The sequence below is a fragment of the Periplaneta americana genome, chromosome 3 (assembly GCF_040183065.1).
Source record: "Periplaneta americana isolate PAMFEO1 chromosome 3, P.americana_PAMFEO1_priV1, whole genome shotgun sequence".
Taxonomy (NCBI): Eukaryota; Metazoa; Arthropoda; class Insecta; order Blattodea; family Blattidae; genus Periplaneta; species Periplaneta americana.
In genome coordinates, this window is record NC_091119.1 from 131,136,924 (window position 1) to 131,281,102 (window position 144,179).

The following is a 144,179-nucleotide window of genomic DNA, read 5'->3' on the forward strand; positions in this document are numbered from 1 at the left end:
AACTAGCCTGGAAACTATATCAAAATGTCCCAGGGCACTGTGGAATGTATGACAATAACAAGCTGGCCTATTGGTCAAGTAAGGAACTTCCTTCCAATGCTATGGCCCTGAACCCTGTGTTGGCATCTCTAAGTATATAATCAAATAGGTCCTAAAGAAGAGCCTGATGAAAAGTTTAGAATCTAAACCTGAATCAACTGAACAACTCTTGGCATTGGAAAGGAGAATTTTTAACATGGTTAACTGGAATTTTGACTGGACACTGCCATCTACATATATTGTCACCTACATATATCGAGCCCTATTGTAGGAAATGTAGGATGGAGGCCGAGTTATCATTTGCCATTTTGCTGGATTGCTCAGATCTAAGCCCATCAGGCACCGTTAGCTCGGGAAAGAAACATTGTCTTCTGAGGAAATTAATCCCAGCAGCATAGCAAAGCTGGTAACCCATTGCAGTCTCCTGGGTTGATCTGTAGTGTATGGGGTGCACAAAGGGTCATTTGTGCCCAAGTGTTATAGCAGTAATCTACACCCTTAATTTAGAACAATATTAAGAAGAAGATTATATCCCGTTCAGTTGTTGCACACACCATTTCCAATTCCATTTGCTGCTTGTTTTTGAGTAATTTCTTTCCTCGGTATAATTGTCTTGACCATCTGAATTCTGAAGATTTGGCAAAATATATATTTCCCTTAATATGGTGGTGGTTATTACATTTATATAATAAATCACCGTACATATTTTTTCGTCTGCCCTAGAGATGTACATTTCTACTGACCATTTTTTTTTTACATTTCAAACATGATGTTTTCGTTTCCTTTAAAGTAAGTTTAAGTTATTTAATGTTCTCTAGCATTGTCTTAATACTATATATTGTCCCTTTTCACATCACCATTGTTCTTATTACTGATCCATTACTCATAATAGTATCAGAAGTTATTTTCAGTCTTTTATATTGAGGTACTGAAGATGTTTCTCCACGCAGTCAGTTCTCACTATTGGCCAATATGAATAAGGGGACTGTGTCTCTTCTTGTCTTACGACTATCTTTCAACCAGAGTTCACTTGCCCTCTATGTTTAGTTACATTTTCGTTGCACATTATTGCAGTTTATTCCAACTTCGGCTTTGTTACACTTTTTATAAAATCTTGCGAGGTTTTCTATTACAGCAGAAGAGTCGTAACTTTCAAGTGCAAACATAAAAATTCGAACGATTCTTCAGTGTTGGATGTTCTAACTTTCTTGAATGATCAAATTTTCAAAAATGAATATTTTGAAGTCTTTTTTTGTTATGCATTACCTAAAATTTCTACATTGTTGTAGCATAAAAGGTTATTGAATATTGCATATAATAGTTAAATGTATTGTCATTTTAGAAATTAAGAATTTATCCTCTCATATTGGTGTAGGAATATCAAAGGAAATTTCCATTGTCGTGGTATAAGTCAAGAAATTAACTGTTTAATATTTCAATGTTGTATATTTTGCGAAGTGTATGTCTCTGTTGGGTACAATTTCAGTTCTGTTTCATATTTTAATTTCTGTTATTTTTTTAGTTGGTTATTTAACGACGCTGTATTAACTATTACATTATTTAGCGTCGATGAGACTGGTGATAGCCAGATGAGGCCGAGGATTCGCCATAGATTACGTAGAATTCGCCTTACCGTTGGGGTAAACCTCGGAATAAACCCAACCAGGTAATCGGCCCAAGCGGGGATCGAACCCGCACCCGAGCGCAACTTCAGACCAGCAGGCAAGCGCTTTAACCGACTGAGCCACGCCGGTGGCTGAATTTTCGTTATTACGTCACACAACAGAATTTTTTACACGTTTAAAATTGAAAAATTCACTTTACTTTTACTATACATTACAACGCGACTGATTTTATGATATTTATGTATATGTAAGTTCAAAAATCGCGCCGCGCTGAAGAACATAGCGCCGGCGACTCCATTGTGACTTTCTATTTCGCTTGCTATGGTTACCGTAGCAACCAACGAGCGCAGAATACAATAGAGTAGACACTAGCATTTTAATACCATTGGACGGAGTGAAGCCGGTTTGATGGACCTGACGCCATCTTGTTGCTACCAAAACATTGCAAAATAGCTATTACGTTATAGAAGATCTTATGATAATAAGAATTCCATATGTCCCTAATTTCTTGCAGGACTCACACTTTCTTGTTTGTTTCGTAATACAGATTCGCTATGCACGTATTTTTAGCAAAAATTACGAAACTGTCATCGATAAATCACATATATACAGGTTATTTAAATTGGCAGCTCTTCAAATTGCAGTATGGTATTTAATAGATAATCTGGAAGGTTAAACAAACAATAATGATAAAAAAAGGAAAATAACAGTTTGACCTTATTTTGCTACTAGTCCAATAAAAATGCTACCCTATAATAATTACTTTTATAGGTATATATTTCCAATATATGTAAATCTTGTTCTTAAGGGGAGGTGGTTGTATAATTGAAATTTCTTCCTATTTGATGGTCATTTTTCATTTCTTTGCATGTTGCTGCAACAACTAAAATTTGTGATTGCTAAAATAAGAGGGGGGGGCAGAAATTTGTGGGGGAAGGGGGAAGTACCAGGGCACTATAGTTCACCACATCGAATATAAATCAGCCATTTTTAAGATAAATTCAAAACTTCTTTGTCATTTTACTCCTAAAACCACATTCTTTAACATAGTTATGGCATAACTTTGATAATCGTTTTCAAAATGTTAAACTAAAGAGTACATTATCTTAGAAAGCATTTTGAAATATTCAGATAGTCAATATAATATGATATAATATAATATAATGTTGTTTTATTAATTCAGTCTAATTGAAATATCACAAATATAAAAAGTCAATGACACTTACCCATGTAAGTGATCATTGTGTACTATACAAATATAAAACATTAAAATTAAGCAAACGTTTTTGCCCTTCGTGCATCATCAGGCTATTTTTTACATACAATATCTTGTACATTTTGTGTCATATTGTGGAGCGAATGATTAATCACAACCTTTAATAATGAAAATAATAACTATTTAAAATTGACTTATGGAAATTAGCAATCTAAAATTAATGTACAGGTATGAAAATTTAATGCATAAAATTGTGGCTGCACTGCTGTGTTGTGTTTAAATTATAACATCATAAAACTGTGAACATGATAAAAACATTTCATTCCTCTTTAAACTTCATAATTTCATATCGCGTCACATCAGTCGGCAAGATCATTGTCACTAAGTCAACCGCATTTCATCGTAAGTACGTTCATACAATTATTATATTCATTTACACCAAGTATTCTGATATTAAATTTCATTACAGATATAACCCAGCCTCAAATCTTCTTAATGTAAATGTCAACATAGATAACCTGTGCAGTGCACACGTTCTTAAATGTGAGTATTTTCGACAACAATTTAATAAATTTTAACATCGCGTCATATAGGATTCTCTACATAATAACTAATATATTTCAGATTGATTTCACCATAACAAGTAATAAACCATTGAGACAAGACTAGCAGCAAAACATCCAATTAATGTGCACCAGAGCTTTAAAAATTTTGTTATAGCATAAATCCGCATTCTTTTTTATATAATATATATTTCTCACATATCAAAATGTACAGTATTTTGTAGCAAAGTATTTTTTTTTTTAATTCAATGATTTTCCACCATATTAAAGCCATCCTCTATCCTTAACATCCCATGTAGCATTTGCAATGAATTTTCCTATTCCTTTTCTTTTTGTATTAAAGTCTTATTTTCTTATTGCTTGCCTATTTTTATTTAGTTAACATTAAGCAGGAATCTGAATGTTTATATTTTCGTTGCATATTATTAAAGTGTAGTATACGTATCTAGAATATGATATTATGTTTTGTTGTATTTCGTTATGTGACTATTTTCTAAATTTTGAAGGAAGATTTCTGCTATAAGGGGTCGCTCATGGCAGAAATTCAAAACCAACATATAAAGTCAATAAGTTCAAAAGCTTACATCCTAATCTAAAATTTACGTACGAAGAACAATACAGGTCAATTAACTTTCTTGATTTAACCCTCAAATAAAACGAGCTAAGTCCATATACAATATTTCGAAAACCCACAACTACGGTATATAACATACCATATATCAAACCACCCTCACTCATATAAAATCAGCAAACTTATCTTATTGACAGGTTAATAAACACACCAATAAACAAACAATCTTACAAAAAAGAATATAATTACATATCGATGACCCAGAACCAGACTGTTCTAAGTCCATTTTACTTCTCCTTTTCAGGAGAGCTATTTTAAGCTCCTGACATTCAAAGCTTCATGAAAAAAATTGAAAAAGCTGCATAGCAACCTTATGGAGAGGAATATTTACAGTTTTGTTCGACTCATATATGCTGACAAGAACTGGAACACAATGAAACACAGATTTATTTCTTATAAAAAGTTGGACATAAAATAGTCTTGTTCTCAGCCATCAATATTACAATTAGTAATAGAATACGGCTTCAACAAAAAAATGATACAAAACTGTATACAAAAACGCCTTAGAACACAAAAAAATAAAACACACACTACTCTGCAACCCATAGAATCTAAAGAGACAAAAAATACACATGGGCATCCATGACATATATAGGAAAAATAAACAATCAATTACACTAGCCTGCGAATTTCAACTTTGTGTTTGTTGCCTGAAGTAAATAATGTGATGTTACTGTACATAATGTCGATGTGCAGAATTCGAATTTTCAATCCGTTTACTTCTATCACGTCACGTTTGTTTGCAAAATCACTTTAAATGTATTGTATAATTACGTGAATTTCATCACAGACTTTTTCATGGTTGTTCATATATGTCACCAGGGGCGGCTTTCGAAGGGGGGCTGCGGAGCTGCAGCACCCCCAGACATTTGTGGCTCATGGTTCGTTTTATGTTGTGAAATACATTTATTATACAGTCTCTATTTAGCGGCTCGAATTTGTTTTTTTTTTTTTTTTTTAATTTCGCTCTCATTGACATGCACGCAATCTTTAGTGAAGTCACTTCCTCCCCTTGTGCTTCCAGAGAGAAACCAGAGACAAGGACGGATTGGTGAAGCCACTTCCTCCCCTGGAGCTGCCAGTCTCGTCTCGGATGCTTTGCGCGTTACTTTTACCCCTCCCCCTGCTACCCCTCGCCATGAATCCAGAGTTTCCAGGCGCTGCAAAATTTGCAGCAGTTTGAGAGTAGTGCGCAGTTTTAAATACATTTTCTTCAATGTTGTGAGTATAACAAGTGCGACAATGTTTAATTCTGTACAATATTTACAGTCTATTCAGTTCAGTACCTTAACAATTCAGGAGAAATGTTCGATAAAGACAAACTAAAAACGGAACTCACTGTGTTGTATCAGAGACAAGAATTCAGAAATATCAGTGACACAATAAAGCTCTTGCAGTTTCTTCTGAGAACTTGCAAGCCTCATTTTCAGAAGTTGTAGAACTACTACGCATAGCTGTCACCATACCAATGACAACTTCCGAACCAGAACGTTGCTTTTCGTGTTTGGAAAGAGTAAAATCCTATCTCAGAAATACGATGAGAGAAGAGAGACTGACCGCATTAGCTATGTTTTCCATTGTAATGACTATGTTAAACGAAATATCGGATTTTAATAAGATGATGATTAAAAAGTTTGCAACCTACAAGACAAGGCGCATGGAACTAATCTTTAAATAAGATAAGTTGCATGGTTTATTTTTGTATGCAGCCCCCCTGAATTCAATACCCACGAGCCGCCACTGTATGTCACTAGAGTGTTTTTGCTTTGTTTTAGTCTTGTTTACTTCACTATTGCATGTATAAATTAGCACAATGCATCACACAAAAAATTACACCACTCCTTCTTAGTTCTGTCTTCAAGTATTTCACGCTTTAACATCCAACAATAATGAGGATGCATTCTGGTGCTCCATCGTCCCTGGCATCTCCTTTCGAACTCCTGCAGATCCTTGTGAAATCGTTCACCTTGCTCTTCACTCAAAAATCCTAGATTTTCGGGGAAATAATCTAGGTGAGAAAACAGAAAATGAATTTTGATACTCATGTTACAACCAAGTTCCCTGTATGATTCAAGCATGTTAGCCATATTGTTTCGGTAATTAGGTCCCTTGTTGTTACAAAGAAATTTTAAAACAAATTCACAGAAAGATATCCATGCTGCTTTCCCCTTTTCATCCACAGTGTTTTTAAATGCTGCATCAGACATCCGTTTTCTTTTGTCAGGACCATTAAATTTATATCTTCTTTTAATTTGCTTCAGAGAGTAGTGGAAATTTCTCACATATGTACTTGAAACAGTCTCTTTCCTTATTTAAAGCTACGTTCTGCAGCACCCGACTGTGGTAGAGAGTCACTGTCACTCGTCACAATTTCCCTCACCTCTACATCAGACTCAGATGAAAACTATTCAAGATTTTCTAGTCGCACAGTGAATGGAACACCAGGCCCATGGGGTGCAGGTAAAATGGATGACTGAATAACTGGATACACCATTTGCTTTTTATTTTTAGAATCGTACCCCTTCACATCACACGAACAGAAGTAGCAGTCATTACTATGGTTCGACTGCTCTCTCCAAACCATAGGTACTCCAAAACATAGCAACAGTCTTCTGCCGTTGATCCAATGATGAAGTTCTTCAATCAATACTCTATATACTTTGTGTGGTGCCCAAGCTTTACTTTGAACTCCAAGTTTGATTCCAAAATGAGCAAGATATGACTTTTTCACAAAATCTGTAAAATTACACCTCTGCTTAGGCAATGTGTACATTTTATATAAGTTATATAACAAAATGGTCTGGATTATTTATACATTCTCGATGCGACATGGTAAATACTTTCTTACTGAACTAAAAACTCTCAACTTTCTACTACAGAATAAAGCTTCAAAAACTGATTTCGTTTCGCTTCCAGATGAAACACAGACTATTGAAATATGAGAGGAACTAGAAGAGTTGAGTTGAGTCTCTCACCAAGATAGGGCTGACATTTCTATCTCCCACAAATAAAAATAATGGCAAGGCTGCACGTTATTTCACCCTAACATCCTTATACGCTTGCATCCTCTATCTGCTAAGAAACATCTGTTATCCTTGACTTTCAATATAAACATCTTAAAAATATGTTGAATACATTTGGTTTTCATATCTTAACATACTAAAACTACAGTTGTTAAAGTATTATAGTTTAAATAATAACGCTATATATTGTCATAATACATTATAAGAAAATTGAAAAAAAAAAAAAAATGGTACGTCATAGGAACTTTCTGGCTTCGAATTTGACTTCAGCATGCTAACAAATACTCTAAAAACATTCAAACTTTGGAGGCAGAAATTTCATCACAGACTAGTGTTATCAGCCTTTTAAAAATAAAAAAAAGCAAATGTTACACATAAGACGAATAATACATTAAACAGCATTATAACAAGTAAATTGGGAGAAAGAAATGAACACTTGCAAAGTGGCATATAAAAGCTTAATGTGGAACAAACAAAATGGAATTCAAGGAACATACTCAGATTTTATCAATAATCGGAACAAATCAAAATTTGCTGCTTACTTGATCGACTCAGGCCATGAACTGAAGAACATAAATAATACGTTACAGATCCTAAAAATAGTTATTTACTTACTTATGGCATTTAAGGAACCCGGAGATTCACTGCCATCCTCACATACTCCTGATATCAGTCCCTATCCCACGCAAGATTAATCCAGTGTCTACCATCATATCCCACCTCCCTCCAATCCACTTTAATATCATTCTCCCACCTACATCTCAATCCCACCAAAGGACTTTCTCCATCCGGCGCGGCGTCCCAACTAACACTTTGTATGAGTTTCTGGATTCGCCCATACATGCTACATGACCTGCCCATCTCAAAAGTCTGGATTTTATGTTAATTGTGTCAGATGAATATAATTAGAAAAATAGTTGACAACAATTAATTAATTAATAAAGCTGAAGAATACTTTACTGTCAGAAATCAAATTCAGAATATTCAATTTCTCAACGAACAGATTCCAAACCCTCAAAATCCACTTTATCGTTTATAATTTAAAACTACTCACCGATCAATAATGCCCGATAAATGACCGGACACCCCTTCCACCTCTCCCCCAACCCAACTTCCTTTAAGTTCCACATAGTCAGTAGAGCAGTTGTAAGCAAAAAATTTATTAACAAAATTCCATCTAAAGTTATTTTCAAAACTTCGTACACTATACAATTGAAGGGTATATGGAAAGAACAAAGTTTTGAGAAAATGACTTTTAAGTTTAAAACGCTGCCTTTTATTTAAATTAATACTTGGAAAAGATATTTCAAAATATAAATGTTGCACTGGTACCTGCTCTGAACTTATGAATAAAAAATTTGACTTTAAACAAGTTTCTGTTGCTTAATTTTTCAACATTACACGTTAATATAACTTTTTACAATGATTTAAAAATCAAAGTCCTGAGAAATAAGGAAAGAATAATCGAAGTCCTATATTTCAATTAACCTGTAATGATTCACCATGTTATTAACATAATATTTTTAGCTCCACTTTCACAATTGTTGAATTAATCATCATAATCACAATAGTTGAAATAATCATAATCACAATAGTTGATTCAATCACCATAATCGCAATAATTGAATTAAACATCATCATCGCAATAGTCGAATTAATATCATAATCCCAATAGTTGAATTAATATCATAATCGCAATAGTCGAATTAATCATCATAATTACAATAATTGAATTAATAATCATAAACACAACAGCTGAATTAATCATCATAATCACAACAGTTGAATTAATCATCATAATTACAATAATTTAATTAATCATCCTAATCACAACAGTTGAATTAGTCATCATAATTACAGTAGTTGAATTAATCATCATAATCACAACAGTTGAATTGATCATCGTAATCGCAATAGTTGAATTAATCATCATAATCGCAATAGTTGAATTAATCATCATTATCGCAATAGTTGAATTAATCATCATAATCGCAATAGTTGAATTAATCATCATAATCACAATAGTTGAATTAATCACTATAATCGCAATAGCGGAATTAATCAAAATTACAATAGTTGAATTACTCATCATAATCGTAATAGTTGAATTAATCATCATAATCGCAATAATTGAATTAATATCATAATAACAATAGTTTAATTAATCATCATAATCATAATAGTTGATCCAATCATCACAGTCCCAACAGTTGAACTAATCATCATAATCACAGTAGTTGAATTAATCATCAAAGTTGCAATAGTTGAATTAATCATCATAATTACAATAATTGAATTATTCATCATAATCACAACAGTTGAATTAATCATCATAATCACAACAGTTGAATTAATCATCATAATTAAAATAGTTTAATTAATCAACCTAATCACAACAGTTGAATTAGTCATCATAATTACAGTAGTTGAATTAATCATCATAATCAGAACAGTTGAATTGATCATCGTAAACGCAATAGTTGAATTAATCATCATAATCACAAAAGTTGAATTAATCATCATATTCACAACAACTGAATTAATCATAATTACAATAGTAGAATTAATCATCATAATCGCAATAGTTGAATTAACCATCATAATCACAATAGTTGACTTAATCATCATAATCACAATAGTTGAATTCATTATCATAATCGCCATAGTTGAATTAATATCATAACAACAATAGTTGAATTAATCATCATAATCAAAATAGTTGATCCAAACATCACTGTCCCAATAGTTGAACTAATCATCAAAATCACAGTAGCTGAATTAATCATCACAGTCGCAATAGTTGAATTAATCATCATAATCGCAATAGTTGAATTAATCATCATAATCGCAATAGTTGAATTAATATCATAATAACAATAGTTGACTTAATCATCATAATCACAATAGTTGAATTAATCATCACAGTCGCAATAGTTGAACTGATCATCAAAATCACAGTAGTTGAATTAATCATCACAGTCGCAATAGTTGAATTAATTATCATAATCGCAATAGTTGAATTAATCATCATAATCACAATAGTTGAATTAATTATCATAATCGCAATAGTTGAATTACTCATAAATACAATAGTTGAATTTATCATTATAATCGCAATAGTTGAATTAATTATCATAATCGCAATAGTTGAAATAATATCATAGTCACAATATTTTCATTTTGGAGATGCCGATAAGCTCACTGTATTATAATATCAATAGACACCGCGGAACAATTTCACATTATAATAGAATTTAACTCAGGAAGACCCCTCCTCAACGAACAAATAGCCAATACAAATAACCCACTTTTTAACTTGTTTAAATTATTCCCGTCGAAACAAACACACACAACAACCACACAGGTCCCACCAATACCCCCTCCACTTCCCACTCCAGATGACGTACATTAAGAAAATATTGTAATTGAGCCCGCCATTCTAGTCTCAGCCATGCACCACATAGGAACACTCCAACATCAGCTAAAATTGTAAGTATTTTCCATACAACATTTTTACGCGATAAATTCCTACTTAATAAAAAACAAAATCGTCTTAATTCAATCTATTAATATAAAGTAAATTGTTGCAGACACGCATGGCCATACTAGACAGCGGACTCAAAAGAAAATAGCTTGTATTATATACGTCTAAGTACTCAATAACAGCATCCACGATTCACAGTAGTCAACTTGAACAACATCAAAAACTCCAACATACTATACTATGGAAAATCAGTGAAAGTACGTCAAAAAGACAGTTTTTACCAAGAACAGTAAAAACAACCCAATTTTAACGATATAACAGGCCAACACAGCCAACCATATATGTGATAAAAGTGATATAGTGTATACAGTGTTTTACAGTGTTTTTATAGTGTATATATTTTACTTGTTTATATTTATGTGTCATAATGGTTTTAACATAATTTTCTGTTGTCCTATATGGGTTTTCAAAAGATAGAATTTAACAGAATCATAACAACCAACCACACACTGCTTATAGTAATTTTAGCAAAATTAAGAAATCATGAAAGGTCATACACAAGTGAACAACCCACAACATAATTAAGAAGCTAGGTCTTCACAACACAAAATGACATAGACCCCATATCTGAAGATGACACACACCGAGTGTCGAAAACGTTAATATAAATCCAAATATTAAGATAAGCACAGGTGGAAAACAAAAATTGATATTATAATGACAATAGTTGAATTAATAATCACAGTCGCAATAGTTGAGTTCATCATCATATTCGCAATAGTTCAATTAATATCATAATCTCAATAGTTGAATTAATCATCACAGGCGCAACAGTTAAATTAATCATCATAATCGCAATAGTTGAATTAATCACCATAATCGCAAGAGTTGAATTAATCATCATAATCACAATAGTTGAATTAATCATCATAATCGCAGAAGTTGAATTAATCATAATTATAATACTTGAAATACTCATCATAATCGCAATAGTTGAATTAATCATCACAGTCGCAACAGTTAAATTAATCATCATAATCGCAATAGTTGAATTAATCATCATAATCACAATAGTTGAATTAAACATCATAATCGCAGAAGTTGAATTAATCATAATTACAATAGTTGAATTACTCATCATAATCGAAGTAGTTGAATTAATCATCATAATCGCAATAGTTGAATTAATATCATTATATCAATAGTTGGGTTAATCATCATAATCACAATAGTTGAAATAATCATCACAGTCGCAACAGTTGAACTAATCATCATAATCACAGTAGTTGAATTAATCATCACAGTTGCGATAGTTGAATTAATTATCATAATTACAATAATTGAATTATTCATCATAATACAACAACAGTTGAATTAATCATCATAATCACAACGGTTGAATTAATAATCATAATTACAGTAGTTTAATTAATCATCCTAATAACAACCGTTGAATTAGTCATCGTAATTACAGTAGTTGAATTAATCATCATAATCAGAACAGTTGCAATGATCATCGTAATCGCAATATTTGAATTAATCATCATAATCGCAATAGTTGAATTAATCATCATAATAGCAATAGTTGAATTAATCATAATTACATTACTTGAATTAATCATCATAATCGCAATAGTTGAATTAATCATCATAATCACAATAGTTGAATTATTCATCACAGTCGCAATAGTTGAACTCATCATCAAAATCAGAGTAGTTGAATTAATCATCACAGTCGCAATAGTTGAATTAATCATCATAATCCCAATAGTTGAATTAATACCATAATGACAATAGTTGCAATAATCATCACAGTCGCAATAGTTGAGTTAATCATAATAATCGCAATAGTTGAATTATTCATCATAATCACAATAGTTGGTTTAATCATCACAGTAGCAATAGTTGAATTAATCATCACAATCTCAACAGTTCAATTAATCATCATAATTACAATAGTTGAATTAATCATCATAGTCACAACAGTTGAATTAATCATCATAATCGCAATAGTTGAATTAATCATCATAATCACAATAGTTGAATTCATCATTACAGTCGCAATAGTTGAATTAATCATCGTAATTGCAATAGTTGAATTAATCATAATCGCAATAGTTGAATTAATACCATATTACAATAGTTGAATTAATCATCATAATCGCAATAGTTGAATTAATCATCACAGTCGCCATATTTGAATTAATAATCATAATCGCAATAGTTGAATTAATAATCGTAATTTCAATAGTTGAATTAATCAACATAATCGCAATAGTTTAAGTAATTATAGTCGCAATAGTTGAATTAATCATCATAATCACAATAGTTGAATTCATCATTACAGTCGCAATAGTTGAATTAATCATCGTAATTGCAATAGTTGAATTAATCATAATCGCAATAGTTGAATTAATACCATAATTACAATAGTTGAATTAATCATCATAATCGCAATAGTTGAATTAATCATCACAGTCGCCATATTTGAATTAATAATCATAACCGCAATAGTTGAATTAATAATCGTAATTGCAATAGTTGAATTAATCAACATAATCGCAATAATTTAATTAATCATAATCGCAATAGTTGAATTAATCATCACAGTCGCCATAGTTGAATTAATAATCATATTCGCAATAATTGAATTAATCATCGTAATTGCAATATTTGAATTAATAATTATAATCGCAATAGTTGAATTCATATCATAATTACAATAGTTGAATTAATCATCACAGACTCAAAAGTTGAATTAATCATCATATTCGCAATAGTTGAATTAATCATCATAATTACACTAGCTGAATTAATCATTATAATCAAAGTTCGGAGAAACGAGGAAAGAGTATAATCAATGTCTGACATAACAGTAATAATTAAACTATAATGGTGCACAATGTTATTAATACATTATTTCTTGCTTTTCTTTCACAATAGTTGAATAAATCACCATAATCAGTCCTAAGAAACATGGAAAGAGTATTCAAAAAGTCCGACATAACGATCAAACTACAATCATTAACACAATATTCCTTGCTCCTCTTTCACAACAGTTGAATTAATCACCATAATCACAATAGTTGAACTAATCATAATTGCAATAGTTGAATTAATCATCATAGTCGCAATAGTTGAATTAATCATCATAATCACACTAGCTGAATTAATCATCATAATCAAAGTTCTGAGAAACGAGGAAAGAGTATAATCAATGTCTGACACAACAGTAATAATTAAAATATAATTATGGACAATGTTATAAATAAATTATTTGTTGCTGTTTTTTCACAATGGTTGAATTAATCATCGTAATCACAATAGTTGAATTAATCATCACAGTCGCAATAGTTGAATTAATCATCATAATCGCAGTAGTTGGGTTAATCATCATAATCGCAGTAGTTGAGTTAATCATCATAATCGCAATAGTTGAATTAATATCATAATGACAATAATTGAATTAATCATCACAGTCGCAATAGTTGAATTAATCATAATCGCAATAGTTGAATTAATCATCATAATCACAATAGTTGAATTAATCATCATAATCGAAGTTCTGAGAAACGAGGAAAGAGTATAATCAAAGTCTGACATAACAATAATAATTAAACAATAATGATGCACAATATTATTAACATAATTTCGTGCTGCTCTTTCACAATCACTGAATTAATTATAGTAATCACAATAGTTCAATAAATCACCGTAATTAGTCCTAATAAAGAATGAAAGAGTATTCAAAATAACCGACATAATGATAAAACTATAATTATTAACACAATATTTCTTGCTCCTCTTTCACAATAGTTGAATTAATCATCATCTTCGATGTCTGCTTGTATCTTGATGTTCTTGTAGAATGCTTTAGCTAACGGACAACAGAATTGACTTAACAGCTGAAGATCATTGAACTTTGTCACCAATACTGGAAGATGAGTATGATAGCTTATTTCAGATGATGGAATATTCTGCTTTCTGTAAACAGAAATGTTTGACACCCAGGCTGCGTTGTATGCACATTCTCTCATAGTAATGGTGCAAGTATTCTTCTGTCCAATAAAAATCTGAGCTATTAGACGTGTTCCAAATGGCGATTTCTTCTTATAATGAGATTCCATATACGATCCCCACTTGTAGAACATATGTTGACCAGCCTCAACTGCAGTGAATGGACACGATTTCATTCTCGAGACTTTGATTAGAATCATTGGGTACTTCGATATGAGCATTCTGTTTAATAAGACCCATATCTTTATCGGACTCCATCTACGAATGGCCTCTTAATGGGAAGGTTACCCTTGCAGAGTCAAATCGGTGACACATGTGCACTAAATAATGTAGAAATCTGAAAACAGTATAGTTTTTATTTTTCCCTGCACATGAGTCGCAAAATATTTCAAGATGCTTCACTGGGGTCAAAAGAATGACAGAGCAGAAGTGGTACAGCATAGAAACATCATCATCCGTAGGCCTACCTTTCCTTGCCGTGGTATCATCATATGTGTACGAATACGTCCTACTTTATAAGTTTATAATAATTTAGACAATTTGGAAGTAAATCCCGAAAAGACTAAGTATATGATTATGTCTCGTGACCAGAATATTGTACGAAATGGAAATATAAAAATTAGAGATTTATCCTTCGAAGAGGTGGAAAAATTCAAATATCTTGGAGCAACAGTAACAAATATAAATGACACTCGGGAGGAAATTAAACGCAGAATAAATATGGAAAATGCGTGTTATTATTATTCGGTTGAGAAGCTCTTATCATCCAGTCTGCTGTCCAAAAATCTGAAAGTTAGAATTTATAAAACAGTTATATTACCGGTTCTTCTGTATGGTTGTGAAACTTGAACTCTCACTCTGAGAGAGGAACATAGGTTAAGGGTGTTTGAGAATAAGTTGCTTAGGAAAATATTTGGGGCTATGCGGGATGAAGTTACAGGAGAATGGAGAAAGTTACACAACGCAGAACTGCAGGCATTGTATTCTTCACCTGACATAATTAGGAACATTCAATCCACACGTTTGAGATGGGCAGGGCATGTAGCACGTATGGGCGAAACCAGAAGTGCATATGGAGTGTTACTTGGGAGACCGGAGGGAAAAAACCTTTAGGGAGGCCGAGACGTAGATGGGAGGATAATATTAAAATGGATTTGAGGGAGGTAGGAAATGATGATAGAGACTGGATTAATCTTGAACAGGATACGGACAGATGGCGGGCTTATGTGAGGGCGGCAATGAACCTTCGGGTTCCTTGAAAGCCATTTGTAAGTAAGTAACAATTTAGACATATTATACATCTTCTCATAGAATATAGTTTACTCACACAATGTGCATTTAATATGTTTTAACAAATAGATTTTATACATGTTTTTAACCATGTGACTTTGATAAAAATAGGAGCAAAATGTGTTTAGCATAAAATAACCAATAAGATAATATTATGTAACACTGAAGTTCACTCTTGTTTTAACATACAGTTTTAGCACTCATTAATTATGAAATTATACAGGATGATTCAGTGACTACGTTACAAAATTTTAGGGATGATAGAGGCCATCAATATGAACATCTTTCTTATAGGAATCTATGTCTGGAAACGTTCCGCTTCGTAGTTACAAGCCTAGATCCTAGATATGCTAGTCAGTGTAACCAACTAAAATCGAACTGAAAGGTGTCCTGTTCCTGCAAACGTTGGTGATTATTCATATAGATAGTATAAGTTAGTTGACATAGTAAATGATATTTTGACAGATTGAACATTGCAAATTTCCTTCCATTTCCTTTTGTACTTCCATAAATGAAATGCATATCGGCAAGTTGCAATGTTTAATCAGTCAAAATGTAATTTACGATGCCAACTAACTTATACCATTTTTATGAGAAATCACCAACGTTTACAGGAACAAGTCGTCTACAACCAAACTTCAAAAGGATAGCCTTCAGTTCCAATTTAGCTGGTTACATTGACTAATGTATCTTGGTTTTCTTACTACGAAATGAAACGTTTCCGGACATAGGTTCCTATATGAAAGTTGTTCATAATTGTCTCCTCCATCATTTCTAAAAGTTCGTAACATAGTCAATGAATTACCATGTATGTCTTTATGTTATAATATGGAATGGTATAGCTCCTAAAATATTGTTAAAAATATTCGTATTATTTATTGTATTAACATAATCACCTGAAGATGACCAAAGAAATGGGCGAAAACGTTTGTGATTTAAACTAGCTTATGTATCATGAAATGATAGGATGTTAACCTTCAATATACCTGATAAGCTGATGACTGAAATAACGATAAAAATATATTATAAACATTGATTGGAACCAAGGGACAGAGCGTGAGATTCAAACATATTTTTAGCACATAAAGAAAAAGACCACCAAACAAAACGAAAGTTTCTAACAGAATTGTTTAGCTGTGAACAAGTAATGAGGAAAACATAGAAACACTCCGAGAGCGATCTGTCTGAAAATGGCTCTTAAACGTAAAATTTATAACTACTTGCGCTTAAAAAGTCTACGAAGCACACGATATACATATCTTACACAGGGGCACCAGCAACTCTTCATTCTTCTCTCCTCATTTTCTTCTTCTTCTTCTGCTGCTGCTGCTGCTGAAAGATGCTCCAATGATGACGTGGCATGGGAGCTCGCAGAGAAGCATAAAGTGGCAGGGGCGCTGACACTTCTGGTTTTGGAGAAAAGGGAGCTGGTATGGGAGGCATGAGAGCTCGCAGAGAAACTTAAAGTGGCAGGGGCGTTGGCACAGCTGGTTTTGGAGGAAAGGGAGCTGGTAGAGCTGGTATGGGAGGCATGAGAGCTCGCAAAGAAACACAAAATGGCAGGGGCGCTGGCAACGTTGAATTCGGAGAAAAGGGAGCTGGTAGAGCTGGTAAGGGAGGCGTGAGAGCTCGCAGGGAAACATAAAGCGGCAGGGGCGCTGGTTATGGAGATAAGGGAGCTGGCATGGGAGGCATGAGAGCTCGAAAGAGAGCTGGAAAAGCTGGTATGGGAGGAATGGGAACTGGCAGAGCTGGTATGGGAGACATGGGAACTGGCAGAACTGATATGGGAGACATGGGATCTGGCAGAACTGGTAGAGGAGTCATGGGAGCTGGCAGAGCTTGTAGAGGAGTCATGGGAGCTGGCAGAGCTGGTATAGGAGTCAAGGGAGCTGGCAGAGCTGGTGTAGGAGTCAAGGGAGCTGGCAGAGGAGCTGGAAAGGGATCTGGCGTGGGGAAGCGTGGGAGGTATGAATGAAGTTCCTAACTTCTCTAGTGACAAGCCATCGAGGATTTTCACCGCTTCTGCAACAAGCAAAATGAACAAGAACTTTAAACATGTGTCGTTATCCGTGAATGGCATATTAATAGGGTGAGAATTCGTATACAACTCCCTATTTTTACTGTCCATTTGCAAAGTCATATAAAATCATTTGTACAGGTTTTGAACGAATGTAATGAATATTAATTGTACATAGTTTTGCATATTTCAGACTTTCCTGTATATTGAGCTTGCAATGTAGCAGATTTTTAGTATTTTGTGGCAAAAAGCCCTAAATTATCATATTTTGTAAAAACAATAATATTCTGTGTTGCAAATCTAATTTTCAGGTAAAGCTCAATGTGAAACAGACTTGAATAATTTCAAGAGGAAAATTGTTCCGGTTCCGGGTATCAATCCCGGGAATTGAATATTTTACCTGAAAAAACTAGACTTGCATAATATATACGTTACTGTAGGTACATTAACAGAAAACCACAAATTGAAGTCGCACAGAGTTTGCGTGCACTCGATGTGGGTCTCTAGGATCTCATCACCCCATTAGAGTTGTGTGGATATAAGGAGAAAAATTGAGACAGTGTCAGGTGGAGTTCCTGGGTAGTTCAATCGGTAGAGCACTGGTGCGTTCAGCCAGAGATCCCCGGATGGATACCTGGCCCCGGAACAATTTTTCCTTGAAATTATTCAAATTCAATATTCTAAATTGTTTGTCAACACAATATTTTTTTTTTATCTTAACTGAACTTGATGAACGGAAATTCTTTGCATATGCAGTGTGGTGTGGAGAAACCAAAACAAACACTCTCTTTTTGAACCATTGTGCTACTGCACAACAAGAAGCATACCCAAACACCTCTATCTACCTGACTTCATCATTATCATCATCATCATCATCATCATCATTATCATCCATACAAATATTAGGTCATGTGGCGTATTACGGTCTCATAATAAAGAGGAATTTCTCCTCAGCTCTTTTTGGGACGTCCCAGAGATCTCTTCCCATGGGGTTGATAGTGAAGTATAGCTTTTAGGATTCTGAGGGAATCTCATACATCGCAAATGGCTCATCCAGTTCTGATATTTCTGTATAAAATCGAGTACTGATTCCAGACTCAGTTCTTCCATTACTTTGTCGTTGCGTTTATGGTCCCATTTGTATATCATGCTGTTCTTCGCATAAATCTCATTTCATTAGCTGTTATTCTGCTTTCATCCATCCGCCTTAATGTCTATGCCTCATTACCATAACAGAGTACAAGATTTGTTAAAGACCTATTCTAGTGCTTGTCTGTAGCAGGAAAGGTTTCATTATCCTGCTTTTATTTCCAAAGTTTTGGAGTATTTTAAAATTTTGCTCATTATATCCAAATCATTATCAAATATTAAATGTTATGTTTTATTTAACGATGCTCGCAACTGCAGAGGTTATATCAGCGTCGCAGGATGTGCCGGAATTTTGTCCCGCAGGAGTTCTTTTACATGCCAGTAAATCTACTGACATAAGCCTGTCGCATGTAAGCACACTTAAATGCCATCGACCTGGCCCGGGATCGAACCCGCAACCTTGGGCATAGAAGGCCAGCGCTATACCAACTTGCCAACCAGGTCGACTCAAATATTAATTTGCAGTAAAGATAATTATGTAAAATGATTAACTTTTCCCTACATTTTGCCTTGTAAACATATTTTTTTAGGGGCTGTATTTCCACAGATGGCAGTAACTACTTTTTTCTGTATTTATTTCAATTTTATATTTTTGCAATGATATTTAAATTACGTACAGAGTATGGTAGATCATTTTCTGTAGATTCTATTAAAACTAGATCAACTGCAAATATCAATGAACCTATTTTTAAATTTCTGTTTATCTGCAACTGACCATGTCGTTTTTGTCTCCATTCCTGAAGAATTTTAATCAGGTGCATTATAAATAGTAGGGAGAGACCGCATTCCTGTTAAGTTCCTGCCATTTTGAGATCCTGTTGTTAATTTTAACTGAAATTAAATTTGACGTACCTGACTTAAATATTCCATAACCTCCTTTTCTCTGTTTCACTTATTCTCAGTTGGCATTTTTTGTGAAGTTTATCTATACGCACTTTAACATCTGTTGTCGTATCACGTGTGTAGAATCTTTGGGTTTATTTTTAAGTCGTGGACTTTTGCTCTGACTCTGTTTTTATTGTCTTATGGCTTATGTACATGTAACTGATTTACATTGTGTTTCAATTTTTATGATATTCGTGATTAAGGGGGTCATGAATCATAATATGTAAATTTCCAATCCTGCATGTGCCTTCGTGACTGAGGAAAACCTTGAAAAACCCCAATCAGATTGGGAACCTTCCGAATACGAGTCTCAAACACTACCGACTGAGCTAAGTCATTCACGCTGTGTTGCAAGAAAACAGACCTATAAATAATTTAATCCTCAATTAGTTAGTGGATCTGTAAGGTTGTGGAATGTCGGGTTGCAGAAGAGGAATTTAACGGTTCACTTGTTATTGGATCGTTAACCGAGCATCTTTGGATTTCACGAGTGATGCAATAGTACGTGAATGAATAAAAAGTGAACATCGGCTGCTACACTGATTTGAAGCATTCTAACTTTTATTGTTGTCAAAACTTGCAATAAATATAGACTGATACGAAGCAGAAAGGAATCAGGAGCAGAAGTTTTCGTGAGGAAGATAAATATGCCTATTTGTTATTAAAAATAACCCACGAGTGCATTAATGTTACAGGAAATAGAAGACAACCTACAGAGCACATACCGTCGTCGTTACACGATGAACTAGAGTCTGTAATAAAGACATAAATAATAATTTTGCTATTACAAGAATTAATGAATAAATACATAAATAACTAAATAAATAAATAATAAATAAGCAAATACATAAATGAGAACACATCGAATTACCGTATATGGATGGCTAAGAAGAGATATTTCTATATACAAAATTGTCAATTCAGTTTAACTACACATTATTATTATTTAGAGTAACTACATTATTATTGTTCACAAAATTGGACAGTGTATGACTTGTGTACTCGTAATATTTTGTTATCGAATAGAAGATCTTACAAAGCAGAAACATATACAGGGTGTTAAAAATAACGTTTACAACGTTTCAAGAGTAATAGAGGAGGTAAAAGTAAATATCTTTTGTAAGTGACAAAACTTTGGCTGATGCGCCGTTTATTGTGTAGGCCTACGTAAGTGTTAGTATAATCCATAAAGAACAACACCAATTGTCATTTTAGAGGTGGTGTTCAAACTGTCGTTCATTGAAGGCATTGCACAACTGGTACCTTCGTACTATGGAGTGACTGCAACGCTCAAAAAGACCAACATTGTCTCTAATAACATGTGCAGCTTCAACAACGCGAGCAACTAAGTCTTCTGCCGAATCGATCGGTGTCTCATACACAAAACATTTCACGTCCCCCCACAAAAAGAAATCCAGTGGGGTTAGGTCCGGTGATCGAGGTGGCCACGGTATCGGCTTACCCCTGCCAACCCAACGATTGGGGAATGTATCATTTAGGTGTTTCCTGATACGACGATGAAAGTGTGGAGGGGCACCGTCATGCTGAAACCATATTCGTTCTCTGATGTTCAATGGGATATTTTCTAAAAGTTTTGGTAGGACGTCGCGTAGAAAAACAAAATAATTATTACCATGGAGACTGTTAGTCAACAGACAAGGCCCTACAAGGTGGTCGTGCACAAACAGAACTAACCAGTGTGTGTTGTGACGGAAGTCAAGTCATCTATTCCTTCAGGCCATATAGCGGCAAAAGAGCGCATCTGCTAAAGTTTTGTCACTTAAAACAGACGTTTGTTTTTACCTCCTCTATCATCCCTGAAACGTTGTAAACCCTGTATAAGAAGTTTGTCTATTTTAAGAAATTAATTTCTACGACGTAGTCCTATCACTTTTTAGCTATCGATATGCAATATTATTTTAATGTCGTGTATATAGGACCTATTAAATCCAAAATATCGCATGCCTGAATCTCATACAAGTAACATTATGAGGAATCAAAATATATAAACTACTCGACGTAAGATTGCTGTCTAACGGAGGAATAAATATTATTATTGGAGGGAAATCAGATCTCTAAGTTAGTGAATCCTTCAACGGACCAATAACACTAAAGATATTTCATGCAAACCGGCTTTCGAACTTACTGATCCGTTAGCGGCTAACGAAGGAAAAAATGCGTTCTTGCAACCGACCATCAGTTTTATTTATCGCTTATCCATGTCTTGTAATTTTATTGTTTGTTAGTTACAATTATAACAATAAACGTTACACTATAATAGACTACTAAGACATTCTATGCTGTGCTGTGTTATTCTGTTGTGCAACTGTTAGTTTTTCGGACAAATTTTTGTCACTACCTCTTTCATCCAGTATTCACACAAAGTAAATCATGTGAAAATTTCGGGGCTCTGTATTGGAACGTGACGCTTTTTATATAGTAATAATGGTGAGGATATGACTTGTTCCAAAACATGACGAACTTCCTTCCTGGAATTGGTAAATCCTCATAAACTTTCATCTTCTCCTCAACTTTTAGGCGCGTGGCAGAAATGAAATAATATGGCATTGACTTCAAGAATTGGCAACAAAAGCTAAGAATTTATCCCTTGATCGTTCCTACACTTAAGTGGTGAAAAGTGTGAGGGAAGGCCATCATGTTTTGGAGATGAAATGAAGGTGTTTTGGGGTCAAAGATGTAGCACTCCATGCCCAGGGGGATTGTAAGTAGACTGCAAATTAAGTAACATTATTTCCTGATATCAATGCTTCACTAGAGGTTGTTCCATGTTAATTTATCTACATAGGCCTATTTCTAAATAAAGTCAGCTTTCTCTCTTTCTGCGTTGTATAGGCTCGTGACCTATATTGTATAAAATTCTTAATACAGTGCATCTTCGCCATCACGTCGCGACGACCGACTGGCAAGCGGCAGAAGCACGCCCCCCCCCCCAACGGGCGCTCGATCGGTCACGGGCGTGATGGCGAAGACGCATTGTAATAAGAATGTATTATGATTATTTGCAATTATAATTTTAAAACTTTCGCTTATGGACATGCTAGATCAGTAGCTTCGTAGTCAACGTTGAAGTCTCTGGTCGTATGGTTAACACATCGCAACTCCAGTAATCGCTCGTGCAGATATGTTTATATATCCAGTGGTGTCATTCTAATTTTTTAACAATCGGTTCTCTCCGCTAAGGACCGCGAATTTAAAAATATTGAATGACGTAATAATAAGAAGCTACAAATAAAGGAAAACTGCAATCCAACATGTACTTCCATAACAAAATTATGTGCATAGTTTAAAATGCTGATTCGCGTCACGAAGGAGGAGTAGACTTCTGACACTTCATCTGTGAGCTGAACGGCGGTGGATTGCCTCGCTACAGAAACATCATATCACATACATTATCATACCTATTGTACTATTATATACACAAATAGAATTAAACTGGAATATCACTTTTGTTGACGTCGTACAAAATTTTGTCCAATATTCTTTTGAGAAGATTAACTCCGTACATAGATGAAATTATTGGGGAGCATCAGTGCGGTTTTCGGCGTAATAGATCGACTATTGATCAGATTTTTTGTATTCGACAGATAGTGGAGGAAAAATGGGAGTATAATGGTACAGTACATCAGTTATTCATAGGTTTCAGAAAGGCATGTGACTCGGTTAAGAGGGAAGCATTATATGATATTCTTCTTGAATTTGGTATTCCCAAGAAACTAGTTCGATTAATTCAAATGTGTCTCAGTGAAACATTCAGCAGATTCCGTATAGCTCAGTTTCTATCTCATGCTTTTCCAATTCACTGCGGGCTAAAGCAGGGAGATGCACTATCACCTTTACTTTTTAACTTCGCATTAGAATATGTCATTAGGAAAGTTCAGGATAACAGGCAGGGTTTGGAATTGAACGGGTTACATCAGCTTCTTGTCTATGCGGATGACGTGAATATGTTAGGAGAAAATACACAAACGATTAGGGAAAACACGGAAATTTTACTTGAAGCAAGTAAACCGATCGGTTTGGAAGTAAATCCGGAAAAGAAAAAGTATATGATTATGTCTCGTGACCAGAATATTGTACGAAATGGAAATATAAAAATTGGAGATTTATCCTTCCAAGAGGTGGAAAAATTCAAATATCTTGGAGCAACAGTAACAAATATAAATGACACTCGGGAGGAGATTAAAGTCAGAATAAATATGGGAAATGCGTGTTATTATTCGGTTGAGAAGCTCTTATCATCCAGTCTGCTGTCCAAAAATCTGAAAATTAGAATTTATAAAACAGTTATATTACCGGTTGTTCTGTATGGTTGTGAAACTTGGACTCTCACTCTGACAGAGGAACATAGGTTAAGGGTGTTTGAGAATAAGGTGCTTAGGAAAATATTTGGGGCTAAGCAGGATGAAGTTAAAGGAGAATGGAGAAAGTTACATAACCCAGAACTGCACGCATTGTATTCTTCACCTGACATAATTACGAGCATTCAATCCAGACGTTTGAGATGGGCAGGGCATGTAGCACGCATGGGCGAATCCAGAAATGCATATGGAGTGTTACTTGGGAGACCGGACGGAAAAAGACCTTTAGGGAGGCCGAGACGTAGATGGGAGGATAATATTAAAATGGATTTGAAAGAGGTGGGATATGATGATAGGGACTGGATTAATCTTGCACAGGATAGGGACCGATGGCGGGCTTATGTGAGGGCGGCAATGAACCTTCCGATTCCTTAAAAGCCATTTGTAAGTAAGTAATAGCATTATACTATATACTTCTTACTTACTTACTTAATTACTTACTTACTTACTTCTTACTTACTTACTTACTTACTTACTTACTTACTTATTGCCTCTTAAGGAACCCGGAGGTTCACTGCCGCCCTCGCATAAGCCCGCCATTGGTCCCTATCCTGAGCAAGATTAATCCAGTCTCTACCATCATATCCCACCTCCCTCAAATCCATTTTAATATTATCTTCCCATCTACGTCTCGGCCTCCCCGAAGGTCTTTTTCCCTCCGGCCTCCCAACTAACACACTATATGCATTTCTGGATTCGCCCATGTGCTACACATCCTGCCCATCTCAAACGTCTGGATTTAATGTTCCTAATTATGTCAGGTGAAGAATACAATGCGTGCAATTCTGTGTTGTGTAACTTTTTCCATTGTCCTGTAACTTCATCCCTCTTAGCCCCAAATATTTTCTAAGCACCTTATTCTCAAACACCCTTCACCTATGTTCCTCTCTCAAAATGAGAGTCCAAGTTCCATAACCATAAAGAACAACCGATAATATAACTGTTTTATAAATTCTAACTTCAAGATTTTTTGACACTAGACTGGATGATAAAAGCTTCTCAGTCGAATAATAGCTGCCATTTCCCATATTTATTCTGTGTTTAATTTCCTCCCGAGTATCATTTGTATCCTAGGTATTTGAATTTTTCACTCTTCAAAAGATAAAATTCCAATTTTTATATTTCCATTTCGTACAATATTCTCGTCACGAGACATAATCATATACTTTGTTTTTTCAGGATTTACTTCCAAACCTATCTCTTTACTTGCTTCAAGTAAAATTCCCATTATTTTCCCTAATCGTTTGTGGATTTCCTCCTAACATATTCACGTCATCCGCATAGACAAGCAGCTCATGTAACCCGTTCAATTCCAAACACTCTCTGTTATCCTGGACTCTCCTAATGGCATACTCTAGAGCAGAGTTAAAAAGTAAAGGTGATAGTGCATCTCCTTGCTTTACCCACAGTGAATTGGAAATGCATCTGACAGAAACTGACCTATACGGACTCTGCTGTAAGTTTCACTGAGACGCATTTTACTTAACCGAACTAGTTTCTTGGGAATATTAAATTCAGTAAGAATACTGTATCATATAAAACTTCTCTCTTAACCGAGTCATATGCCTTTTTTAAATATATGAAAACTGATGCACTGTACCCTTATACTCCCATTTTTTCTCCATTATCTGTCGAATACAATATATCTGATCAATAGTTGATCTATTACGCCCTAAACCAAACTATACACTATATACAGAAATTAAATAAAAACAACATAAGCAGGAAATACACGCGTTTATAAGCACAAGGTAGACACGCATGTTCCTTACTGAGAAACAACTTATGTTTCCTGGAAATGCTGTTCTATGCATGCGCAGAGCTTTGAATGTCTGTCCACACCGTCATATTATTTCAATTATCTCAAAACGCCCCCAGCCAGGAATAGGACAAAGTTTCCCTTGTTTCTTATAGCCCTGTGCTCCACATAAGGACCTAAAGAAAATGCTATACTATCTGGAGATGCATCTGCATACATATTTGTACAACATACTGTTACAAGTTAATTCAACAAGTACGGTACAATGAAAGATGAGCAGAAGACGTTTCTTCTTCAACTTTTACCCAAACACTGATAGGAGTTCCCAACTTCTTCAAAAGTTGTTTTCACGTTTTTCTTTTCCTGTGTTACAAATTATATACCTCTCAGTCCAGGAGTGATCTGTAAATGGTAATGTTTTAGTGAAATTGTTGTGCTTGTTTTATACATTTATGCATGATTGTGGGAATTTGAATTTTTGAAAGTGCAGTTTTTTGTACCACACTACCATGTCAAGCATTGGAAGAACCCTGTTACCTATTAGCAAACACATTTCATTTTAAGTAAGGAGTTCTCTATTTTAGACCTTTTATGTCAGATTCTAAATCTAGAATCTTCACCTAACTAAGTACTTGAATGAGGGTTTCGAATGTATTTTGCGTTTTCAATCTTATTGTTTCTAGTTGAACTGCGATAGATTCGGTATCATGTATCTCTGGCAGATTTAGTATTCTCCCAGGAGATAAAAGATTGGTCATAGGCGATCTGTTGCACACTGGATCCTGTTCTTCTCTCAGCAGGGATAGCTGGGTTGAAACATGACCACCAACAGTCTTTCTGATGATAAACATTTCTTACATGGCAAGATGGAGGATTCTCGATGGAATCCTTTCACGTTTCATTGCATTACCCCGATTTCTGTGTGGAATTTATATTCAAACAAAAAAACTTAAATGATACTGACTACTACCGACCCAGCAGCCATAAATCATTCAAAATTTTCAATACTTTTAATGAATAAAAATATGTTCCATTAAAAATGGAATAACAAATTGTAGGGGTATTAAAAAGGAAAACGAAGTATCTTATTACTGTGCTTAATAGTGTATAATAGTCTATTTACTTCTTTAAATAATATTTTGGAATAATAAACAATGGCTCAGTTTTGTGTATGCGGTATTAGCACTCAAAAGAAAAGGGGTTTCGATAGGAGACTGCCAAAGTAATTGCAGATCGGAATGCAAACATAATATCGACGGGCCAGTTCTCAAGGGAAACAACTCAAAATTTAAACTTTAGAGAAAACTTAAGTTTAAAGCTTCATGTTGCTGTGAAACATCCAATTTGGAAACTTACAACATATATTAAACATGATTTGAATTTGGATTAAGAATCCTCTGATTTTTCTCAGCAACATTAAGCTTCAAAATGCAGGATTCTCTAAACATGAATTTTGAATTGTTTCCCTTTCAAGCTGGGCCGTCGATGTTGTAGGCTATGTCTGTTGTCACTGGCTGTACACTTGGTTAAGAAGCAACGATTTAATAATGTGATATGATTATGTTTACTGTTGTATTAAAAAGGCTAGAGACTTATATGTTGGAATGTTAAATTAATGTTCTTCCTTTCTGTCAACCTAATCTGTTTTATCTTCAAAATTTAAGATCAGGTTCTACGAACTGCGACAAATTCAACAAGTAAATCGGGCGACTGGTGCGAACTGGCTGAATGATACCACTGGATAAATGTTCTATTCACTACCAATACGAATTCAAGTCTCCTGAACTTGTGCACAGAGTCCGTAGATATCCAGAGAATCACAATTCTTTGCGCTGGATATGCCGACAAAAATCAGGTATTTTTTTACACCGCACGGTATTTCTTATATGCATTTGTATAGGGAATGACTGTAACCAAAATCAGACTCAAATATTTTTAATTTTAAGGGCCATGGACACTGGCCTAAAATAAGTTTTACTTTAAATGGTAATATTACTCTGGGATTCCACGGATTCTGCTTCTGCATAGCTGAGAGCGCACTATAGCTTAGAATTTGAACAGTTACTGTACCTTCGTAGTATTCGTCTACATCGTACTGGAAGTGGTAAAGATAAACCTCTAGCTTCACCATCTTCCTCCGCCCCAGCTCCATGACGCTCTCCTCCCACTCGGCGTACTGGCTGCTCGAAGGCTGGCTGGCAGCGTCTACCATCATCGGCTCATCAGTTGTTAGCTTCACCAACTTCCTCCGCCCCAGCACCATGTCGCTATCCTCGAACTCGGCGTACTGGCTGCTCGAAGGCTCGCTGGCACCATCTACCATCATCATCTCATCAGTTGCTAGCTTCACCAACTTCCTCCGCCCCAGCTCCATCACGCTCTCCTCGAACTCGGTGTACTGGCTGCTCGAAGGCTGGCTGGCAGAGTCTACCATCATCGGCTTATCAGTTGTTAGATTCACCAACTTCCACCGCCCCAGCTCCATGTCGCTGTCCTCGAACTCGGCGTACTGGCTGCTCGAAGGCTGGCTGGCAGCGTTTACCATCATCGGCTCATCAGTTGCTAGATTCACCAACTTCCTCCGTCCGAGATCTATGTCGCTCTCCTCGAACTCGGTGTACTGGCTGCTCGAAGGCTGGCTGGCAGCGTCTACCATCATCAGCTTACCAGTTGTTAGATTCACCAACTTCCTCCGCCCCAGCTCCATCACGCTCTCCTCGAACTCGGTGTACTGGCTGCTCGAAGGCTGGCTGGCAGAGTCTACCATCATCGGCTTATCAGTTGTTAGATTCACCAACTTCCATCGCCCCAGCTCCATGTCGCTGTCCTCGAACTCAGCGTACTGGCTGCTCGAAGGCTGGCTGGCAGCGTTTACCATCATCGGCTCATCAGTTGTTAGATTCACCAACTTCCTCCGTCCGAGCTCTATGTCGCTCTCCTCGAACTCGGTGTACTGGCTGCTCGAAGGCTGGCTGGCAGCGTCTACCATCATCGGCTCATCAGTTGTTAGCTTCACCAACTTCCTCCGCCCCAGCTCCATGTCGCTCTCCTCGAACACGGTGTACTCGCTGCTCGAAGGCTGGCTGGCAGCGTCTACCATCATCGCCTTATCAGTTGTTAGATTCACCAACTTCCTCCTCCCCAGCTCCATGTCGCTCTACTCGAACTCGGTGTACTGGCTGCTCGAAGGTTGGCTGGCAGCGTCTACCATCATCGGCTCATCAGTTGTTAGATTCACCAACTTCCTCCGTCCCAGCTCCATGTCGCTCTCCTCGAACTCGGTGTACTGGCTGCTCGAAGGCTGGCTGGCAGCTTCTACCATCATCAACTTATCAGATGTTAGATTCACCAACTTCCTCCGCCCCAGCTCCATGTCGGTCTCCTCCAACTGGGCGTACTGGCTGCTCGAAGGCTGGCTGGCAGCGTCTACCATCATCCGCTCATCAGTTGTTAGATTCACCAACTTCCTCTGTCCCAGCTCCATGTCGCTCTCCTCGAACTCGGTGTACTGGCTGCTCGAAGGCTGGCTGGCAGCGTCTACCATCATCGGCTTATCAGTTGTTAGATTCACCAACTTCCTCCTCCCCAGCTCCATGTCGCTCTCCTCGAACTCGGTGTACTGGATGGTCGAAGGCTTGCTGGCAGCGTCTACCATCATCGGCTTATCAGTTGTTAGATTCACCAACTTCCTCCGTCCCAGCTCCATCTCGCTCTCCTCGAACTCGGTGTACTCGCTGCTCGAAGTCTGGCTGGCAGCGTCTACCATCATCGGCTCATCAGTTGCTAGATTCACCAACTTCCTCCGTCCCACCTCCGTGACGCTCTCCTCCCACTCGGCGTACTGGCTGCTCGAAGTCTGGCTGGCAGCGTCTACCATCATAGGCTCATCAGTTGTTAGCTTCAACAACTTCGTCCGCCTCAGCTCCATGACGCTTTCCTCGAACTCGGGGTACTGCCAGCTCGAAGGCTGGCTGGCAGCGTCTACCATCATCGGCTTCTCAGTTGTTAGGTGATTCCTCTCATTGCTTTTCAAGTTCTCCAACTTACCTGGTGGAGTGTTCATATAACACGCTGCAGTCGATCTTCTTGTCGATCTTCTTGTCAATCTTCTCCATATTCTTGTCAATCTTGTTGTCCATCTTCCTTTGTTCTCTCCGTTGCGTTTCGTCATGACATGTCCTTCCCCAGTATCCCCCACCCGGACATCCGATTGGGGGGATAGTTTACGTCCGGAATTTTTTACCAGGGAAAGACTCATCATGCCATTATTTTTTAGAATTAATCTTCTTGGGATATATATAAATGCGGAAGCTTCCCATTGCTTTCCGCACACCACTCTCTCTTTCGCATCTTTAAAGATCCCAGGGGGCCCCAGCGTGGAGGTGAGGAGAGTGGATTTGACTAATTAGGCCCTCCGGACTTCACCGAAATCCACCGCAAAAGTTAAATATCAGTTCCATCAGGGTTTTTGACCCGATCGGAGACCGGGAAATCCCAATTAGCCTTTGCCCCCCTTATTGAGTCTAAGGCAGCGGATTCCAAAGTGTACTCCGCGGAGCCCAGGGCTCCCCGAATGATTCTCAGGGACTTCGTCTGCGGCAGTTATGAAGATGACAAAAATTTCTGCTTCCATCTAGTCTCTAGCGAGAAAAACGCAAACTACTTCCATCAAGTGAAAACACTTTCTCAGAAAATAGTTTGCGTTTTCTTTTTAGATGGAAGCACCAATAATAATCTACTCGTTATTGGAACCATCTCGATTTTTCTTGCTTGCCAAGTACTCGATGATTCTCGAAATTTATTTATTGTTTTATATACCAAGCAGATAGCATTTGTTAATCGTGATACGTAGAATCTACAATCTATTGACTATTATGTTGCTTCAAATATATATATATACTGCATGTTAATTTAATTGCAGAAGTGTTAGCTGAACTTTGGTTGAAATGAAACTGTGACTTAAGACGGGTTCCGTAATACCTACGAGTCATCAGCTAACAACCAGTGCTCAGTTAAAGAGGGATAACAACAGGTGTAAACTTACTGTAAAAGAACATAATGCAAATTCCTTGAAATTGAGTTCTGTATATGTTGAACATGATCCTGCTTCAGAGTCTACGATGTCTAGTGCAGAGGTACTGAGAGGAATTAAAAAACGAAAGTATTGTGATTCATATTTGGACATGGAATTCCCTGAGTTTGCTGATGGATGTCCACAGTGTGAAATATGTAACAAAGTTATGCCCAATAGTTCTATGTTCCCTGCCAAGTTTAGAGACGGTATTTCGAAACTCATCCTGACTTCACAAATGAAACTGCAGACTAGGTACTTTAAAAGAAAAACTGATGACTCCATGCAGTTCGGACAATATTTTTATCTCGTGTAAAAGACAAATAACAAGAAAGCACTGGAAGCGTCGTGATGACTGGCTCTTGCTGGTAAACCTCTCTCTTGCTTAAACTCTTATGAAACCATTATTAGTGAGGCTATTAGTTTATTAGTTATTATTTTCGCTACTTGGGTGCGCTGCTGGATGCACGGAGTAGTTACTCTTTTCGCTACTTGGTGCGCTGCTAGATGTAATAACGCCTCTAACCGCATATAGATGGCAGCACGATCAATTCTACAACAGCGCCTCTAGTATGTGTTACGGGAAACTCAGTGAGTTTCGCATCCTATTATATATTTATCCATGACCTGGCTTTTAGTATAGATATATAACTACAACGTCTTTGGGACACACTCCACTCTCAAACGCTTAGTAGTTACTGAAATTTAAAAAACGCGGGGTGTGTTTATGATTTTTATAGACGTTGCTAGTGTTCTGTTTATAATAGGCCTATATTGTTACTATCATAGCATGCAAAATGCCAAATTGTGCGGTGAGCGAGTGTCAGAATTATAGCAGGAAAACTAAAGGCTCGAGTGTTATTTATCATACGTTTCCCTCTGATTCAAAGCTGCTAAAGATAACATACCAGCAAAGAAAAAATTGAAATTAAACGCCCAACCATCGCTGAATTTCCCAGTGTGCTATGTGAAAAATAGTGAGATAAACCTGATAAACAGCGCTAGTAGTAAACGTGTAGAAGAATGAATGCATTATTTGCGGACACATCAATGTCGATTACCTAACAAAAAGCAATAGGAAAGATCAAATAAATTCATTTCTAGCATCTTTCAATTTAATACACACAGTAAATTTTCCGACCAGAATACAGGGGGATTCAGCTACTGCAATAGACAACATATTCATCGGAAAAGAAAAAATAGGTATATCTCAAACAACCCCAATAATTAATGGTCTTTCGGATCATGATGCTCATCTCCTAAGTATAAATATTAACACATCATCAAAAAAAAAAAAATAAAAAAAAAATAAAATAAAATAAACAATTAAAGTGAGATTCAGAAATATAAACAGGAATCATTAAATAATTTTGAAATAAATCTTAAAAGTGAAACATGGGAATCAGTATACAGGCAAAGTGATACGAACAGTAAATTCAACGAATTTCATAAAACATTTCTAAATATTTTTGAATCCAGTTTTCCTGTAAAGTATAAACATGCTGTCTTTTCCCTAATCTTTTGTGGATTTTCTCCTAAATATTCATGTCATCCACATAGACAAGCAGCTGATATAATCCGTTCAAATCCAAGCCCTGTCTGTTATCCTGGACTTTCCTAATAGCATTTTCTAGAGCAGTGGTCGCCAGGACTCGCTGAAATGGATTACGGGTAAACAGTGCATGGCAAAATGCACTCTCGTGCAGGAGGAAGCACACTGGTGCTGTAAGAGATTTGCGGGTAAGAGACGCTAGCCCGAGAGTGCAGTGTTCTGATGACCGCTGTTCTAACGAAAAGTTAAAAAGTAAAGATGATAGTGCATTTCCTTGCTTTAACCCGCAGTGAATTGGAAAAGCATCAGATAGAAACTCATCTATATGGACTCTGCTGTACATTTCACTGAGGCATATTTTAATTAATTGAACTAGTTTCTTCAGATTACCAAATTCAATAAAATTATATAAAACTTCTCTCTTAACCGAGTCACATACCTTTTTGAAATCTATGAATCCGAGGCTTATGTCGTGGTTTCGTAACAAGTTGTTTATTTACAGTGGTGGGTTGTTAGTTCATCGCCCAACACCCAAGCTGGAGGACCACCCCTTATCCGTTGTCCGCGACTGCTTATTCAATATATTCACACCTATCATCCATATATGGAGGCTGTCTCCTCTATCCTCAACCTGAGGACGCGCCATGCTGTGGTGATAGGGACCCACCATACCTGGAAGCATTTCAATACTTTAATTAATATTAAATCAGTTTAAGTAATAGGTATTTTGCAACACTGTTACAAGATGCATGTCTCACCTTAAGCCTGAGCACTGTGGGTACAGGTTATAAGGGCAGTCTCCTCGTGACTGCTATCTGTGCTCCGGGGAAGTGTTTCGTCTGTTGACAAGTGCTTCTGAATTCACTGCGATGTAGCAATTTTTATAGAAACAAAATCGATTTCTTACTAAATAAAAAGAAAGGACGCAAATTGGCGAAAGAAGATTCTATTCCTTTTGTCTTAAGGATTTAGTGTGTGAAGTTACTGTTAATGAACACCTTTGTTTTATTTGCTTGCTTAGAGTATAGAACCTGTGTTTTGCCATAGGCATATCACAGGATATTTACAATGTTATACACAGGATATTTACACTATTATACACTTATATTTCGGATGCTATTCTTGAAGAGAACAGTAGATGTTGATGAAACTTGTCACTCTTACTGGGTTTATGTGTGTCCTCACCATCTGGTGCTGATTTTGCTTCGACAGTATTGAAGACCGGTCTGTTGAAAAGTGTGTGCATTCCGTCAGTAAATGTATTGCTGACTGCACAGTTTTCTCGGGGCAGCTGCATAATGGGGACGGTGATTTGTTAATTCTGTGCAAGTATGATTTGAAGCATCCGTGGTTTGTCAAGAATTTGGTGAGGATATAGTTTGGCCTTAGGGATATTAAGAGCCTATGTGTGATGGATGGAATATACTGTTTGGTATGTAGTGCTACCTCTGTGTGTATGTTGTTATATAATGTTAATGTTTATATAATTTTGGATTAGTCGTTTAGAAAGAGGTAGTGGGATGGAGTTATATTGTATGGTATTTCTATATCTGGCTGCAGTTTTGGCCAGATATTCGGCTCTTTCATTGCCCTTAATTCCAGAGTGGCCTTTGATCCAGATCAGTGACATTTCCGTAGTTTTCTTAAGGTCAATCATTTTCTTTCTGATGTACACTGCAATCGGCTGTGTCGTTCTTTTGTTTGCTACTGCATGAAATGCAGCTTGCGAGTCGACGTGGATGTCATATGATGTTTTATCCTTCAGTTGGGATATTATCCAATCAATTGCCATTTTGATTCCAATGAGTTCTTCTTGGAAAACCGTGCATTCGTTTCCTAATCTTTGACTTTCTATGTATATTTCTAACGATTTTTGTACTGCTGCCACTTCTGCTCAGACGTGTTCCTCCGTTTTGGAGCCATCTGTAAATAGCTGTACATTGGTTGAGCTGACTTTGCCACTGAAGTCCACATTTATAATGTTGTTTATTGAACGTATTCCACTGCCACATTCTGTATAATTCTTCTTACCACCATTCACAGAAGAGATGCAGCTCTTTGCTTGTTTCAGTCTCTTGAACTGAAACAACCCAGAACTCACCACGTGGAGGTGGCTGCATGTCGAGTTCCGCCCTGCCCATCCCAACCTCCCTACCATGTGGGCAAGTACATTCCATTGTTCATCCATTGTTATTTTCAATCATTGTTCATGCTCTGTGACATGAATCAATATTTAGGTTTGCATTTCATATCTCTTTTGCTTCAATTTGTAAAAGTCACATTATTAAAATTCTCCAATACAATATAATCAGTCACTGTATGTTTGTGCAACGAAAAATGTGAAGAAATACTTGATGTCATTCTTTTTGTCTCATTTTTTTTCTTTTTTGTAGAACCGTTCATATAAATGTAAATGCGATGGTTAAAGTGTAAGATATGTAACTTTCGGTGCGATGAATAATATTTTTTCACGCGAATTTAATAACTTTTATTTCTTGCTTCTCTATTTTGTGGTTTTCTCTCTTTCTATTTTCTCTCTATCTTTTTATATTTATTGAAGTTTCTCTCTTTCTACTCTTGAAATACTCTACATAAAATTTGAATTGGAAATTGTGAAGAAAATATGGAAACAAACATGTCAATATCCACTTTCAATATTTCTACCCATTTTTTCCATATCAATGATTACGGGGTTGGGCAGATAAAACTGGCCTGCCTCTTCTCATTTGATTTTAAACAAACTTTTTTTCAAAGGAATGGAATAAAATGGATAAATGAATGTGTCCTGTGCTAACCGTCGTAATAAGATGTTGAAAGTGCCCTCCACCAACATCTAGACACTTCTGTGCACGTCTTAACACGTTTATATAAAGACGTGTCAATTTCTCACGGATGATAGTGCAGATGCTATTCCTGATGTTTCCCTTCAGTTCAGTACATGGATTCTGCTCGCTTTCTGTCCGGACACTTCAACTTTCGGCATGAATTCAGGAAATGATGAATACGAGTCCTCGACAGTCCACCACAAAATTGGCTCAACATTTTCGAACGTGTGTTAAAGGCTTTGAAAGTCAAATCATACCGAGTGACAGCAACTGAAGGAGCCCGATAAGAATAAATGTTTAAATTTCTACTGCACATTGTTGAATATGATTACGGATGGTGATTTGGACCCACTGTTGTTTATCATGATTGATGAGGCTTGGTTTCTTCTATCGGGATATGTAAACTCTCAAAGAACAGGTACTGGGCGACAGAAAATTCTAACCTAGTGTACGAGCAACCACTACGCGACCAAAAGATCGGTGTATGGTGCTCTATCACTGCAAAACGCATTATCTGTCCAATATTCTTCGACACTACAGTCAACACGGCTGTAGACTTGACTTTCTTGGATGAATTCTATCCCCAACTAAAGAAGAGGAGCGTAATTACTGCTTCTTTCAACAACATGGAGCAACATCTGACACATCTGAGAGGTCGCTTAAGCGTATTCATCACATGTTCACCGAAAAGCGGATTGTGAGCAAAGGCTTGTGGCCACCGCGGTCACTAGATTTGTCAACATGTAACTTTTATTTAGGGGAGAGGGGGTACTTAAATGGGAAAGTGTATGTCTCAACTACATGGGCTTGGCCAGTGGATAGGGAGAAATGAAGCACGTAGCTAGACACGTATTTGGAAAATGGCAACTGATATCAATCTCGTTATTGTTACTGGACAGGGAAGAATGGGAGAGAGGTCACCGTAACGAATTCCCACGTCGTTGTCTGGTGTGCTTCACGGATGGCTCCAGAACTTACAGCGATGCTGGAGCAGGGATTTATGACGTAAGACCCAGGACTAGAATATCTATTCCCGTTGGTTAATACACTACGGTTTTGCAAGTTGAAGTCTTTATGAAATCAGCTTGCGCTCAGGAAAATCTAAATATATCATGTCAAGGCCTGAATATCTTTATTTGCTCTGATAGACTACACAGGGTGTGCTAAGTACGCACAGAGTCGACTCCAGGCTAACTGAAGAATGCAGAACTAGCCTGGAAACTATATCAAAATATCCCAGGGCACTGTGGAATGTATGACAATAACAAGCTAGCCTATTGGTCAAGTAAGGAACTTCCTTCCAATGCTATGGCCCTGAACCCTGTGTTGGCATCTCTAAGTATATAATCAAATAGGTCCTAAAGAAGAGCCTGATGAAAAGTTTAGAATCTAAACCTGAATCAACTGAACAACTCTTGGCATTGGAAAGGAGAATTTTTAACATGGTTAACTGGAATTTTGACTGGACACTGCCATCTACATATATTGTCACCTAGATATATCGAGCCCTATTGTAGGAAATGTAGGATGGAGACCGAGTTATCATTTGCCATTTTGCTGGATTGCTCGGATCTAAGCCCATCAGGCACCGTTAGCTCGGGAAAGAAACATTGTCTTGTGAGGAAATTAATCCCAGCAGCATAGCAAAGCTGGTAACGCATTGCAGTCTCCTGGGTTGATCTGTAGTGTATGGGGTGCACAAAGGGTCATTTGTGCCCAAGTGTTATAGCAGTAATCTACACCCTTAATTTAGAACAATATTAAGAAGAAGATTATATCCCGTTCAGTTATTGCACACACCATTTCCAATTCCATTTGCTGCTTGTTTTTGAGTAATTTCTTTCCTCGGTATAATTGTCTTGACCATCTGAATTCTGAAGATTTGCCAAAATATATATTTCCCTTAATATGGTGGTGGTTATTACATTTATATAATAAATCACCGTACATATTTTTTCGTCTGCCTAGAGATGTACATTTCTACTGACCATTTTTTTTTACATTTCAAACATGATGTTTTCGTTTCCTTTAAAGTAAGTTTAAGTTATTTAATGTTCTCTAGCATTGTCTTAATACTTTATATTGTCCCTTTTCACATCACCATTGTTCTTATTACTGATCCATTACTCATAATAGTATCAGAAGTTATTTTCAGTCTTTTATATTGAGGTACTGAAGATGTTTCTCCACGCAGTCAGTTCTCACTATTTGCCAATATGAATAAGGCGACTGTGTCTCTTCTTGTCTTACGACTATCTTTCAACCAGAGTTCACTTGCCCTCTATGTTTAGTTACATTTTCGTTGCACATTATTGCAGTTTATTCCAACTTCGGTTTTGTTACACTTTTTATAAAATCTTGCGAGGTTTTCTATTACAGCAGAAGAGTCGTAACTTTCAAGTGCAAACATAAAAATTCGAACGATTCTTCAGTGTTGGATGTTCTAACTTTCTTGAATGATCAAATTTTCAAAAATGAATATTTTGAAGTCTTTTTTTGTTATGCATTACCTCAAATTTCTACATTGTTGTAGCATAAAAGGTTATTGAATATTGCATATAATAGTTAAATGTATTGTCATTTTAGAAATTAAGATTTTATCCTCTCATATTGGTGTAGGAATATCGAAGGAAATTTCCATTGTCGTGGTATAAGTCAAGAAATTAACTGTTTAATATTTCAATGTTGTATATTTTGCGAAGTGTATGTCTCTGTTGGGTACAATTTCAGTTCTGTTTCATATTTTAATTTCTGTTATTTTTTTAGTTGGTTATTTAACGACGCTGTATTAACTATTACATTATTTAGCGTCGATGAGACTGGTGATAGCCAGATGAGGCCGAGGATTCGCCATAGATTACGTAGAATTCGCCTTACCGTTGGGGTAAACCTCGGAATAAACCCAACCAGGTAATCGGCCCAAGCGGGGATCGAACCCGCACCCGAGCGCAACTTCAGACCAGCAGGCAAGCGCTTTAACCGACTGAGCCACGCCGGTGGCTGAATTTTCGTTATTACGTCACACAACAGAATTCTTTTACACGTTTAAAATTGAAAAATTCACTTTACTTTTACTATACATTACAACGCGACTGATTTTATGATATTTATGTATATGTAAGTTCAAAAATCGCGCCGCGCTGAAGAACAACATAGCGCCGGCGACTCCATTGTGACTTTCTATTTCGCTTGTTATGGTTACCGTAGCAACCAACGAGCACAGAATACAATAGAGTAGACACTAGCATCTTAATACCGTTAATTTATGATTACATTATTATTATTATTATTATTATTATTATTATTATTATTATCGTCATAAAGACACGTATTTTTATATATACCGGTATTTAATATACATAGGTCTATACATAATTTTTGTTGTTATAAAATTAGAAGTGAACCTAAAACTACTTCACGCACTTTTTACGTCACGAGCCGCCACTGACTTCCACTGACAGAACTTAGAACAGATGCAGCTCACCTTTGCTGCCACAACTTCAAAATATTTACAATTTTAATAGAGGAAATGTGCAGTGGAATAAAATATCTGTTAAAGATACAATTATTGTTAAGATTCTAATTTATTTTTAAATCAACGAAGTGATTGTGTAAGGACACATTACCGGATTACATGAACTTAAAATTAATATATTGACTAGGAATTATGTGGCAATAAAATTTTCTACAAAATAATACTAAGAGATTAATTATCAAGAAAGTACAGTAATTTAAAGTGTAGCGAAATGAAAATTACAAATATTAATGAATAGAAGTGTGTCGAACTGAGGGTAATTCTAGCTACAGAAATACATCACGAGAAGGCAATAGCAGAATGCAGTTAACTCTCGGTTAGCAATATGCGGTGTTCACAACAATAATTCATATAGTGGAGAACTTCTATAACACTATAATATGCCAAAGTATTTAATGTTACCTGGAAAATGAAATTATGATTTAACAACATTGGAACATTATACTAATTTTATGATGTTATAAAACTATTTTATCTTCTTGTAATTAAGGTGTGATTACGATTACCACTGTAGCTGTAGATTTAATTTTTCTAGACTTTGTCCTAATTAAATTGGTATTTTCAAAATCATACACAGATGTGCACTCATGTTGATCTGATGGATGTGAATAGGGAACTGTGTTTCTGGACAGCAGACAAGAATATATTCAGCTGTTCTAATGTTATGTCAATGCCGATTATATCAGCCTCTTATCATCTGCCCAAGCCATCTAGTATGTTATTTTACTTATTCAGTAAGTTTTAGAAGTATAATGAAATGCCAATTACAATAACAATCAATATTTTGTCTGTACAATATAAAGTTGGTATGGGTAACGTTATGTAACATACAATATTAATACTTAAACTATTAATACAGTAACAATTCAGATTATAAAAACCCAAATAATTTATTTTTTATTAGCGTCCCTCAAACGAATACATGTTTCAGCTGCCTTTCCGGTAACTGTGGTAGTCCGAAATTACATTTGTAAATATTAATCGTGCTTTAATTGTTTCCTTTAATTCTCATCTCCAGAAAAAAAAAATCATCACAAAGACATTTATCAACTTAAGTTACTTTAAATGAATTGCAATCCAAATAACATTCAAGGAAATCTCTGGACGCTATTTTCTTCTCATAATTATGTAAATAATTTATTTTTAACTATATCAGGTTCTCGCAACGCCTCTCCAGTGAGTTCGCTGCGTTGCTCCATGCATGGATAATTTTTTAACTATCGCATATTAACTATATTGCATGATATTGTGTAAATTATAAAATACTACGGTCCTCATGTTGAATAAATAGTTTGTACGTTTTCTGAAACTAATTATAAAAGTAATGGGAAAGTTGACAGATTTTCTTTTCTTTATTCTTCGTAATTAATTTAATTTGAAAAAATGAATTGTATTAACTATATGCTTTTGACGGTTTTATTATACCTAAATATAGTTACTTAACTTTAATTTTGAAAGACCTTTTCTTATAGAATGAAACAGAATTGTACAACTAATTTTAGTTGGTTCTAAATACAGATAGTGCGAACTTGGAAAAAAGCCTAAACTGTGTTTTGCCTTGGTATCATGAATTTCGAAGGTATTTATTTATCTGTTGCTATGTGGAATGGTAACATTAGGAAATTTTCTTTATTTAGTGATGAACAGTTTTTAGAACATGGGAGGGTTTATAGTAGGAAGAAGAAGAATAAAGTGCATAAGATTTTCTGATGATATAGTGTTGTTAGCAGAAGAGAGACGATACTATGCACCTTTCCAAAATCCCTCTTTTTGACAGAAGTCTTCCTTTTCTCTAATGTAAATTTCAGTTGTGTAATTTGAGCGACCTTATCTAAACAAAGAATGTGAAAATTCGATCGTTAAATGTTACTAAAGTGGAACTGAGGAAAAATTGAGGAATAATTAGTTAAGTGTTAAATGTTAAGGGGAATACGAATATAATAAACCAGTAAAAAGGAAAGTAGTAAAGAGAGTTAAAGTAAATTAGAAACTGTAAGTAGAGAATATTGAGTGTTTTATGTACGGTACTACAGAAAGGAAGAATCTGGGAAGTACATTAGAGTGGAATTGAAAATGAATGCAAGTAGACAGAGTGAGCCATAAAAGCTGTACCAATGAAAGAGAAAAGGGGTGAGTGATTTGAAGGAGTAATAGTAAGGAAGTACTTCAAACATTCGAATATTGAAACATTGGCTGAATGCAAGCGTAAATTTCTGAGAAAAGATCAGTGAAAAAATAGGGTAAATAATATAATATTGCATTGTAGATGAAAGAGTGGGATATAGATCATTAGTAAATATTAGTCAGAGATAAAAATATTTGCAGATAAACAGAAAATTAGGGATAATAGAAATGAAAGGTAGCAATGATAGCAGAGGAGGATTAGTTAGATTGTACCCGAGAGTGTTTCTAAACAAAACTAATGTAGACAAGTATTGCATTGTTATCAGAAATAGGATAGAAGGAAGACAAAGGAGGACTACTACTACAGTAATACTAATACTACTACCACTACCGTTACTGCTACCACTGCCATACTGCTACTGTTGCTGCTGCTACTGCTACTGCTACTGCTACTACACAATGAAACAACTTAGGAGCCATAATCAGAGAGTTCCCCCTTTTCAATTTTCAAAAAAAATAATAAATTTTTTTTTTAATTATAAGTTTTATTAAAACAATACATTTTCCTATACTCATCTGAAAGTTTAAGTGTGCTGTGATTTCCGAGAAAGTTCACACAGCTACCCACCAACTGTATATTTAATAATATATTTTTTTAATTTCCACTTTCGAGTAGTGACTCTCATCTCCGTCTCCTTACGGAATTGATATTCTCACAGAATCAATTATACTGGCTTAAATATTTAATAGTTTAATTCACTTATGCAACGGAATTTCTTTATGAGGTCCACATAAACCGATACACATCCACCTCCACCCATACACACATATGCGCAAACTGTCAGTGATCTGCATAGACTATTTCCAATATATGTAAATCTTGTTCTTAAGGGGAGGTGGTTGTATAATTGAAATTTCTTCCTATTTGATGGTCATTTTTCATTTCTTTGCATGTTGCTGCAACAACTAAAATTTGAGATTGCTAAAATAAGAGGGGGGGGCAGAAATTTGTGGGGGAAGGGGGAAGTACCAGGGCACTATAGTTCACCACATCGAATATAAATCAGCCATTTTTAAGATAAATTCAAAACTTCTTTGTCATTTTACTCCTAAAACCACATTCTTTAACATAGTTATGGCATAACTTTGATAATCGTTTTCAAAATGTTAAACTAAAGAGTACATTATCTTAGAAAGCATTTTGAAATATTCAGATAGTCAATATAATATGATATAATATAATATAATGTTGTTTTATTAATTCAGTCTAATTGAAATATCACAAATATAAAAAGTCAATGACACTTACCCATGTAAGTGATCATTGTGTACTATACAAATATAAAACATTAAAATTAAGCAAACGTTTTTGCCCTTCGTGCATCATCAGGCTATTTTTTACATACAATATCTTGTACATTTTGTGTCATATTGTGGAGCGAATGATTAATCACAACCTTTAATAATGAAAATAATAACTATTTAAAATTGACTTATGGAAATTAGCAATCTAAAATTAATGTACAGGTATGAAAATTTAATACATAAAATTGTGGCTGCACTGCTGTGTTGTGTTTAAATTATAACATCATAAAACTGTGAACATGATAAAAACATTTCATTCCTCTTTAAACTTCATAATTTCATATCGCGTCACATCAGTCGGCAAGATCATTGTCACTAAGTCAACCGCATTTCATCGTAAGTACGTTCATACAATTATTATATTCATTTACACCAAGTATTCTGATATTAAATTTCATTACAGATATAACCCAGCCTCAAATCTTCTTAATGTAAATGTCAACATAGATAACCTGTGCAGTGCACACGTTCTTAAATGTGAGTATTTTCGACAACAATTTAATAAATTTTAACATCGCGTCATATAGGATTCTCTACATAATAACTAATATATTTCAGATTGATTTCACCATAACAAGTAATGAACCATTGAGACAAGACTAGCAGCAAAACATCCAATTAATGTGCACCAGAGCTTTAAAAATTTTGTTATAGCATAAATCCGCATTCTTTTTTATATAATATATATTTCTCACATATCAAAATGTACAGTATTTTGTAGCAAAGTATTTTTTTTTTAATTCAATGATTTTCCACCATATTAAAGCCATCCTCTATCCTTAACATCCCATGTAGCATTTGCAATGAATTTTCCTATTCCTTTTCTTTTTGTATTAAAGTCTTATTTTCTTATTGCTTGCCTATTTTTATTTAGTTAACATTAAGCAGGAATCTGAATGTTTATATTTTCGTTGCATATTATTAAAGTGTAGTATACGTATCTAGAATATGATATTATGTTTTGTTGTATTTCGTTATGTGACTATTTTCTAAATTTTGAAGGAAGATTTCTGCTATAAGGGGTCGCTCATGGCAGAAATTCAAAACCAACATATAAAGTCAATAAGTTCAAAAGCTTACATCCTAATCTAAAATTTACGTACGAAGAACAATACAGGTCAATTAACTTTCTTGATTTAACCCTCAAATAAAACGAGCTAAGTCCATATACAATATTTCGAAAACCCACAACTACGGTATATAACATACCATATATCAAACCACCCTCACTCATATAAAATCAGCAAACTTATCTTATTGACAGGTTAATAAACACACCAATAAACAAACAATCTTACAAAAAAGAATATAATTACATATCGATGACCCAGAACCAGACTGTTCCAAGTCCATTTTACTTCTCCTTTTCAGGAGAGCTATTTTAAGCTCCTGACATTCAAAGCTTCATGAAAAAAATTGAAAAAGCTTCATAGCAACCTTATGGAGAGGAATATTTACAGTTTTGTTCGACTCATATATGCTGACAAGAACTGGAACACAATGAAACACAGATTTATTTCTTATAAAAAGTTGGACTTAAAATAGTCTTGTTCTCAGCCATCAATATTACAATTAGTAATAGAATACGGCTTCAACAAAAAAAATGATACAAAACTGTATACAAAAACGCCTTAGAACACAAAAAAATAAAACACACACTACTCTGCAACCCATAGAATCTAAAGAGACAAAAAATACACATGGGCATCCATGACATATATAGGAAAAATAAACAATCAATTACACTAGCCTGCGAATTTCAACTTTGTGTTTGTTGCCTGAAGTAAATAATGTGATGTTACTGTACATAATGTCGATGTGCAGAATTCGAATTTTCAATCCGTTTACTTCTATCACGTCACGTTTGTTTGCAAAATCACTTTAAATGTATTGTATAATTACGTGAATTTCATCACAGACTTTTTCATGGTTGTTCATATATGTCACCAGGGGCCGCTTTCGAAGGGGGGCTGCGGAGCTGCAGCACCCCCAGACATTTGTGGCTCATGGTTCGTTTTATGTTGTGAAATACATTTATTATACAGTCTCTATTTAGCGGCTCGAATTTGTTTTTTTTTTTTTTTTTTAATTTCGCTCTCATTGACATGCACGCAATCTTTAGTGAAGTCACTTCCTCCCCTTGTGCTTCCAGAGAGAAACCAGAGACAAGGACGGATTGGTGAAGCCACTTCCTCCCCTGGAGCTGCCAGTCTCGTCTCGGATGCTTTGCGCGTTACTTTTACCCCTCCCCCTGCTACCCCTCGCCGTGAATCCAGAGTTTCCAGGCGCTGCAAAATTTGCAGCAGTTTGAGAGTAGCGCGCAGTTTTAAATACATTTTCTTCAATGTTGTGAGTATAACAAGTGCGACAATGTTTAATTCTGTACAATATTTACAGTCTATTCAGTTCAGTACCTTAACAATTCAGGAGAAATGTTCGATAAAGACAAACTAAAAACGGAACTCACTGTGTTGTATCAGAGACAAGAATTCAGAAATATCAGTGACACAATAAAGCTCTTGCAGTTTCTTCTGAGAACTTGCAAGCCTCATTTTCAGAAGTTGTAGAACTACTACGCATAGCTGTCACCATACCAATGACAACTTCCGAACCAGAACGTTGCTTTTCGTGTTTGGAAAGAGTAAAATCCTATCTCAGAAATACGATGAGAGAAGAGAGACTGACCGCATTAGCTATGTTTTCCATTGTAATGACTATGTTAAACGAAATATCGGATTTTAATAAGATGATGATTAAAAAGTTTGCAACCTACAAGACAAGGCGCATGGAACTAATCTTTAAATAAGATAAGTTGCATGGTTTATTTTTGTATGCAGCCCCCCTGAATTCAATACCCACGAGCCGCCACTGTATGTCACTAGAGTGTTTTTGCTTTGTTTTAGTCTTGTTTACTTCACTATTGCATGTATAAATTAGCACAATGCATCACACAAAAAATTACACCACTCCTTCTTAGTTCTGTCTTCAAGTATTTCACGCTTTAACATCCAACAATAATGAGGATGCATTCTGGTGCTCCATCGTCCCTGGCATCTCCTTTCGAACTCCTGCAGATCCTTGTGAAATCGTTCACCTTGCTCTTCACTCAAAAATCCTAGATTTTCGGGGAAATAATCTAGGTGAGAAAACAGAAAATGAATTTTGATACTCATGTTACAACCAAGTTCCCTGTATGATTCAAGCATGTTAGCCATATTGTTTCGGTAATTAGGTCCCTTGTTGTTACAAAGAAATTTTAAAACAAATTCACAGAAAGATATCCATGCTGCTTTCCCCTTTTCATCCACAGTGTTTTTAAGTGCTGCATCAGACATCCGTTTTCTTTTGTCAGGACCATTAAATTTATATCTTCTTTTAATTTGCTTCAGAGAGTAGTGGAAATTTCTCACATATGTACTTGAAACAGTCTCTTTCCTTATTTAAAGCTACGTTCTGCAGCACCCGACTGTGGTAGATAGTCACTGTCACTCGTCACAATTTCCCTCACCTCTACATCAGACTCAGATGAAAACTATTCAAGATTTTCTAGTCGCACAGTGAATGGAACACCAGGCCCATGGGGTGCAGGTAAAATGGATGACTGAATAACTGGATACACTATTTGCTTTTTATTTTTAGAATCGTACCCCTTCACATCACACGAACAGAAGTAGCAGTCATTACTATGGTTCGACTGCTCTCTCCAAACCATAGGTACTCCAAAACATAGCAACAGTCTTCTGCCGTTGATCCAATGATGAAGTTCTTCAATCAATACTCTATATACTTTGTGTGGTGCCCAAGCTTTACTTTGAACTCCAAGTTTGATTCCAAAATGAGCAAGATATGACTTTTTCACAAAATCTGTAAAATTACACCTCTGCTTAGGCAATGTGTACATTTTATATAAGTTATATAACAAAATGGTCTGGATTATTTATACATTCTCGATGCGACATGGTAAATACTTTCTTACTGAACTAAAAACTCTCAACTTTCTACTACAGAATAAAGCTTCAAAAACTGATTTCGTTTCGCTTCCAGATGAAACACAGACTATTGAAATATGAGAGGAACTAGAAGAGTTGAGTTGAGTCTCTCACCAAGATAGGGCTGACATTTCTATCTCCCACAAATAAAAATAATGGCAAGGCTGCACGTTATTTCACCCTAACATCCTTATACGCTTGCACCCTCTATCTGCTAAGAAACATCTGTTATCCTTGACTTTCAATATAAACATCTTAAAAATATGTTGAATACATTTGGTTTTCATATCTTAACATACTAAAACTACAGTTGTTAAAGTATTATAGTTTAAATAATAACGCTATATATTGTCATAATACATTATAAGAAAATTGAAAAAAAAAAAAAAAATGGTACGTCATAGGAACTTTCTGGCTTCGAATTTGACTTCAGCATGCTAACAAATACTCTAAAAACATTCAAACTTTGGAGGCAGAAATTTCATCACAGACTAGTGTTATCAGCCTTTTAAAAATAAAAAAAGCAAATGTTACACATAAGACGAATAATACATTAAACAGCATTATAACAAGTAAATTGGGAGAAAGAAATGAACACTTGCAAAGTGGCATATAAAAGCTTAATGTGGAACAAACAAAATGGAATTCAAGGAACATACTCAGATTTTATCAATAATCGGAACAAATCAAAATTTGCTGCTTACTTGATCGACTCAGGCCATGAACTGAAGAACATAAATAATACGTTACAGATCCTAAAAATAGTTATTTACTTACTTATGGCTTTTAAGGAACCCGGAGATTCACTGCCATCCTCACATACTCCTGATATCAGTCCCTATCCCACGCAAGATTAATCCAGTGTCTACCATCATATCCCACCTCCCTCCAATCCACTTTAATATCATTCTCCCACCTACATCTCAATCCCACCAAAGGACTTTCTCCATCCGGTGCGGCGTCCCAACTAACACTCTGTATGAGTTTCTGGATTCGCCCATACATGCTACATGACCTGCCCATCTCAAAAGTCTGGATTTTATGTTAATTGTGTCAGATGAATATAATTAGAAATATAGTTGACAACAATTAATTAATTAATAAAGCTGAAGAATACTTTACTGTCAGAAATCAAATTCAGAATATTCAATTTCTCAACGAACAGATTCCAAACCCTCAAAATCCACTTTATCGTTTATAATTTAAAACTACTCACCGATCAATAATGCCCGATAAATGACCGGACACCCCTTCCACCTCTCCCCCAACCCAACTTCCTTTAAGTTCCACATAGTCAGTAGAGCAGTTGTAAGCAAAAAATTTATTAACAAAATTCCATCTAAAGTAATTTTCAAAACTTCGTACACTATACAATTGAAGGGTATATGGAAAGAACAAAGTTTTGAGAAAATGACTTTTTAAGTTTAAAACGCTGCCTTTTATTTAAATTAATACTTGGAAAAGATATTTCAAAATATAAATGTTGCACCGGTACCTGCTCTGAACTTATGAATAAAAAATTTGACTTTAAACAAGTTTTTGTTGCTTAATTTTTCAACATTGCACGTTAATATAACTTTTTACAATGATTTAAAAATCAAAGTCCTGAGAAATAAGGAAAGAATAATCGAAGTCCTATATTTCAATTAACCTGTAATGATTCACCATGTTATTAACATAATATTTTTAGCTCCACTTTCACAATTGTTGAATTAATCATCATAATCACAATAGTTGAAATAATCATAATCACAATAGTTGATTTAATCACCATAATCGCAATAATTGAATTAAACATCATCATCGCAATAGTCGAATTAATATCATAATCCCAATAGTTGAATTAATATCATAATCGCAATAGTCGAATTAATCATCATAATTACAATAATTGAATTAATAATCATAAACACAACAGCTGAATTAATCATCATAATCACAACAGTTGAATTAATCATCATAATTACAATAATTTAATTAATCATCCTAATCACAACAGTTGAATTAGTCATCATAATTACAGTAGTTGAATTAATCATCATAATCACAACAGTTGAATTGATCATCGTAATCGCAATAGTTGAATTAATCATCATAATCGCAATAGTTGAATTAATCATCATAATCGCAATAGTTGAATTAATCATCATAATCACAATAGTTGAATTAATCACTATAATCGCAATAGCGGAATTAATCAAAATTACAATAGTTGAATTACTCATCATAATCGTAATAGTTGAATTAATCATCATAATCGCAATAATTGAATTAATATCATAATAACAATAGTTTAATTAATCATCATAATCATAATAGTTGATCCAATGATCACAGTCCCAACAGTTGAACTAATCATCATAATCACAGTAGTTGAATTAATCATCAAAGTTGCAATAGTTGAATTAATCATCATAATTACAATAATTGAATTATTCATCATAATCACAACAGTTGAATTAATCATCATAATCACAACAGTTGAATTAATCATCATAATTAAAATAGTTTAATTAATCATCCTAATCACAACAGTTGAATTAGTCATCATAATTACAGTAGTTGAATTAATCATCATAATCAGAACAGTTGAATTGATCATCGTAAACGCAATAGTTGAATTAATCATCATAATCACAAAAGTTGAATTAATCATCATATTCACAACAACTGAATTAATCATAATTACATTAGTAGAATTAATCATCATAATCGCAATAGTTGAATTAACCATCATAATCACAATAGTTGACTTAATCATCATAATCACAATAGTTGAATTCATTATCATAATCGCCATAGTTGAATTAATATCATAACAACAATAGTTGAATTAATCATCATAATCAAAATAGTTGATCCAAACATCACTGTCCCAATAGTTGAACTAATCATCAAAATCACAGTAGCTGAATTAATCATCACAGTCGCAATAGTTGAATTAATCATCATAATCGCAATAGTTGAATTAATCATCATAATCGCAATAGTTGAATTAATATCATAATAACAATAGTTGACTTAATCATCATAATCACAATAGTTGAATTAATCATCACAGTCGCAATAGTTGAACTAATCATCAAAATCACAGTAGTTGAATTAATCATCACAGTCGCAATAGTTGAATTAATTATCATAATCGCAATAGTTGAATTAATCATCATAATCACAATAGTTGAATTAATTATCATAATCGCAATAGTTGAATTACTCATAAATACAATAGTTGAATTTATCATTATAATCGCAATAGTTGAATTAATTATCATAATCGCAATAGTTGAAATAATATCATAGTCACAATATTTTCATTTTGGAGATGCCGATAAGCTCACTGTATTATAATATCAATAGACACTGCGGAACAATTTCACATTATAATAGAATTTAACTCAGGAAGACCCCTCCTCAACGAACAAATAGCCAATACAAATAACCCACTTTTTAACTTGTTTAAATTATTCCCGTCGAAACAAACACACACAACAACCACACAGGTCCCACCAATACCCCCTCCACTTCCCACTCCAGATGACGTAGGCCTACATTAAGAAAATATTGTAATTGAGCCCGCCATTCTAGTCTCAGCCATGCACCACATAGGAACACTCCAACATCAGCTAAAATTGTAAGTATTTTCCATACAACATTTTTACGCGATAAATTCCTACTTAATAAAAAACAAAATCGTCTTAATTCAATCTATTAATATAAAGTAAATTGTTGCAGACACGCATGGCCATACTAGACAGCGGACTCAACAGAAAATAGCTTGTATTATATACGTCTAAGTACTCAATAACAGCATCCACGATTCACAGTAGTCAACTTGAACAACATCAAAAACTCCAACATACTATACTATGGAAAATCAGTGAAAGTACGTCAAAAAGACAGTTTTTACCAAGAACAGTAAAAACAACCCAATTTTAACGATATAACAGGCCAACACAGCCAACCATATATGTGATAAAAGTGATATAGTGTATACAGTGTTTTACAGTGTTTTTATAGTGTATATATTTTACTTGTTTATATTTATGTGTCATAATGGTTTTAACATAATTTTCTATTGTCCTATATGGGTTTTCAAAAGATAGAATTTAACAGAATCATAACAACCAACCACACACTGCTTATAGTAATTTTAGCAAAATTAAGAAATCATGAAAGGTCATACACAAGTGAACAAACCACAACATAATTAAGAAGCTATGTCTTCACAACACACAATGACATAGACCCCATATCTGAAGATGACACACACCGAGTGTCGAAAACGTTAATATAAATCCAAATATTAAGATAAGCACAAGTGGAAAACAAAAATTGATATTATAATCACAATAGTTGAATTAATAATCACAGTCGCAATAGTTGAGTTCATCATCATATTCGCAATAGTTCAATTAATATCATAATCACAATAGTTGAATTAATCATCACAGGCGCAACAGTTAAATTAATCATCATAATCGCAATAGTTGAATTAATCACCATAATCGCAAGAGTTGAATTAATCATCATAATCACAATAGTTGAATTAATCATCATAATCGCAGAAGTTGAATTAATCATAATTATAATTCTTGAAATACTCATCATAATCGCAATAGTTGAATTAATCATCACAGTCGCAACAGTTAAATTAATCATCATAATCGCAATAGTTGAATTAATCATCATAATCACAATAGTTGAATTAAACATCATAATCGCAGAAGTTGAATTAATCATAATTACAATAGTTGAATTACTCATCATAATCGAAGTAGTTGAATTAATCATCATAATCGCAATAGTTGAATTAATATCATTATATCAATAGTTGGGTTAATCATCATAATCACAATAGTTGAAATAATCATCACAGTCGCAACAGTTGAACTAATCATCATAATCACAGTAGTTGAATTAATCATCACAGTTGCGATAGTTGAATTAATTATCATAATCACAATAATTGAATTATTCATCATAATACAACAACAGTTGAATTAATCATCATAATCACAACAGTTGAATTAATAATCATAATTACAGTAGTTTAATTAATCATCCTAATAACAACCGTTGAATTAGTCATCATAATTACAGTAGTTGAATTAATCATCATAATCAGAACAGTTGCAATGATCATCGTAATCGCAATATTTGAATTAATCATCATAATCGCAATAGTTGAATTAATCATCATAATAGCAATAGTTGAATTAATCATAATTACATTACTTGAATTAATCATCATAATCGCAATAGTTGAATTAATCATCATAATCACAATAGTTGAATTATTCATCACAGTCGCAATAGTTGAACTCATCATCAAAATCAGAGTAGTTGAATTAATCATCACAGTCGCAATAGTTGAATTAATCATCATAATCCCAATAGTTGAATTAATACCATAATGACAATAGTTGCATTAATCATCACAGTCGCAATAGTTGAGTTAATCATAATAATCGCAATAGTTGAACTATTCATCATAATCACAATAGTTGGTTTAATCATCACAGTAGCAATAGTTGAATTAATCATCACAATCTCAACAGTTCAATTAATCATCATAATTACAATAGTTGAATTAATCATCATAGAAACAACAGTTGAATTAATCATCATAATCGCAATAGTTGAATTAATCATCATAATCACAATAGTTGAATTCATCATTACAGTCGCAATAGTTGAATTAATCATCGTAATTGCAATAGTTGAATTAATCATAATCGCAATAGTTGAATTAATACCATATTACAATAGTTGAATTAATCATCATAATCGCAATAGTTGAATTAATCATCACAGTCGCCATATTTGAATTAATAATCATAATCGCAATAGTTGAATTAATAATCGTAATTTCAATAGTTGAATTAATCAACATAATCGCAATAGTTTAAGTAATTATAGTCGCAATAGTTGAATTAATCATCATAATCACAATAGTTGAATTCATCATTACAGTCGCAATAGTTGAATTAATCATCGTAATTGCAATAGTTGAATTAATCATAATCGCAATAGTTGAATTAATACCATAATTACAATAGTTGAATTAATCATCATAATCGCAATAGTTGAATTAATCATCACAGTCGCCATATTTGAATTAATAATCATAACCGCAATAGTTGAATTAATAATCGTAATTGCAATAGTTGAATTAATCAACATAATCGCAATAATTTAATTAATCATAATCGCAATTGTTGAATTAATCATCACAGTCGCCATAGTTGAATTAATAATCATATTCGCAATAATTGAAATAATCATCGTAATTGCAATATTTGAATTAATAATTTTAATCGCAATAGTTGAATTCATATCATAATTACAATAGTTGAATTAATCATCACAGACGCAAAAGTTGAATTAATCATCATATTCGCAATAGTTGAATTAATCATCATAATTACACTAGCTGAATTAATCATTATAATCAAAGTTCGGAGAAACGAGGAAAGAGTATAATCAATGTCTGACATAACAGTAATAATTAAACTATAATGGTGCACAATGTTATTAATACATTATTTCTTGCTTTTCTTTCACAATAGTTGAATAAATCACCATAATCAGTCCTAAGAAACATGGAAAGAGTATTCAAAAAGTCCGACATAACGATCAAACTACAATCATTAACACAATATTCCTTGCTCCTCTTTCACAACAGTTGAATTAATCACCATAATCACAATAGTTGAATTAATCATAATTGCAATAGTTGAATTAATCATCATAGTCGCAATAGTTGAACTAATCATCATAATCACACTAGCTGAATTAATCATCATAATCAAAGTTCTGAGAAACGAGGAAAGAGTATAATCAATGTCTGACACAACAGTAATAATTAAAATATAATTATGGACAATGTTATAAATAAATTATTTGTTGCTGTTTTTTCACAATGGTTGAATTAATCATCGTAATCACAATAGTTGAATTAATCATCACAGTCGCAATAGTTGAATTAATCATCATAATCGCAGTAGTTGAGTTAATCATCATAATCGCAGTAGTTGAGTTAATCATCATAATCGCAATAGTTGAATTAATATCATAATGACAATAATTGAATTAATCATCACAGTCGCAATAGTTGAATTAATCATAATCGCAATAGTTGAATTAATCATCATAATCACAATAGTTGAATTAATCATCATAATCGAAGTTCTGAGAAACGAGGAAAGAGTATAATCAAAGTCTGACATAACAATAATAATTAAACAATAATGATGCACAATATTATTAACATAATTTCGTGCTGCTCTTTCACAGTCACTGAATTAATTATAGTAATCACAATAGTTCAATAAATCACCGTAATTAGTCCTAATAAAGAAGGAAAGAGTATTCAAAATAACCGACATAATGATAAAACTATAATTATTAACACAATATTTCTTGCTCCTCTTTCACAATAGTTGAATTAATCATCATCTTCGATGTCTGCTTGTATCTTGATGTTCTTGTAGAATGCTTTAGCTAACGGACAACAGAATTGACTTACAGCTGAAGATCATTGAACTTTGTCACCAATACTGGAAGATGAGTATGATAGCTTATTTCAGATGATGGAATATTCTGCTTTCTGTAAACAGAAATGTTTGACACCCAGGCTGCGTTGTATGCACATTCTCTCATAGTAATGGTGCAAGTATTCTTCTGTCCAATAAAAATCTGAGCTATTAGACGTGTTCCAAATGGCGATTTCTTCTTATAATGAGACTCCATATACGATCCCCACTTGTAGAACATATGTTGACCAGCCTCAACTGCAGTGAATGGACAGGATTTCATTCTCGAGACTTTGATTAGAATCATTGGGTACTTCGATATGAGCATTCTGTTTAATAAGACCCATATCTTTATCGGACTCCATCTACGAATGGCCTCTTAATGGGAAGGTTACCCTTGCAGAGTCAAATCGGTGACACATGTGCACTAAATAATGTAGAAATCTGAAAACAGTATAGTTTTTATTTTTCCCTGCACATGAGTCGCAAAATATTTCAAGATGCTTCACTGGGGTCAAAAGAATGACAGAGCAGAAGTGGTACAGCATAGAAACATCATCATCCGTAGGCCTACCTTTCCTTGCCGTGGTATCATCATATGTGTACGAATACGTCCTACTTTATAAGTTTATAATAATTTAGACAATTTGGAAGTAAATCCCGAAAAGACTAAGTATATGATTATGTCTCGTGACCAGAATATTGTACGAAATGGAAATATAAAAATTAGAGATTTATCCTTCGAAGAGGTGGAAAAATTCAAATATCTTGGAGCAACAGTAACAAATATAAATGACACTCGGGAGGAAATTAAACGCAGAATAAATATGGAAAATGCGTGTTATTATTCGGTTGAGAAGCTCTTATCATCCAGTCTGCTGTCCAAAAATCTGAAAGTTAGAATTTATAAAACAGTTATATTACCGGTTCTTCTGTATGGTTGTGAAACTTGAACTCTCACTCTGAGAGAGGAACATAGGTTAAGGGTGTTTGAGAATAAGTTGCTTAGGAAAATATTTGGGGCTATGCGGGATGAAGTTACAGGAGAATGGAGAAAGTTACACAACGCAGAACTGCAGGCATTGTATTCTTCACCTGACATAATTAGGAACATTCAATCCAGACGTTTGAGATGGGCAGGGCATGTAGCACGTATGGGCGAAACCAGAAGTGCATATGGAGTGTTACTTGGGAGACCGGAGGGAAAAAACCTTTAGGGAGGCCGGGACGTAGATGGGAGGATAATATTAAAATGGATTTGAGGGAGGTAGGAAATGATGATAGAGACTGGATTAATCTTGAACAGGATACGGACAGATGGCGGGCTTATGTGAGGGCGGCAATGAACCTTCGGGTTCCTTGAAAGCCATTTGTAAGTAAGTAACAATTTAGACATATTATACATCTTCTCATAGAATATAGTTTACTCACACAATGTGCATTTAATATGTTTTAACAAATAGATTTTATACATGTTTTTAACCATGTGACTTTGATAAAAATAGGAGCAAAATGTGTTTAGCATAAAATAACCAATAAGATAATATTATGTAACACTGAAGTTCACTCTTGTTTTAACATACAGTTTTAGCACTCATTAATTATGAAATTATACAGGATGATTCAGTGACTACGTTACAAAATTTTAGGGATGATAGAGGCCATCAATATGAACAACTTTCTTATAGGAATCTATGTCTGGAAACGTTCCGCTTCGTAGTTACAAGCCTAGATCCTAGATATGCTAGTCAGTGTAACCAACTAAAATCGAACTGAAAGGTGTCCTGTTCCTGCAAACGTTGGTGATTATTCATATAGATAGTATAAGTTAGTTGACATAGTAAATGATATTTTGACCGATTGAACATTGCAAATTTCCTTCCATTTCCTTTTGTACTTCCATAAATGAAATGCATATCGGCAAGTTGCAATGTTTAATCAGTCAAAATGTAATTTACGATGCCAACTAACTTATACCATTTTTATGAGAAATCACCAACGTTTACAGGAACAAGTCGTCTACAACCAAACTTCAAAAGGATAGCCTTCAGTTCCAATTTAGCTGGTTACATTGACTAATGTATCTTGGTTTTCTTACTACGAAATGAAACGTTTCCGGACATAGGTTCCTATATGAAAGTTGTTCATAATTGTCTCCTCCATCATTTCTAAAAGTTCGTAACATAGTCAATGAATTACCATGTATGTCTTTATGTTATAATATGGAATGGTATAGCTCCTAAAATATTGTTAAAAATATTCGTATTATTTATTGTATTAACATAATCACCTGAAGATGACCAAAGAAATGGGCGAAAACGTTTGTGATTTAAACTAGCTTATGTATCATGAAATGAAAGGATGTTAACCTTCAATATACCTGATAAGCTGATGACTGAAATAACGATAAAAATATATTATAAACATTGATTGGAACCAAGGGACAGAGCGTGAGATTCAAACATATTTTTAGCACATAAAGAAAAAGACCACCAAACAAAACGAAAGTTTGTAACAGAATTGTTTAGCTGTGAACAAGTAATGAGGAAAACATAGAAACACTCCGAGAGCGATCTGTCTGAAAATGGCTCTTAAACGTAAAATTTGTAACTACTTGCGCCTAAAAAGTCTACGAAGCACACGATATACATATCTTACACAGGGGCACCAGCAACTCTTCATTCTTCTCTCCTCATTTTCTTCTTCTTCTTCTGCTGCTGCTGCTGCTGAAAGATGCTCCAATGATGACGTGGCATGGGAGCTCGCAGAGAAGCATAAAGTGGCAGGGGCGCTGACACTTCTGGTTTTGGAGAAAAGGGAGCTGGTATGGGAGACATGAGAGCTCGCAGAGCAACTTAAAGTGGCAGGGGCGTTGGCACAGCTGGTTTTGGAGGAAAGGGAGCTGGTAGAGCTGGTATGGGAGGCATGAGAGCTCGCAAAGAAACACAAAATGGCAGGGGCGCTGGCAACGTTGAATTCGGAGAAAAGGGAGCTGGTAGAGCTGGTAAGGGAGGCGTGAGAGCTCGCAGGGAAACATAAAGCGGCAGGGGCGCTGGTTATGGAGATAAGGGAGCTGGCATGGGAGGCATGAGAGCTCGAAAGAGAGCTGGAAAAGCTGGTATGGGAGGAATGGGAACTGGCAGAGCTGGTATGGGAGACATGGGAACTGGCAGAACTGATATGGGAGACATGGGATCTGGCAGAACTGGTAGAGGAGTCATGGGAGCTGGCAGAGCTTGTAGAGGAGTCATGGGAGCTGGCAGAGCTGGTATAGGAGTCAAGGGAGCTGGCAGAGCTGGTGTAGGAGTCAAGGGAGCTGGCAGAGGAGCTGGAAAGGGATCTGGCGTGGGGAAGCGTGGGAGGTATGAATGAAGTTCCTAACTTCTCTAGTGACAAGCCATCGAGGATTTTCACCGCTTCTGCAACAAGCAAAATGAACAAGAACTTTAAACATGTGTCGTTATCCGTGAATGGCATATTAATAGGGTGACAATTCGTATACAACTCCCTATTTTTACTGTCCATTTGCAAAGTCATATAAAATCATTTGTACAGGTTTTGAACGAATGTAATGAATATTAATTGTACATAGTTTTGCATATTTCAGACTTTCCTGTATATTGAGCTTGCAATGTAGCAGATTTTTAGTATTTTGTGGCAAAAAGCCCTAAATTATCATATTTTGTAAAAACAATAATATTCTGTGTTGCAAATCTAATTTTCAGGTAAAGCTCAATGTGAAACAGACTTGAATAATTTCAAGAGGAAAATTGTTCCGGTTCCGGCTATCAATCCCGGGAATTGAATATTTTACCTGAAAAAACTAGACTTGCATAATATATACGTTACTGTAGGTACATTAACAGAAAACCACAATTTGAAGTCGCACAGAGTTTGCGTGCACTCGATGTGGGTCTCTAGGATCTCGTCACCCCATTAGAGTTGTGTGGATATAAGGAGAAAAATTGAGACAGTGTCAGGTGGAGTTCCTGGGTAGTTCAATCGGTAGAGCACTGGTGCGTTCAGCCAGAGATCCCCGGATGGATACCTGGCCCCGGAACAATTTTTCCTTGAAATTATTCAAATTCAATATTCTAAATTGTTTGTCAACACAATATTTTTTTTTATCTTAACTGAACTTGATGAACGGAAATTCTTTGCATATGCAGTGTGGTGTGGAGAAACCAAAACAAACACTCTCTTTTTGAACCATTGTGCTACTGCACAACAAGAAGCATACCCAAACACCTCTATCTACCTGACTTCATCATTATCATCATCATCATCATCATCATTATCATCCATAGAAATATTAGGTCATGTGGCGTATTACGGTCTCATAATAAAGAGGAATTTCTCCTCAGCTCTTTTTGGGACGTCCCAGAGATCTCTTCCCATGGGGTTGATAGTGAAGTATAGCTTTTAGGAATCTGAGGGAATCTCATACATCGCAAATGGCTCATCCAGTTCTGATATTTCTGTATAAAATCGAGTACTGATTCCAGACTCAGTTCTTCCATTACTTTGTCGTTGCGTTTATGGTCCCATTTGTATATCATGCTGTTCTTCGCATAAATCTCATTTCATTAGCTGTTATTCTGCTTTCATCCATCCGCCTTAATGTCTATGCCTCATTACCATAACAGAGTACAAGATTTGTTAAAGACCTATTCTAGTGCTTGTCTGTAGCAGGAAAGGTTTCATTATCCTGCTTTTATTTCCAAAGTTTTGGAGTATTTTAAAATTTTGCTCATTATATCCAAATCATTATCAAATATTAAATGTTATGTTTTATTTAACGATGCTCGCAACTGCAGAGGTTATATCAGCGTCGCAGGATGTGCCGGAATTTTGTCCCGCAGGAGTTCTTTTACATGCCAGTAAATCTACTGACATGAGCCTGTCGCATGTAAGCACACTTAAATGCCATCGACCTGGCCCGGGATCGAACCCGCAACCTTGGGCATAGAAGGCCAGCGCTATACCAACTTGCCAACCAGGTCGACTCAAATATTAATTTGCAGCCAAGATAATTATGTAAAATGATTAACTTTTCCCTACATTTTGCCTTGTAAACATATTTTTTTAGGGGCTGTATTTCCACAGATGGCAGTAACTACTTTTTTCTGTATTTATTTCAATTTTATATTTTTGCAATGATATTTAAATTACGTACAGAGTATGGTAGATCATTTTCTGTAGATTCTATTAAAACTAGATCAACTGCAAATATCAATGAACCTATTTTTAAATTTCTGTTTATCTGCAACTGACCATGTCGTTTTTGTCTCCATTCCTGAAGAATTTTAATCAGGTGCATTATAAATAGTAGGGAGAGACCGCATTCCTGTTAAGTTCCTGCCATTTTGAGATCCTGTTGTTAATTTTAACTGAAATTAAATTTGACGTACCTGACTTAAATATTCCATAACCTCCTTTCCTCTGTTTCACTTATTCTCAGTTGGCATTTTTTGTGAAGTTTATCTATACGCACTTTAACATCTGTTGTCGTATCACGTGTGTAGAATCTTTGGGTTTATTTTTAAGTCGTGGACTTTTGCTCTGACTCTGTTTTTATTGTCTTATGGCTTATGTTCATGTAACTGATTAACATTGTGTTTCAATTTTTATGATATTAGTGATTAAGGGGGTCATGAATCATAATATGTAAATTTCCAATCCTGCATGTGCCTTCGTGACTGAGGAAAACCTTGAAAAACCCCAATCAGATTGGGAACCTTCCGAATACGAGTCTCAAACACTACCGACTGAGCTAAGTCATTCACGCTGTGTTGCAAGAAAACAGACCTATAAATAATTTAATTCTCAATTAGTTAGTGGATCTGTAAGGTTGTGGAATGTCGGGTTGCAGAAGAGGAATTTAACGGTTCACTTGTTATTGGATCGTTAACCGAGCATCTTTGGATTTCACAAGTGATGCAATAGTACGTGAATGAATAAAAAGTGAACATCGGCTGCTACACTGATTTGAAGCATTCTAACTTTTATTGTTGTCAAAACTTGCAATAAATATAGACTGATACGAAGCAGAAAGGAATCAGGAGCAGAAGTTTTCGTGAGGAAGATAAATATGCCTATTTGTTATTAAAAATAACCCACGAGTGCATTAATGTTACAGGAAATAGAAGACAACCTACAGAGCACATACCGTCGTCGTTAGACGATGAACTAGAGTCTGTAATAAAGACATAAATAATAATTTTGCTATTACAAGAATTAATGAATAAATACATAAATAACTAAATAAATAAATAATAAATAAGCAAATACATAAATGAGAACACATCGAATTACCGTATATGGATGGCTAAGAAGAGATATTTCTATATACAAAATTGTCAATTCAGTTTAACTACACATTATTATTATTATTATTATTTAGAGTAACTACATTATTATTGTTCACAAAATTGGACAGTGTATGACTTGTGTACTCGTAATATTTTGTTATCGAATAGAAGATCTTACAAAGCAGAAACATATACAGGGTGTTAAAAATAACGTTTACAACGTTTCAAGAGTAATAGAGGAGGTAAAAGTAAATATCTTTTGTAAGTGACAAAACTTTGGCTGATGCGCCGTTTATTGTGTAGGCCTACGTAAGTGTTAGTATAATCCATAAAGAACAACACCAATTGTCATTTTAGAGGTGGTGTTCAAACTGTCGTTCATTGAAGGCATTGCACAACTGGTACCTTCGTACTATGGAGTGACTGCAACGCTCAAAAAGACCAACATTGTCTCTAATAACATGTGCAGCTTCAACAACGCGAGCAACTAAGTCTTCTGCCGAATCGATCGGTGTCTCATACACAAAACATTTCACGTCCCCCCACAAAAAGAAATCCAGTGGGGTTAGGTCCGGTGATCGAGGTGGCCACGGTATCGGCTTACCCCTGCCAACCCAACGATTGGGGAATGTAGCATTTAGGTGTTTCCTGATACGACGATGAAAGTGTGGAGGGGCACCGTCATGCTGAAACCATATTCGTTCTCTGATGTTCAATGGGATATTTTCTAAAAGTTTTGGTAGGACGTCGCGTAGAAAAACAAAATAATTATTACCATGGAGACTGTTAGTCAACAGACAAGGCCCTACAAGGTGGTCGTGCACAAACAGAACTAACCAGTGTGTGTTGTGACGGAAGTCAAGTCATCTATTCCTTCAGGCCATATAGCGGCAAAAGAGCGCATCTGCTAAAGTTTTGTCACTTAAAACAGACGTTTGTTTTTACCTCCTCTATCATCCCTGAAACGTTGTAAACCCTCTATAAGAAGTTTGTCTATTTTAAGAAATTAATTTCTACGACGTAGTCCTATCACTTTTTAGCTATCGATATGCAATATTATTTTAATGTCGTGTATATAGGACCTATTAAATCCAAAATATCGCATGCCTGAATCTCATACAAGTAACATTATGAGGAATCAAAATATATAAACTACTCGACGTAAGATTGCTGTCTAACGGAGGAATAAATATTATTATTGGAGGGAAATCAGATCTCTAAGTTAGTGAATCCTTCAACGGACCAATAACACTAAAGATATTTCATGCAAACCGGCTTTCGAACTTACTGATCCGTTAGCGGCTAACGAAGGAAAAAATGCGTTCTTGCAACCGACCATCAGTTTTATTTATCGCTTATCCATGTCTTGTAATTTTATTGTTTGTTACTTACAATTATAACAATAAACGTTACACTATAATAGACTACTAAGACATTCTATGCTGTGCTGTGTTATTCTGTTGTGCAACTGTTAGTTTTTCGGACAAATTTTTGTCACTACCTCTTTCATCCAGTATTCACACAAAGTAAATCATGTGAAAATTTCGGGGCTCTGTATTGGAACGTGACGCTTTTTATATAGTAATAATGGTGAGGATATGACTTGTTCCAAAACATGACGAACTTCCTTCCTGGAATTGGTAAATCCTCATAAACTTTCATCTTCTCCTCAACTTTTAGGCGCGTGGCAGAAATGAAATAATATGGCAATGACTTCAAGAATTGGCAACAAAAGCTAAGAATTTATCCCTTGCTCGTTCCTACACTTAAGTGGTGAAAAGTGTGAGGGAAGGCCGTCATGTTTTGGAGATGAAATGAAGGTGTTTTGGGGTCAAAGATGTAGCACTCCATGCCCAGGGGGATTGTAAATAGACTGCAAATTAAGTAACATTATTTCCTGATATCAATGCTTCACTAGAGGTTGTTCCATGTTAATTTATCTACATAGGCCTATTTCTAAATAAAGTCAGCTTTCTCTCTTTCTGCGTTGTATAGGCTCGTGACCTATATTGTATAAAATTCTTAATACAGTGCATCTTCGCCATCACGTCGCGACGACCGACTGGCAAGCGGCAGAAGCACGTCCCCCCCCCCAACGGGCGCTCGATTGGTCACGGGCGTGATGGCGAAGACGCATTGTAATAAGAATGTATTATGATTATTTGCAATTATAATTTTAAAACTTTCGCTTATGGACATGCTAGATCAGTAGCTTCGTAGTCAACGTTGAAGTCTCTGGTCGTAAGGTTAACACATCGCAACTCCAGTAATCGCTCGTGCAGATATGTTTATATATCCAGTGGTGTCATTCTAATTTTTTAACAATCGGTTCTCTCCGCTAAGGACCGCGAATTTAAAAATATTGAATGACGTAATAATAAGAAGCTACAAATAAAGGAAAACTGCAATCCAACATGTACTTCCATAACAAAATTATGTGCATAGTTTAAAATGCTGATTCGCGTCACGAAGGAGGAGTAGACTTCTGACACTTCATCTGTGAGCTGAACGGCGGTGGATTGCCTCGCTACAGAAACATCATATCACATACATTATCATACCTATTGTACTATTATATACACAAATAGAATTAAACTGGAATATCACTTTTGTTGACGTCGTACAAAATTTTGTCCAATATTCTTTTGAGAAGATTAACTCCGTACATAGATGAAATTATTGGGGATCATCAGTGCGGTTTTCGGCGTAATAGATCGACTATTGATCAGATTTTTTGTATTCGACAGATAGTGGAGGAAAAATGGGAGTATAATGGTACAGTACATCAGTTATTCATAGGTTTCAGAAAGGCATATGACTCGGTTAAGAGGGAAGCATTATATGATATTCTTCTTGAATTTGGTATTCCCAAGAAACTAGTTCGATTAATTCAAATGTGTCTCAGTGAAACATTCAGCAGATTCCGTATAGCTCAGTTTCTATCTCATGCTTTTCCAATTCACTGCGGGCTAAAGCAGGGAGATGCACTATCACCTTTACTTTTTAACTTCCCATTAGAATATGTCATTAGGAAAGTTCAGGATAACAGGCAGGGTTTGGAATTGAACGGGTTACATCAGCTTCTTGTCTATGCGGATGACGTGAATATGTTAGGAGAAAATACACAAACGATTAGGGAAAACACGGAAATTTTACTTGAAGCAAGTAAACCGATCGGTTTGGAAGTAAATCCGGAAAAGAAGAAGTATATGATTATGTCTCGTGACCAGAATATTGTACGAAATGGAAATATAAAAATTGGAGATTTATCCTTCCAAGAGGTGGAAAAATTCAAATATCTTGGAGCAACAGTAACAAAAATAAATGACACTCGGGAGGAGATTAAACTCAGAATAAATATGGGAAATGCGTGTTATTATTCGGTTGAGAAGCTCTTATCATCCAGTCTGCTGTCCAAAAATCTGAAAATTAGAATTTATAAAACAGTTATATTACCGGTTGTTCTGTATGGTTGTGAAACTTGGACTCTCACTCTGACAGAGGAACATAGGTTAAGGGTGTTTGAGAAAAAGGTGCTTAGGAAAATATTTGGGGCTAAGCAGGATGAAGTTACAGGAGAATGGAGAAAGTTACACAACCCAGAACTGCACGCATTGTATTCTTCACCTGACATAATTACGAGCATTCAATCCAGACGTTTGAGATGGGCAGGGCATGTAGCACGCATGGGCGAATCCAGAAATGCATATGGAGTGTTACTTGGGAGACCGGACGGAAAAAGACCTTTAGGGAGGCCGAGACGTAGATGGGAGGATAATATTAAAATGGATTTGAAAGAGGTGGGATATGATGATAGGGACTGGATTAATCTTGCACAGGATAGGGACCGATGGCGGGCTTATGTGAGGGCGGCAATGAACCTTCGGATTCCTTAAAAGCCATTTGTAAGTAAGTAATAGCATTATACTATATACTTCTTACTTACTTACTTAATTACTTACTTACTTACTTCTTACTTACTTACTTACTTACTTACTTACTGCCTCTTAAGGAACCCGGAGGTTCACTGCCGCCCTCGCATAAGCCTGCCATTGGTCCCTATCCTGAGCAAGATTAATCCAGTCTCTACCATCATATCCCACCTCCCTCAAATCCATTTTAATATTATCTTCCCATCTACGTCTCGGCCTCCCCGAAGGTCTTTTTCCCTCCGGCCTCCCAACTAACACACTATATGCATTTCTGGATTCGCCCATGTGCTACACATCCTGCCCATCTCAAACGTCTGGATTTAATGTTCCTAATTATGTCAGGTGAAGAATACAATGCGTGCAATTCTGTGTTGTGTAACTTTTTCCATTGTCCTGTAACTTCATCCCTCTTAGCCCCAAATATTTTCTAAGCACCTTATTCTCAAACACCCTTCACCTATGTTCCTCTCTCAAAATGAGAGTCCAAGTTCCACAACCATAAAGAACAACCGATAATATAACTGTTTTATAAATTCTAACTTCAAGATTTTTTGACACTAGACTGGATGATAAAAGCTTCTCAATCGAATAATAGCTGCCATTTCCCATATTTATTCTGTGTTTAATTTCCTCCCGAGTATCATTTGTATCCTAGGTATTTGAATTTTTCCATCTCTTCAAAAGATAAAATTCCAATTTTTATATTTCCATTTCGTACAATATTCTCGTCACGAGACATAATCATATACTTTGTTTTTTCAGGATTTACTTCCAAACCTATCTCTTTACTTGCTTCAAGTAAAATTCCCATTATTTTCCCTAATCGTTTGTGGATTTCCTCCTAACATATTCACGTCATCCGCATAGACAAGCAGCTCATGTAACCCGTTCAATTCCAAACACTCTCTGTTATCCTGGACTCTCCTAATGGCATACTCTAGAGCAGAGTTAAAAAGTAAAGGTGATAGTGCATCTCCTTGCTTTACCCACAGTGAATTGGAAATGCATCTGACAGAAACTGACCTATACGGACTCTGCTGTAAGTTTCACTGAGACGCATTTTACTTAACCGAAGTAGTTTCTTGGGAATATTAAATTCAGTAAGAATACTGTATCATATAAAACTTCTCTCTTAACCGAGTCATATGCCCTTTTTAAATATATGAAAACTGATGCACTGTACCCTTATACTCCCATTTTTTCTCCATTATCTGTCGAATACAATATATCTGATCAATAGTTGATCTATTACGCCCTAAACCAAACTATACACTATATACAGAAATTAAATAAAAACAACATAAGCAGGAAATACACGCGTTTATAAGCACAAGGTAGACACGCATGTTCCTTACTGAGAAACAACTTATGTTTCCTGGAAATGCTGTTCTATGCATGCGCAGAGCTTTGAATGTCTGTCCACACCGTCATATTATTTCAATTATCTCAAAACGCCCCCAGCCAGGAATAGGACAAAGTTTCCCTTGTTTCTTATAGCCCTGTGCTCCACATAAGGACCTAAAGAAAATGCTATACTATCTGGAGATGCATCTGCATACATATTTGTACAACATACTGTTACAAGTTAATTCAACAAGTACGGTACAATGAAAGATGAGCAGAAGACGTTTCTTCTTCAACTTTTACCCAAACACTGATAGGAGTTCCCAACTTCTTCAAAAGTTGTTTTCACGTTTTTCTTTTCCTGTGTTACAAATTATATACCTCTCAGTCCAGGAGTGATCTGTAAATGGTAATGTTTTAGTGAAATTGTTGTGCTTGTTTTATACATTTATGCATGATTGTGGGAATTTGAATTTTTGAAAGTGCAGTTTTTTGTACCACACTACCATGTCAAGCATTGGAAGAACCCTGTTACCTATTAGCAAACACATTTCATTTTAAGAAAAGAGTTCTCTATTTTAGACCTTTTATGTCAGATTCTAAATCTAGAATCTTCACCTAACTAAGTACTTGAATGAGGGTTTCGAATGTATTTTGCGTTTTCAATCTTATTGTTTCTAGTTGAACTGCGATAGATTCGGTATCATGTATCTCTGGCAGATTTAGTATTCTCCCAGGAGATAAAAGATTGGTCATAGGCGATCTGTTGCACACTGGATCCTGTTGTTCTCTCAGCAGGGATAGCTGGGTTGAAACATGACCACCAACAGTCTTTCTGATGATAAACATTTCTTACATGGCAAGATGGAGGATTCTCGATGGAATCCTTTCACGTTTCATTGCATTACCCCGATTTCTGTGTGGAATTTATATTCAAACAAAAAAACTTAAATGATACTGACTACTACCGACCCAGCAGCCATAAATCATTCAAAATTTTCAATACTTTTAATGAATAAAAATATGTTCCATTAAAAATGGAATAACAAATTGTAGGGGTATTAAAAAGGAAAACGAAGTATCTTATTACTGTGCTTAATAGTGTATAATAGTCTATTTACTTCTTTAAATAATATTTTGGAATAATAAACAATGGCTCAGTTTTGTGTATGCGGTATTAGCACTCAAAAGAAAAGGGGTTTCGATAGGAGACTGCCAAAGTAATTGCAGATCGGAATGCAAACATAATATCGACGGGCCAGTTCTCAAGGGAAACAACTCAAAATTTAAACTTTAGAGAAAACTTAAGTTTAAAGCTTCATGTTGCTGTGAAACATCCAATTTGGAAACTTACAACATATATTAAACATGATTTGAATTTGGATTAAGAATCCTCTGATTTTTCTCAGCAACATTAAGCTTCAAAATGCAGGATTCTCTAAACATGAATTTTGAATTGTTTCCCTTTCAAGCTGGGCCGTCGATGTTGTAGGCTATGTCTGTTGTCACTGGCTGTACACTTGGTTAAGAAGCAACGATTTAATAATGTGATATGATTATGTTTACTGTTGTATTAAAAAGGCTAGAGACTTATATGTTGGAATGTTAAATTAATGTTCTTCCTTTCTGTCAACCTAATCTGTTTTATCTTCAAAATTTAAGATCAGGTTCTACGAACTGCGACAAATTCAACAAGTAAATCGGGCGACTGGTGCGAACTGGCTGAATGATACCACTGGATAAATGTTCTATTCACTACCAATACGAATTCAAGTCTCCTGAACTTGTGCACAGAGTCCGTAGATATCCAGAGAATCACAATTCTTTGCGCTGGATATGCCGACAAAAATCAGGTATTTTTTTACACCGCACGGTATTTCTTATATGCATTTGTATAGGGAATGACTGTAACCAAAATCAGACTCAAATAGTTTTAATTTTAAGGGCCATGGACACTGGCCTAAAATAAGTTTTACTTTAAATGGTAATATTACTCTGGGATTCCACGGATTCTGCTTCTGCATAGCTGAGAGCGCACTATAGCTTAGAATTTGAACAGTTACTGTACCTTCGTAGTATTCGTCTACATCGTACTGGAAGTGGTAAAGATAAACCTCTAGCTTCACCAACTTCCTCCGCCCCAGCTCCATGACGCTCTCCTCCCACTCGGCGTACTGGCTGCTCGAAGGCTGGCTGGCAGCGTCTACCATCATCGGCTCATCAGTTGTTAGCTTCACCAACTTCCTCCGCCCCAGCACCATGTCGCTATCCTCGAACTCGGCGTACTGGCTGCTCGAAGGCTCGCTGGCACCATCTACCATCATCATCTCATCAGTTGCTAGCTTCACCAACTTCCTCCGCCCCAGCTCCATCACGCTCTCCTCGAACTCGGTGTACTGGCTGCTCGAAGGCTGGCTGGCAGAGTCTACCATCATCGGCTTATCAGTTGTTAGATTCACCAACTTCCACCGCCCCAGCTCCATGTCGCTGTCCTCGAACTCGGCGTACTGGCTGCTCGAAGGCTGGCTGGCAGCGTTTACCATCATCGGCTCATCAGTTGCTAGATTCACCAACTTCCTCCGTCCGAGATCTATGTCGCTCTCCTCGAACTCGGTGTACTGGCTGCTCGAAGGCTGGCTGGCAGCGTCTACCATCATCAGCTTACCAGTTGTTAGATTCACCAACTTCCTCCGCCCCAGCTCCATCACGCTCTCCTCGAACTCGGTGTACTGGCTGCTCGAAGGCTGGCTGGCAGAGTCTACCATCATCGGCTTATCAGTTGTTAGATTCACCAACTTCCATCGCCCCAGCTCCATGTCGCTGTCCTCGAACTCAGCGTACTGGCTGCTCGAAGGCTGGCTGGCAGCGTTTACCATCATCGGCTCATCAGTTGTTAGATTCACCAACTTCCTCCGTCCGAGCTCTATGTCGCTCTCCTCGAACTCGGTGTACTGGCTGCTCGAAGGCTGGCTGGCAGCGTCTACCATCATCGGCTCATCAGTTGTTAGCTTCACCAACTTCCTCCGCCCCAGCTCCATGTCGCTCTCCTCGAACACGGTGTACTCGCTGCTCGAAGGCTGGCTGGCAGCGTCTACCATCATCGCCTTATCAGTTGTTAGATTCACCAACTTCCTTCTCCCCAGCTCCATGTCGCTCTCCTCGAAATCGGTGTACTGGCTGCTCGAAGGCTGGCTGGCAGCGTCTACCATCATCGGCTCATCAGTTGTTAGATTCACCAACTTCCTCCGCCCCAGCTCCATGTCGCTCTCCTCCAACTGGGCGTACTGGCTGCTCGAAGGCTGGCTGGCAGCGTCTACCATCATCCGCTCATCAGTTGTTAAATTCACCAACTTCCTCTGTCCCAGCTCCATGTCGCTCTCCTCGAACTCGGTGTACTGGCTGCTCGAAGGCTGGCTGGCAGCGTCTACCATCATCGGCTTATCAGTTGTTAGATTCACCAACTTCCTCCTCCCCAGCTCCATGTCGCTCTCCTCGAACTCGGTGTACTGGATGGTCGAAGGCTTGCTGGCAGCGTCTACCATCATCGGCTTATCAGTTGTTAGATTCACCAACTTCCTCCGTCCCAGCTCCATCTCGCTCTCCTCGAACTCGGTGTACTCGCTGCTCGAAGTCTGGCTGGCAGCGTCTACCATCATCGGCTCATCAGTTGCTAGATTCACCAACTTCCTCCGTCCCACCTCCGTGACGCTCTCCTCCCACTCGGCGTACTGGCTGCTCGAAGTCTGGCTGGCAGCGTCTACCATCATAGGCTCATCAGTTGTTAGCTTCAACAACTTCGTCCGCCTCAGCTCCATGACGCTTTCCTCGAACTCGGGGTACTGCCAGCTCGAAGGCTGGCTGGCAGCGTCTACCATCATCGGCTTCTCAGTTGTTAGGTGATTCCTCTCATTGCTTTTCAAGTTCTCCAGCTTACCTGGTGGAGTGTTCATATAACACGCTGCAGTCGATCTTCTTGTCGATCTTCTTGTCAATCTTCTCCATATTCTTGTCAATCTTGTTGTCCATCTTCCTTTCTTCTCTCCGTTGCGTTTCGTCATGACATGTCCTTCCCCAGTATCCCCCACCCGGACATCCGATTGGGGGGATAGTTTACGTCCGGAATTTTTTACCAGGGAAAGACTCATCATGCCATTATTTTTTAGAATTAATCTTCTTGGGATATATATAAATGCGGAAGCTTCCCATTGCTTTCCGCACACCACTCTCTCTTTCGCATCTTTAAAGATCCCAGGGGGCCCCAGCGTGGAGGTGAGGAGAGTGGATTTGACTAATTAGGCCCTCCGGACTTCACCGAAATCCACCGCAAAAGTTAAATATCAGTTCCATCAGGGTTTTTGACCCGATCGGAGACCGGGAAATCCCAATTAGCCTTTGCCCCCCTTATTGAGTCTAAGGCAGCGGATTCCAAAGTGTACTCCGCGGAGCCCAGGGCTCCCCGAATGATTCTCAGGGACTTCGTCTGCGGCAGTTATGAAGATGACAAAAATTTCTGCTTCCATCTAGTCTCTAGCGAGAAAAACGCAAACTACTTCCATCAAGTGAAAACACTTTCTCAGAAAATAGTTTGCGTTTTCTTTTTAGATGGAAGCACCAATAATAATCTACTCGTTATTGGAACCATCTCGATTTTTCTTGCTTGCCAAGTACTCGATGATTCTCGAAATTTATTTATTGTTTTATATACCAAGCAGATAGCATTTGTTAATCGTGATACGTAGAATCTACAATCTATTGACTATTATGTTGCTTCAAATATATATATATATATATATATATATATATATATATATATATATATATATACTGCATGTTAATTTAATTGCAGAAGTGTTAGCTGAACTTTGGTTGAAATGAAACTGTGACTTAAGACGGGTTCCGTAATACCTACGAGTCATCAGCTAACAACCAGTGCTCAGTTAAAGAGGGATAACAACAGGTGTAAACTTACTGTAAAAGAACATAATGCAAATTCCTTGAAATTGAGTTCTGTATATGTTGAACATGATCCTGCTTCAGAGTCTACGATGTCTAGTGCAGAGGTACTGAGAGGAATTAAAAAACGAAAGTATTGTGATTCATATTTGGACATGGAATTCCCTGAGTTTGCTGATGGATGTCCACAGTGTGAAATATGTAACAAAGTTATGCCCAATAGTTCTATGTTCCCTGCCAAGTTTAGAGACGGTATTTCGAAACTCATCCTGACTTCACAAATGAAACTGCAGACTAGGTACTTTAAAAGAAAAACTGATGACTCCATGCAGTTCGGACAATATTTTTATCTCGTGTAAAAGACAAATAACAAGAAAGCACTGGAAGCGTCGTGATGACTGGCTCTTGCTGGTAAACCTCTCTCTTGCTTAAACTCTTATGAAACCATTATTAGTGAGGCTATTAGTTTATTAGTTATTATTTTCGCTACTTGGGTGCGCTGCTGGATGCACGGAGTAGTTACTCTTTTCGCTACTTGGTGCGCTGCTAGATGTAATAACGCCTCTAACCGCATATAGATGGCAGCACGATCAATTCTACAACAGCGCCTCTAGTATGTGTTACGGGAAACTCAGTGAGTTTCGCATCCTATTATATATTTATCCATGACCTGGCTTTTAGTATAGATATATAACTACAACGTCTTTGGGACACACTCCACTCTCAAACGCTTAGTAGTTACTGAAATTTAAAAAACGCGGGGTGTGTTTATGATTTTTATAGACGTTGCTAGTGTTCTGTTTATAATAGGCCTATATTGTTACTATCATAGCATGCAAAATGCCAAATTGTGCGGTGAGCGAGTGTCAGAATTATAGCAGGAAAACTAAAGGCTCGAGTGTTATTTATCATACGTTTCCCTCTGATTCAAAGCTGCTAAAGATAACATACCAGCAAAGAAAAAATTGAAATTAAACGCCCAACCATCGCTGAATTTCCCAGTGTGCTATGTGAAAAATAGTGAGATAAACCTGATAAACAGCGCTAGTAGTAAACGTGTAGAAGAATGAATGCATTATTTGCGGAGACATCAATGTCGATTACCTAACAAAAAGCAATAGGAAAGATCAAATAAATTCATTTCTAGCATCTTTCAATTTAATACACACAGTAAATTTTCCGACCAGAATACAGGGGGATTCAGCTACTGCAATAGACAACATATTCATCGGAAAAGAAAAAATAGGTATATCTCAAACAACCCCAATAATTAATGGTCTTTCGGATCATGATGCTCATCTCCTAAGTATAAATATTAACACATCATCAAAAAAAAAAAAAAAAAAAAAAAAACAATTAAAGTGAGATTCAGAAATATAAACAGGAATCATTAAATAATTTTGAAATAAATCTTAAAAGTGAAACATGGGAATCAGTATACAGGCAAAGTGATACGAACAGTAAATTCAACGAATTTCATAAAACATTTCTAAATATTTTTGAATCCAGTTTTCCTGTAAAGTATAAACATGCTGTCTTTTCCCTAATCTTTTGTGGATTTTCTCCTAAATATTCATGTCATCCACATAGACAAGCAGCTGATATAATCCGTTCAAATCCAAGCGCTGTCTGTTATCCTGGACTTTCCTAATAGCATTTTCTAGAGCAGTGGTCGCCAGGACTCGCTGAAATGGATTACGGGTAAACAGTGCATGGCAAAATGCACTCTCGTGCAGGAGGAAGCACACTGGTGCTGTAAGAGATTTGCGGGTAAGAGACGCTAGCCCGAGAGTGCAGTGTTCTGATGACCGCTGTTCTAACGAAAAGTTAAAAAGTAAAGATGATAGTGCATTTCCTTGCTTTAACCCGCAGTGAATTGGAAAAGCATCAGATAGAAACTCATCTATATGGACTCTGCTGTACATTTCACTGAGGCATATTTTAATTAATTGAACTAGTTTCTTCAGATTACCAAATTCAATAAGATTATATAAAACTTCTCTCTTAACCGAGTCACATACCTTTTTGAAATCTATGAATCCGAGGCTTATGTCGTGGTTTCGTAACAAGTTGTTTATTTACAGTGGTGGGTTGTTAGTTCATCGCCCAACACCCAAGCTGGAGGACCACCCCTTATCCGTTGTCCGCGACTGCTTATTCAATATATTCACACCTATCATCCATATATGGAGGCTGTCTCCTCTATCCTCAACCTGAGGACGCGCCATGCTGTGGTGATAGGGACCCACCATACCTGGAAGCATTTCAATACTTTAATTAATATTAAATCAGTTTAAGTAATAGGTATTTTGCAACACTGTTACAAGATGCATGTCTCACCTTAAGCCTGAGCACTGTGGGTACAGGTTATAAGGGCAGTCTCCTCGTGACTGCTATCTGTGCTCCGGGGAAGTGTTTCGTCTGTTGACAAGTGCTTCTGAATTCACTGCGATGTAGCAATTTTTATAGAAACAAAATCGATTTCTTACTAAATAAAAAGAAAGGACGCAAATTGGCGAAAGAAGATTCTATTCCTTTTGTCTTAAGGATTTAGTGTGTGAAGTTACTGTTAATGAACACCTTTGTTTTATTTGCTTGCTTAGAGTATAGAACCTGTGTTTTGCCATAGGCATATCACAGGATATTTACAATGTTATACACAGGATATTTACACTATTATACACTTATATTTCGGATGCTATTCTTGAAGAGAACAGTAGATGTTGATGAAACTTGTCACTCTTACTGGGTTTATGTGTGTCCTCACCATCTGGTGCTGATTTTGCTTCGACAGTATTGAAGACCGGTCTGTTGAAAAGTGTGTGCATTCCGTCAGTAAATGTATTGCTGACTGCACAGTTTTCTCGGGGCAGCTGCATAATGGGGACGGTGATTTGTTAATTCTGTGCAAGTATGATTTGAAGCATCCGTGGTTTGTCAAGAATTTGGTGAGGATATAGTTTGGCCTTAGGGATATTAAGAGCCTATGTGTGATGGATGGAATATACTGTTTGGTATGTAGTGCTACCTCTGTGTGTATGTTGTTATATAATGTTAATGTTTATATAATTTTGGATTAGTCGTTTAGAAAGAGGTAGTGGGATGGAGTTATATTGTATGGTATTTCTATATCTGGCTGCAGTTTTGGCCAGATATTCGGCTCTTTCATTGCCCTTAATTCCAGAGTGGCCTTTGATCCAGATCAGTGACATTTCCGTAGTTTTCTTAAGGTCAATCATTTTCTTTCTGATGTACACTGCAATCGGCTGTGTCGTTCTTTTGTTTGCTATTGCATGAAATGCAGCTTGCGAGTCGACGTGGATGTCATATGATGTTTTATCCTTCAGTTGGGATATTATCCAATCAATTGCCATTTTGATTCCAATGAGTTCTTCTTGGAAAACCGTGCATTCGTTTCCTAATCTTTGACTTTCTATGTATATTTCTAACGATTTTTGTACTGCTGCCACTTCTGCTCAGACGTGTTCCTCCGTTTTGGAGCCATCTGTAAATAGCTGTACATTGGTTGAGCTGACTTTGCCACTGAAGTCCACATTTATAATGTTGTTTATTGAACGTATTCCACTGCCACATTCTGTATAATTCTTCTTACCACCATTCACAGAAGAGATGCAGCTCTTTGCTTGTTTCAGTCTCTTGAACTGAAACAACCCAGAACTCACCACGTGGAGGTGGCTGCATGTCGAGTTCCGCCCTGCCCATCCCAACCTCCCTACCATGTGGGCAAGTACATTCCATTGTTCATCCATTGTTATTTTCAATCATTGTTCATGCTCTGTGACATGAATCAATATTTAGGTTTGCATTTCATATCTCTTTTGCTTCAATTTGTAAAAGTCACATTATTAAAATTCTCCAATACAATATAATCAGTCACTGTATGTTTGTGCAACGAAAAATGTGAAGAAATACTTGATGTCAGTCTTTTTGTCTCATTTTTTTCTTTTTTGTAGAACCGTTCATATAAATGTAAATGCGATGGTTAAAGTGTAAGATATGTAACTTTCGGTGCGATGAATAATATTTTTTCACGCGAATTTAATAACTTTTATTTCTTGCTTCTCTATTTTGTGGTTTTCTCTCTTTCTATTTTCTCTCTATCTTTTTATATTTATTGAAGTTTCTCTCTTTCTACTCTTGAAATACTCTACATAAAATTTGAATTGGAAATTGTGAAGAAAATATGGAAACAAACATGTCAATATCCACTTTCAATATTTCTACCCATTTTTTCCATATCAATGATTACGGGGTTGGGCAGATAAAACTGGCCTGCCTCTTCTCATTTGATTTTAAACAAACTTTTTTTCAAAGGAATGGAATAAAATGGATAAATGAATGTGTCCTGTGCTAACCGTCGTAATAAGATGTTGAAAGTGCCCTCCACCAACATCTAGACACTTCTGTGCACGTCTTAACACGTTTATATAAAGACGTGTCAATTTCTCACGGATGATAGTGCAGATGCTATTCCTGATGTTTCCCTTCAGTTCAGTACATGGATTCTGCTCGCTTTCTGTCCGGACACTTCAACTTTCGGCATGAATTCAGGAAATGATTAATACGAGTCCTCGAAATTCCACCACAAAATTGGCTCAACATTTTCGAACGTGTGTTAAAGGCTTTGAAAGTCAAATCATACCGAGTGACAGCAACTGAAGGAGCCCGATAAGAATAAATGTTTAAATTTCTACTGCACATTGTTGAATATGATTACGGATGGTGATTTGGACCCACTGTTGTTTATCATGATTGATGAGGCTTGGTTTCTTCTATCGGGATATGTAAACTCTCAAAGAACAAGTACTGGGCGACAGAAAATTCTAACCTAGTGTACGAGCAACCACTACGCGACCAAAAGATCGGTGTATGGTGCTCTATCACTGCAAAACGCATTATCTGTCCAATATTCTTCGACACTACAGTCAACACGGCTGTAGACTTGACTTTCTTGGATGAATTCTATCCCCAACTAAAGAAGAGGAGCGTAATTACTGCTTCTTTCAACAACATGGAGCAACATCTGACACATCTGAGAGGTCCCTTAAGCGTATTCATCACATGTTCACCGAAAAGCGGATTGTGAGCAAAGGCTTGTGGCCACCGCGGTCACTAGATTTGTCAACATGTAACTTTTATTTAGGGGAGAGGGGGTACTTAAAGGGGAAAGTGTATGTCTCAACTACATGGGCTTGGCCAGTGGATAGGGAGAAATGAAGCACGTAACTAGACACGTATTTGGAAAATGGCAACTGATATCAATCTCGTTATTGTTACTGGACAGGGAAGAATGGGAGAGAGGTCACCTTAACGAATTCCCACGTCGTTGTCTGGTGTGCTTCACGGATGGCTCCAGAACATACAGCGATGCTGGAGCAGGGATTTATGACGTAAGACCCAGGACTAGAATATCTATTCCCGTTGGTTAATACACTATGGTTTTGCAAGTTGAAGTCTTTATGAAATCAGCTTGCGCTCAGGAAAATCTAAATATATCATGTCAAGGCCTGAATATCTTTATTTGCTCTGATAGACTACACAGGGTGTGCTAAGTACGCACAGAGTCGACTCCAGGCTAATTGAAGAATGCAGAACTAGCCTGGAAACTATATCAAAATGTCCCAGGGCACTGTGGAATGTATGACAATAACAAGCTGGCCTATTGGTCAAGTAAGGAACTTCCTTCCAATGCTATGGCCCTGAACCCTGTGTTGGCATCTCTAAGTATATAATCAAATAGGTCCTAAAGAAGAGCCTGATGAAAAGTTTAGAATCTAAACCTGAATCAACTGAACAACTCTTGGCATTGGAAAGGAGAATTTTTAACATGGTTAACTGGAATTTTGACTGGACACTGCCATCTACATATGTCACCTAGATATATCGAGCCCTATTGTAGGAAATGTAGGATGGAGGCCGAGTTATCATTTGCCATTTTGCTGGATTGCTCAGATCTAAGCCCATCAGGCACCGTTAGCTCGGGAAAGAAACATTGTCTTCTGAGGAAATTAATCCCAGCAGCATAGCAAAACTGGTAACGCATTGCAGTCTCCTGGGTTGATCTGTAGTGTATGGGGTGCACAAAGGGTCATTTGTGCCCAAGTGTTATAGCAGTAATCTACACCCTTAATTTAGAACAATATTAAGAAGAAGATTATATCCCGTTCAGTTATTGCGCACACCATTTCCAATTCCATTTGCTGCTTGTTTTTGAGTAATTTCTTTCCTCGGTATAATTGTCTTGACCATCTGAATTCTGAAGATTTGCCAAAATATATATTTCCCTTAATATGGTGGTGGTTATTACATTTATATAATAAATCACCGTACATATTTTTTCGTCTGCCCTAGAGATGTACATTTCTACTGACCATTTTTTTTTTTTACATTTCAAACATGATGTTTTCGTTTCCTTTAAAGTAAGATTAAGTTATTTAACGTTCTCTAGCATTGTCTTAATACTTTATATTGTCCCTTTTCACATCACCATTGTTCTTATTACTGATCCATTACTCATAATAGTATCAGAAGTTATTTTCAGTCTTTTATATTGAGGTACTGAAGATGTTTCTCCACGCAGTCAGTTCTCACTATTTGCCAATATGAATAAGGCGACTGTGTCTCTTCTTGTCTTACGACTATCTTTCAACCAGAATTCACTTGCCCTCTATGTTTAGTTACATTTTCGTTGCACATTATTGCAGTTTATTCCAACTTCGGTTTTGTTACACTTTTTATAAAATCTTGCGAGGTTTTCTATTACAGCAGAAGAGTCGTAACTTTCAAGTGCAAACATAAAAATTCGAACGATTCTTCAGTGTTGGATGTTCTAACTTTCTTGAATGATCAAATTTTCAAAAATGAATATTTTGAAGTCTTTTTTTGTTATGCATTACCTCAAATTTCTACATTGTTGTAGCATAAAAGGTTATTGAATATTGCATATAATAGTTAAATGTATTGTCATTTTAGAAATTAAGATTTTATCCTCTCATATTGGTGTAGGAATATCGAAGGAAATTTCCATTGTCGTGGTATAAGTCAAGAAATTAACTGTTTAATATTTCAATGTTGTATATTTTGCGAAGTGTATGTCTCTGTTGGGTACAATTTCAGTTCTGTTTCATATTTTAATTTCTGTTATTTTTTTAGTTGGTTATTTAACGACGCTGTATTAACTATTACATTATTTAGCGTCGATGAGACTGGTGATAGCCAGATGAGGCCGAGGATTCGCCATAGATTACGTAGAATTCGCCTTACCGTTGGGGTAAACCTCGGAATAAACCCAACCAGGTAATCGGCCCAAGCGGGGATCGAACCCGCACCCGAGCGCAACTTCAGACCAGCAGGCAAGCGCTTTAACCGACTGAGCCACGCCGGTGGCTGAATTTTCGTTATTACGTCACACAACAGAATTCTTTTACACGTTTAAAATTGAAAAATTCACTTTACTTTTACTATACATTACAACGCGACTGATTTTATGATATTTATGTATATGTAAGTTCAAAAATCGCGCCGCGCTGAAGAACAACATAGCGCCGGCGACTCCATTGTGACTTTCTATTTCGCTTGCTATGGTTACCGTAGCAACCAACGAGCACAGAATACAATAGAGTAGACACTAGCATCTTAATACCATTGGACGGAGTGAAGCCGGTTTGATGGACCTGACGCCATCTTGTTGCTACCAAAACATTGCAAAATAGCTATTACGTTATAGAAGATCTTATGATAATAAGAATTCCATATGTCCCTAATTTCTTGCAGGACTCACACTTTCTTGTTTGTTTCGTAATACAGATTCGCTATGCACGTATTTTTAGCAAAAATTACGAAACTGTCATCGATAAATCACATATATACAGGTTATTTAAATTGGCAGCTCTTCAAATTGCAGTATGGTATTTAATAGATAATCTGGAAGGTTGAACAAACAATAATGATAAAAAAAGGAAAATAACAGTTTGACCTTATTTTGCTACTAGTCCAATAAAAATGCTACCCTATAATAATTACTTTTATAGGTTGATCCATTTGCTTCGATTTAATAATGAAACTTGCTTCTTAACGCAAATTATCATTCTCTTCCTTTTGCCAGTATTTCGTATAGATGTCCCGATTTTGTTTAGAGAAAAAATGGAATGCTCTTAACCATATAATATTTGATAGGCTCTTCGTTTATAGTATATAATTAGATTATAACGGCGAACAAAAGTGAAGTTTTATTACCAAGTGGGTCAAGTCAGTTCACGACCGAGTTAATGAAGCTACTAAGTCTGTAAAGCACAAGTCTGATTTCGTGATTATAAAAATTAATTACAATAATATTAATACACTATTTCTTTTTCTTCATCAAACGAATACGTGCATTCGGTTTAAGAGAAACCTCGGTACACCAGTTTTCTATAGCACTCGACACAAACTTCCAACATGGGTTGTTAGGTTAACTTCGCTCGTAAATGCTAAGTCTGCAAAGCATGTCTGATTTCGTGATTATAAAAATTAATTACAATAATATCAATTAACAAACAAATACGTGAACAATACGAATCTAACCGACTAACTTAGGCTAAATCATTCATTACCGTATCTAGCCTACCGGTAATAAGTACATTTCACACATGCATATTTACCCGTGAAAAGTTATTCCAGGAATTTTTTTTGGAAACCTGTTTGTGCAGCCATACGCAGAACATGTAGGCATATTGAAATTAGTTAATTTATTAATTAAAACAACGATGCAACATCACAATCAACTGCCCATGTGCTAACCGGGAGCTCAATGTTTTGGTAGCATCATAATGGCGACTGTCCACAAAAGCGGCTTCACCTCCAAGCTGTTTATATCTACTCTATGCATTCTGTGCTCGTTGGTAGCAACAAGACTCCGATACGTTCTGCGCCGGTGGAGTTCAATTTTTCTCCTGTTAGTGTTTCACTCAGCTATGGTTACCATAGCAACAAGCCTACATCTCCTCGCCCCGCAACAAGAGTTTTTCTTGGCTTGGGTCAGACGTGAAATAGTAGAGGAGACGAATTCATAACGTTCCGCCAATCAACGACAGAGAGACTAAACAAGGTATCCATCTCTAACAGTGAAAATTACAGAAATTTAAAAGTGTTGAAATTAATTTCTCCCATAGAAAAGATATATTAAATGAATATGTTTATAACTTTTTTAACCGTTCTGCTAAAGAAGCAAACACGAGTCTTGAGAAAAGTGAAAATATAATGTAAGAGGAATTGAAAACTTGGTTATGGTGTTTGTGTTCTAGGTACTACTGTAACCTATACGTAAAGTTAAATTTGCCGCGATTTCGTGAGCGAGTACGCATAAAGATCCCATTGTGTGCATTATAAATTATTTTCTCTACTATTATTAAATTAGTTATTAGGTCTATTTTAAATTAAGAATAATATTTGTTCATAAAATCAGTGTGCTTTAAAGATTTAGGGTTGATTATTAACAAGTTTGTTCGCGGAAAGAAGTTTTTCTTCCAAGAATCGCACTAAAAACTAGTGTAGTTGCTTAATTCCATGTCACAACAAAGGTTCTCGTCACTCGCAAATATTTCCATGCAGAAGCAAATTGTGCACATAATTATTAAAAAATCAGCCTTTTCACGACGATGTTACTCATAAATTCGCTGCCATGAACAGAAGGATTGAACTTGTCTTCATAAAATTGCTATGATTAATTATTTGTTACCGTTAATTTATGATTACATTATTATTATTATTATTATTATTATTATTATTATTATTATTATTATTATTATCGTCATAAAGACACGTATTTTTATATATACCGGTATTTAATATACATAGGTCTATACATAATTTTTGTTGTTATAAAATTAGAAGTGAACCTAAAACTACTTCACGCACTTTTTACGTCACGAGCCGCCACTGACTTCCACTGACAGAACTTAGAACAGATGCAGCTCACCCTTGCTGCCACAACTTCAAAATATTTACAATTTTAATAGAGGAAATGTGCAGTGGAATAAAATATCTGTTAAAGATACAATTATTGTTAAGATTCTAATTTATTTTTAAATCAACGAAGTGATTGTGTAAGGACACATTACCGGATTACATGAACTTAAAATTAATATATTGACTAGGAATTATGTGGCAATAAAATTTTCTACAAAATAATACTAAGAGATTAATTATCAAGAAAGTACAGTAATTTAAAGTGTAGCGAAATGAAAATTACAAATATTAATGAATAGAAGTGTGTCGAACTGAGGGTAATTCTAGCTACAGAAATACATCACGAGAAGGCAATAGCAGAATGCAGTTAACTCTCGGTTAGCAATATGCGGTGTTCACAACAATAATTCATATAGTGGAGAACTTCTATAACACTATAATATGCCAAAGTATTTAATGTTACCTGGAAAATGAAATTATGATTTAACAACATTGAAACATTATACTAATTTTATGATGTTATAAAACTATTTTATCTTCTTGTAATTAAGGTGTGATTACGATTACCACTGTAGCTGTAGATTTAATTTTTCTAGACTTTGTCTTAATTAAATTGGTATTTTCAAAATCATACACAGATGTGCACTCATGTTGATCTGATGGATGTGAATAGGGAACTGTGTTTCTGGACAGCAGACAAGAATATATTCAGCTGTTCTAATGTTATGTCAATGCCGATTATATCAGCCTCTTATCATCTGCCCAAGCCATCTAGTATGTTATTTTACTTATTCAGTAAGTTTTAGAAGTATAATGAAATGCCAATTACAATAACAATCAATATTTTGTCTGTACAATATAAAGTTGGTATGGGTAACGTTATGTAACATACAATATTAATACTTAAACTATTAATACAGTAACAATTCAGATTATAAAAACCCAAATAATTTATTTTTTATTAGCGTCCCTCAAACGAATACATGTTTCAGCTGCCTTTCCGGTAACTGTGGTAGTCCGAAATTACATTTGTAAATATTAATCGTGCTTTAATTGTTTCCTTTAATTCTCATCTCCAGAAAAAAAAAAATCATCACAAAGACATTTATCAACTTAAGTTACTTTAAATGAATTGCAATCCAAATAACATTCAAGGAAATCTCTGGACGCTATTTTCTTCTCATAATTATGTAAATAATTTATTTTTAACTATATCAGGTTCTTGCAACGCCTCTCCAGTGAGTTCGCTGTGTTGCTCCATGCATGGATAATTTTTTAACTATTGCATATTAACTATATTGCATGATATTGTGTAAATTATAAAATACTACGGTCCTCATGTTGAATAAATAGTTTGTACGTTTTCTGAAACTAATTATGAAAGTAATGGGAAAGTTGACAGATTTTCTTTTCTTTATTCTTCGTAATTAATTTAATTTGTAAAAATGAATTGTATTAACTATATGCTTTTGACGGTTTTATTATACCTAAATATAGTTACTTAACTTTTATTTTGAAAGACCTTTTCTTATAGAATGAAACAGAATTGTACAACTAATTTTAGTTGGTTCTAAATACAGATAGTGCGAACTTGGAAAAAAGCCTAAACTGTGTTTTGCCTTGGTATCATGAATTTCGAAGGTATTTATTTATCTGTTGCTATGTGGAATGGTAACATTAGGAAATTTTCTTTATTTAGTGATGAACAGTTTTCAGAAGAAGAAGAATAAAGTGCATAAGATTTTCTGATGATATAGTGTTGTTAGCAGAAGAGAGACGATACTATGCACCTTTCCAAAATCCCTCTTTTTGACAGAAGTCTTCCTTTTCTCTAATGTAAATTTCAGTTGTGTAATTTGAGCGACCTTATCTGAACAAAGAATGTGAAAATTCGATCGTTAAATGTTACTAAAGTGGAACTGAGGAAAAATTGAGGAATAATTAGTTAAGTGTTAAATGTTAAGGGGAATACGAATAGAATAAACCAGTAAAAAGGAACGTAGTAAAGAGAGTTAAAGTAAATTAGAAACTGTAAGTAGAGAATATTGAGTGTTTTATGTATGGTACTACAGAAAGGAAGAATCTGGGAAGTACATTAGAGTGGAATTGAAAATGAATGCAAGTAGACAGAGTGAGCCATAAAAGCTGTACCAATGAAAGAGAAAAGTGGTGAGTGATTTGAAGGAGTAATAGTAAGGAAGTACTTCAAACATTCGAATATTGAAACATTGGCTGAATGCAAGCGTAAATTTCTGAGAAAAGATCAGTGAAAAAATAGGGTAAATAATATAATATTGCATTGTAGATGAAAGAGTGGGATATAGATCATTAGTAAATATTAGTCAGAGATAAAAATATTTGAAGATAAACAGAAAATTAGGGATAATAGAAATGAAAGGTAGCAATGATAGCAGAGGAGGATTAGTTAGATTGTACCCGAGAGTGTTTCTAAACAAAACTAATGTAGACAAGTATTGCATTGTTATCAGAAATAGGATAGAAGGAAGACAAAGGAGGACTACTACTACAGTAATACTAATACTACTACCACTACCATTACTGCTACCACTGCCACTACTGCTACTGTTGCTGCTGCTACTGCTACTGCTACTGCTACTACACAATGAAACAACTTAGGAGCCATAATCAGAGAGTTCCCCCTTTTCAATTTTCAAAAAAAATAGTAAAATTTTTTTTTAATTATAAGTTTTATTAAAACAATACATTTTCCTATACTCATCTGAAAGTTTAAGTGTGCTGTGATTTCCGAGAAAGTTCACACAGCTACCCACCAACTGTATATTTAATAATATATTTTTTTAATTTCCACTTTCGAGTAGTGACTCTCATCTCCGTCTCCTTACGGAATTGATATTCTCACAGAATCAATTATACTGGCTTAAATATTTAATAGTTTAATTCACTTATGCAACGGAATTTCTTTATGAGGTCCACATATACCGATACACATCCACCTCCACCCATACACACATATGCACAAACTGTCAGTGATCTGCATAGACTATTTCCAATATATGTAAATCTTGTTCTTAAGGGGAGGTGGTTGTATAATTGAAATTTCTTCCTATTTGATGGTCATTTTTCATTTCTTTGCATGTTGCTGCAACAACTAAAATTTGAGATTGCTAAAATAAGAGGGGGGGGGGGCAGAAATTTGTGGGGGAAGGGGGAAGTACCAGGGCACTATAGTTCACCACATCGAATATAAATCAGCCATTTTTAAGATAAATTCAAAACTTCTTTGTCATTTTACTCCTAAAACCACATTCTTTAACATAGTTATGGCATAACTTTGATAATCGTTTTCAAAATGTTAAACTAAAGAGTACATTATCTTAGAAAGCATTTTGAAATATTCAGATAGTCAATATAATATGATATAATATAATATAATGTTGTTTTATTAATTCAGTCTAATTGAAATATCACAAATATAAAAAGTCAATGACACTTACCCATGTAAGTGATCATTGTGTACTATACAAATATAAAACATTAAAATTAAGCAAACGTTTTTGCCCTTCGTGCATCATCAGGCTATTTTTTACATACAATATCTTGTACATTTTGTGTCATATTGTGGAGCGAATGATTAATCACAACCTTTAATAATGAAAATAATAACTACTTAAAATTGACTTATGGAAATTAGCAATCTAAAATTAATGTACAGGTATGAAAATTTAATACATAAAATTGTGGCTGCACTGCTGTGTTGTGTTTAAATTATAACATCATAAAACTGTGAACATGATAAAAACATTTCATTCCTCTTTAAACTTCATAATTTCATATCGCGTCACATCAGTCGGCAAGATCATCGTCACTACGTCAAACGCATTTCATCGTAAGTACGTTCATACAATTATTATATTCATTTACACCAAGTATTCTGATATTAAATTTCATTACAGATATAACCCAGTCTCAAATCTTCTTAATGTAAATGTCAACATAGATAACCTGTGCAGTGCACACGTTCTTAAATGTGAGTATTTTCGACAACAATTGAATAAATTTTAACATCGCGTCATATAGGATTCTCTACATAATAACTAATATATTTCAGATTGATTTCACCATAACAAGTAATGAACCATTGAGACAAGACTAGCAGCAAAACATCCAATTAATGTGCACCAGAGCTTTAAAAATTTTGTTATAGCATAAATCCGCATTCTTTTTTATATAATATATATTTCTCACATATCAAAATGTACAGTATTTTGTAGCAAAGTATTTTTTTTAATTCAATGGTTTTCCACCATATTAAAGCCATCCTCTATCCTTAACATCCCATGTAGCATTTGCAATGAATTTTCCTATTCCTTTTCTTTTTGTATTAAAGTCTTATTTTCTTATTGCTTGCCTATTTTTATTTAGTTAACATTAAGCAGGAATCTGAATGTTTATATTTTCGTTACATATTATTAAAGTGTAGTATACGTATCTAGAATATGATATTATGTTTTGTTGTATTTCGTTATGTGACTATTTTCTAAATTTTGAAGGAAGATTTCTGCTATAAGGGGTCGCTCATGGCAGAAATTCAAAACCAACATATAAAGTCAATAAGTTCAAAAGCTTACATCCTAATCTAAAATTTACGTACGAAGAACAATACAGGTCAATTAACTTTCTTGATTTAACCCTCAAATAAAACGAGCTAAGTCCATATACAATATTTCGAAAACCCACAACTACGGTATATAACATACCATATATCAAACCACCCTCACTCATATAAAATCAGCAAACTTATCTTATTGACAGGTTAATAAACACACCAATAAACAAACAATCTTACAAAAAAGAATGTAATTACATATCGATGACCCAGAACCAGACTGTTCCAAGTCCATTTTACTTCTCCTTTTCAGGAGAGCTATTTTAAGCTCCTAACATTCAAAGCTTCATGAAAAAAATTGAAAAAGCTTCATAGCAACCTTATGGAGAGGAATATTTACAGTTCTGTTCGACTCATATATGCTGACAAGAACTGGAACACAATGAAACAGAGATTTATTTCTTATAAAAAGTTGGACTTGAAATAGTCTGGTTCTCAGCCATCAATATTACAATTAGTAATAGAATACGGCTTCAACAAAAAAATAATACAAAACTGTATACAAAAACGCCTTAGAACACAAAAAAATAAAACACACACTACTCTGCAACCCATAGAATCTAAAGAGACAAAAAATACACATGGGCATCCATGACATATATAGGAAAAATAAACAATCAATTACACTAGCCTGCGAATTTCAACTTTGTGTTTGTTGCCTGAAGTAAATAATGTGATGTTACTGTACATAATGTCGATGTGCAGAATTCGAATTTTCAATCCGTTTACTTCTATCACGTCACGTTTGTTTGCAAAATCACTTTAAATGTATTGTATAATTATGTGAATTTCATCACAGACTTTTTCATGGTTGTTCATATATGTCACCAGGGGCGGCTTTCGAAGGGGGGCTGCGGAGCTGCAGCACCCCCAGACATTTGTGGCTCATGGTTCGTTTTATGTTGTGAAATACATTTATTATACAGTCTCTATTTAGCGGCTCGAATTTGTTTTTTTTTTATTTCGCTCTCATTGACATGCACGCAATCGTTAGTGAAGTCACTTCCTCCCCTGGTGCTTCCAGAGAGAAACCAGAGACAAGGACGGATTGGTGAAGCCACTTCCTCCCCTGGAGCTGCCAGTCTCGTCTCGGATGCTTTGCGCGTTACTTTTACCCCTCCCCCTGCTTACCCCTCGCCGTGAATCCAGAGTTTCCAGGCGCTGCAAAATTTGCAGGAGTTTGAGTAGCGCGCAGTTTTAAATAAATTTTCTTCAATGTTGTGAGTATAACAAGTGCGACAATGTTTAATTCTGTATAATATTTACAGTCTATTCAGTTCAGTACCTTAACAATTCAGGAGAAATGTTCGATAAAGACAAACTAAAAACGGAACTCACTGTGTTGTATCAGAGACAAGAATTCAGAAATATCAGTGACACAATAAAGCTCTTGCAGTTTCTTCTGAGAACTTGCAAGCCTCATTTTCAGAAGTTGTAGAACTACTACGCATAGCTGTCACCATACCAATGACAACTTCCGAACCAGAACGTTGCTTTTCGTGTTTGGAAAGAGTAAAATCCTATCTCAGAAATACGATGAGAGAAGAGAGACTGACCGCATTAGCTATGTTTTCCATTGTAATGACTATGTTAAACGAAATATCGGATTTTAATAAGATGATGATTAAAAAGTTTGCAACCTACAAGACAAGGCGCATGGAACTAATCTTTTAATAAGATAAGTTGCATGGTTTATTTTTGTATGCAGCCCCCCTGAATTCAATACCCACGAGCCGCCACTGTATGTCACTAGAGTGTTTTTGCTTTGTTTTAGTCTTGTTTACTTCACTATTGCATGTATAAATTAGCACAATGCATCACACAAAAAATTACACCACTCCTTCTTAGTTCTGTCTTCAAGTATTTCACGCTTTAACATCCAACAATAATGAGGATGCATTCTGGTGCTCCATCGTCCCTGGCATCTCCTTTCGAACTCCTGCAGATCCTTGTGAAATCGTTCACCTTGCTCTTCACTCAAAAATCCTAGATTTTCGGGGAAATAATCTAGGTGAGAAAACAGAAAATGAATTTTGATACTCATGTTACAACCAAGTTCCCTGTATGGTTCAAGCATGTTAGCCATATTGTTTCGGTAATTAGGTCCCTTGTTGTTACAAAGAAATTTTAAAACAAATTCACAGAGAGATATCCATGCTGCTTTCCCCTTTTCATCCACAGTGTTTTTAAATGCTGCATCAGACATCTGTTTTCTTTTGTCAGGACCATTAAATTTATATCTTCTTTTAATTTGCTTCAGAGAGTAGTGGAAATTTCTCACATATGTACTTGAAACAGTCTCTTTCCTTATTTAAAGCTACGTTCTGCAGCATCCGACTGTGGTAGATAGTCACTGTCACTCGTCACAATTTCCCTCACCTCTACATCAGACTCAGATGAAAACTATTCAAGATTTTCTAGTCGCACAGTGAATGGTACACCAGGCCCATGGGGCGCAGGTAAAATGGATGACTGAATAACTGGATACACCATTTGCTTTTTATTTTTAGAATCGTACCCCTTCACATCACACGAACAGAAGTAGCAGTCATTACTATGGTTCGACTGCTCTCTCCAAACCATAGGTACTCCAAAACATAGCAACAGTCTTCTGCCGTTGATCCAATGATAAAGTTCTTCAATCAATACTCTATATACTTTGTGTGGTGCCCAAGCTTTACTTTGAACTCCAAGTTTGATTCCAAAATGAGCAAGATATGACTTTTTCACAAAATCTGTAAAATTACACCTCTGCTTAGGCAATGTGTACATTTTATATAAGTTATATAACAAAATGGTCTGGATTATTTATACATTCTCGATGCGACATGGTAAATACTTTCTTACTGAACTAAAAACTCTCAACTTTCTACTACAGAATAAAGCTTCAAAATCTGATTTCGTTTCGCTTCCAGATGAAACACAGACTATTGAAATATGAGAGGAACTAGACGAGTTGAGTTGAGTCTCTCACCAAGATATGGCTGACATTTCTATCTCCCACAAATAAAAATAATGGCAAGGCTGCACGTTATTTCACCCTAACATCCTTATACGCTTGCACCCTCTATCTGCTAAGAAACATCTGTTATCCTTGACTTTCAATATAAACATCTTAAAAATATGTTGAATACATTTGGTTTTCATATCTTAACATACTAAAACTACAGTTGTTAAAGTATTATAGTTTAAATAATAACGCTATATATTGTCATAATACATTATAAGAAAATTGAAAAAAAAAAAGAAATGGTACGTCATAGGAACTTTCTGGCTTCGAATTTGACTTCAGCATGCTAACAAATACTCTAAAAACATTCAAACTTTGGAGGCAGAAATTTCATCACAGACTAGTGTTATCAGCCTTTTAAAAATAAAAAAAGCAAATGTTACACATAAGACGAATAATACATTAAACAGCATTATAACAAGTAAATTGGGAGAAAGAAATGAACACTTGCAAAGTGGCATATAAAAGCTTAATGTGGAACAAACAAAATGGAATTCAAGGAACATACTCAGATTTTATCAATAATCGGAACAAATCAAAATTTGCTGCTTACTTGATCGACTCAGGCCATGAACTGAAGAACATAAATAATACGTTACAGATCCTAAAAATAGTTATTTACTTACTTATGGCTTTTAAGGAACCCGGAGGTTCACTGCCATCCTCACATACTCCTAGTATCAGTCCTTATCCCACGCAAGATTAATCCAGTGTCTACCATCATATCCCACCTCCCTCCAATCCACTTTAATATCATTCTCCCACCTACATCTCAATCCCACCAAAGGACTTTCTCCCTCCGGTGCGGCGTCCCAACTAACACTCTGTATGAGTTTCTGGATTCGCCCATACATGCTACATGACCTGCCCATCTCAAAAGTCTGGATTTTATGTTAATTGTGTCAGATGAATATAATTAGAAAAATAGTTAACAACAATTAATTAATTAATAAAGCTGAAGAATACTTTACTGTCAGAAATCAAATTCAGAATATTCAATTTCTCAACGAACAGATTCCAAACCCTCAAAATCCACTTTATCGTTTATAATTTAAAACTACTCACCGATCAATAATGCCCGATAAATGACCGGAATCCCCTTCCACCTCTCCCCCAACCCAACTTCCTTTAAGTTCCACATAGTCAGTAGAGCAGTTGTAAGCAAAAAATTTATTAACAAAATTCCATCTAAAGTTATTTTCAAAACTTCGTACACTATACAATTGAAGGGTATATGGAAAGAACAAAGTTTTGAGAAAATGACTTTTTAAGTTTAAAACGCTGCCTTTTATTTAAATTAATACTTGGAAAAGATATTTCAAAATATAAATGTTGCACTGGTACCTGCTCTGAACTTATGAATAAAAAAATTTGACTTTAAACAAGTTTTTGTTGCTTAATTTTTCAACATTGCACGTTAATATAAATTTTTACAATGATTTAAAAATCAAAGTCCTGAGAAATAAGGAAAGAATAATCGAAGTCCTATATTTCAATTAACCTGTAATGATTCACCATGTTATTAACATGATATTTTTAGCTCCACTTTCACAATTGTTGAATTAATCATCATAATCACAATAGTTGAAATAATCATAATCACAATAGTTGATTTAATCACCATAATCGCAATAATTGAATTAAACATCATCATCGCAATAGTCGAATTAATATCATAATCCCAATAGTTGAATTAATATCATAATCGCAATAGTCGAATTAATCATCATAATTACAATAATTGAATTAATAATCATAAACACAACAGCTGAATTAATCATCATAATCACAACAGTTGAATTAATCATCATAATTACAATAATTTAATTAATCATCCTAATCACAACAGTTGAATTAGTCATCATAATTACAGTAGTTGAATTAATCATCATAATCAGAACAGTTGAATTGATCATCGTAAACGCAATAGTTGAATTAATCATCATAATCGCAATAGTTGAATTAATAATCATAATCGTAATAGTTGAATTAATCATCATAATCGCAATAGTTGAATTAATCATCATAATCACAAAAGTTGAATTAATCATCATATTCACAACAACTGAATTAATCATAATTACAATAGTAGAATTAATCATCGTAATCGCAATAGTTGAATTAACCATCATAATCACAATAGTTGACTTAATCATCATAATCACAATAGTTGAATTCATTATCATAATAGCCATAGTTGAATTAATATCATAACAACAAGAGTTGAATTAATCATCATAATCAAAATAGTTGATCCAATCATCACTGTCCCAATAGTTGAACTAATCATCAAAATCACAGTAGCTGAATTAATCATCACAGTCGCAATAGTTGAATTAATCATCATAATCGCAATAGTTGAATTAATCATCATAATCGCAATAGTTGAATTAATATCATAATAACAATAGTTGACTTAATCATCATAATCACAATAGTTGAATTAATCATCACAGTCGCAATAGTTGAACTAATCATCAAAATCACAGTAGTTGAATTAATCATCACAGTCGGAATAGTTGAATTAATTATCATAATCGCAATAGTTGAATTAATCATCATAATCACAATAGTTGAATTAATTATCATAATCGCAATAGTTGAATTAATTATCATAATCGCAATAGTTGAATTTATCATTATAATCGCAATAGTTGAATTAATTATCATAATCGCAATAGTTGAAATAATATCATAGTCACAATAGTTTCATTTTGGAGATGCCGATAAGCTCACTGTATTATAATATCAATAGACACCGCGGAACAATTTCACATTATAATAGAATTTAACTCAGGAAGACCCCTCCTCAACGAACAAATAGCCAATACAAATAACCCACTTTTTAACTTGTTTAAATTATTCCCGCCGAAACAAACACACACAACAACCACACAGGTCCCACCAATACCCCCTCCACTTCCCACTCCAGATGACGTACATTAAGAAAATATTGTAATTGAGCCCGCCATTCTAGTTTCAGCCATGCACCACATAGGAACACTCCAACATCAGCTAAAATTGTAAGTATTTTCCATACAACATTTTTACGCGATAAATTCCCACTTAATAAAAAACAAAATCGTCTTAGTTCAATCTATTAATATAAAGTAAATTGTTGCAGACACGCATGGCCATACTAGACAGCGGACTCAACAGAAAATAGCTTGTATTATATACGTCTAAGTACTCAATAACAGCATCCACGATTCACAGTAGTCAACTTGAACAACATCAAAAACTCCAACATACAATACTATGGAAAATCAGTGAAAGTACGTCAAAAAGACAGTTTTTACCAAGAACAGTAAAAACAACCCAATTTTAACGATATAACAGGCCAACACAGCCAACCATATATGTGATAAAAGTGATATAGTGTATACAGTGTTTTACAGTGTTTTTATAGTGTATATATTTTACTTGTTTATATTTATGTGTCATAATGGTTTTAACATAATTTTCTATTGTCCTATATGGGTTTTCAAAAGATACAATTTAACAGAATCATAACAACCAACCACACACTGCTTATACTAATTTTAGCTAAATTAAGAAATCATGAAAGGTCATACATAAGTGAACAACCAACAACATAATTAAGAAGCTAGGTCTTCACAACACACAATGACATAGACCCCATATCTGAAGATGACACACACCTAGTGTCGAAAACGTTAATATAAATCCAAATATTAAGATAAGCACAGGTGGAAAACAAAAATTGATATTATAATCACAATAGTTGAATTAATAATCACAGTCGCAATAGTTGAGTTCATCATCATATTCGCAATAGTTGAATTAATATCATAATCACAATAGTTGAATTAATCATCATAATCGCAATAGTTGAATTAATCATCACAGTCGCCATAGTTGAATTAATAATCATATTCGCAATAGTTGAATTAATCATCGTAATTGCAATATTTGAATTAATAATTATAATCGCAATAATTGAATTCATATCATAATTACAATAGTTGAATTAATCATCACAGACGCAAAAGTTGAATTAATCATCATATTCGCAATAGTTGAATTAATCATGATAATTACACTAGCTGAATTAATCATTATAATCAAAGTTCTGAGAAACGAGGAAAGAGTATAATCAATGTCTGACATAACAGTAATAATTAAACTATAATGGTGCACAATGTTATTAATACATTATTTCTTGCTTTTCTTTCACAATAGTTGAATAAATCACCATAATCAGTCCTAAGAAACATGGAAAGAGTATTCAAAAAGTCCGACATAACGATCAAACTACAATCATTAACACAATATTCCTTGCTCCTCTTTCACAACAGTTGAATTAATCACCATAATCACAATAGTTGAATTAATCATAATTGCAATAGTTGAATTAATCATCATAGTCGCAATAGTTGAATTAATCATCATAATCACACTAGCTGAATTAATCATCATAATCAAAGTTCTGAGAAACGAGGAAAGAGTATAATCAATGTCTGACACAACAGTAATAATTAAAATATAATGATGGACAATGTTATAAATAAATTATTTGTTGCTGTTCTTTCACAATGGTTGAATTAATCATCATAATCACAATAGTTGAATTAATCATCACAGTCGCAATAGTTGAATTAATCATCATAATCGCAGTAGTTGAGTTAATCATCATAATCGCAGTAGTTGAGTTAATCATCATAATCGCAATAGTTGAATTAATATCATAATGACAATAATTGAATTAATCATCACAGTCGCAATAGTTGAATTAATCATAATCGCAATAGTTGAATTAATCATCATAATCACAATAGTTGAATTAATCATCATAATCGAAGTTCTGAGAAACGAGGAAAGAGTATAATCAAAGTCTGACATAACAATAATAATTAAACAATAATGATGCACAATATTATTAACATAATTTCGTGCTGCTCTTTCACAATCACTGAATTAATTATAGTAATCACAATAGTTCAATAAATCACCGTAATTAGTCCTAATAAAGAAGGAAAGAGTATTCAAAATAACCGACATAATGATAAAACTATAATTATTAACACAATATTTCTTGCTCCTCTTTCACAATAGTTGAATTAATCATCATCTTCGATGTCTGCTTGTATCTTGATATTCTTGTGGAATGCTTTAGCTAACGGACAACAGAATTGACTTAACAGCTGAAGATCATTGAACTTTGTCACCAATACTGGAAGATGAGTATGATAGCTTATTTCAGATGATGGAATATTCTGCTTTCTGTAAACAGAAATGTTTGACACCCAGGCTGCGTTGTATGCACATTCTCTCATAGTAATGGTGCAAGTATTCTTCTGTCCAATAAAAATCTGAGCTATTAGACGTGTTCCAAATGGCGATTTCTTCTTATAATGAGATTCCATATACGATCCCCACTTGTAGAACATATGTTGACCAGCCTCAACTGCAGTGAATGGACACGATTTCATTCTCGAGACTTTGATTAGAATCATTGGGTACTTCGATATGAGCATTCTGTTTAATAAGACCCATATCTTTATCGGACTCCATCTACGAATGGCCTCTTAATGGGAAGGTTACCCTTGCAGAGTCAAATCGGTGACACATGTGCACTAAATAATATAGAAATCTGAAAACAGTATAGTTTTTATTTTTCCCTGCACATGAGTCGCAAAATATTTCAAGTTGCTTCATTGGGGTCAAAAGAATGACAGAGCAGAAGTGGTACAGCATAGAAACATCATCATCCGTAGGCCTACCTTTCCTTGCCGTGGTATCATAATATGTGTACGAATACGTCCTACTTTATAAGTTTATAATAATTTAGACAATTTGGAAGTAAATCCCGAAAAGACTAAGTATATGATTATGTCTCGTGACCAGAATATTGTACGAAATGGAAATATAAAAATTAGAGATTTATCCTTCGAAGAGGTGGAAAAATTCAAATATCTTGGAGCAACAGTAACAAATATAAATGACACTCGGGAGGAAATTAAACGCAGAATAAATATGGAAAATGCGTGTTATTATTCGGTTGAGAAGCTCTTATCATCCAGTCTGCTGTCCAAAAATCTGAAAATTAGAATTTATAAAACAGTTATATTACCGGTTCTTCTCTATGGTTGTGAAACTTGAACTATCACTCTGAGAGAGGAACATAGGTAAAGGGTGTTTGAGAATAAGTTGCTTAGGAAAATATTTGGGGCTATGCGGGATGAAGTTACAGGAGAATGGAGAAAGTTACACAACGCAGAACTGCAGGCATTGTATTCTTCACCTGACATAATTAGGAACATTCAATCCAGACGTTTGAGATGGGCAGGGCATGTAGCACGTATGGGCGAAACCAGAAATGCATATGGAGTGTTACTTGGGAGACCGGAGGGAAAAAACCTTTAGAGAGGCCGAGACGTAGATGGGAGGATAATATTAAAATGGATTTGAGGGAGGTAGGAAATGATGATAGAGACTGGATTAATCTTGAACAGGATACGGACAGATGGCGGGCTTATGTGAGGGCGGCAATGAACCTTCGGGTTCCTTGAAAGCCATTTGTAAGTAAGTAACAATTTAGACATATTATACATCTTCTCATAGAATATAGTTTACTCACACAATGTGCATTTAATATGTTTTAACAAATAGATTTTATACATGTTTTTAACCATGTGACTTTGATAAAAATAGGAGCAAAATGTGTTTAGCATAAAATAACCAATAAGATAATATTATGTAACACTGAAGTTCACTCTTGTTTTAATATACAGCTTTAGCCCTCATTAATTATGAAATTATACAGGATGATTCAGTGACTATGTTACAAAATTTTAGGGATGATAGTGGCCATCAATATGAACAACTTTCTTATAGGAATCTATGTCTGGAAACGTTCCGCTTTGTAGTTACAAGCCTAGATCCTAGATATGCTAGTCAGTGTAACCAACTAAAATCGAACTGAAAGGTGTCCTGTTCCTGCAAACGTTGGTGATAATTCATATAGATAGTATAAGTTAGTTGACATAGTAAATGATATTTTGACCGATTGAACATTGCAAATTTCCTTCCATTTCCTTTTGTACTTCCATAAATGAAATGCATATCGGCAAGTTGCAATGTTTAATCAGTCAAAATGTAATTTACGATGCCAACTAACTTATACCATTTTTATGAGAAATCACCAACGTTTACAGGAACAAGTCGTCTACAACCAAACTTCAAAAGGATAGCCTTCAGTTCCAATTTAGCTGGTTACATTGACTAATGTATCTTGGTTTTCTTACTACGAAATGAAACGTTTCCGGACATAGGTTCCTATATGAAAGTTGTTCATAATTGTCTCCTCCATCATTTCTAAAAGTTCGTAACATAGTCAATGAATTGCCATGCATGTCTTTATGCTATAATATGGAATGTTATAGCTCCTAAAATATTGTTAAAAATATTCGTATTATTTATTGTATTAACATAATCACCTGAAGATGACCAACGAAATGGGCGAAAACGTTTGTGATTTAAACTAGCTCATGTATCATGAAATGATAGGATGTTAACCTTCAATATACCTGATAAGCTGATGACTGAAATAACGATAAAAATATATTATAAACATTGATTGGAACCAAAGGACAGAGCGTGAGATTCAAACATATTTCTAGCACATAAAGAAAAAGACCACCAAACAAAACGAAAGTTTGTAACAGAATTGTTTAGCTGTGAACAAGTAATGAGGAAAACATAGAAACACTCCGAGAGCGATCTGTCTGAAAATGGCTCTTAAACGTAAAATTTATAACTACTTGCGCTTAAAAAGTCTACGAAGCACACGATATACATATCTTACACAGGGGCACCAGCAACTCTTCATTCTTCTCTCCTCATTTTCTTCTTCTTCTTCTTCTTCTTCTTCTTCTTCTGCTGCTGCTGAAAGATGCTCCAATGATGACGTGGCATGGGAACTCGCAGAGAAGCATAAAGTGGCAGGGGCGCTGACACAGCTGGTTTTGGAGAAAAGGGACCTGGTAGAGCTGGTATGGGAGGCATGAGAGCTCGCAGAGAAACTTAAAGTGGCAGGGGCGTTGGCACAGCTGGTTTTGGAGGAAAGGGAGCTGGTAGAGCTGGTATGGGAGGCATGAGAGCTCGCAAAGAAACACAAAATGGCAGGGGCGCTGGCAACGTTGAATTCGGAGAAAAGGGAGCTGGTAGAGCTGGTAAGGGAGGCGTGAGAGCTCGCAGGGAAACATAAACTGGCAGGGGCGCTGGTTATGTAGATAAGGGAGCTGGCATGGGAGGCATGAGAGCTCGAAAGAGAGCTGGAAAAGCTGGTATGGGAGGAATGGGAACTGGCAGAGCTGGTATGGGAGACATGGGAACTGGCAGAACTGATATGGGAGACATGGGATCTGGCAGAACTGGTAGAGGAGTCATGGGAGCTGGCAGAGCTTGTAGAGGAGTCATGGGAGCTGGCAGAGCTGGTATAGGAGTCAAGGGAGCTGGCAGAGCTGGTGTAGGAGTCAAGGGAGCTGGCAGAGGAGCTGGAAAGGGATCTGGCGTGGGGAAGCGTGGGAGGTATGAATGAAGTTCCTAACTTCTCTAGTGACAAGCCATCGAGGATTTTCACCGCTTCTGCAACAAGCAAAATGAACAAGAACTTTAAACATGTGTCGTTATCCGTGAATGGCATATTAATAGGGTGACAATTCGTATACAACTCCCTATTTTTACTGTCCATTTGCAAAGTCATATAAAATCATTTGTACAGGTTTTGAACGAATGTAATGAATATTAATTGTACATAGTTTTGCATATTTCAGACTTTCCTGTATATTGAGCTTGCAATGTAGCATATTTTTAGTATTTTGTGGCAAAAAGCCCTAAATTATCATATTTTGTAAAAACAATAATATTCTGTGTTGCAAATCTAATTTTCAGGTAAAGCTCAATGTGAAACAGACATTAATAATTTCAAGAGGAAAATTGTTCCGGTTCCGGGTATCAATCCCGGGAATTGAATATTTTACCTGAAAAACTAGACTTGCATAATATATACGTTACTGTAGGTACATTAACAGAAAACCACAATTTGAAGTCGCACAGAGTTTGCGTGCACTCGATGTGGGTCTCTAGGATCTCGTCACCCCATTAGAGTTGTGTGGATATAAGGAGAAAAATTGAGACAGTGTCAGGTGGAGTTCCTGGGTAGTTCAATCGGTAGAGCACTGGTGCGTTCAGCCAGAGATCCCCGGATGGATACCTGGCCCCGGAACAATTTTACCTTGAAATTATTCAAATTCAATATTCTAAATTGTTTGTCAACACAATATTTTTTTTTATCTTAACTGAACTTGATTAACGGAAATTCTTTGCATATGCAGTGTGGTGTGGAGAAACCAAAACAAACACTCTCTTTTTGAACCATTGTGCTACTGCACAACAAGAAGCATACCCAAACACCTCTATCTACCTGACTTCATCATTATCATCATCATCATCATCATCATCATCATTATCATCCATAGAAATATTAGGTCATGTGGCGTATTACGGTCTCATAATAAAGAGGAATTTCTCCTCAGCTCTTTTTGGGACGTCCCAGAGATCTCTTCCCATGGGGTTGATAGTGAAGTATAGCTTTTAGGATTCTGAGGGAATCTCATACATCACAAATGGCTCATCCAGTTCTGATATTTCTGTATAAAATCGAGTACTGATTCCAGACTCAGTTCTTCCATTACTTTGTCGTTGCGTTTATGGTCCCATTTGTATATCATGCTGTTCTTCGCATAAATCTCATTTCATTAGCTGTTATTCTGCTTTCATCCATCCGCCTTAATGTCTATGCCTCATTACCATAACAGAGTACAAGATTTGTTAAAGACCTATTCTAGTGCTTGTCTGTAACAGGAAAGGTTTCATTATCCTGCTTTTATTTCCAAAGTTTTGGAGTATTTTAAAATTTTGCTCATTATATCCAAATCATTATCAAATATTAAATGTTATGTTTTATTTAACGATGCTCGCAACTGCAGAGGTTATATCAGCGTCGCAGGGTGTGCCGGAATTTTGTCCCGCAGGAGTTCTTTTACATGCCAGTAAATCTACTGACATGAGCCTGTCGCATGTAAGCACACTTAAATGCCATCGACCTGGCCCGGGATCGAACCCGCAACCTTGGGCATAGAAGGCCAGCGCTATACCAACTTGCCAACCAGGTCGACTCAAATATTAATTTGCAGCCAAGATAATTATGTAAAATGATTAACTTTTCCCTACATTTTGCCTTGTAAACATATTTTTTTAGGGGCTGTATTTCCACAGATGGCAGTAACTACTTTTTTCTGTATTTATTTCAATTTTATATTTTTGCAATGATATTTAAATTACGTACAGAGTATGGTAGATCATTTTCTGTAGATTCTATTAAAACTAGATCAACTGCAAATATCAATGAACCTATTTTTAAATTTCTGTTTATCTGCAACTGACCATGTCGTTTTTGTTTCCATTCCTGAAGAATTTTAATCAGGTGCATTATAAGTAGTAGGGAGAGACCGTATTCCTGTTAAGTTCCTGCCATTTTGAGATCCTGTTGTTAATTTTAACTGAAATTAAATTTGACGTACCTGACTTAAATATTCCATAACCTCCTTTTCTCTGTTTCACTTATTCTCAGTTGGCATTTTTTGTGAAGTTTATCTATGCGCACTTTAACATCTGTTGTCGTATCACGTGTGTAGAATCTTTGGGTTTATTTTTAAGTCGTGGACTTTTGCTCTGACTCTGTTTTTATTGTCTTATGGCTTATGTACATGTAACTGATTTACATTGTGTTTCAATTTTTATGATATTAGTGATTAAGGGGGTCATGAATCATAATATGTAAATTTCCAATCCTGCATGTGCCTTCGTGACTGAGGAAAACCTTGAAAAACCCCAATCAGATTGGGAACCTTCCGAATACGAGTCTCAAACACTACCGACTGAGCTAAGTCATTCACGCTGTGTTGCAAGAAAACAGACCTATAAATAATTTAATCCTCAATTAGTTAGTGGATCTGTAAGGTTGTGGAATGTCGGGTTGCAGAAGAGGAATTTAACGGTTCACTTGTTATTGGATCGTTAACCGAGCATCTTTGGATTTCACAAGTGATGCAATAGTACGTGAATGAATAAAAAGTGAACATCGGCTGCTACACTGATTTGAAGCATTCTAACTTTTATTGTTGTCAAAACTTGCAATAAATATAGACTAATACGAACCAGAAAGGAATCAGGAGCAGAAGTTTTCGTGAGGAAGATAAATATGCCTATTTGTTATTAAAAATAACCCACGAGTGCATTAATGTTACAGAAAATAGAAGACAACCTACAGAGCACATACCGTCGTCGTTAGACGATGAACTAGAGTCTGTAATAAAGACATAAATAATAATTTTGCTATTATAAGAATTAATGAATAAATACATAAATAACTAAATAAATAAATAATAAATAAGCAAATAAATAAATGAGAACACATCGAATTACCGTATATGGATGGCTAAGAAGAGATATTTCTATATACAAAATTGTCAATTCAGTTTAACTACACATTATTATTATTATTTAGAGTAACTACATTATTATTGTTCACAAAATTGGACAGTGTATGACTTGTGTACTCGTAATATTTTGTTATCGAATAGAAGATCTTACAAAGCAGAAACATATACAGGGTGTTAAAAATAACGTTTACAACGTTTCAAGAGTAATAGAGGAGGTAAAAGTAAATATCTTTTGTAAGTGACAAAACTTTGGCTGATGCGCCGTTTATTGTGTAGGCCTACGTAAGTGTTAGTATAATCCATAAAGAACAACACCAATTGTCATTTTAGAGGTGGTGTTCAAACTGTCGTTCATTGAAGACATTGCACAACTGGTACCTTCGTACTATGGAGTGACTGCAACGCTCAAAAAGACCAACATTGTCTCTAATAACATGTGCAGCTTCAACAACGCGAGCAACTAAGTCTTCTGCCGAATCGATCGGTGTCTCATACACAAAACATTTCACGTCCCCCCACAAAAAGAAATCCAGTGGGGTTAGGTCCGGTGATCGAGGTGGCCACGGTATCGGCTTACCCCTGCCAACCCAACGATTGGGGAATGTAGCATTTAGGTGTTTCTGATACGACGATGAAAGTGTGGAGGGGCACCGTCATGCTGAAACCATATTCGTTCTCTGATGTTCAATGGGATATTTTCTAAAAGTTTTGGTAGGACGTCGCGTAGAAAAACAAAATAATTATTACCATGGAGACTGTTAGTCAACAGACAAGACCCCACAAGGTGGTCGTGCACAAACAGAACTAACCAGTGTGTGTTGTGACGGAAGTCAAGTCATCTATTCCTTCAGGCCATATAGCGGCAAGAGAGCGCATCTGCTAAAGTTTTGTCACTTAAAACAGACGTTTGTTTTTACCTCCTCTATCATCCCTGAAACGTTGTAAACCCTGTATAAGAAGTTTGTCTATTTTAAGAAATTAATTTCTACGACGTAGTCCTATCACTTTTTAGCTATCGATATGCAATATTATTTTAATGTCGTGTATATAGGACCTATTAAATCCAAAATATCGCATGCCTGAATCTCATACAAGTAACATTATGAGGAATCAAAATATATAAACTACTCGACGTAAGATTGCTGTCTAACGGAGGAATAAATAATATTATTGGAGGGAAATCAGATCTCTAAGTTAGTGAATCCTTCAACGGACCAATAACACTAAAGATATTTCATGCAAACCGGCTTTCGAACTTACTGATCCGTTAGCGGCTAACGAAGGAAAAAATGCGTTCTTGCAACCGACCATCAGTTTTATTTATCGCTTATCCATGTCTTGTAATTTTATTGTTTGTTAGTTACAATTATAACAATAAACGTTACACTATAATAGACTACTAAGACATTCTATGCTGTGCTGTGTTATTCTGTTGTGCAATTGTTAGTTTTTCGGACAAATTTTTGTCACTACCTCTTTCATCCAGTATTCACACAAAGTAAATCATGCGAAAATTTCGGGGCTCTGTATTGGATCGTGACGCTTTTTATATAGTAATAATGGTGAGGATATGACTTGTTCCAAAACATGACGAACTTCCTTCCTGGAATTGGTAACTCCTCATAAACTCTCATCTTCTCCTCAACTTTTAGGCGCGTGGCAGAAATGAAATAATATGGCAATGACTTCAAGAATTGGCAACAAAAGCTAAGAATTTATCCCTTGCTCGTTCCTACACTTAAGTGGTGAAAAGTGTGAGGGAAGGCCGTCATGTTTTGGAGATGAAATGAAGGTGTTTTGGGGTCAAAGATGTAGCACTCCATGCCCAAGGGGATTGTAAATAGACTGAAAATTAAGTAACATTATTTCCTGATATCAATGCTTCACTAGAGGTTGTTCCATGTTAATTTATCTACATAGGCCTATTTCTAAATAAAGTCAGCTTTCTCTCTTTCTGCGTTGTATAGGCTCGTGACCTATATTGTATAAAATTCTTAATACAGTGCATCTTCGCCATCACATCGCGACGACTGACTGGCAAGCGGCAGAAGCACGCCCCCCCCCCCAACGGGCGCTCGATCGGTCACGGGCGTGATGGCGAAGACGCATTGTAATAAGAATGTATTATGATTATTTGCAATTATAATTTTAAAACTTTCGCTTATGGACATGCTAGATCAGTAGCTTCGTAGTCAACGTTGAAGTCTCTGGTCGTAAGGTTAACACATCGCAACTCCAGTAATCGCTCGTGCAGATATGTTTATATATCCAGTGGTGTCATTCTAATTTTTTAACAATCGGTTCTCTCCGCTAAGGACCGCGAATTTAAAAATATTGAATGACGTAATAATAAGAAGCTACAAATAAAGGAAAACTGCAATCCAACATGTACTTCCATAACAAAATTATGTGCATAGTTTAAAATGCTGATTCGCGTCACGAAGGAGGAGTAGACTTCTGACACTTCATCTGTGAGCTGAACGGCGGTGGATTGCCTCGCTACAGAAACATCATATCACATACATTATCATACCTATTGTACTATTATATACACAAATAGAATTAAACTGGAATATCACTTTTGTTGACGTCGTACAAAATTTTGTCCAATATTCTTTTGAGAAGATTAACTCCGTACATAGATGAAATTATTGGGGATCATCAGTGCGGTTTTCGGCGTAATAGATCGACTATTGATCAGATTTTTTGTATTCGACAGATAGTGGAGGAAAAATGGGAGTATAATGGTACAGTACATCAGTTATTCATAGGTTTCAGAAAGGCATATGACTCGGTTAAGAGGGAAGCATTATATGATATTCTTCTTGAATTTGGTATTCCCAAGAAACTAGTTCGATTAATTCAAATGTGTCTCAGTGAAACATTCAGCAGATTCCGTATAGCTCAGTTTCTATCTCATGCTTTTCCAATTCACTGTGGGCTAAAGCAGGGAGATGCACTATCACCTTTACTTTTTAACTTCCCATTAGAATATGTCATTAGGAAAGTTCAGGATAACAGGCAGGGTTTGGAATTGAACGGGTTACATCAGCTTCTTGTCTATGCGGATGACGTGAATATGTTAGGAGAAAATACACAAACGATTAGGGAAAACACGGAAATTTTACTTGAAGCAAGTAAACCGATCGGTTTGGAAGTAAATCCGGAAAAGAAGAAGTATATGATTATGTCTCGTGACCAGAATATTGTACGAAATGGAAATATAAAAATTGGAGATTTATCCTTCCAAGAGGTGGAAAAATTCAAATATCTTGGAGCAACAGTAACAAAAATAAATGACACTCGGGAGGAGATTAAACTCAGAATAAATATGGGAAATGCGTGTTATTATTCGGTTGAGAAGCTCTTATCATCCAGTCTGCTGTCCAAAAATCTGAAAATTAGAATTTATAAAACAGTTATATTACCGGTTGTTCTGTATGGTTGTGAAACTTGGACTCTCACTCTGACAGAGGAACATAGGTTAAGGGTGTTTGAGAAAAAGGTGCTTAGGAAAATATTTGGGGCTAAGCAGGATGAAGTTACAGGAGAATGGAGAAAGTTACACAACCCAGAACTGCACGCATTGTATTCTTCACCTGGCATAATTAGGAGCATTCAATCCAGACGTTTGAGATGGGCAGGGCATGTAGCACGCATGGGCGAATCCAGAAATGCATATGGAGTGTTACTTGGGAGACCGGACGGAAAAAGACCTTTAGGGAGGCCGAGACGTAGATGGGAGGATAATATTAAAATGGATTTGAAAGAGGTGGGATATGATGATAGGGACTGGATTAATCTTGCACAGGATAGGGACCGATGGCGGGCTTATGTGAGGGCGGCAATGAACCTTCGGATTCCTTAAAAGCCATTTGTAAGTAAGTAATAGCATTATACTATATACTTCTTACTTACTTACTTAATTACTTACTTACTTCTTACTTACTTACTTACTTACTTACTTAATTACTGCCTCTTAAGGAACCCGGAGGTTCACTGCCGCCCTCGCATAAGCCTGCCATTGGTCCCTATCCTGAGCAAGATTAATCCAGTCTCTACCATCATATCCCACCTCCCTCAAATCCATTTTAATATTATCTTCCCATCTACGTCTCGGCCTCCCCGAAGGTCTTTTTCCCTCCGGCCTCCCAACTAACACACTATATGCATTTCTGGATTCGCCCATGTGCTACACATCCTGCCCATCTCAAACGTCTGGATTTAATGTTCCTAATTATGTCAGGTGAAGAATACAATGCGTGCAATTCTGTGTTGTGTAACTTTTTCCATTGTCCTGTAACTTCATCCCTCTTAGCCCCAAATATTTTCTAAGCACCTTATTCTCAAACACCCTTCACCTATGTTCCTCTCTCAAAATGAGAGTCCAAGTTCCACAACCATAAAGAACAACCGATAATATAACTGTTTTATAAATTCTAACTTCAAGATTTTTTGACACTAGACTGGATGATAAAAGCTTCTCAATCGAATAATAGCTGCCATTTCCCATATTTATTCTGTGTTTAATTTCCTCCCGAGTATCATTTGTATCCTAGGTATTTGAATTTTTCCATCTCTTCAAAAGATAAAATTCCAATTTTTATATTTCCATTTCGTACAATATTCTCGTCACGAGACATAATCATATACTTTGTTTTTTCAGGATTTACTTCCAAACCTATCTCTTTACTTGCTTCAAGTAAAATTCCCATTATTTTCCCTAATCGTTTGTGGATTTCCTCCTAACATATTCACGTCATCCGCATAGACAAGCAGCTCATGTAACCCGTTCAATTCCAAACACTCTCTGTTATCCTGGACTCTCCTAATGGCATACTCTAGAGCAGAGTTAAAAAGTAAAGGTGATAGTGCATCTCCTTGCTTTACCCACAGTGAATTGGAAATGCATCTGACAGAAACTGACCTATACGGACTCTGCTGTAAGTTTCACTGAGACGCATTTTACTTAACCGAAGTAGTTTCTTGGGAATATTAAATTCAGTATGAATACTGTATCATATAAAACTTCTCTCTTAACCGAGTCATATGCCCTTTTTAAATATATGAAAACTGATGCACTGTACCCTTATACTCCCATTTTTTCTCCATTATCTGTCGAATACAATATATCTGATCAATAGTTGATCTATTACGCCCTAAACCAAACTATACACTATATACAGAAATTAAATAAAAACAACATAAGCAGGAAATACACGCGTTTATAAGCACAAGGTAGACACGCATGTTCCTTACTGAGAAACAACTTATGTTTCCTGGAAATGCTGTTCTATGCATGCGCAGAGCTTTGAATGTCTGTCCACACCGTCATATTATTTCAATTATCTCAAAACGCCCCCAGCCAGGAATAGGACAAAGTTTCCCTTGTTTCTTATAGCCCTGTGCTCCACATAAGGACCTAAAGAAAATGCTATACTATCTGGAGATGCATCTGCATACATATTTGTACAACATACTGTTACAAGTTAATTCAACAAGTACGGTACAATGAAAGATGAGCAGAAGACGTTTCTTCTTCAACTTTTACCCAAACACTGATAGGAGTTCCCAACTTCTTCAAAAGTTGTTTTCACGTTTTTCTTTTCCTGTGTTACAAATTATATACCTCTCAGTCCAGGAGTGATCTGTAAATGGTAATGTTTTAGTGAAATTGTTGTGCTTGTTTTATACATTTATGCATGATTGTGGGAATTTGAATTTTTGAAAGTGCAGTTTTTTGTACCACACTACCATGTCAAGCATTGGAAGAACCCTGTTACCTATTAGCAAACACATTTCATTTTAAGTAAAGAGTTCTCTATTTTAGACCTTTTATGTCAGATTCTAAATCTAGAATCTTCACCTAACTAAGTACTTGAATGAGGGTTTCGAATGTATTTTGCGTTTTCAATCTTATTGTTTCTAGTTGAACTGCGATAGATTCGGTATCATGTATCTCTGGCAGATTTAGTATTCTCCCAGGAGATAAAAGATTGGTCATAGGCGATCTGTTGCACACTGGATCCTGTTGTTCTCTCAGCAGGGATAGCTGGGTTGAAACATGACCACCAACAGTCTTTCTGATGATAAACATTTCTTACATGGCAAGATGGAGGATTCTCGATGGAATCCTTTCACGTTTCATTGCATTACCCCGATTTCTGTGTGGAATTTATATTCAAACAAAAAAACTTAAATGATACTGACTACTACCGACCCAGCAGCCATAAATCATTCAAAATTTTCAATACTTTTAATGAATAAAAATATGTTCCATTAAAAATGGAATAACAAATTGTAGGGGTATTAAAAAGGAAAACGAAGTATCTTATTACTGTGCTTAATAGTGTATAATAGTCTATTTACTTCTTTAAATAATATTTTGGAATAATAAACAATGGCTCAGTTTTGTGTATGCGGTATTAGCACTCAAAAGAAAAGGGGTTTCGATAGGAGACTGCCAAAGTAATTGCAGATCGGAATGCAAACATAATATCGACGGGCCAGTTCTCAAGGGAAACAACTCAAAATTTAAACTTTAGAGAAAACTTAAGTTTAAAGCTTCATGTTGCTGTGAAACATCCAATTTGGAAACTTACAACATATATTAAACATGATTTGAATTTGGATTAAGAATCCTCTGATTTTTCTCAGCAACATTAAGCTTCAAAATGCAGGATTCTCTAAACATGAATTTTGAATTGTTTCCCTTTCAAGCTGGGCCGTCGATGTTGTAGGCTATGTCTGTTGTCACTGGCTGTACACTTGGTTAAGAAGCAACGATTTAATAATGTGATATGATTATGTTTACTGTTGTATTAAAAAGGCTAGAGACTTATATGTTGGAATGTTAAATTAATGTTCTTCCTTTCTGTCAACCTAATCTGTTTTATCTTCAAAATTTAAGATCAGGTTCTACGAACTGCGACAAATTCAACAAGTAAATCGGGCGACTGGTGCGAACTGGCTGAATGATACCACTGGATAAATGTTCTATTCACTACCAATACGAATTCAAGTCTCCTGAACTTGTGCACAGAGTCCGTAGATATCCAGAGAATCACAATTCTTTGCGCTGGATATGCCGACAAAAATCAGGTATTTTTTTACACCGCACGGTATTTCTTATATGCATTTGTATAGGGAATGACTGTAACCAAAATCAGACTCAAATAGTTTTAATTTTAAGGGCCATGGACACTGGCCTAAAATAAGTTTTACTTTAAATGGTAATATTACTCTGGGATTCCACGGATTCTGCTTCTGCATAGCTGAGAGCGCACTATAGCTTAGAATTTGAACAGTTACTGTACCTTCGTAGTATTCGTCTACATCGTACTGGAAGTGGTAAAGATAAACCTCTAGCTTCACCAACTTCCTCCGCCCCAGCTCCATGACGCTCTCCTCCCACTCGGCGTACTGGCTGCTCGAAGGCTGGCTGGCAGCGTCTACCATCATCGGCTCATCAGTTGTTAGCTTCACCAACTTCCTCCGCCCCAGCACCATGTCGCTATCCTCGAACTCGGCGTACTGGCTGCTCGAAGGCTCGCTGGCACCATCTACCATCATCATCTCATCAGTTGCTAGCTTCACCAACTTCCTCCGCCCCAGCTCCATCACGCTCTCCTCGAACTCGGTGTACTGGCTGCTCGAAGGCTGGCTGGCAGAGTCTACCATCATCGGCTTATCAGTTGTTAGATTCACCAACTTCCACCGCCCCAGCTCCATGTCGCTGTCCTCGAACTCGGCGTACTGGCTGCTCGAAGGCTGGCTGGCAGCGTTTACCATCATCGGCTCATCAGTTGCTAGATTCACCAACTTCCTCCGTCCGAGATCTATGTCGCTCTCCTCGAACTCGGTGCTCGAAGGCTGGCTGGCAGCGTCTACCATCATCAGCTTACCAGTTGTTAGATTCACCAACTTCCTCCGCCCCAGCTCCATCACGCTCTCCTCGAACTCGGTGTACTGGCTGCTCGAAGGCTGGCTGGCAGAGTCTACCATCATCGGCTTATCAGTTGTTAGATTCACCAACTTCCATCGCCCCAGCTCCATGTCGCTGTCCTCGAACTCAGCGTACTGGCTGCTCGAAGGCTGGCTGGCAGCGTTTACCATCATCGGCTCATCAGTTGTTAGATTCACCAACTTCCTCCGTCCAAGCTCTATGTCGCTCTCCTCGAACTCGGTGTACTGGCTGCTCGAAGGCTGGCTGGCAGCGTCTACCATCATCGGCTCATCAGTTGTTAGCTTCACCAACTTCCTCCGCCCCAGCTCCATGTCGCTCTCCTCGAACACGGTGTACTCGCTGCTCGAAGGCTGGCTGGCAGCGTCTACCATCATCGCCTTATCAGTTGTTAGATTCACCAACTTCCTTCTCCCCAGCTCCATGTCGCTCTCCTCGAAATCGGTGTACTGGCTGCTCGAAGGCTGGCTGGCAGCGTCTACCATCATCGGCTCATCAGTTGTTAGATTCACCAACTTCCTCCGTCCCAGCTCCATGTCGCTCTCCTCGAACTCGGTGTACTGGCTGCTCGAAGGCTGGCTGGCAGCTTCTACCATCATCAACTTATCAGATGTTAGATTCACCAACTTCCTCCGCCCCAGCTCCATGTCGCTCTCCTCCAACTGGGCGTACTGGCTGCTCGAAGGCTGGCTGGCAGCGTCTACCATCATCCGCTCATCAGTTGTTAAATTCACCAACTTCCTCTGTCCCAGCTCCATGTCGCTCTCCTCGAACTCGGTGTACTGGCTGCTCGAAGGCTGGCTGGCAGCGTCTACCATCATCGGCTTATCAGTTGTTAGATTCACCAACTTCCTCCTCCCCAGCTCCATGTCGCTCTCCTCGAACTCGGTGTACTGGATGGTCGAAGGCTTGCTGGCAGCGTCTACCATCATCGGCTTATCAGTTGTTAGATTCACCAACTTCCTCCGTCCCAGCTCCATCTCGCTCTCCTCGAACTCGGTGTACTCGCTGCTCGAAGTCTGGCTGGCAGCGTCTACCATCATCGGCTCATCAGTTGCTAGATTCACCAACTTCCTCCGTCCCACCTCCGTGACGCTCTCCTCCCACTCGGCGTACTGGCTGCTCGAAGTCTGGCTGGCAGCGTCTACCATCATAGGCTCATCAGTTGTTAGCTTCAACAACTTCGTCCGCCTCAGCTCCATGACGCTTTCCTCGAACTCGGGGTACTGCCAGCTCGAAGGCTGGCTGGCAGCGTCTACCATCATCGGCTTCTCAGTTGTTAGGTGATTCCTCTCATTGCTTTTCAAGTTCTCCAGCTTACCTGGTGGAGTGTTCATATAACACGCTGCAGTCGATCTTCTTGTCGATCTTCTTGTCAATCTTCTCCATATTCTTGTCAATCTTGTTGTCCATCTTCCTTTCTTCTCTCCGTTGCGTTTCGTCATGACATGTCCTTCCCCAGTATCCCCCACCCGGACATCCGATTGGGGGGATAGTTTACGTCCGGAATTTTTTACCAGGGAAAGACTCATCATGCCATTATTTTTTAGAATTAATCTTCTTGGGATATATATAAATGCGGAAGCTTCCCATTGCTTTCCGCACACCACTCTCTCTTTCGCATCTTTAAAGATCCCAGGGGGCCCCAGCGTGGAGGTGAGGAGAGTGGATTTGACTAATTAGGCCCTCCGGACTTCACCGAAATCCACCGCAAAAGTTAAATATCAGTTCCATCAGGGTTTTTGACCCGATCGGAGACCGGGAAATCCCAATTAGCCTTTGCCCCCCTTATTGAGTCTAAGGCAGCGGATTCCAAAGTGTACTCCGCGGAGCCCAGGGCTCCCCGAATGATTCTCAGGGACTTCGTCTGCGGCAGTTATGAAGATGACAAAAATTTCTGCTTCCATCTAGTCTCTAGCGAGAAAAACGCAAACTACTTCCATCAAGTGAAAACACTTTCTCAGAAAATAGTTTGCGTTTTCTTTTTAGATGGAAGCACCAATAATAATCTACTCGTTATTGGAACCATCTCGATTTTTCTTGCTTGCCAAGTACTCGATGATTCTCGAAATTTATTTATTGTTTTATATACCAAGCAGATAGAATTTGTTAATCGTGATACGTAGAATCTACAATCTATTGACTATTATGTTGCTTCAAATATATATATATATATATATATATATATATATATATATATATATATATACTGCATGTTAATTTAATTGCAGAAGTGTTAGCTGAACTTTGGTTGAAATGAAACTGTGACTTAAGGCGGGTTCCGTAATACCTACGAGTCATCAGCTAACAACCAGTGCTCAGTTAAAGAGGGATAACAACAGGTGTAAACTTACTGTAAAAGAACATAATGCAAATTCCTTGAAATTGAGTTCTGTATATGTTGAACATGATCCTGCTTCAGAGTCTACGATGTCTAGTGCAGAGGTACTGAGAGGAATTAAAAAACGAAAGTATTGTGATTCATATTTGGACATGGAATTCCCTGAGTTTGCTGATGGATGTCCACAGTGTGAAATATGTAACAAAGTTATGCCCAATAGTTCTATGTTCCCTGCCAAGTTTAGAGACGGTATTTCGAAACTCATCCTGACTTCACAAATGAAACTGCAGACTAGGTACTTTAAAAGAAAAACTGATGACTCCATGCAGTTCGGACAATATTTTTATCTCGTGTAAAAGACAAATAACAAGAAAGCACTGGAAGCGTCGTGATGACTGGCTCTTGCTGGTAAACCTCTCTCTTGCTTAAACTCTTATGAAACCATTATTAGTGAGGCTATTAGTTTATTAGTTATTATTTTCGCTACTTGGGTGCGCTGCTGGATGCACGGAGTAGTTACTCTTTTCGCTACTTGGTGCGCTGCTAGATGTAATAACGCCTCTAACCGCATATAGATGGCAGCACGATCAATTCTACAACAGCGCCTCTAGTATGTGTTACGGGAAACTCAGTGAGTTTCGCATCCTATTATATATTTATCCATGACCTGGCTTTTAGTATAGATATATAACTACAACGTCTTTGGGACACACTCCACTCTCAAACGCTTAGTAGTTACTGAAATTTAAAAAACGCGGGGTGTGTTTATGATTTTTATAGACGTTGCTAGTGTTCTGTTTATAATAGGCCTATATTGTTACTATCATAGCATGCAAAATGCCAAATTGTGCGGTGAGCGAGTGTCAGAATTATAGCAGGAAAACTAAAGGCTCGAGTGTTATTTATCATACGTTTCCCTCTGATTCAAAGCTGCTAAAGATAACATACCAGCAAAGAAAAAATTGAAATTAAACGCCCAACCATCGCTGAATTTCCCAGTGTGCTATGTGAAAAATAGTGAGATAAACCTGATAAACAGCGCTAGTAGTAAACGTGTAGAAGAATGAATGCATTATTTGCGGAGACATCAATGTCGATTACCTAACAAAAAGCAATAGGAAAGATCAAATAAATTCATTTCTAGCATCTTTCAATTTAATACACACAGTAAATTTTCCGACCAGAATACAGGGGGATTCAGCTACTGCAATAGACAACATATTCATCGGAAAAGAAAAAATAGGTATATCTCAAACAACCCCAATAATTAATGGTCTTTCGGATCATGATGCTCATCTCCTAAGTATAAATATTAACACATCATCAAAAAAAAAAAAACAATTAAAGTGAGATTCAGAAATATAAACAGGAATCATTAAATAATTTTGAAATAAATCTTAAAAGTGAAACATGGGAATCAGTATACAGGCAAAGTGATACGAACAGTAAATTCAACGAATTTCATAAAACATTTCTAAATATTTTTGAATCCAGTTTTCCTGTAAAGTATAAACATGCTGTCTTTTCCCTAATCTTTTGTGGATTTTCTCCTAAATATTCATGTCATCCACATAGACAAGCAGCTGATATAATCCGTTCAAATCCAAGCCCTGTCTGTTATCCTGGACTTTCCTAATAGCATTTTCTAGAGCAGTGGTCGCCAGGACTCGCTGAAATGGATTACGGGTAAACAGTGCATGGCAAAATGCACTCTCGTGCAGGAGGAAGCACACTGGTGCTGTAAGAGATTTGCGGGTAAGAGACGCTAGCCCGAGAGTGCAGTGTTCTGATGACCGCTGTTCTAACGAAAAGTTAAAAAGTAAAGATGATAGTGCATTTCCTTGCTTTAACCCGCAGTGAATTGGAAAAGCATCAGATAGAAACTCATCTATATGGACTCTGCTGTACATTTCACTGAGGCATATTTTAATTAATTGAACTAGTTTCTTCAGATTACCAAATTCAATAAGATTATATAAAACTTCTCTCTTAACCGAGTCACATACCTTTTTGAAATCTATGAATCCGAGGCTTATGTCGTGGTTTCGTAACAAGTTGTTTATTTACAGTGGTGGGTTGTTAGTTCATCGCCCAACACCCAAGCTGGAGGACCACCCCTTATCCGTTGTCCGCGACTGCTTATTCAATATATTCACACCTATCATCCATATATGGAGGCTGTCTCCTCTATCCTCAACCTGAGGACGCGCCATGCTGTGGTGATAGGGACCCACCATACCTGGAAGCATTTCAATACTTTAATTAATATTAAATCAGTTTAAGTAATAGGTATTTTGCAACACTGTTACAAGATGCATGTCTCACCTTAAGCCTGAGCACTGTGGGTACAGGTTATAAGGGCAGTCTCCTCGTGACTGCTATCTGTGCTCCGGAGAAGTGTTTCGTCTGTTGACAAGTGCTTCTGAATTCACTGCGATGTAGCAATTTTTATAGAAACAAAATCGATTTCTTACTAAATAAAAAGAAAGGACGCAAATTGGCGAAAGAAGATTCTATTCCTTTTGTCTTAAGGATTTAGTGTGTGAAGTTACTGTTAATGAACACCTTTGTTTTATTTGCTTGCTTAGAGTATAGAACCTGTGTTTTGCCATAGGCATATCACAGGATATTTACAATGTTATACACAGGATATTTACACTATTATACACTTATATTTCGGATGCTATTCTTGAAGAGAACAGTAGATGTTGATGAAACTTGTCACTCTTACTGGGTTTATGTGTGTCCTCACCATCTGGTGCTGATTTTGCTTCGACAGTATTGAAGACCGGTCTGTTGAAAAGTGTGTGCATTCCGTCAGTAAATGTATTGCTGACTGCACAGTTTTCTCGGGGCAGCTGCATAATGGGGACGGTGATTTGTTAATTCTGTGTAAGTATGATTTGAAGCATCCGTGGTTTGTCAAGAATTTGGTGAGGATATAGTTTGGCCTTAGGGATATTAAGAGCCTATGTGTGATGGATGGAATATACTGTTTGGTATGTAGTGCTACCTCTGTGTGTATGTTGTTATATAATGTTAATGTTTATATAATTTTGGATTAGTCGTTTAGAAAGACGTAGTGGGATGGAGTTATATTGTATGGTATTTCTATATCTGGCTGCAGTTTTGGCCAGATATTCGGCTCTTTCATTGCCCTTAATTCCAGAGTGACCTTTGATCCAGATCAGTGACATTTCCGTAGTTTTCTTAAGGTCAATCATTTTCTTTCTGATGTACACTGCAATCGGCTGTGTCGTTCTTTTGTTTGCTACTGCATGAAATGCAGCTTGCGAGTCGACGTGGATGTCATATGATGTTTTATCCTTAAGTTGGGATATTATCCAATCAATTGCCATTTTGATTCCAATGAGTTCTTCTTGGAAAACCGTGCATTCGTTTCCTAATCTTTGACTTTCTATGTATATTTCTAACGATTTTTGTACTGCTGCCACTTCTGCTCAGACGTGTTCCTCCGTTTTGGAGCCATCTGTAAATAGCTGTACATTGGTTGAGCTGACTTTGCCACTGAAGTCCACATTTATAATGTTGTTTATTGAACGTATTCCACTGCCACATTCTGTATAATTCTTCTTACCACCATTCACAGAAGAGATGCAGCTCTTTGCTTGTTTCAGTCTCTTGAACTGAAACAACCCAGAACTCACCACGTGGAGGTGGCTGCATGTCGAGTTCCGCCCTGCCCATCCCAACCTCCCTACCATGTGGGCAAGTACATTCCATTGTTCATCCATTGTTATTTTCAATCATTGTTCATGCTCTGTGACATGAATCAATATTTAGGTTTGCATTTCATATCTCTTTTGCTTCAATTTGTAAAAGTCACATTATTAAAATTCTCCAATACAATATAATCAGTCACTGTATGTTTGTGCAACGAAAAATGTGAAGAAATACTTGATGTCATTCTTTTTGTCTCATTTTTTTCTTTTTTGTAGAACCGTTCATATAAATGTAAATGCGATGGTTAAAGTGTAAGATATGTAACTTTCGGTGCGATGAATAATATTTTTTCACGCGAATTTAATAACTTTTATTTCTTGCTTCTCTATTTTGTGGTTTTCTCTCTTTCTATTTTCTCTCTATCTTTTTATATTTATTGAAGTTTCTCTCTTTCTACTCTTGAAATACTCTACATAAAATTTGAATTGGAAATTGTGAAGAAAATATGGAAACAAACATGTCAATATCCACTTTCAATATTTCTACCCATTTTTTCCATATCAATGATTACGGGGTTGGGCAGATAAAACTGGCCTGCCTCTTCTCATTTGATTTTAAACAAACTTTTTTTCAAAGGAATGGAATAAAATGGATAAATGAATGTGTCCTGTGCTAACCGTCGTAATAAGATGTTGAAAGTGCCCTCCACCAACATCTAGACACTTCTGTGCACGTCTTAACACGTTTATATAAAGACGTGTCAATTTCTCACGGATGATAGTGCAGATGCTATTCCTGATGTTTCCCTTCAGTTCAGTACATGGATTCTGCTCGCTTTCTGTCCGGACACTTCAACTTTCGGCATGAATTCAGGAAATGATTAATACGAGTCCTCGAAATTCCACCACAAAATTGGCTCAACATTTTCGAACGTGTGTTAAAGGCTTTGAAAGTCAAATCATACCGAGTGACAGCAACTGAAGGAGCCCGATAAGAATAAATGTTTAAATTTCTACTGCACATTGTTGAATATGATTACGGATGGTGATTTGGACCCACTGTTGTTTATCATGATTGATGAGGCTTGGTTTCTTCTATCGGGATATGTAAACTCTCAAAGAACAGGTACTGGGCGACAGAAAATTCTAACCTAGTGTACGAGCAACCACTACGCGACCAAAAGATCGGTGTATGGTGCTCTATCACTGCAAAACGCATTATCTGTCCAATATTCTTCGACACTACAGTCAACACGGCTGTAGACTTGACTTTCTTGGATGAATTCTATCCCCAACTAAAGAAGAGGAGCGTAATTACTGCTTCTTTCAACAACATGGAGCAACATCTGACACATCTGAGAGGTCGCTTAAGCGTATTCATCACATGTTCACCGAAAAGCGGATTGTGAGCAAAGGCTTGTGGCCACCGCGGTCACTAGATTTGTCAACATGTAACTTTTATTTAGGGGAGAGGGGGTACTTAAAGGGGAAAGTGTATGTCTCAACTACATGGGCTTGGCCAGTGGATAGGGAGAAATGAAGCACGTAGCTAGACATATATTTGGAAAATGGCAACTGATATCAATCTCGTTATTGTTACTGGACAGGGAAGAATGGGAGAGAGGTCACCTTAACGAATTCCCACGTCGTTGTCTGGTGTGCTTCACGGATGGCTCCAGAACTTACAGCGATGCTGGAGCAGGGATTTATGACGTAAGACCCAGGACTAGAATATCTATTCCCGTTGGTTAATACACTATGGTTTTGCAAGCTGAAGTCTTTATGAAATCAGCTTGCGCTCAGGAAAATCTAAATATATCATTCTCTAGCATTGTCTTAATACTTTATATTGTCCCTTTTCACATCACCATTGTTCTTATTACTGATCCATTACTCATAATAATATCAGAAGTTATTTTCAGTCTTTTATATTGAGGTACTGAAGATGTTTCTCCACGCAGTCAGTTCTCACTATTTGCCAATATGAATAAGGCGACTGTGTCTCGTCTTGTCTTACGACTATCTTTCAACCAGAGTTCACTTGCCCTCTATGTTTAGTTACATTTTCGTTGCACATTATTGCAGTTTATTCCAACTTCGGTTTTGTTACACTTTTTATAAAATCTTGCGAGGTTTTCTATTACAGCAGAAGAGTCGTAACTTTCAAGTGCAAACATAAAAATTCGAACGATTCTTCAGTGTTGGATCTTCTAACTTTCTTGAATGATCAAATTTTCAAAAATGAATATTTTGAAGTCTTTTTTTGTTATGCATTACCTAAAATTTCTACATTGTTGTAGCATAAAAGGTTATTGAATATTGCATATAATAGTTAAATGTATTGTCATTTTAGAAATTAAGATTTTATCCTCTCATATTGGTGTAGGAATATCAAAGGAAATTTCCATTGTCGTGGTATAAGTCAAGAAATTAACTGTTTAATATTTCAATGTTGTATATTTTGCGAAGTGTATGTCTCTGTTGGGTACAATTTCAGTTCTGTTTCATATTTTAATTTCTGTTATTTTTTTAGTTGGTTATTTAACGACGCTGTATTAACTATTACATTATTTAGCGTCGATGAGACTGGTGATAGCCAGATGAGGCCGAGGATTCGCCATAGATTACGTAGAATTCGCCTTACTGTTGGGGTAAACCTCGGAATAAACCCAACCAGGTAATCGGCCCAAGCGGGGATCGAACCCGCACCCGAGCGCAACTTCAGACCAGCAGGCAAGCGCTTTAACCGACTGAGCCACGCCGGTGGCTGAATTTTCGTTATTACGTCACACAACAGAATTCTTTTACACGTTTAAAATTGAAAAATTCACTTTACTTTTACTATACATTACAACGCGACTGATTTTATGATATTTATGTATATGTAAGTTCAAAAATCGCGCCGCGCTGAAGAACAACATAGGGCCGGCGACTCCATTGTGACTTTCTATTTCGCTTGCTATGGTTACCGTAGCAACCAACGAGCACAGAATACAATAGAGTAGACACTAGCATCTTAATACCATTGGACGGAGTGAAGCCGGTTTGATGGACCTGACGCCATCTTGTTGCTACCAAAACATTGCAAAATAGCTATTACGTTATAGAAGATCTTATGATAATAAGAATTCCATATGTCCCTAATTTCTTGCAGGACTCACACTTTCTTGTTTGTTTCGTAATACAGATTCGCTATGCACGTATTTTTAGCAAAAATTACGAAACTGTCATCGATAAATCACATATATACAGGTTATTTAAATTGGCAGCTCTTCAAATTGCAGTATGGTATTTAATAGATAATCTGGAAGGTTAAACAAACAATAATGATAAAAAAAGGAAAATAACAGTTTGACCTTATTTTGCTACTAGTCCAATAAAAATGCTACCCTATAATAATTACTTTTATAGGTTGATACATTTGCTTCGATTTAATAATGAAACTTGCTTCTTAACGCAAATTATCATTCTCTTCCTTTTGCCAGTATTTCTTATAGATGTCCCGATTTTGTTTAGAGAAAAAATGGAATGCTCTTAACCATATAATATTTGATAGGCTCTTCGTTTATAGTATATAATTAGATTATAACGGCGAACAAAAGTGAAGTTTTATTACCAAGCGGGTCAAGTCAGTTCACGACCGAGTTAATGAAGCTACTAAGTCTGTAAAGCATAAGTCTGATTTCGTGATTATAAAAATTAATTACAATAATATTAATACACTATTTCTTTTTCTTCATCAAACGAATACGTGCATTCGGTTTAAGAGAAACCTCGGTACACCAGTTTTCTATAGCACTCGACACAAACTTCCAACATGGGTTGTTAGGTTAGCTTCGCTCGTAAATGCTAAGTCTGCAAAGCATGTCCGATTTCGTGATTATAAAAATTAATTACAATAATATCAATACACTAATCCTTTCTCTTAATTAAACAAATACGTGAACAATACGAATCTAACCGACTAACTTAGGCTAAATCATTCATTACCGTATCTAGCCTACCGGTAATAAGTACATTTCACACATGCATATTTACCCGTGAAAAGTTATTCCAGGAATTTTTTTTGGAAATCTGTTTGTGCAGCCATACGCAGAACATGTAGGCATATTGAAATTAGTTAATTTATTAATTAAAACAACGATGCAACATCACAATCAACTGCCCATGTGCTAACCGGGAGCGCAATGTTTTGGTAGCATCATAATGGCGACTGTCCACAAAAGCGGCTTCACCTCCAAGCTGTTTATATCTACTCTATGCATTCTGTGCTCGTTGGTAGCAACAAGACTCCGATACGTTCTGCGCCGGTGGAGTTCAATTTTTCTCCTGTTAGTGTTTCACTCAGCTCAGTGGCGGCTCGTGCCGAATAAATTAGGTGAAGGCCAATAGAATTCTAGGTAATTTCCTGGAATCGTTGTATAGCCGTGACGTCGTTGATGACGTCGCGAATGCTTTTGTAAGCTATACGATGGCCATTTTGAATTAATGTAATATATTCACCATTTTCTTAAGTTTTATGAAAAGCATAGCATATAAATTATACAAATTTTCAATATTTTCGGAAGCTACGTCCCCTTAACCGCGAAGAATTCACTGTCCCAACAAAACTTCCACACAATGCATACCACAACATAATAAACCAACCACAAGCCCACATGATATAAAAATGACAAAATCTAACACACTTTATACAACAAATCAAATTAAAAGAGTACACAAGAAATATTACCCATAACAACATTCAAAATCACAATCATAATCGTAAGCTGTATTCATATTATAAATCAACTTCGGAACATGCAACTTCCAATATACCTATCCAGTAAAATCAAGAAGCTACGATTAAATTAAAGCAGTATTCTGTTGAACAGAAAGCTTACAATAAATCCGAAGGGATAACATTACGTTTCTTAGATACCTTTCAAGTCTTTTACCTTACACTTCGCTCCACAATCTACACAAGTCTTCTCACAATGGAAGAATAATTTCATAATCTTCAGAAAGAAGTGAAATACGTCTCCGCATTCCTCCAAGTATAAGATAAACTGAACGAGCAATTGATTGATTACACTCAACATAACATCTGTGCGACTCGTAACTAACGAACTACACAACTTTTAAATTTTAAAATACTATATAGGCCTACTACAACTCCATCTATCGATCCATAGATCATGATAACGCTATCTCACGACGTAATAATTTACATCACGTTCACACACTGATAGTAGGAAATAACGCAGAGGGGCTGACATCATAGTTTCTATGAAATTACTGGATTTTCTACTATTTAATAATAATTATGTACTCACCTATTTTTTGTAGATAAGGTTGATTCTCCTATCCTTGAGAGCGGCGTATTTTTCCACAACGTCCTCGTGAAACGGCTGCTTCTTGGATATTTTTTCAATAACTTCCTTTTGAATTGATATATTTGCCAATGCCGAAAGTCTTCGTTGACACATTGTAGCCCGTAGGTCAGTTTTTATTCGACGCAGACAGGAGAAACTCCTTTCGACAGATGCACTAGTAGATGGTAATGTTAAAATCAAACAGAACAGCTTGTATGATTCTTCAAATACGTCCTCATGAACCTCATTTTCTCGAAGAAGAGAGACTAGTTTTGACACAGAGGTATTCCTATATTGTTCATCTGCATACAGAAGCTCAAGTTCAGTTGTGAGACGAGGGACTTTTTTAAAAAATGTTGGAAATGTGTTTTGCAAAGAAGAGAGAGCATCAAATGGGAATGTTTCAGAATATGATTTAAATTTCGAAGTATCAGAGAGGCAGATAAACAAGAGTTTGTTTATGTCCTCAAATCTTGTATGCATCTCCATCAAGACAGTATCAATTATTTCAAAATAAAGTGCTTTGTATCTTTGGAAAATTCCATCATCTGTAACTCCTGTATATTTTCTACCCGACATGTCGCTTCGACATTTCGCCATCTCAAATATAGTGGTGAACTGTTCTTCATTTCTCTTCTTGCTGATCAGTTGGCAAGTGTTTTTTATCTGAACATCACAATAATTGAGATCTAAAGATTTCTTCTGCAGCACGTTATACAATATTTCTGTCACATGGAAAAGTTCGTTAAAAATAAGAGACAACAATGCAAATTCAAAATCATTCATTTCATTTAAGAAGCCCCTTGCAAGTCGAACAGCTGTTTGATCTGACTCCCTGTCATTCATGACGTTTTCGAATACTGTTTTCAAGCTGTCCCACTCCTCAGTAACCACGGAGATAAGCTTTGAATTTGAGAGCCAGCGGGTATCTGTCGCAGATGGTATGCGCCTCCCAACAACTGTATCCATTACGTAAGTGCGTTTGGCTGAATGGTGGAAGAAAGAAGGTATTCCGCTGATATTAGCAAAGAATATTCGACACTGCTGGATATTCCTAAAACTTTGTTGCAAAACAAGATTAAGCCTATGACCCAAGCAATGAATGAAAACAGCTTGTGGAGCTTCATCTTTAACTCTTTTCTGAAGTCCATTCAGGTGCCCAGACATCACACTAGCACCATCATAACATTGGCCGATAAGTTTGTTTTTATAATTCAAAGGCCCCAGTACTGTATCCAGTACAGAAAATAATGCCTGTGATGTCCGATCAGAGCTAACATCATGGAAGCCAAGAAAACGTTCCACAAGTTCGCCCTCCATAGTTACAAATCTCACTATGAAAGAACACTGAGATTTTTGAGAAATGTCGGTTGTATCATCCACTTGGACGGAAAAGAAAGGGGCATTGGTAATTTCATCTCTTACATATTCATTGATGCATTCAGAAATACAATCAATTATTTCATTTTGAATCGTTTTAGATTCCCCAGAAAAAACAGGCCTAATTTTTTCATAGTGATTTCTAATTTCCTGAGGGCTTTTCGAAATGAGGGGAGCCAATAATTCTTTGAAATTCCCCCTGTTCTGTGACGAAATACTCTCATCATGACCGCGAAAAGCCAACTCCTGCTTGCTTAGAAACAATACCGTGTCGATTACAGTGTGCATTACTAGTCTATTTAAACGTACGTTTTCATTAAATTGACATACGTACAACTTGGAACTTTCCTTTAGTGCATCCGCAATGGTGTTCATGTTCTTCTGTAGTGCCTTTAATTGCAAAATACATTTGATGTGTTCAGCAGAATCTGCATGGCTGTGAAGACCGCGATTGACATTTTTGAAATCGCAAAATCCAGTTGAATTCCAAGCGAGTTTCTTGTTCCCCAGAAGAAGACAAGGCCAACAATATAACTTCTCGTTATAGTGACTCCCACATAACCATCTGTAATCGGCATACCACGAATCCTGAAACTGAATATTGTATGACCGACCACTACTTTTCACTTTTTTCACAGTTATATTAATATGAGGTGTTGGTCTGCCGTATTTTAAAATATCTTGCTTATCGTCTGCACAACAACGAGAGAACGGTGTCTCCAAAAGATTACAAACTAAATCGTTTAACGGATTCATGTTTTCATCGTATTAATAACTTGGTAACACTTTCACACTTCACTGCACTTGTCACGACAAAGAATACGTACAGACTAAAAGCGAAATCGTTGATCGGCGCGGGTCAAATGTACAACGCAGTTTCAAATGTTATGCCAACTTTCTTTATTACAGGGTACTCAAAATATTTCAAAATCTATACAAAACATAATATTCAAGAGGTGCTAACGTTAAAAAATACCAAAATATATATGTTATATACTAAATTTAAACAATATTGAACTTCTTTACACAATATTTTATGTTTTCTTATTTAGTTGCAAAATATTACGGTTTGCCACCCTAGTCCAATGGTTGGACGAGAGAGTGAATCTGTCTTTCAAGAACAGAGAAAGGAGATGAATGCCTGCTCCACAGGCCTTCTTAATAGCCTCGCGAAAGGGACCGGTAATTCATAGTAAGCAACTCGTTGTCATGGCAACCGGGTGTGTGTACTGAAGGCGAAAAGGAAAGTCTCATTCGGACCTTCAGCTGGTCTGCTAGCCACGTGGCCTGGCTGGTGAGGGGTTCACGTGATGTGCTGCAGTGAACGTTAATTGAGCGGATTAAGCCGAACAAGATATTGAAAAGTAGAGCAAAATATGGTTTAGTGAAGAATTAATTTTATTTTAATTTATTGATAAAATACATTTTCTTAATGCACGAAAAAAGGGGTGAAGGTGGCCTTCATGTACTTCACTTGAATAACCGCTACTGACTCAGCTATGGTTACCATAGCAACAAGCCTACATCTCCTCGCCCCGCAACAAGAGTTTTTCTTGGCTTGGGTCAGACGTGAAATAGTAGAGGAGACGAATTCATAACGTTCCGCCAATCAACGACAGAGAGACTAAACAAGGTATCCATCTCTAACAGTGAAAATTACAGAAATTTAAAAGTGTTAAAATTAATTTCGCCCATAGAAAAGATATATTAAATGAATATGTTTATAACTTTTTTAACCGTTCTGCTAAAGAAGCAAACACGAGTCTTGAGAAAAGTGAAAATATAATGTAAGAGGAATTGAAAACTTGGTTATGGTGTTTGTGTTCTAGGTACTACTGTAACCTATACGTAAAGTTAAATTTGCCGCGATTTCGTGAGCGAGTACGCATAAAGATCCCATTGTGTGCATTATAAATTATTTTCTCTACTATTATTACATTAGTTATTAGGTCTATTTTAAATTAAGAATAATATTTGTTCATAAAATCAGTGTGCTTTAAAGATTTAGGGTTGATTATTAACAAGTTTGTTCGCGGAAAGAAGTTTTTCTTCCAAGAATCGCACTAAAAACTAGTGTAGTTGCTTAATTCCATGTCACAACAAAGGTTCTCGTCAGTCGCAAATATTTCCATGCAGAAGCAAATTGTGCACATAATTATTAAAAAATCAGCCTTTTCACGACGATGTTACTCATAAATTCGCTGCCATGAACAGAAGGATTGAACTTGTCTTCATAAAATTGCTATGATTAATTATTTGTTACCGTTAATTTATGATTACATTATTATTATTATTATTATTATTATTATTATTATTATTATTATTATTATCGTCATAAAGACACGTATTTTTAAATATGCCGGTATTTAATATACATAGGTCTATACATAATTTTTGTTGTTATAAAATTAGAAGTGAACCTAACACTACTTCACGCACATTTTACGTCACGAGCCGCCACTGACTTCCACTGACAGAACTTAGAACAGATGCAGCTCACCTTTGCTGCCACAACTTAAAATATTTACAATTTTAATAGAGGAAATGTGCAGTGGAATAAAATATCTGTTAAAGATACAATTATTGTTAAGATTCTAATTTATTTTTAAATCAACGAAGTGATTGTGTAAGGACACATTACCGGATTACATGAACTTAAAATTAATATATTGACTAGGAATTATGTGGCAATAAAATTTTCTACAAAATAATACTAAGAGATTAATTATCAAGAAAGTACAGTAATTTAAAGTGTAGCGAAATGAAAATTACAAATATTAATGAATAGAAGTGTGTCGAACTGAGGGTAATTCTAGCTACAGAAATACATCACGAGAAGGCAATAGCAGAATGCAGTTAACTCTCGGTTAGCAATATGCGGTGTTCACAACAATAATTCATATAGTGGAGAACTTCTATAACACTATAATATGCCAAAGTATTTAATGTTGCCTGGAAAATGAAATTATGATTTAACAACATTGAAACATTATACTAATTTTATGATGTTATAAAACTATTTTATCTTCTTGTAATTAAGGTGTGATTACGATTACCACTGTAGCTGTAGATTTAATTTTTCTAGACTTTGTCTTAATTAAATTGGTATTTTCAAAATCATACACAGATGTGCACTCATGTTGATCTGATGGAAGTGAATAGGGAACTGTGTTTCTGGACAGCAGACAAGAATATATTCAGCTGTTCTAATGTTATGTCAATGCCGATTATATCAGCCTCTTATCATCTGCCCAAGCCATCTAGTATGTTATTTTACTTATTCAGTAAGTTTTAGAAGTATAATGAAATGCCAATTACAATAACAATCAATATTTTGTCTGTACAATATAAAGTTGGTATGGGTAACGTTATGTAACATACAATATTAATACTTAAACTATTAATACAGTAACAATTCAGATTATAAAAACCCAAATAATTTATTTTTTATTAGCGTCCCTCAAACGAATACATGTTTCAGCTGCCTTTCCGGTAACTGTGGTAGTCCGAAATTACATTTGTAAATATTAATCGTGCTTTAATTGTTTCCTTTAATTCTCATCTCCAGAAAAAAAAAATCATCACAAAGACATTTATCAACTTAAGTTACTTTAAATGAATTGCAATCCAAATAACATTCAAGGAAATCTCTGGACGCTATTTTCTTCTCATAATTATGTAAATAATTTATTTTTAACTATATCAGGTTCTCGCAACACCTCTCCAGTGAGTTCGCTGCGTTGCTCCATGCATGGATAATTTTTTAACTATTGCATATTAACTATATTGCATGATATTGTGTAAATTATAAAATACTACGGTCCTCATGTTGAATAAATAGTTTGTACGTTTTCTGAAACTAATTATGAAAGTAATGGGAAAGTTGACAGATTTTCTTTTCTTTATTCTTCGTAATTAATTTAATTTGTAAAAATGAATTGTATTAACTATATGCTTTTGACGGTTTTATTATACCTAAATATAGTTACTTAACTTTTATTTTGAAAGACCTTTTCTTATAGAATGAAACAGAATTGTACAACTAATTTTAGTTGGTTCTAAATACAGATAGTGCGAACTTGGAAAAAAGCCTAAACTGTGTTTTGCCTTGGTATCATGAATTTCGAAGGTATTTATTTATCTGTTGCTATGTGGAATGGTAACATTAGGAAATTTTCTTTATTTAGTGATGAACAGTTTTCAGAACATGGGAGGGTTTATAGTAGGAAGAAGAAGAATAAAGTGCATAAGATTTTCTGATGATATAGTGTTGTTAGCAGAAGAGAGACGATACTATGCACCTTTCCAAAATCCCTCTTTTTGACAGAAGTCTTCCTTTTCTCTAATGTAAATTTCAGTTCTGTAATTTGAGCGACCTTATCTAAACAAAGAATGTGAAAATTCGATCGTTAAATGTTACTAAAGTGGAACTGAGGAAAAATTGAGGAATAATTAGTTAAGTGTTAAATGTTAAGGGGAATACGAATAGAATAAACCAGTAAAAAGGAAAGTAGTAAAGAGAGTTAAAGTAAATTAGAAACTGTAAGTAGAGAATATTGAGTGTTTTATGTACGGTACTACAGAAAGGAAGAATCTGGGAAGTACATTAGAGTGGAATTGAAAATGAATGCAAGTAGACAGAGTGAGCCATAAAAGCTGTACCAATGAAAGAGAAAAGTGGTGAGTGATTTGAAGGAGTAATAGTAAGGAAGTACTTCAAACATTCGAATATTGAAACATTGGCTGAATGCAAGCGTAAATTTCTGAGAAAAGATCAGGGGAAAAATAGGGTAAATAATATAATATTGCATTGTAGATGAAAGAGTGGGATATAGATCATTAGTAAATATTAGTCAGAGATAAAAATATTTGAAGATAAACAGAAAATTAGGGATAATAGAAATGAAAGGTAGCAATGATAGCAGAGGAGGATTAGTTAGATTGTACCCGAGAGTGTTTCTAAACAAAACTAATGTAGACAAGTATTGCATTGTTATCAGAAATAGGATAGAAGGAAGACAAAGGAGGACTACTACTACAGTAATACTAATACTACTACCACTACCGTTACTGCTACCACTGCCACTACTGCTGCTGCTACTGCTACTGCTACTGCTACTGATACTGCTACTACACAATGAAACAACTTAGGAGCCATAATCAGAGAGTTCCCCCTTTTCAATTTTCAAAAAAAAATAATAAAAATTTTTTTTTAATTATAAGTTTTATTAAAACAATACATTTTCCTATACTCATCTGAAAGTTTAAGTGTGCTGTGATTTCCGAGAAAGTTCACACAGCTACCCACCAACTGTATATTTAATAATATATTTTTTTAATTTCCACTTTCGAGTAGTGACTCTCATCTCCGTCTCCTTACGGAATTGATATTCTCACAGAATCAATTATACTGGCTTAAATATTTAATAGTTTAATTCACTTATGCAACGGAATTTCTTTATGAGGTCCACATAAACCGATACACATCCACCTCCACCCATACACACATATGCGCAAACTGTCAGTGATCTGCATAGACTATTTCCAATATATGTAAATCTTGTTCTTAAGGGGAGGTGGTTGTATAATTGAAATTTCTTCCTATTTGATGGTCATTTTTCATTTCTTTGCATGTTGCTGCAACAACTAAAATTTGAGATTGCTAAAATAAGAGGGGGGGGGCAGAAATTTGTGGGGGAAGGGGGAAGTACCAGGGCACTATAGTTCACCACATCGAATATAAATCAGCCATTTTTAAGATAAATTCAAAACTTCTTTGTCATTTTACTCCTAAAACCACATTCTTTAACATAGTTATGGCATAATTTTGATAATCGTTTTCAAAATGTTAAACTAAAGAGTACATTATCTTAGAAAGCATTTTGAAATATTCAGATAGTCAATATAATATGATATAATATAATATAATGTTGTTTTATTAATTCAGTCTAATTGAAATATCACAAATATAAAAAGTCAATGACACTTACCCATGTAAGTGATCATTGTGTACTATACAAATATAAAACATTAAAATTAAGCAAACGTTTTTGCCCTTCGTGCATCATCAGGCTATTTTTTACATACAATATCTTGTACATTTTGTGTCATATTGTGGAGCGAATGATTAATCACAACCTTTAATAATGAAAATAATAACTATTTAAAATTGACTTATGGAAATTAGCAATCTAAAATTAATGTACAGGTATGAAAATTTAATACATAAAATTGTGGCTGCACTGCTGTGTTGTGTTTAAATTATAACATCATAAAACTGTGAACATGATAAAAACATTTCATTCCTCTTTAAACTTATTAATTTCATATCGCGTCACATCAGTCGGCAAGATCATCGTCACTAAGTCAACCGCATTTCATCGTAAGTACGTTCATACAATTATTATATTCATTTACACCAAGTATTCTGATATTAAATTTCATTACAGATATAACCCAGCCTCAAATCTTCTTAATGTAAATGTCAACATAGATAACCTGTGCAGTGCACACGTTCTTAAATGTGAGTATTTTCGACAACAATTTAATAAATTTTAACATCGCGTCATATAGGATTCTCTACATAATAACTAATATATTTCAGATTGATTTCACCATAACAAGTAATGAACCATTGAGACAAGACTAGCAGCAAAACATCCAATTAATGTGCACCAGGGCTTTAAAAATTTTGTTATAGCATAAATCCGCATTCTTTTTTATATAATATATATTTCTCACATATCAAAATGTACAGTATTTTGTAGCAAAGTATTTTTTTTTTTAATTCAATGGTTTTCCACCATATTAAAGCCATCCTCTATCCTTAACATCCCATGTAGCATTTGCAATGAATTTTCCTATTCCTTTTCTTTTTGTATTAAAGTCTTATTTTCTTATTGCTTGCCTATTTTTATTTAGTTAACATTAAGCAGGAATCTGAATGTTGATATTTTCGTTGCATATTATTAAAGTGTAGTATACGTATCTAGAATATGATATTATGTTTTGTTGTATTTCGTTATGTGACTATTTTCTAAATTTTGAAGGAAGATTTCTGCTATAAGGGGTCGCTCATGGCAGAAATTCAAAACCAACATATAAAGTCAGTAAGTTCAAAAGCTTACATCCTAATCTAAAATGTACGTACGAAGAACAATACAGGTCAATTAATTTTCTTGATTTAACCCTCAAATAAAACGAGCTAAGTCCATATACAATATTTCGAAAACCCACAACTACGGTATATAACATACCATATATCAAACCACCCTCACTCTTATAAAATCAGCAAACTTATCTTATTGACAGGTTAATAAACACACCAATAAACAAACATTCTTACAAAAAAGAATATAATTACATATCGATGACCCAGAACCAGACTGTTCCAAGTCCATTTTACTTCTCCTTTTCAGGAGAGCTATTTTAAGCTCCTGACATTCAAAGCTTCATGAAAAAAATTGAAAAAGCTTCATAGCAACCTTATGGAGAGGAATATTTACAGTTTTGTTCGACTCATATATGCTGACAAGAACTGGAACACAATGAAACACAGATTTATTTCTTATAAAAAGTTGGACTTAAAATAGTCTTGTTCTCAGCCATCAATATTACAATTAGTAATAGAATACGGCTTCAACAAAAAAATAATACAAAACTGTATACAAAAACGCCTTAGAACACAAAAAAATAAAACACACACTACTCTGCAACCCATAGAATCTAAAGAGACAAAAAATACACATGGGCATCCATGACATATATAGGAAAAATAAACAATCAATTACACTAGCCTGCGAATTTCAACTTTGTGTTTGTTGCCTGAAGTAAATAATGTGATGTTACTGTACATAATGTCGATGTGCAGAATTCGAATTTTCAATCCGTTTACTTCTATCACGTCACGTTTGTTTGCAAAATCACTTTAAATGTATTGTATAATTACGTGAATTTCATCACAGACTTTTTCATGGTTGTTCATATATGTCACCAGGGGCGGCTTTCGAAGGGGGGCTGCAGAGCTGCAGCACCCCCAGACATTTGTGGCTCATGGTTCGTTTTATGTTGTGAAATACATTTATTATACAGTCTCTATTTAGCGGCTCGAATTTGTTTTTTTTTTTTTAATTTCGCTCTCATTGACATGCACGCAATCTTTAGTGAAGTCACTTCCTCCCCTGGAGCTGCCAGTCTCGTCTCGGATGCTTTGCGCGTTACTTTTACCCCTCCCCCTGCTTACCCCTCGCCGTGAATCCAGAGTTTCCAGGCGCTGCAAAATTTGCAGCAGTTTGAGAGTAGCGCGCAGTTTTAAATACATTTTCTTCAATGTTGTGAGTATAACAAGTGCGACAATGTTTAATTCTGTACAATATTTACAGTCTATTCAGTTCAGTACCTTAACAATTCAGGAGAAATGTTCGATAAAGACAAACTAAAAACGGAACTCACTGTGTTGTATCAGAGACAAGAATTCAGAAATATCAGTGACACAATAAAGCTCTTGCAGTTTCTTCTGAGAACTTGCAAGCCTCATTTTCAGAAGTTGTAGAACTACTACGCATAGCTGTCACCATACCAATGACAACTTCCGAACCAGAACGTTGCTTTTCGTGTTTGGAAAGAGTAAAATCCTATCTCAGAAATACGATGAGAGAAGAGAGACTGACCGCATTAGCTATGTTTTCCATTGTAATGACTATGTTAAACGAAATATCGGATTTTAATAAGATGATGATTAAAAAGTTTGCAACCTACAAGACAAGGCGCATGGAACTAATCTTTAAATAAGATAAGTTGCATGGTTTATTTTTGTATGCAGCCCCCCTGAATTCAATACCCACGAGCCGCCACTGTATGTCACTAGAGTGTTTTTGCTTTGTTTTAGTCTTGTTTACTTCACTATTGCATGTATAAATTAGCACAATGCATCACACAAAAAATTACACCACTCCTTCTTAGTTCTGTCTTCAAGTATTTCACGCTTTAACATCCAACAATAATGAGGATGCATTCTGGTGCTCCATCGTCCCTGGCATCTCCTTTCGAACTCCTGCAGATCCTTGTGAAATCGTTCACCTTGCTCTTCACTCAAAAATCCTAGATTTTCGGGGAAATAATCTAGGTGAGAAAACAGAAAATGAATTTTGATACTCATGTTACAACCAAGTTCCCTGTATGGTTCAAGCATGTTAGCCATATTGTTTCGGTAATTAGGTCCCTTGTTGTTACAAAGAAATTTTAAAACAAATTCACAGAAAGATATCCATGCTGCTTTCCCCTTTTCATCCACAGTGTTTTTAAATGCTGCATCAGACATCTGTTTTCTTTTGTCAGGACCATTAAATTTATATCTTCTTTTAATTTGCTTCAGAGAGTAGTGGAAATTTCTCACATATGTACTTGAAACAGTCTCTTTCCTTATTTAAAGCTACGTTCTGCAGCACCCGACTGTGGTAGATAGTCACTGTCACTCGTCACAATTTCCCTCACCTCTACATCAGACTCAGATGAAAACTATTCAAGATTTTCTAGTCGCACAGTGAATGATACACCAGGCCCATGGGGTGCAGGTAAAATGGATGACTGAATAACTGGATACACCATTTGCTTTTTATTTTTAGAATCGTACCCCTTCACATCACACGAACAGAAGTAGCAGTCATTACTATGGTTCGACTGCTCTCTCCAAACCATAGGTACTCCAAAACATAGCAACAGTCTTCTGCCGTTGATCCAATGATGAAGTTCTTCAATCAATACTCTATATACTTTGTGTGGTGCCCAAGCTTTACTTTGAACTCCAAGTTTGATTCCAAAATGAGCAAGATATGACTTTTTCACAAAATCTGTAAAATTACACCTCTGCTTAGGCAATGTGTACATTTTATATAAGTTATATAACAAAATGGTCTGGATTATTTATACATTCTCGATGCGACATGGTAAATACTTTCTTACTGAACTAAAAACTCTCAACTTTCTATTACAGAATAAAGCTTCAAAAACTGATTTCGTTTCGCTTCCAGATGAAACACAGACTATTGAAATATGAGAGGAACTAGACGAGTTGAGTTGAGTCTCTCACCAAGATATGGCTGACATTTCTATCTCCCACAAATAAAAATAATGGCAGGGCTGCACGTTATTTCACCCTAACATCCTTATACGCTTGCACCCTCTATCTGCTAAGAAACATCTGTTATCCTTGACTTTCAATATAAACATCTTAAAAATATGTTGAATACATTTGGTTTTCATATCTTAACATACTAAAACTACAGTTGTTAAAGTATTATAGTTTAAATAATAACGCTATATATTGTCATAATACATTATAAGAAAATTGAAAAAAAAAAAAAAGAAATGGTACGTCATAGGAACTTTCTGGCTTCGAATTTGACTTCAGCATGCTAACAAATACTCTAAAAACATTCAAACTTTGGAGGCAGAAATTTCATCACAGACTAGTGTTATCAGCCTTTTAAAAATAAAAAAAGCAAATGTTACACATAAGACGAATAATACATTAAACAGCATTATAACAAGTAAATTGGGAGAAAGAAATGAACACTTGCAAAGTGGCATATAAAAGCTTAATGTGGAACAAACAAAATGGAATTCAAGGAACATACTCAGATTTTATCAATAATCGGAACAAATCAAAATTTGCTGCTTACTTGATCGACTCAGGCCATGAACTGAAGAACATAAATAATACGTTACAGATCCTAAAAATAGTTATTTACTTACTTATGGCTTTTAAGGAACCCGGAGATTCACTGCCATCCTCACATACTCCTGATATCAGTCCCTATCCCACGCAAGATTAATCCAGTGTCTACCATCATATCCCACCTCCCTCCAATCCACTTTAATATCATTCTCCCACCTACATCTCAATCCCACCAAAGGACTTTCTCCATCCGGCGTGGCGTCCCAACTAACACTCTGTATGAGTTTCTGGATTCGCCCATACATGCTACATGACCTGCCCATCTCAAAAGTCTGGATTTTATGTTAATTGTGTCAGATGAATATAATTAGAAAAATAGTTAACAACAATTAATTAATTAATAAAGCTGAAGAATACTTTACTGTCAGAAATCAAATTCAGAATATTCAATTTCTCAACGAACAGATTCCAAACCCTCAAAATCCACTTTATCGTTTATAATTTAAAACTACTCACCGATCAATAATGCCCGATAAATGACCGGACACCCCTTCCACCTCTCCCCCAACCCAACTTCCTTTAAGTTCCACATAGTCAGTAGAGCAGTTGTAAGCAAAATATTTATTAACAAAATTCCATCTAAAGTAATTTTCAAAACTTCGTACACTATACAATTGAAGGGTATATGGAAAGAACAAAGTTTTGAGAAAATGACTTTTTAAGTTTAAAACGCTGCCTTTTATTTAAATTAATACTTGGAAAAGATATTTCAAAATATAAATGTTGCACTGGTACCTGCTCTGAACTTATGAATAAAAAATTTGACTTTAAACAAGTTTTTGTTGCTTAATTTTTCAACATTGCACGTTAATATAACTTTTTACAATGATTTAAAAATCAAAGTCCTGAGAAATAAGGAAAGAATAATCGAAGTCCTATATTTCAATTAACCTGTAATGATTCACCATGTTATTAACATGATATTTTTAGCTCCACTTTCACAATTGTTGAATTAATCATCATAATCACAATAGTTGAAATAATCATAATCACAATAGTTGATTTAATCACCATAATCGCAATAATTGAATTAAACATCATCATCGCAATAGTCGAATTAATATCATAATCCCAATAGTTGAATTAATATCATAATCGCAATAGTCGAATTAATCATCATAATTACAATAATTGAATTAATAATCATAAACACAACAGCTGAATTAATCATCATAATCACAACAGTTGAATTAATCATCATAATTACAATAATTTAATTAATCATCCTAATCACAACAGTTGAATTAGTCATCATAATTACAGTAGTTGAATTAATCATCATAATCACAACAGTTGAATTGATCATCGTAATCGCAATAGTTGAATTAATCATCATAATCGCAATAGTTGAATTAATCATCATTATCGCAATAGTTGAATTAATCATCATAATCGCAATAGTTGAATTAATCATCATAATCACAATAGTTGAATTAATCACTATAATCGCAATAGCGGAATTAATCAAAATTACAATAGTTGAATTACTCATCATAATCGTAATAGTTGAATTAATCATCATAATCGCAATAATTGAATTAATATCATAATAACAATAGTTTAATTAATCATCATAATCATAATAGTTGATCCAATCATCACAGTCCCAACAGTTGAACTAATCATCATAATCACAGTAGTTGAATTAATCATCAAAGTTGCAATAGTTGAATTAATCATCATAATTACAATAATTGAATTATTCATCATAATCACAACAGTTGAATTAATCATCATAATCACAACAGTTGAATTAATCATCATAATTAAAATAGTTTAATTAATCATCCTAATCACAACAGTTGAATTAGTCATCATAATTACAGTAGTTGAATTAATCATCATAATCAGAACAGTTGAATTGATCATCGTAAACGCAATAGTTGAATTAATCATCATAATCGCTATAGTTGAATTAATAATCATAATCGTAATAGTTGAATTAATCATCATAATCGCAATAGTTGAATTAATCATCATAATCACAAAAGTTGAATTAATCATCATATTCAAAACAACTGAATTAATCATAATTACAATAGTAGAATTAATCATCATAATCGCAATAGTTGAATTAACCATCATAATCACAATAGTTGACTTAATCATCATAATCACAATAGTTGAATTCATTATCATAATCGCCATAGTTGAATTAATATCATAACAACAATAGTTGAATTAATCATCATAATCAAAATAGTTGATCCAAACATCACTGTCCCAATAGTTGAACTAATCATCAAAATCACAGTAGCTGAATTAATCATCACAGTCGCAATAGTTGAATTAATCATCATAATCGCAATAGTTGAATTAATCATCATAATCGCAATAGTTGAATTAATATCATAATAACAATAGTTGACTTAATCATCATAATCACAATAGTTGAATTAATCATCACAGTCGCAATAGTTGAACTAATCATCAAAATCACAGTAGTTGAATTAATCATCACAGTCGGAATAGTTGAATTAATTATCATAATCGCAATAGTTGAATTAATCATCATAATCACAATAGTTGAATTAATTATCATAATCGCAATAGTTGAATTTATCATTATAATCGCAATAGTTGAATTAATTATCATAATCGCAATAGTTGAATTACTCATAAATACAATAGTTGAATTTATCATTATAATCGCAATAGTTGAATTAATTATCATAATCGCAATAGTTGAAATAATATCATAGTCACAATAGTTTCATTTTGGAGATGCCGATAAGCTCACTGTATTATAATATCAATAGACACCGCGGAACAATTTCACATTATAATAGAATTTAACTCAGGAAGACCCCTCCTCAACGAACAAATAGCCAATACAAATAACCCACTTTTTAACTTGTTTAAATTATTCCCGCCGAAACAAACACACACAACAACCACACAGGTCCCACCAATACCCCCTCCACTTCCCACTCCAGATAACGTACATTAAGAAAATATTGTAATTGAGCCCGCCATTCTAGTCTCAGCCATGCACCACATAGGAACACTCCAACATCAGCTAAAATTGTAAGTATTTTCCATACAACATTTTTACGCGATAAATTCCTACTTAATAAAAAACAAAATCGTCTTAATTCAATCTATTAATATAAAGTAAATTGTTGCAGACACGCATGGCCATACTAGACAGCGGACTCAACAGAAAATAGCTTGTATTATATACGTCTAAGTACTCAATAACAGCATCCACGATTCACAGTAGTCAACTTGAACAACATCAAAAACTCCAACATACTATACTATGGAAAATCAGTGAAAGTACGTCAAAAAGACAGTTTTTACCAAGAACAGTAAAAACAACCCAATTTTAACGATATAACAGGCCAACACAGCCAACCATATATGTGATAAAAGTGATATAGTGTATACAGTGTTTTACAGTGTTTTTATAGTGTATATATTTTACTTGTTTATATTTATGTGTCATAATGGTTCTAACATAATTTTCTATTGTCCTATATGGGTTTTCAAAAGATAGAATTTAACAGAATCATAACAACCAACCACACACTGCTTATAGTAATTTTAGCAAAATTAAGAAATCATGAAAGGTCATACACAAGTGAACAACCCACAACATAATTAAGAAGCTAGGTCTTCACAACACACAATGACATAGACCCCATATCTGAAGATGACACACACCGAGTGTCGAAAACGTTAATATAAATCCAAATATTAAGATAAGCACAGGTGGAAAACAAAAATTGATATTATAATCACAATAGTTGAATTAATATCACAGTCGCAATAGTTGAGTTCATCATCATATTCGCAATAGTTCAATTAATATCATAATCACAATAGTTGAATTAATCATCACAGGCGCAACAGTTAAATTAATCATCATAATCGCAATAGTTGAATTAATCACCATAATCGCAAGAGTTGAATTAATCATCATAATCGCAATAGTTGAATTAATCATCATAATAGCAATAGTTGAATTAATCATAATTACATTACTTGAATTAATCATCATAATCGCAATAGTTGAATTAATCATCATAATCGCAATAGTTGAACTCATCATCAAAATCAGAGTAGTTGAATTAATCATCACAGTCGCAATAGTTGAATTAATCATCATAATCCCAATAGTTGAATTAATACCATAATGACAATAGTTGCATTAATCATCACAGTCGCAATAGTTGAGTTAATCATAATAATCGCAATAGTTGAATTATTCATCATAATCACAATAGTTGGTTTAATCATCACAGTAGCAATAGTTGAATTAATCATCACAATCTCAACAGTTCAATTAATCATCATAATTACAATAGTTGAATTAATCATCATAGTCACAACAGTTGAATTAATCAACATAATCGCAATAGTTGAATTAATCATCATAATCACAATAGTTGAATTCATCATTACAGTCGCAATAGTTGAATTAATCATCGTAATTGCAATAGCTGAATTAATCATAATCGCAATAGTTGAATTAATACCATATTACAATAGTTGAATTAATCATCATAATCGCAATAGCTGAATTAATCATCACAGTCGCCATATTTGAATTAATAATCATAATCGCAATAGTTGAATTAATAATCGTAATTTCAATAGTTGAATTAATCAACATAATCGCAATAGTTTAATTAATTATAATCGCAATAGTTGAATTAATCATCATAATCACAATAGTTGAATTCATCATTACAGTCGCAATAGTTGAATTAATCATCGTAATTGCAATAGTTGAATTAATCATAATCGCAATAGTTGAATTAATACCATAATTACAATAGTTGAATTAATCATCATAATCGCAATAGTTGAATTAATCATCACAGTCGCCATATTTGAATTAATAATCATAACCGCAATAGTTGAATTAATAATCGTAATTGCAATAGTTGAATTAATCAACATAATCGCAATAGTTTAATTAATCATAATCGCAATAGTTGAATTAATCATCACAGTCGCCATAGTTGAATTAATAATCATATTCGCAATAATTGAATTAATCATCGTAATTGCAATATTTGAATTAATAATTATAATCGCAATAGTTGAATTCATATCATAATTACAATAGTTGAATTAATCATCACAGACGCAAAAGTTGAATTAATCATCATATTCGCAATAGTTGAATTAATCATCATAATTACACTAGCTGAATTAATCATTATAATCAAAGTTCTGAGAAACGAGGAAAGAGTATAATCAATGTCTGACATAACAGTAATAATTAAACTATAATGGTGCACAATGTTATTAATACATTATTTCTTGCTTTTCTTTCACAATAGTTGAATAAATCACCATAATCAGTCCTAAGAAACATGGAAAGAGTATTCAAAAAGTCCGACATAACGATCAAACTACAATCATTAACACAATATTCCTTGCTCCTCTTTCACAACAGTTGAATTAATCACCATAATCACAATAGTTGAATTAATCATAATTGCAATAGTTGAATTAATCATCATAGTCGCAATAGTTGAATTAATCATCATAATCACACTAGCTGAATTAATCATCATAATCAAAGTTCTAAGAAACGAGGAAAGAGTATAATCAATGTCTGACACAACAGTAATAATTAAAATATAATGATGGACAATGTTATAAATAAATTATTCGTTGCTGTTCTTTCACAACGGTTGAATTAATCATCATAATCACAATAGTTGAATTAATCATCACAGTCGCAATAGTTGAATTAATCATCATAATCGCAGTAGTTGAGTTAATCATCATAATCGCAGTAGTTGAGTTAATCATCATAATCGCAATAGTTGAATTAATATCATAATGACAATAATTGAATTAATCATCACAGTCGCAATAGTTGAATTAATCATAATCGCAATAGTTGAATTAATCATCATAATCACAATAGTTGAATTAATCATCATAATCGAAGTTCTGAGAAACGAGGAAAGAGTATAATCAAAGTCTGACATAACAATAATAATTAAACAATAATGATGCACAATATTATTAACATAATTTCGTGCTGCTCTTTCACAATCACTGAATTAATTATAGTAATCACAATAGTTCAATAAATCACCGTAATTAGTCCTAATAAAGAAGGAAAGAGTATTCAAAATAACCGACATAATGATAAAACTATAATTATTAACACAATATTTCTTGCTCCTCTTTCACAATAGTTGAATTAATCCTCATCTTCGATGTCTGCTTGTATCTTGATGTTCTTGTGGAATGCTTTAGCTAACGGACAACAGAATTGACTTAACAGCTGAAGATCATTGAACTTTGTCACCAATACTGGAAGATGAGTATGATAGCTTATTTCAGATGATGGAATATTCTGCTTTCTGTAAACAGAAATGTTTGACACCCAGGCTGCGTTGTATGCACATTCTCTCATAGTAATGGTGCAAGTATTCTTCTGTCCAATAAAAATCTGAGCTATTAGACGTGTTCCAAATGGCGATTTCTTCTTATAATGAGATTCCATATACGATCCCCACTTGTGGAACATATGTTGACCAGCCTCAACTGCAGTGAATGGACAGGATTTCATTCTCGAGACTTTGAATAGAATCATTGGGTACTTCGATATGAGCATTCTGTTTAATAAGACCCATATCTTTATCGGACTCCATCTACGAATGGCCTCTTAATGGGAAGGTTACCCTTGCAGAGTCAAATCGGTGACACATGTGCACTAAATAATGTAGAAATCTGAAAACAGTATAGTTTTTTATTTTTCCCTGCACATGAGTCGCAAAATATTTCAAGATGCTTCACTGGGGTCAAAAGAATGACAGAGCAGAAGTGGTACAGCATAGAAACATCATCATCCGTAGGCCTACCTTTCCTTGCCGTGGTATCATCATATGTGTACGAATACGTCCTACTTTATAAGTTTATAATAATTTAGACAATTTGGAAGTAAATCCCGAAAAGACTAAGTATATATTATGTCTCGTGACCAGAATATTGTACGAAATGGAAATATAAAAATTAGAGATTTATCCTTCGAAGAGGTGGAAAAATTCAAATATCTTGGAGCAACAGTAACAAATTTAAATGACACTCGGGAGGAAATTAAACGCAGAATAAATATGGAAAATGCGTGTTATTATTATTCGGTTGAGAAGCTCTTATCATCCAGTCTGCTGTCCAAAAATCTGAAAGTTAGAATTTATAAAACAGTTATATTACCGGTTCTTCTGTATGGTTGTGAAACATGAACTCTCACTCTGAGAGAGGAACATAGGTTAAGGGTGTTTGAGAATAAGTTGCTTAGGAAAATATTTGGGGCTATGCGGGATGAAGTTACAGGAGAATGGAGAAAGTTACACAACGCAGAACTGCAGGCATTGTATTCTTCACCTGACATAATTAGGAACATTCAATCCAGACGTTTGAGATGGGCAGGGCATGTAGCACGTATGGGCGAAACCAGAAATGCATATGGAGTGTTACTTGGGAGACCGGAGGGAAAAAACCTTTAGGGAGGCCGAGACGTAGATGGGAGGATAATATTAAAATGGATTTGAGGGAGGTAGGAAATGATGATAGAGACTGGATTAATCTTGAACAGGATACGGACAGATGGCGGGCTTATGTGAGGGCGGCAATGAACCTTCGGGTTCCTTGAAAGCCATTTGTAAGTAAGTAACAATTTAGACATATTATACATCTTCTCATAGAATATAGTTTACTCACACAATGTGCATTTAATATGTTTTAACAAATAGATTTTATACATGTTTTTAACCATGTGACTTTGATAAAAATAGGAGCAAAATGTGTTTAGCATAAAATAACCAATAAGATAATATTATGTAACACTGAAGTTCACTCTTGTTTTAATATACAGTTTTAGCACTCATTAATTATGAAATTATACAGGATGATTCAGTGACTACGTTACAAAATTTTAGGGATGATAGAGGCCATCAATATGAACAACTTTCTTATAGGAATCTATGTCTGGAAACGTTCCGCTTCGTAGTTACAAGCCTAGATCCTAGATATGCTAGTCAGTGTAACCAACTAAAATCGAACTGAAAGGTGTCCTGTTCCTGCAAACGTTGGTGATTATTCATATAGATAGTATAAGTTAGTTGACATAGTAAATGATATTTTGACCGATTGAACATTGCAAATTTCCTTCCATTTCCTTTTGTACTTCCATAAATGAAATGCATATCGGCAAGTTGCAATGTTTAATCAGTCAAAATGTAATTTACGATGCCAACTAACTTATACCATTTTTATGAGAAATCACCAACGTTTACAGGAACAAGTCGTCTACAACCAAACTTCAAAAGGATAGCCTTCAGTTCCAATTTAGCTGGTTACATTGACTAATGTATCTTGGTTTTCTTACTACGAAATGAAACGTTTCCGGACATAGGTTCCTATATGAAAGTTGTTCATAATTGTCTCCTCCATCATTTCTAAAAGTTCGTAACATAGTCAATGAATTACCATGTATGTCTTTATGTTATAATATGGAATGGTATAGCTCCTAAAATATTGTTAAAAATATTCGTATTATTTATTGTATTAACATAATCACCTGAAGATGACCAACGAAATGGGCGAAAACGTTTGTGATTTAAACTAGCTCATGTATCATGAAATGATAGGATGTTAACCTTCAATATACCTGATAAGCTGATGACTGAAATAACGATAAAAATATATTATAAACATTGATTGGAACCAAGGGACAGAGCGTGAGATTCAAACATATTTTTAGCACATAAAGAAAAAGACCACCAAACAAAACGAAAGTTTGTAACAGAATTGTTTAGCTGTGAACAAGTAATGAGGAAAACATAGAAACACTCCGAGAGCGATCTGTCTGAAAATGGCTCTTAAACGTAAAATTTATAATTACTTGCGCCTAAAAAGTCTACGAAGCACACGATATACATATCTTACACAGGGGCACCAGCAACTCTTCATTCTTCTCTCCTCATTTTCTTCTTCTTCTTCTGCTGCTGCTGCTGCTGCTGCTGCTGAAAGATGCTCCAATGATGACGTGGCATGGGAGCTCGCAGAGAAGCATAAAGTGGCAGGGGCGCTGACACAGCTGGTTTTGGAGAAAAGGGACCTGGTAGAGCTGGTATGGGAGGCATGAAAGCTCGCAGAGAAACTTAAAGTGGCAGGGGCGTTGGCACAGCTGGTTTTGGAGGAAAGGGAGCTGGTAGAGCTGGTATGGGAGGCATGAGAGCTCGCAAAGAAACACAAAATGGCAGGGGCGCTGGCAACGTTGAATTCGGAGAAAAGGGAGCTGGTAGAGCTGGTAAGGGAGGCGTGAGAGCTCGCAGGGAAACATAAACTGGCAGGGGCGCTGGTTATGTAGATAAGGGAGCTGGCATGGGAGGCATGAGAGCTCGAAAGAGAGCTGGAAAAGCTGGTATGGGAGGAATGGGAACTGGCAGAGCTGGTATGGGAGACATGGGAACTGGCAGAACTGATATGGGAGACATGGGATCTGGCAGAACTGGTAGAGGAGTCATGGGAGCTGGCAGAGCTTGTAGAGGAGTCATGGGAGCTGGCAGAGCTGGTATAGGAGTCAAGGGAGCTGGCAGAGCTGGTGTAGGAGTCAAGGGAGCTCGTAGAGGAGCTGGAAAGGGATCTGGTGTGGGGAAGCGTGGGAGGTATGAATGAAGTTCCTAACTTCTCTAGTGACAAGCCATCGAGGATTTTCACTGCTTCTGCAACAAGCAAAATGAACAAGAACTTTAAACATGTGTCGTTATCCGTGAATGGCATATTAATAGGGCGAGAATTCGTATACAACTCCCTATTTTTACTGTCCATTTGCAAAGTCATATAAAATCATTTGTACAGGTTTTGAACGAATGTAATGAATATTAATTGTACATAGTTTTGCATATTTCAGACTTTCCTGTATATTGAGCTTGCAATGTAGCATATTTTTAGTATTTTGTGGCAAAAAGCCCTAAATTATCATATTTTGTAAAAACAATAATATTCTGTGTTGCAAATCTAATTTTCAGGTAAAGCTCAATGTGAAACAGACTTGAATAATTTCAAGAGGAAAATTGTTCCGGTTCTGGCTATCAATCCCGGGAATTGAATATTTTACCTGAAAAACTAGACTTGCATAATATATACGTTACTGTAGGTACATTAACAGAAAACCACAATTTGAAGTCGCACAGAGTTTGCGTGCACTCGATGTGGGTCTCTAGGATTTCGTCACCCCATTAGAGTTGTGTGGATATAAGGAGAAAAATTGAGACAGTGTCAGGTGGAGTTCCTGGGTAGTTCAATCAGTAGAGCACTGGTGCGTTCAGCCAGAGATCCCTGGATGGATACCTGGCCCCGGAACAATTTTTCCTTGAAATTATTCAAATTCAATATTCTAAATTGTTTGTCAACACAATATTTTTTTTTATCTTAACTGAACTTGATGAACGGAAATTCTTTGCATATGCAGTGTGGTGTGGAGAAACCAAAACAAACACTCTCTTTTTGAACCATTGTGCTACTGCACAACAAGAAGCATACCCAAACACCTCTATCTACCTGACTTCATCATTATCATCATCATCATCATCATCATTATCATCCATACAAATATTAGGTCATGTGGCGTATTACAATCTCATAATAAAGAGGAATTTCTCCTCAGCTCTTTTTGGGACGTCCCAGAGATCTCTTCCCATGGGGTTGATAGTGAAGTATAGCTTTTAGGATTCTGAGGGAATCTCATACATCACAAATGGCTCATCCAGTTCTGATATTTCTGTATAAAATCGAGTACTGATTCCAGACTCAGTTCTTCCATTACTTTGTCGTTGCGTTTATGGTCCCATTTGTATATCATGCTGTTCTTCACATAAATCTCATTTCATTAGCTGTTATTCTGCTTTCATCCATCCGCCTTAATGTCTATGCCTCATTACCATAACAGAGTACAAGATTTGTTAAAGACCTATTCTAGTGCTTGTCTGTAGCAGGAAAGGTTTCATTATCCTGCTTTTATTTCCAAAGTTTTGGAGTATTTTAAAATTTCGCTCATTATATCCAAATCATTATCAAATATTAAATGTTATGTTTTATTTAACGACGCTCGCAACTGCAGAGGTTATATCAGCGTCGCAGGATGTGCTGGAATTTTGTCCCGCAGGAGTTCTTTTACATGCCAGTAAATCTACTGACATGAGCCTGTCGCATGTAAGCACACTTAAATGCCATCGACCTGGCCCGGGATCGAACCCGCAACCTTGGGCATAGAAGGCCAGCGCTATACCAACTTGCCAACCAGGTCGACTCAAATATCAATTTGCAGCCAAGATAATTATGTAAAATGATTAACTTTTCCCTACATTTTGCCTTGTAAACATATTTTTTTAGGGGCTGTATTTCCACAGATGGCAGTAACTACTTTTTACTGTATTTATTTCAATTTTATATTTTTGCAATGATATTTAAATTACGTACAGAGTATGGTAGATCATTTTCTGTAGATTCTATTAAAACTAGATCAACTGCAAATATCAATGAACCTATTTTTAAATTTCTGTTTATCTGCAACTGACCATGTCGTTTTTGTCTCCATTCCTGAAGAATTTTAATCAGGTACATTATAAATAGTAGGGAGAGACCGCATTCCTGTTAAGTTCCTGCCATTTTGAGATCCTGTTGTTAATTTTAACTGAAATTAAATTTGACGTACCTGACTTAAATATTCCATAACCTCCTTTTCTCTGTTTCACTTATTCTCAGTTGGCATTTTTTGTGAAGTTTATCTATACGCACTTTAACATCTGTTGTCGTATCACGTGTGTAGAATCTTTGGGTGTATTTTTAAGTCGTGGACTTTTGCTCTGACTCTGTTTTTATTGTCTTATGGCTTATGTTCATGTAACTGATTTACATTGTGTTTCAATTTTTATGATATTAGTGATTAAGGGGGTCATGAATCATAATATGTAAATTTCCAATCCTGCATGTGCCTTCGTGACTGAGGAAAACCTTGAAAAACCCCAATCAGATTGGGAACCTTCCGAATACGAGTCTCAAACACTACCAACTGAGCTAAGTCATTCACGCTGTGTTGCAAGAAACCAGACCTATAAATAATTTAATCCTCAATTAGTTAGTGGATCTGTAAGATTGTGGAATGTCGGGTTGCAGAAGAGGAATTTAACGGTTCACTTGTTATTGGATCGTTAACCGAGCATCTTTGGATTTCACAAGTGATGCAATAGTACGTGAATGAATAAAAAGTGAACATCGGCTGCTACACTGATTTGAAGCATTCTAACTTTTATTGTTGTCAAAACTTGCAATAAATATAGACTAATACGAACCAGAAAGGAATCAGGAGCAGAAGTTTTCGTGAGGAAGATAAATATGCCTATTTTTTATTAAAAATAACCCACGAGTGCATTAATGTTACAGAAAATAGAAGACAACCTACAGAGCACATACCGTCGTCGTTAGACGAACTAGAGTCTGTAATAAAGACATAAATAATAATTTTGCTATTACAAGAATTAATGAATAAATACATAAATAACTAAATAAATAAATAATAAATAAGCAAATAAATAAATGAGAACACATCGAATTACCGTATATGGATGGTTAAGAAGAGATATTTCTATATACAAAATTGTCAATTCAGTTTAACTACACATTATTATTATTTAGAGTAACTACATTATTTTTGTTCACAAAATTGGACAGTGTATGACTTGTGTACTCGTAATATTTTGTTATCGAATAGAAGATCTTACAAAGCAGAAACATATACAGGGTGTTAAAAATAACGTTTACAACGTTTCAAGAGTAATAGAGGAGGTAAAAGTAAATATCTTTTGTAAGTGGCAAAACTTTGGCTGATGCGCCGTTTATTGTGTAGGCCTACGTAAGTGTTAATATAATCCATAAAGAACAACACCAATTGTCATTTTAGAGGTGGTGTTCAAACTGT

General features: G+C 35.6%; 1 protein-coding gene across 5 annotated transcripts; it reads left to right on the forward strand.

The window, feature by feature from the left end:
* Window positions 1-3,138: 3,138 nt before the first annotated feature.
* Window positions 3,139-86,424, forward strand: LOC138696528 (uncharacterized). Of its 5 annotated transcripts, XR_011331405.1 has the most exons (7): window positions 3,139-3,423; window positions 4,897-4,955; window positions 5,099-5,295; window positions 44,705-44,901; window positions 84,518-84,591; window positions 86,062-86,120; window positions 86,255-86,424. XR_011331405.1 is itself a non-coding variant. In XM_069821616.1 (5 exons), coding segments are annotated over exons 1-4 (417 nt in total). In that variant the 5' UTR covers window positions 3,139-3,421; the 3' UTR covers window positions 44,864-44,901; window positions 86,255-86,424. The 5 variants fall into 5 exon arrangements, 2 of the variants coding, with proteins under 2 accessions (XP_069677717.1, XP_069677716.1); XR_011331406.1 differs by lacking the exons at window positions 86,062-86,120; window positions 86,255-86,424 and adding an exon at window positions 84,673-84,882; XM_069821616.1 differs by lacking the exons at window positions 84,518-84,591; window positions 86,062-86,120.
* The last annotated feature ends 57,755 nt before the right edge of the window (window positions 86,425-144,179 follow it).

What these genes read in the sequence shown, in the direction of transcription:
- LOC138696528 (XM_069821616.1), top strand. An exon ending in CCAGACATTTGTGGCTCATG is followed by an intron (nt 4,956 to 5,098) that starts GTTCGTTTTATG and finishes TTGTGCTTCCAG; the next exon opens with AGAGAAACCAGAGACAAGGA. An exon ending in AATACATTTTCTTCAATGTT is followed by an intron (nt 5,296 to 44,704) that starts GTGAGTATAACA and finishes TTGTGCTTCCAG; the next exon opens with AGAGAAACCAGAGACAAGGA.